The sequence below is a fragment of the Squalius cephalus genome, assembly GCF_949319135.1.
Source record: "Squalius cephalus genome assembly, chromosome: 10".
Lineage (NCBI taxonomy): Eukaryota > Metazoa > Chordata > Actinopteri > Cypriniformes > Leuciscidae > Squalius > Squalius cephalus.
This window is the reverse complement of record NC_137131.1, coordinates 13,970,798-14,092,693: the sequence shown is the minus strand read 5'-3', so window position 1 is coordinate 14,092,693 and position 121,896 is coordinate 13,970,798. Positions and strand designations below refer to the sequence as shown.

Here is a 121,896-nt window from a genome sequence, read left to right as displayed (position 1 = left end):
AATAATATAGATCGTACTCTTTCTTTGTGCTGTTTTTTCAAAGACCTTAATTCAAACTCATTGATGCCACTTTGTTCATTCTTGAAGTGAACTTTTTCATATGGTTTCACTGTTTTGGACTGTAGCCTTGAACTTAAGAATGCAAGTACAGAATGACATGTCCACAGTGCAAGACCGTTAACAAGCTGCCAGAGCCCTACAGTATAAGAGACATTAAAAGGCCATTTTTCCAACCCATTCTCAAATGCATCATGTCCAAGAAACCCTAGCGTCTTTATTGTATATGTACAAGTAAACTCATGGAAATAAGTCACAGATATTTAATTTTTTTTAATAGAATCCACAAACAGTGATTCATGTTGTAAAATTGAAAGCAACACAAATATTTCAGAATCCAAGCTGTGATTGATCTGGTTTATTTTTGTTTTGGCTGGTAGAAGTTCTGAATGGCTGGTAACTTAAAGATGGTGAGAGAAAAGTTAATTTCAAACCCTCCCTGCATGTGAAGACTTAACTTAAGTCTTGAGTTTAAAGAGCACATCTTATAGCTAATATCATTTAGCTGTTGTGGAGTTTTCAGTCCAATTAATTTACGATTCCACTGGAACTGGTTGTATTTAGAGCAGAACATTCTTTACAAAAAAATAGAGGGGGGGGGGGGGGGTAAAGCATTAAGAGCCCACATGTTCACATATGCAAATATCCTTTATTGAAAGTTTACTACAATTATACAAAAATTGGACAAAGAAAACAGGTTATTTACAGAACAGAGACAAGTTGTTCATGGAGTATGATGCAGGCATGCTCTGCTGGTTGGAAGGTAAGAGGTCAATCAGAGGAAGTCCATCATGCTGAGGTCTTCACAGAGGAAGAATTGGCAGACTACAAGAGAAAAGAAAAACCATTAGGAGGAGAAAAAAAAAAAAAAGAAAAAAAAGTTTAGGCACTAAATTGATGTTGCTCAAAGTTAAAACCCAAGACAATTCTCCAACCAACAAATTAAATGCAAGATAAAGAATTGAACATCCTCAGACACAGGACTTCACTAGTATGTGTCCATGAGTAAATATGCACCCAGAAGAAAGAGTCCTGAAGTTTGTTTTTGACTCTTGTAACTTGTATTCTGTTACGTAAGATTACAACTCCATTTTAGATTTAGAAACATCACAATTCCAATCTTGATACCACAGCAAAAAACTAGCCAAATATAAATGCTCAAATTAAAAGAAAACATTAAGATCAAAACAAGCAATAGCACATTAACACAAAAGATAAAAATGAGATGCTTTAAAGTTTTTCCAGGTAGGTAGTATACAGGTAAGAAACAGCCTACTACAGAAATTGTATGTAATCAGTGTACAAACAAACACTGCACAGTCTTCACTGCATTGAACCTACACGGACTCTTAATGCTACAGTAGGCAGTCAAAAGCAGAGCACAAGATGCAAAGGAGAACTTGCATTCGTTGTACATGCACACAGACAAACCATTACATTGTGAGTATAGAAGAGTTCTTTCGCGTCTTAGGTATGAATGGCTTAAAATCACTTAATATAAAAATTGACAAGACTTAAGTGTGAAAATGATCAACTTTGACGCAGCAGTGACAGTTTCTGTCCACTGTCCAGAGCATCTTTCACACTGGCCCCCAGGCCATCGAACATTCCTTATGGTCAAGCCCTGTGACCCTCTTATAGAGCTGGTAAGTCCCGCCCCCTCCGCTAACCCCGCTGGACCTCTAGGTTGAAAAATCATCAATGCAAGTGAATGGGAGAAAATTCTGGTCCCGTTTGAATTTTGCCATGAATGTGAACATATGTTGTCTGTGAATTTTTTATATAATCTTTCGTGTGAAGAATGCTACAATTTAGCGGGTAGAAGTTTGACACGGTTAGACTTTGTGGACTACAACTCTTCGCTGCTTTCGACGCGTTTGAAACGTCACCACCATTCGCACATGGACACTAGCTCACGGATCCTGCTAAACATGGCTGTGTCTTTGGTGCACTTCACCGCCTTCTTTCAGGGAGAGGACAAAATCGTTGAGGTTGGCGAAAACCACGGGTAAGTCAACTTTATGGGGTGACGTCACATAGGCGACATGTAGTCTTTCTCGTTATGTCTTTTCCACAACTGCTAGCCGAAGAATCATACCATATACTATCAAACTCGTAACATGAAAGATTATATAAAAAATTCACAGACAACATGTTCACATTCATGGCACAATTCAAACAGGACCAGAAAATAATTATTTTCTCCCATTCACTTGCATTGACGATTTTTCAACCTAGAGGTCCAGCGGGGTTTTACGGAAGGGGCGGGACTTACCAGCTCTATATGAAACAGCAAGCCTATCAACTCGCCTCCTGCTCCATTTTCTCCTGGACTCCATTGCCGTTGTGGGCGGAGTCATCACTGCCATTAACTGAGGTCTCCTGTTTTGTCTTTTTAGCATCACTGTCCTTTTTTGGACTCTCCTCGTCTGGTTTCCTCTGTGCAGGAACAAAGCAGGACAGAACACGTACTTTATTTTTTTGCGCCAAACACCTATTCTCTACATGCTATTCTCTACATGCTACTCAAGCATACATGGCCACTTCAAAACCATGCCAGAACTACAATATGCCAAGCCACAATATTGAAGCACAGTCACCACAGAAACACCGAGCAACACCAAATCTCATCTAGTTGGAAAATTCAGCTCATGATCCAACATGCTTAATTGAAATCAGCAAAGGGAAGGTAGCAAAGCAGATGCTCCTTCAAGGGCAGACTACTCATGCAATCCAGTTAATGCACTTTAATCGTGCTAGTTTATCCACCTCTACTGCAAAAGGTAGAAGCAAATTGCAGTGGATGGATACTAACCTTTTTGCGGATAAGGTGAGAAATATCAGATGCAGATTTTGACGAAGACGCACCATCAGCTGGCTTCACAGGAATCTGAAATAAAACAGGCATTTTAAGGGTGCGTAATTTTGGTGGTCGTCTGATATATCAGCCAATATTTGGCAATTAAGTTATAAGCACTGGCCGATAAGAGTTTAAATCAGCTTTTAATTTGCCAGCACTAAGAAAACCATATCTTTAAAATCTTGATATCAAATTTCTTACATCATAAGCATGTATATGTACCTGAAATCACCCCCTATATGGTCCAATGTGGGTACAGCATAGTATACAGTTATAAATTAGAGATTTATCATGCCACCGGCAACAGCATGAAAAAGGTGATTCTGATGGTTTAACTGCATATGAAGGCAATGAGTTGCATGTCTGTAAATGCACTAAATGCATGCCAAAACAAAGGAAATTGTACAAAATATAGTTTGTCAGGCATGCGTTGGGAAAAAGAGAAAAAAAAAAATAATAAAAAAAAAAAAAAAAGGTACATCACATGAGTGATTATTCACTGAATAGGAATATTTTGGAAAAATGTCTGCGTCTGGGCTTTTCAAAATAAAAAAAGTAACTTGCAACGAGTGTAAGAGTTTGATAACTTGCACAGATAAGAGTTTCAACATCCAATTTAATTTGCCACCTGAACAGCATACTGCATTCCTCAAGAAAAACAAAACTGCCACATCCCACTGTTCTGACACCTGTGGCTCAGGTACAGGAAAAAGTAGTTTACTCAAGACAGAATTAAAGCAAAAGGCATAACCCAAATCTTTTTTTTTTAACAGAATTCACACTCAATCAGCCGTAGGGGTGTGGGAGATCAAGAATTTTGATCGTGGACAATTAAAATGCCCGAAGAGCACAGGCACTTAAAAGCCTGCTAAACAGCACCTAGTTAATGGACTAATTTCTTTTGAGTCTTATTGCTCTAATTCACAAGGTTCACATAAACAGTAGGTTATGTCTAAATACCCATGCACAGGAGGTACACAAAGCATCAACACACCTGACTAACGGTAGACGAAGACGGGTCACCATTTGCAGCTGGGAAAGCAGATGAAGTGGATGCTCCTGCCTGTAACAAACAAGTTCCAAACTTTACGGAGCCTCTTAACTTTAGCCATTTTACAGCATCTCCGCTTGATTTTTTTTTTTTTTTTTTTCTTCATACTAAGAGCAACACTAGGGATGCATGCTATATCAGTATCATATTGATTATAGGACAAGTTAAATTATCAGGACTGGGCAAAGAATACAACCCGATATTGAATTCAGAAATGAATCAGCCATTGAAAAATATGCATTAGGGCAATAGCGCAAGTGCATGAAGCAACTCACAAGGGTCTGATGGATTGCCTCAGAAGCCATAGGAGCAGTCCTCTGGCCCTCCTTAGCATCTTCAATCTTCTCAGTAATTTCTGGTAGTAACTGTTTCAACTCATCAAGCTCGGTCTTCTCCTCCTTTGCTGCCTCTGCACCTTCTGCCTTGTCTATCACTTCCTGAAGCATAGCTGGAGGAACAGGGATGTGGAAATCAATTAAGTGCACCGTGCTTGTTCATGGCAACATGTTATCAGCAAGCAGACCTTCAGTTAAAAGGAATGAGAACCAGCAAAAGCCCACTGTAAAAACGTTCCTACCAAGACGGCTCTCGATGACTTTGATAGATTTGGAGAAGTGCTCGATGGCTTGGCTGTACTGGGCTGTGTAACTGTAAGTTGTGCCCAACTGGTAATGAGTCTCAGCCAAAAGACGACTATGAGAGGGAAGGTGTTTCAGCTGCAAGGTTAAACACTCATTGAAGTCCTCCAGAGCCTGGCTGTAGTTACCTACATGAATCAAAGTGGAGAGATGAAGTGTAATTTTTCGATTTTAAATGGTGGCTTGTGGAATCCAAAAGGGTCCTTAAATACTGTCAGCTACTGTCTCTACATACACACCTGATTCAGCTCCAACTTCTCCAAGTTTCAGGTAAATTTGTGCTGCCATTAGTTGATCTTCTTTGCAGTCTTTTCTACAAACAGAATAAAAAAAAAAAGTGTTTTGAAAGGAGTTTGATCAAGTGCAGTCAATCACTAGAGGTACAGTCATACCTTTTATAAATCACCTTTGCGACCTCAAGCATCTCCCAGGCTAACTGCAGGTTGCCAACTTCATCCTCCTCACTTTCCTAAAAACACAAGGACACAAATAAGCCACTAAATCAATGAAGGGTGGAAAGGGATAATTTATAAAAATAACAAACCTTATCCTTTGTATCACCCTCGGCATCCTCATCGTCATCATCGTCGTCGTCATCTGAAACAAAAATACGTTAACTCCCCACCAATGATTTAATGTGATGCCCATCACCATGCACACCATCAGAAGTGCTGCAGCTTAATCTAAATATTCTGTGGATCCACTAGCATTTAGAAGTAGATACACCAGGTGAAAAAGTCCTTAAATACGAAAATCTTGTGCTCCCCAGACTACCACACTTCACTACCTCCACCATCCTCTTCCATGGGTTCTTCAGTATCTTCATTTCCATTTTTCTCCTCTTCATCATTTTTAGCCTTTTCGGTTACCATGTTTGACACAGTGATATCTTCCTTTTTAGAAGCACCTTCATCAGCACCATTTGACTTAACATCGTTATCAGCAGGTTCCTCATTTTCAGCAGGTTTTGCCTCGTCTTCAGCTAGTTTCTCCTTTTCAGCAGTCTTTGCCTCGTCTTCAGCTGGTTTCTCCTTTTCAGCAGGTTTTGCCTGGTCTTCAGCTAGTTTCTCCTTTTCAGCAGGTTTTGCCTGGTCTTCAGCTAGTTTCTCCTTTTCAGCAGGTTTTGCCTGGTCTTCAGCTAGTTTCTCCTTTTCAGCAGGTTTTGCCTGGTCTTCAGCTAGTTTCTCCTTTTCAGCAGGTTTTGTCTGGTCTTCAGCTAGTTTCTCCTTTTCAGCAGGTTTTGTCTGGTCTTCAGCTAGTTTCTCCTTTTCAGCAGGTTTTGCCTGGTCTTCAGCTAGTTTCTCCTTTTCAGCAGGTTTTGTCTGGTCTTCAGCTAGTTTCTCCTTTTCAGCAGGTTTTTCAACATGTCCAGCTGGTTTTTCAGATTTAGATGATGCTGCATCCACTTCCTTTGGCACTACAACTTCCTTCTCCTGATCTTCTTGATTCTTCTGCTCACCTTCCCCTGCCTCTGTTTCTACCTCTGACTGAGTTTTGTTGTCCTCTGACATGGCATCATAAACCTGTGCTCGAAGCTCATCTCTGGTTTTCTCTGAATCATAGTAACAAATGGAGGGAAATTTCTAGGTTACAGTGAACATACACTTTGATTGGAATAAAATTTTCAAATGTGCTTTATTCTTTCAATATATGCTGGCTTGAGCAGAAAATTGACAAGTCCATTTGGAGGTTTTTTGGAAACATCTTTTTAGCAGATGTGATGTCTAGCCTCGAGCATGTATGAAAAAAAACCAAAACAAAGTGATCAGTTTTAACCAACAAACAAAGCTCTTTAAATACAAACCATCCAAGTTGTCAGCACTTTCAATCTTAGAGTCATTGTGTTTCTCGCCCTCTTCAGAGGATTCTTCTGGGACTCCCTCTAAAGCATTACCGAGCACAGTATTCTCCATCCTAGAAAGAGTTATTAACGTTAGCAAAAGTAAGTTTAAAAAGAACCCATTACATGCCAATTAATTCAGATACCTGGCAAGCTCCAGAAGGGCCTTTCCACACAAGAAAAAAGCTTCCCCGCATTCATCTGCAGTGTCTCCATACTTCTCAGCTCTTAATGGGGGGGATGAAAATGTACACAACATAATTGTAATATTAATTAGTATCTGGCATACGCTGCACAGATGACATTCTCTATCCATAATACAGGTTTTATCTCCATTCACTACTCACAGCATGGCACAAGCCTCCTGGAAGACACTGACTGCCGACACAACATCACCCATCACTAAGTGCCGGTTGCCTGTGCCAATCAGCTTCTTTGCTTCCTCAGTAACATCGACGGAGCTGCAAAGTTCACAAATGTGTGTGTGTAACGAACCTCAATAGTTACTTTATTGAAATGAGCATTTAATAAAATGAATAATTCCAGATACCAACTCACCTGTCGGCAGCGCTTGAGGAGCAAGGTTTCACCCCCATACTGCAAAGACAAACAATATAAAAAGGGTCATACAATAAATAAATTAGTACTGTTGCGTCTTAAGATGATTTCTAACGGGAGTAAAACTCCAAAGTTTGTTGGAGAGGAAAAAAAAAAAAAGAAAAAAAAAAAAAAAAGTTCACGTGTGGACTGTGGAGGAGCAGGAGAACCAAAGTTAGCGCGATGCTACGACTTGTATTAATCGACAGAGAGCAAACATCTACACGCGGACATGAATGACATTTAACGTCACCGTTTAATGTCAGTATAATAACCAAAGTGGGTAATTTAAAGTGTTACTTGTCGTTACCGCCACCTTTTAAACTTAACGCTGGACTTCAGCGCGTGTGCAGCCATTTCATTGCAGCGCCAAGCTCACTGACGGGCCGTGAACAAAGCGGGAGTTTCCTCATTTATGGAGTATAAACAAGCTAACCGTTCATATTAATCCTTCTCCCGCCATCAGAAAGCAGCCAAACACAACACGGCGACGGGAAATCAACGGTGATGCCATCCCGTCGCGTGCGACGATGTCCGGGTGCGGGAGAAACGCGAACTGAAGCACGAGCGCGAGGCATTTTTCCTGACAAGGACGCAGCTGCTGCAGCTTTGTTATCAAACGAAACCAGCCAAAACCTCTCACTTTGACTTCCTTTAACTTATCCGTTTACTTCCCTGGTTTGAGAACGCACTTAATTTAAACATGATATTTTACCTTTCGGCAGTTGAAGCAGACGCTGTTTCCTCGGGCATCTTAATGCGTTAAACTACGCCGCAATGTACTATTGGATGATGTATGTGAAGATGGCAGGTTTGTGAAGCTGCTCCTGAATTAGTCTTTGTTGGCGCCTTTAAATACGGATACAAGCTGTACTTCCGCTGAACTACGACCCTCCTGTCACAAAAACGCGGGAGAATAAATTTAAAGGGCAAGTAACCGTATTACGCTGCCGCTACAGCCACAGGCACTGGACAAGATGAATGAAAAGTCTATTTTTATCCAGATTCTTTGAGTTATATTTCGCAGTTAAGGTCAACTTGAAGTTAAAATAGACTCTGTTCACTTTCTTAAAGCACGTTCCTAGTGTTATTGCGAATGAAATATAAGTTTATAGTATATTTTATTAGTATTATATATTCCATTATTATATTAATATATTATATAGCAAATTTACTTAGCTGACCTTACCAAAATATTTTTTTTTCTCTTTCCTTTTTACAATCTAATAAGATTTTTATTTTTCATTATGTCATGGTTACAACTTTCTTTACAAAGTCTTTTTATTATAATGTGTCTGGATGTCTAAATGTATTATTGTTATTATTTTAATTTCCATTTAATCTCAATAAAAGTATAAAATAAAGATGGTTCATATAATACTACCATGATGTTTTTGCAATGATTTCACATAGCAGTAATGACAAATAGGTTTGTTTTTTCATTGTGGTAATGAGAATGCTTAATTGTCATGCAAATATTGTCAAAATGAAATTAATAACCTTAAATGACTATTTAGCCTTGAAGGTGCATATATATGTGTGTGTGTGCAAGTGTTTGTGTGTGGCCCATTATTTTCATTATGCAAAATAGCAATTTGTTGTTTAAGTTTTTTAGGGGTAATAATCAAGACATATTCTTGACAGGTTTCATAAAACTGACCTGTGAATACATCTAAAATAAGCCCTTGTTCATAAATGTCCATTCCATGCTTGGCAAAAACAAACAAACATATTTCAGTATGTAACAAAATTTTTTATTGTGTTTATATGTACACAGAGTAATGAATGGACATTGGTGTCAAGGCACAGAATCTTGCAGAAGAGTGCATTAATAGGGGTCATTAAAAGGGTAGTGAGGATGTCCTCCGTCTCGGGGTACAGGCTTATCATCAACCTACAAAAAGTAAAAAGACACGACAACACTTAATGCAATTTAAAAACAGATGCATACATAGTATGTACAATCATACATAGTGTTGGAGTAGTCTTAAATGCAGCAGATTCAGCATCAGATTTACTTTTGAAGTAACCTTTTTGTTACTGTAAAATGTAGTGCTATGTTTTGGCTTTATAGTAATATAACTTACAGTAATGGTTGGCACAATGTAACGCCAGCCTCTGTGCAATGCTGTCACTTGACTAATTTCCTCAGGTTCAAGAGTAAAATCAAAGACCTGTAAATTAGCAGAGCAGTGCATTGTTACAATACAAGGTCATAAACAAAGAGGTGGAAAAATCAAGAAAAACTTGCAGAAACCTGGATATTCTCTTTGATCCGAGACTGTGTAATGCTCTTTGGGATAGTCACAACTCCTCGTTGAGTTTGCCATCTGCCAAAATAACAATGAAGAAATACTATGCAATATTCAGTCAAGAAATATGAAATATGGCAACTAGTGCAAACACATGATTTTACCTGATGATAATTTGCGCAGGAGTCTTGTTGTATTTCTTGGCTAGCGCAGCAATGGCTGGTTCCTCCAACAGCACAGGTTCCTCTGGATGCTTCCAGGCTCGGTCAGGAGATCCTAGCGGACTGTAGGCAGTCATCACCAATCCCCGATCCCGACAGTGAGCCAACAGCTCAACCTGGGCAAGGTATGGATGGGACTCCACCTGCAAAACACTATTGTTACTCTACCAACTGATATGATAGACCAAATAAATTAGGACATCACATTTTCTTCTGACCTGTAAAACGGTGGGTTTGATGCTTGCAACTGCTAAGACGTCATCAATCTGCCTGCTGTTGAAGTTCGAGAGCCCAATGGCCCTGACAAGCCCCTTTCCCACAAGCTTTTCCATAGCAGCCCATGTAAGCTTGTAGTCTATATCATCATACAGCAAAGTCCCATCCTCCTTCCTAGGAAAAGAGGTATCACCTCGTCTGGACAAAAATAAGAGGAACACTACACTGGCATCTGAGAAAAGACATTAAAGGGATAGTCCACCCAAAAATTTTGATATTTTACACAAGAAGATATTTTGAAGAATGCTGGCATTCAAACAGTTTCAGTTCCCATTGATTTCCATTATATATTTAGACCACACATTACAATAGAAATCTGATTTCTTCAAAATATCTTCTTTTGTGTTAAACAGAAGAAAGAAAGACATACAGGTTTGGAACAACATGAGGGAGTGTAAATGATGACGGAATTTTCCCTATCCCTTTAAGAGCACTTTATATTTCATTCCCCAAAGGAGATAGGAAAATGTCACATGTTTATATTGCCAATAAACAAGACACCCTAGATAAGACAACGGTAGACTTTCACAGAGTCTTGCACCCTTTCAATCTCTTTTAAGAATTAATTTGTGATAATTTTTTTATCATCTTTAATTTTTATTAAATTAACACACATCTTTAATGTGTGTTTATTGTATATGTATATATACACACCACGACCGAGGGCTTACTGGAAGGCATATGGCCAATGGATGAGGTAGAGGTCCAGGTACTCCAGCTTCAGGTCTTTCAAGGTCTTTAACAGAGATGGCTCCACATCATCTGGGTGGTGTTTGGTGTTCCACAGTTTGGAGGTCACAAATACATCCTCTCGCCTGATTCCCTTGAAAGAGGACAGAGGTTGTAAAGCACACATGATTCCTTTATATATATAGTAAGTGTGGGTATATTTCATACATGTTTTCAACTTAGTTGACCTACTTTTTCAGGCCCCATCATTTCCTGGAAAGCGTCACCGATCTCTGGCTCATTCGCATAAATGGGAGCACAGTCAATGTGTCGATAGCCAGATTGCAAAGCCCAAATGACTGCCTGTTTTACCTGCAGATGACAACATATTCATACAAAATGCTTATTGAAGTTCTACATTCAAATCAAACACAATAATTTATGTAAATTAAAGTTAATATATATAAATAATGATACATCAATGAACTGTATGCCCTGGTAAACTCGCCCTCGTCCTTAAAACATCATAAAGATTCCAATTCTGTCATGATTACAGTTGAGCTGATGTACTAAATACACTCACCTGTCCAGGTTCACTCTTCCATGTCCCAAGTCCCACAAGAGGCATCTTTCGCCCAGTGCTGAGGACAGCAAAGTCGTTCATACTCATCCTGTGTGCCTTCAGAGAAAAGAAAACAAAGAACACAATATGAACAGTGTTCAAACAGAAGAAAGCATGGAATAGACTTTAGTATACTAACTTTTTGATTTAATGTACTAGTAATTAAATCCAAACCCTAAACACTCACAGAAAGGCAGCAGAAGGCGTAGGGTGAATGAATGCTAGCTATGTAATGCTCAAAATTCAGGATCAGAATGAAAGGAAGTGTATCCTGCTGACTTGTCAGCTGACTTCCACAGCAGCTCTAGCAGGATATTGTAAAACACCCTGAACTGCAATTTTGGGGAAAGCATATACTTTGGGTTTGCAAATTTTAGGCAATTAATAATAAGAATGTGTTTGAGTTGCATTTTATATAAAGGGTGTTTGATTCATGTCAATTTCACTCATTACTGGCACACCCCAGTCATTATTCTACAACAGTTTCCTCCGGATTTTCTAGTTAGTGCAGTAAATCATTAGACTTTTGGTTAACGTACCATTCTTCGACAGTAAAACGTGTGAGAACGAATGACAAGACGAAGAGCGCGTTGAATATGTTGCATTTCTCTCGGCAAAAGCAGGTCAACCAGTCCCATGTGGCTTATCACAAGGAATGTCAGGGATAGTTTTTTAAATATTATTGGTTCAGATACTTACTGTGTATGAATAGGATGAGAAAATGTCTCCACTATAAAGCTATCCAGGTTGATCAATTTTTTTAAAAATATTTTCTCATAACGTTGATGAATTTACTTCCTGTTCGCTGTCATCTAAAAACACCCGTCAAAATAAAAGTCTCCATAACAACAAACAGAAAGTCTTTAAATTTGTATTTTTGCCTTTCCTAGTTTAGGTGTCAATAATACAAATTAAAATGTACAGTACATGATAGAGAGAAAAAAATCCCATGTAATGTTAGTTATATAAAAATGATTAATCTAAAACTCATTCAAGTGTTTCTATGTGAAAGTGATTCTAAGTGAATCTTTCGTCAACTACCCTTTGTACTCTTCTGCCTATCTTTTATTTAGCTGATTACCCAATTTTATATTTAAAAGAAAATACACATTTCATCTCCCCCTGAAATTAGGTGCAGTTTTGCCAATCCCAAAGCACTAAAACAGTATGAGTGGTTATGTTCAGACTTCTCTTTGCTCTAAGTGTTCAATTCAGTAATAGAATCAAATGTACCTGCAGACAATTCACCAAATTCAGAGACTGAAATTATATACAAAACTAATAACCAATGAAAACTAATTTTCTTGTATACAGTTTCAATCGTTGTCTTTATAACAGGAGTAATTGAAATTACAATACATCAAATGTTTATTTTACATGGTACAGTTAATTCAGAATGAAAAAAAAAAACATTCATGGTTGCCAATTTCAATTAAAAGTATAAAACAGCATAAAAACCACAGAAAACTAAATTGGCCTTGGGTGATTTACACAGAATAAGGTCAAGCTATTTACGGCAGAAATTGCTGTTTCTCCAAATAATTCAAAGCACAAAAAAATTATATAAAAACAGAAAGAAAGAGAAAAACTGAAGAACACAGAAAACTGAGATCACTCTTTTTCTCTTCGACTTCTCTTGTGACTCTTCTTCGACCGACTAGAACACAAAGAGATAAATGCAGCATTAAAACAAGGAAAAACAAAAAAGTAATAATGAAGACAACCATTTAAATTGAGCATTACCTTTCTGGGGACTTGGAGTGACTACGATGCCGGTGACTTCTGTGGTGACCTGAAAAAAATAGACCAATATTTCCCTAATGATCAGTTTTGCCATTTACTAAAAATAATTTTTAAATAACATATTGTGGTGTCTTATTTTCTTTGTATACTTCAAAACAGCTTGACTGTACCTGGAGATTTGGAGCGATGCCTTCTGTCCCTGGATCTGCTGCGGTGTCTACGGGGACTTTTGCTTTTGCTTTTGCGGTGGCGGTCCCGGTCCCGGTCGCGATCACGTCTGGGTGATGGGCTGAATAAATGATATATAAAGTAATCAAACAAATGTATTAAATTGTATAAATCACCTATAATAATGTGCCAAACCAATAATGAATCTAAAATACATTGCCAACATCTGAATTGTAATTCCATTACATACCTTCGTCTTTTAGGTGATCTGCTCCGTCTAGAAAAAGACAATCAGAACACAAATTATTCAACTGTTCAGTTATGTCTCAGTTATGAATATTATCAACCTGAAATAATGACTGCATGTAAATGACAATAAGCACCATCACTAACCTTCTGGGTGAGCGGCTGCGTCTGTAGCGTGGAGATGGAGACCTGCGTGGCCGGTCCATATCTCTGTAACTTCTTCTGTGTGGCTCTGGTGTCTGCACTCTCTCTGGCTGCAGGACACGAGAGGTTGTAGAACAATTATATATTCACAAGATATAATCAGTTATTGTCAGACATTGTGAGTTCCCTTTTACCTTCTCTTCTTCATCATCCTCCTCTTCACTGGTCTCCACCTCATCCAGGTCTTCTTCCAGGGCACTAATACGAGTATCCAGTAGCTCAGCTTCCTCCAAAACCTGTCTCTTCTGTGAAGAAAAAACAAATGAACATGTGGACGCATTATTTTATGACATATTTGACTCAGTATACTTCCTCTTAAATTCACATTACTCCAAATAACAACACAAATAAAATAGGGTGTACATGTGAAAGTACACCCTTTTGAATTCTATGGTTTTATGTATCAGGACATAATAAAAAAAATCATCAGGTATTTAACAAGTCTTAAAATGAGGGAAATACAACCTCCAATGAACAACAACATTGACGTCACACCTTTTCATTATTTAACAAAAATAAAGCCAAAATGAAGAAGCCATGTGTGACAAACTGAGTACACCCATGATTTTATAGCTTGTAGAGACACTTTTAGCAGCAATAACTTTAGTTATCATTTTCTATATGACTATCAATCTCTCCCATCGTTGTGGAGGGATTTTGGCCCACTCTTCTTTACAACATTGCTTCAGCTCATTGAGGTTTGTGGGCATTTGTTTATGCACAGCTCTCTTAAGCGGGTCGCACACCGGACGAGCAGCTCAGCGCCGCGCCGCGCCACGGTTTTTAAATTCGAACACATTATTCTCTATGAGAGTACACACACCGGCGGCGCCTTTCGCCGTCTGTCCGCGGCGCCCAGCAACGGCTCAGGACCGTGTTCAAAATCCTGCCGTGCCACAGAGCGCCATTTACATAGTTTTATATTAAATTTACATTTATGTGTATCAAATCGTAGTTAATGTATATATGGACTTAACCCTGTGCTGCAATATACATTTAGTTTTATATTTATTTACAGAAATCAGAAAATTGCTGATGTTATTGGATTTTCAGGTGACAGTTGTCCTAGACGTGGCGCGGCTCGGCGCTGAGCTGCGCGTCCGGTGTGTGACCGGCTTTAAGGTCCCGCCACAGCATTTCAATCGAGTTGAGGTTTGGACTCTGACTGGGTCAATGCAACACCTTGATTCTTTTCTTTTTCAGCCATTCTGTTGTAGATTTGCTGGTGTGCTTGGGATCATTGTCCTGCTGCATGACCCATTTTCGCCCAAGCTTTAGCTGTCGGACAGATGGCCTCACATTTGACTCTAGAATACTTTGGTACACAGAGGAGTTTATAGTCGACTCAATGACTGCAAGATGCCCAGGTCCTGTGGCTGCAAAACAAGCCCAAATCATCACCCCTCCACCAACGTGCTTGACAGATGGTATGATTGTGCTGATATGCTGTGTTTGGTTTTCGCCAAACGTGGCGCTGTGCATTATGGCCAAACATCTTTACTTTGGTTCCAGAAGTCTTGTGGTTTGTTCAGATGCAACTTTGCAAACCTAAGCAGTGCTGCCATGTTCTTTTTAGAGAGAAGAGGTTCTCATTTTTAGGTTCTCCTAGCAACCCTTCCAAACATCCCATACTTGTCTCGTCTTTGTCTAATTGTACTGCCATAAACTTTACCTTTTAACATGCTAACTGAAACATGTAGAGTCTGAAGTGAAAATAATACCTTGAGAGGTAGGGCCTAATCTTTTTCGTTTACCTTAGATCCCATGCGGTTTTTTTTCGTGTTAATCACAGAAATGACTGCTCAAAAGACAAACGAGGTGCAGGAGTATTTTGAATTAGTAATAAAATGGAAAAGATTTATGTAAGCTGTCTGTGCCATGTAAAACTGGCATAATTCCACTAAAGTCACGTGTAACCATAATCAGAATATGCACGTAGGTGTGATAGCCGAAAGCAAGCGAATGCCCATCGCGTATTCACTTAAACTCCGAAAGAAAATTGCTGAGCTTCAGAATCAGGATCAGAATGAGCTTTATTCGCCAAGTGTGCGGCGTTTAGCAGCATTTATTATGGGATTTGACTGTTTAATTCACAGATTGTTTCAAATGGATCATATACACACGTCTTTAAAGGGTTTCTTACTTTTAGACTAGTCGGTTACAAAACTTCAGTTTAAACCCTATTTTGAATGGGGTCCTTTTTATAAATTCAACTTTTATTTTGTCTTGTGGACTATATGTAAACATATTTAATGTAATATATCTTATTTAAGTTAAAAATAACATGCAATTTGCATGATCCCTTTTATTTTGTTAAAATAATTAACATCTTGCAGATTCTGAAAGGTGAATGTAAACTTTTGACCACGACTGGCACTACATGTAACAAGTACAACCAACCTGAAGTCTTGGAAGGATGATGTCACACATCCGCTCTGCATGAAGAAGCTCATCTATGAACTCATCGACATGCATCAACTCAAACTCTATGTAAAGAAGAAACATTATTTGCATTTTTTTTCTGCAAGGAAGAAACTTTCAATGCATTTACCTAATGAATATTGAAATGTATCTATAAAGTAAATTAATCACCTCCATTTCTATTCTGGCTTTTGATTTTTCTGTAGTCATTGTATAATGGTTCTAAATACTTGTAGCAATCCACAGAAGTTCCAGTCAGGCGCATATACATCGCTCCAAGCAAACGGACATACCTGGAGAGGGGAAAAAAGCAGTACAGTAATGCAAAAAGTGTAAATGGCAATTAATACAGATAAGAGTAGTAAACTGCACACTAACTTGAAGTCCTCATTCTTGATGAATTCCACAATGATGTCCTTTTCAGGCTGAATCTGCAGCATCTTTAGTGTCAGACATAAGAACGGAGTAGGCTTGATGTTTCCTCCGTATACACCACCAACAAACTTTAGCTCCATTGCTTTGTCCACGACAAGCTCAGCTACATTTTAAAGAGGGGCAATAACAGGGACAATTAAAAATGGTGCTTGGAACATTAATTCCATAAAACCATTCATATGGAAATATATCAGGTAAATGCTATATAACAGATCATAACCCAATACATGATACTTAATCATATTTAATACAACTATTAAGGCCTCTAAATTTTCAGTATGATGATCACAACTATGCTGTAAAAATTGCTGTACACAATCTTGTAATTGCCTTCTTCCCTCTAATTGACAGTTCATACTTTTTAGGAAGTAAAAGACCTTTTAGTATAATTCTAAAAATGTCCACCTACAGGTTGGTACACGTTTTTTTGCTGTGAAATCTTTCATGATTTTATAAAGTAAACATAAGAATAACTTTTTAATATTGTTAGTAATATTTCAAGATGAACATTTACTGGACTGAAGTAACTTGGGTTCACTTGATTATCCATACATCATTTTTTTTTGAAAAATCATGTTAAAATGTAGGTATCAAATATGATACAACAGACTTTTGAGGAACATTTCTTGTACACAACCTTCTACAAACTACAGAGCTTTTATCATAAAACAAATTTATTATTATGAATCATCTTACTGAGACATATTATTGGGAGATATGGGTCTAGTTTCACAGACAAGGCTTAAACCAGGATTAGGCCTGAATTCAATTAGGACATTTAAGTAGCTTTTATAAATGTACCTTAGTAAAAAAAAAAAAAAAAAAAAAAAAAAACTTACTGGTGTCAATCTTCAGACAAAACAATGGCACTGACATATTTTAAGATATGTAGGAGCAAGTTTCTTTTAGTTAAGCCATGTCTGTGAAACCGGCCAATAGTGTGTGTATGCATTTCATGTAAGCAGTCAGCTATACTATTAAAATAAACATCAAATTGATAAACATTACAGTATTTCAGAATTTAATCTTACATTTTGGCCATATAAATAACAACATCTGCACCAAATTGTATGTTTTTGCTCAGTTTGGCCCTCTCAATAAAATGTATGTTTAAATAAAGTCTTATGCAAACTTATTTTTAATGAACTGTTCAATCTCTGACTAGTCATTTGACTATAATTTATATGTCAGGCTTTATAGGGATAATAATCATACAATAAGATAAGTTAATCACTTCTACGGCTGTATGAATTCCTTATTCTCAAGTCACATTACTGTTGCTGCCAACAGTAAACACGTCAGCTTCAAAATATAATGAAATATAATATAATATAATAATAAATAGGAAGAGGAAGTCAGTAAGTAGGCTCACTTCGGGGTAATTTTGTAGTTAAGGTACATAACTGCGTTACTGTTGTTTGCGATGCCACATTAACAAATACAGTATGCAGTCCGGCACACTTGTCTCACCTGTAAGTCCAAAGCATTCCTCTTTCCAGTACTTAGACTCATATATACGTGTCCGTATAATCTTCTCGACAAGATACTGGGGATTTGTTCCATGTATACTATTGGCATCTTTTACCGTTCTATTTGCCATGGTGGCTTAAAATTGTAAACGAACAAACGAATCAACGATACGCTAATATGCCATGGAGAAACACGGACGAATGACTTCCGGGGAAAAGCGTGCGTCACATCCCTGAGGTCAAGCGGTATTTTACTGTCCAATCAAAAACTCTTCTACGTCATCTGCGCGCGAAAGAGTCGAGTTAGCTGTTTGATTGTGTTCTCTGTCCGCTGTGCTGCTGTAAGATGCTTTTAACTTCATGCATATTTACATTTTAATTTCCGAGTTTCCAAGTGAGACGCAATAGTGTTTTTATTTATACGTTTAATAAGAACGTCTGATACTGTTGCAAACATCAGCTGGTGAGTAAGAAACAAGCGCTGGGGATTTAAAGTTGTGTAAGTTAACTTACATACGGAACGATTTTGCGATTTAATAAGGTTACCTTAAAATAAAGAAGATGTTTTTAACAGTTTGATATGTATTCTTAACTTTTTCATATTTAGCCTTTCAAAAAAAAAACCAATACTTAAAAGTTAGATTAGTTTCTGGTTACAGCTGGAAACTACAGTCAATTATTTTTTATTTTTTATTTTATCGATCTCAGGCATTCGTAGGAAAATATTTCACTTTAAATTATTATTTAAACAATCTTGATACTTTAATAACAGACCCATTTTTTATGTATGTGTATATACTGTATGTATATGCATGTATGTTTGTATAATGGGTTGCCATTGTTACTGTTTTGACAATAGAGTACATAATATAATAAGTAGATCATAAACTGATGCTGTGCTTTACAGACCTAGTATCAGATCTGCACCATGAGCCGCTACATCACAAGACTGAGAATGAGAAGAACATACAAATGGAATGGGAGACCAGTCGGTGAAGACAGGAAGCTAAGAAGGCAATACTATGAGTATGTGCACTTATCACGTTTTCATCATCACTGAGACAGCCATGTGCATTGAACTCTAGTCTATATATTTTTTACTTTAAGGGAAAACTTGTAAAAAATTAGGGAATTTAAGATTGTTCTTTGATTGTGGGGCCTGGAAAAGTAATGGAAATTGTATAGTGTATATGAAATTTATTGGTTAACGTTCAGTTCTAAAATGTCTAATTGGGTAGAAATTGGTCTTTCTGATGATATTACCCTGGATGTAACGGCAATAATGCTTGCTTTGATCCCCACACAGATCTATGTCCATTTCTGTGGAGGGAAGGACTGAAGATTCAACAGTGTCTTTAGGCCAGTACATTTTGATTGAGGGTGATGATGATGACAATCCCTTTGTGGCGCAACTTCTCAAACTGTACACTGATGGTAGGAACATGTCATGTCTTTATCCAAAATATGTATATTTGCAGGCTTTCTGAGTTTGACTATAATCTGTGTTGGTTGATGTTATATTTGTACCCAGATTCAGGAAAGAAGAAGACTGCTGTAGTGCAGTGGTTTGTGCGTATGTGTGAAGTACCTCAGAACAAACGCAAGCTCTTGGGCAGAGATCCCCATCCACAGGAGGTATTTTTCTACCAGGACCGCTCTTGTGAAAATGAGGTGGATGGAGAGACCATTCTTGCAGCAGTACAGGTACACATGGTATAGCTCATATTTTTATGACAGTGAATGTGCATCACATTAGTGCAATCAGTAAGATTGTATTTGCTTGTATAGTTGTTTGATTTATTTTTTAAAAAATGGTCCTCTAGAAAAGTATTTGAATTAGTGCTGTCAAATTGATTAATTGTGGTTTATTATGCGATTAATCGCGATTCATCGATTTTACATCATTAATTTGAATTTATTTTATGATAACATTTCTATAGTGTTTATATACACGGTCAAAAGTTTGGAATAATTACGATTTTTTTAAAAATGTTTTTGAAAGAAGTCTCTTAAGCTCACCAGGGCTGCATTTATTTGATGAAAAATCCAGTAAACCAGTTATTTTTAAAATTGTAATAGTATTTCACAATTTTACTGTTTTCTATTTTAATATATTTAAAAATGCAATTTATTCCTGTGATGGCAAAGCTGAATTTTCAGCCGGTATTTCTCCAGTTTTCAGTGACACATGTTTCTTCAGAAATCATTCTGATTTGCTGCTCAAGAATCATTATTGTCATGTTGAAAACCGTTGTGGTGCTTATTGTGGAAACTGTGATACACTACCTTTTGAAAATTTGGGGTAAGATCTTTATATAAAAAGAAATTAATACTTTCATGCATGAAATTGTTTAAAGTGACAGTAAAGGCATTTAGGTAACACTTTACAATGAGGTCTCATTTGTTGACATTAAATAACTACTTTAGTTATCATGAACTAACAATGAACAAAACAGCATTTATTAATACATTTTTAAAATAAAAAGTTGTATTTGTTAATGCACTGTGAACTAACAATGAACAACTGTATTCCTATTTTGTTGTTCATATTAGTTAATGCATTAATGTTAACAAATGAGACCTCATTGTAAAGTGTTGCTGACATTTATAATGTTACAAAAGATGTATATTTCAAATAAATGCTATTCTTTTGAACTTCTATTCATCAGAGAATCAGCAAAAGCAAAAACAGTTTTCAACATTGATAATAAAACCATTATTAATAGTTGAGCACCAATAATAATTGATGATAATTGAGCACTTAATCAGCATATTAGAATGATTGTTGTGATATTTCACAATATTATTGTTTTTACTGTTTTTTTATCAACTAATTTCAGCCTTGGTGAGTAGAAGACTCTTTTCAAAAAACCTTAAATCTTCATTATTTCAAACTTTTGACTGTCACTGTATCATTATATCTACATATTTAATAAAGACAAATAATAATACAAATTTATATTCAATAATAATTAATGAAAACTTTGATTCTAGATTGAGTATGTCCCAGCTGAGGATCCTTTCCCAAAGGGCAAGAGCAAAGACACATTATTTGTCAAACTCTTGTGGGACACCAAGTCTTTCAGAGAATTGGATCCTGAGCTGATGCAGCCCCATCAGAGCCCTAAATCTCCCCCACCGTCTTCCCGGGGCTCTCAGGCTCGTGCTCTTCCAACCCCGGACCCATCAATAATCAAACGGGCCATGTCAGGCACCCTCACCCATGGTAGCATGAGCACCGGCAAAATGAGCACCAGTGAGGCGGAGTCTCTTCACTCTGCCTCCAAACTCTCTGCAGCTAAAGCTCTTAGTGCAAAGAGGAGAGGCAGAGCTTCCTCTGGTCCACATGTTCGCAAGAAACTGGACTTGTACAGTGAGTGCCATGCATCCACATACATTATGCTATTAATTGTTTTAATAGAGCTAAAATGAATACGTTTTTCTTTATATTATGGTAGGTCCTAATAAAAACAAGTCCCGAGATGATGTTCTGGGGGAGATTCTTGATGAACGCACTCCTACGGAGAAAATACTGACGTCTAAGTTGAACACGTCTCCAACTGGCCGCATCTCCATTTCTATTAGATTGACTCCACTTAATCAGAATGAGGAGGAGAATGTCTCTCCTCTGTCATCACAGAGCCCTGATAAACCCAAATTGACTGCATATGACAAAGACAATGCAACTAGGTACATCTATTTATATCTGAAATGATGTCTTGGTTCTCTTTTGTTCTGTATGCTTAGTACTTCATATCTGTGATTATCATTTTAGTTAGAAATAAGCAAACTAATTTTCTTCTTTGTGTATTGAAGATGGTTTTAATTGTCTATATAACTGAAAAAGTAAAGTATTTATAAAAGTCCTGCTTCCCTCCTAGTGCCTTTCTTGGTGTGCAGCCACTTGAGGGTGATGATCCAGAGTCACTAATAAGCACAGGCAGAACTCCCCGGAAGAGAGAGGCAACCCCCAGGAGAGCAAGTCTGAGGGCCCTGAAGTGAGTCATGTTCCTCTATCCCTGCACAGAGGGGGTAAAGACTCATTTTTATGGAGTTTGGCTGTCTTTATTAAACACTAAGGCATTATGTGGCTATTTTCATGCTTAATGTACTGATTAAGCACATATGCTTAATGAACTATGTTCATCCAGATCACTGGTGGGCCCTGTTTCACTTTCTTCATGTTTTGATATGTTTGATGTGAGTTTAAAATGATCCATAGTGTAACCGTTATGTGTTTGTCTCTGTTCAAACCAGGGCAAGAACTCCATCCAACAGGAAAGATTCAACTGCTCTCAGAGAACCAGCACTGGCTGCTTTGTAAGTGTTGGAATTGTCTGTCATCATATTGAATTCAAAAACTATTGAATTCACTACATTGTGAAATTAATTTCAGCTTATTTGAATTTCAGCTTTTACTTTTGTTGTACAGATGTTTTTACAGGTCAAGGAAAAAAAAGAAAAACAACTCTTTTTTTTTTTGACATGTATTTTTTTTAATTTTTTTTATTATGTTCCCTTAGGTGCAATTATAGTTTTTTGGACAAAAAAACTTTAAAATTGTAGTGATTTAAGACCTTTTCCCACCCTGTTTCTCATCCTCTGATTCTAACAGTCTGTTTTGGGGGTGTTTCCCCTTTAAGAGTTCAGTGGTTACGCCCACTGTTATGATTGGCTAACGTCATTGGCTAAAAGTAGTTTTAAGATGAAATACATTACTTACAGTTTGCTGCATCGTTGTTGGGCCCAGAATAGTCGGCACAGCCTGATCTTTAAGCATAAGTTTTCTGGCAAAGCCAGCATCATACTGCGATTTGTTCTCAAAACAGTCATCCTTGAAACACGCTTAAATTAACACCGCTGTGACTGGGACGTCCGCAAAAAATAAACTGCATCCATTTTTCCCTGACGTCTGGATCGTTCAGCAGCGTATTCAAACATTTTGTTTGTCCACAGCAAGGAACAGCACATCTGCGTGGCATCGCAATCTTCTTGTAAACAGACCCACTCACTGCACGTCGACTGAACACCTGTGGGCGTGACAACAATGCGATGATGCGAAATGAGGCGTAGTTGTCTTGCGCTGGAGGCGGTCATATGCAAAGTACTGGTACGTCACTTCGTACCGTGACGTCACTTCGTACCGTGACGTCACTTCTTACCATGGATCCCCAAAGAGCTGTAATTAGAGCTTGATTAAATAAATGCTTCATTTATAATGGGGAGGACGTCTTAAGCTATGAAACTTGCAGGAAGTTTTAATGGTACAAAGACCTCTTATATACCAAAAGATCAAGTCAAATTTGGTTTCTCATGTCATGACCCCTTTAAATGCATGAATATTTCGGCTCTTTAGCAGCCCGGATCAATATCTAACACGGATGAAATTCGACCTGTCGCTATTAATATAAAACTCTCCTTATATTAGAGTAACAATTACAGAAAAATAAAATAAAGCATATTTTGGTACCTTTTGGAGCTTGGAAGGGTTCAGTTTGAGCAGATGTGTTATACCATCATCACTGTCCTCGTCAGAGCTCATTTTCCAGTACAATCAGCATCTGGCTCATATTCGCCATCTCAAACATATTATCAAAACTATCATTTTTTTAAATATCTTTTAACAGCTTCTTCACCAGGTCCACCATCAATTGACAGTGACACTAATTGATTGCGTTCAGTACTTGCTCTGCAGTAAATCGTTAAGCCATTCCAAGTTTTGCTGATGATACTTCCTATTATTTTGTTTTCCGCCTGCGGTAACTATGAGTGAAATGTCAGTTCATCATTGTGTATCAAACATTGCCACCTTGTGGAATAAAGGTGAACTGCACTTATTCAGTCATCAAAGGTTACGCCTACATTAATCCGGGTACATTTAAAGGTGAACTAAGTAACTTTTTTACCTTAACTGCCCGTGAGCGGAAAATACGCACTTGCAACTTTGAGCCGGCGAGCCGCCGGCCACCGCGTCAGGAAGTCTCGTGTGATATCAGGTCTCGCGATGTAAACAATTGCTTTACGGCCAAAAGAAATCTGCTAAAATGCTGTTATTATTGCGCTCCCTCACGCTGTTTGAACCCGAATGAAGAAGACGTTTTAAAGAATGTCCCATCTGCTTTGATGTCATTGATCTACTAGCCTCTGGTGTCCGAGAATCGCCTACGAGTTTTTACAACAGTGTTGTCAAATATCTATTCCAAAGCTGTGGGGGGAACTCTAGAGAGAAACCTGCGAGCAAAAAACGAGAATACAGCGAAGAAATCCCGAAGTTACTGAGCCCCGCTTTAAAAATGGCATTTTCTTTTAAAAACGCCCTTTCTTTTACTGTCTATGAAAAACGCTCCCCATCCACACTAGCATTTTCAGCTCTGAAAATGCTAAATTCACCTTACTGCGCATGCGTAAAAGCTCACTGAGATGATACAGACGGAAAAATAAATAATTTAGTTATCGTGCAATTCTTCTTACAGGATAATTTTATTTAGTAAAATATCTCACCATTCACTGATGCATCCAGGTCGCACTCAGTCACCACATGTTTGGTCTAAAACCCAACTGCTCTCATGTATTGCCGCAGAACAGCAAATGTGAGTAAATGTTCTGTCATCTTTGCAGGACTGTGTTGTGAAGAGTGTGCAAAGTAACATATTTTAGCAACAGTGTGAAAATGAATAGCGCATAACAGGCACAATGCTGGTATAAACATGAATATTTATTTTGGTACAATATGCGTTACATGAATAAACTTGCGTCATCGTTTTTAAATACCTCCGTTTTGACAGTCCACACTACAACTCGAAAACGGTGTTTTCAAATGTATCCACTTTGGAGAGCGTTTTCAAAAAGTTCATTTTCATTAATAAAAAACGCCGTCTCAGAGTGGACGGAAGGCCAAAACAGAGAGAAAAAGATACGTTTGTGTGGACGTGGCCAAAGATTAAATTATTGTTGTGCAGAAAAAATTATACTTGTGCTTTTACACACCTTGGGTCGTTAGCAACCCTATACAGTTTTTACAAAAAATGAATGGGAAAACAGGCATTTTTTTATACATTTTTTTTTTTTTTTTATTGTTTATAATGAATTGATTGAGGAATACTATGAAGGTTGATGTCTAACTGTAAAAAATAAATTAGGAGGGTAGTGAATGATGTCCCAGGTCACTAAAGACCCGCGGTATGCATTTTTGGGGTTAAACAGTATACATATTTAAGTCAAGTCACCTTTATTTGTATACAATAAAAATAGTTTCAAAGCAGCTTTACAGCGATAAACGGGAACAATGATTCAGTGATGCAAACAATTAAATTCTGCTTTTAAGCAGCTCTAAAAAGACAATAGAAAATATTATTCAGTTGAAATCAATTCAGTCAGTCATGAAATCAGTTGAAATATTTTGTTTTTAAAAAATTTGCCTTTGATTACATTTTCAACCAGCAGGGAGCAGAATATAACAGATTGTTATCATACAGTAAATCAATGGTGCTTAACCATGAACAGTTCAGGAGGCAAGCAGACAAATTTCCTCAAGAGCCAAATTTAAAAATACTTGATTGCAAAACCTGTAAAGTGTTCATGTAGGTGTCAGGCATGATGCACACCTTTTAGATTGTTGATATTTAATCAAATAAACTGTCAAATCATGTGTAAATATTGTTTTGAATTGAAATATTCACAGCTTAAATATACAACCATATTGAATTTTATTGAATTGAAAAGCACTGTTAATGCAATGCATTTTTTTTTTCCAAGTCGTGCAATTCAACAAGCTTTTTTGTCTCAAAAACATTTGGCCTTATTTTACTTCCATACTGTTGGTCTTCTAAAGGCAGTCCTGGGTTTCAGCATGTCATAAGAAGTGAATAAATAATGTAATAACCTTAATTGATGGCAAGAATAAAATGAAAAAACTTTAATTAATTTAATTCATTCACATGATCCTGTGAAAAGATCTGTTTTGCCTTGTGACCTGTATTGAATCAGAGGCATGTTCTGTGCAGTGTGTAAAACTGTGAACTGCTTTGGCTTTTAAGTTGCCTTTAGTGCCATTTGAACCCTTTGACTTTTCTATTTCAAAAGATTTTCTAATCAATAAATTCAATTATCCAGACCAAGCTCTTATATGATCTTACAGTAGTGAGCAAGTTAAACATGATACATGTGCATACACACTACTTGTCATGCTGTTGTTTTTTTTAATCTTACTCCATTTTCTTTATATTTCTGTGAACAAACTGATAGAGCTGAAGAGGAACATGAAGATTCACCCATCCAGACTGCTACCACTCCTCGCTCTAAAAGGAAGTCTGCCCAGCTTGTGTCCTCGCGCATCAGAAAGCAGCTGTAGGTATTTTACTTGATTGACTTAGGCTGTCAGTCAATTAAAATAAAATAATTTAAATAATGCTGATTAATCAAATTAATATAAATAGTTAATGATCATACATTTCTTGCTGAGAAAAGCTGCCAAATGAAGATAATTTACAGGTTTACAGTTTACCGCAATCAATTTTGCAATCAAGTTTCTCAATCAGACTTGGGGGCATTCACACAGGATGCCTACTTGCATTGTGGCTGAACGGATTTTAATTGCGTAATCTGGATATTGTTTTGCACTTAATCTATTGAAATAATATACATTTCAATGAAACATATTTAGGTGCTTTTTGAGGTGATTATTTTAAAGGGATATGTGATTGTCTGTTTTTAAAGAAATCTACAAAACAAGGTTGACCTGCAGTCTGATGGTGAGGATGGCAGTGATGACGACAGCTTCGTGCCTACTAAGATTGACCTGCAGAGTAGCAGCGATGAGGAAGAGGAGGCAAAGATCGACAGTGAAGATGAGCTTGTAGTGAAGAAGCGAAGAGGCTCTCGAACACCCCGGCCTTCAGAGAAAACCCGTGTCTCTGCTAGGACCCCACGTAAAACACCCAGCAAGAAGGTAAAAAGTTGTTTTTGCTATGCTTAGTCTTCCTGCTAGCAGATAATGTTCCTTCAAAGAACCCAAACAAGCTGCATTTCAAATGAAGATAACATTGCATGGCAAATAATTGATCTTTTATTTAACTTTTTTATCAGACTGCTCCAGCCACCCCACGTACACCACGTCATGCCACTCCCAGCATACCTAGCAGGAGCGCTCCAGCCAGGAAGCCAGGGAATGTTCTGGAAGAAGCACGGGCACGGTAAAGCAACAGCATAGACAAAAGTACCACAAGGCCTATCGAAGTTTGAGAGAGAGAGACAGAGAGACAGAGAGACAGAGAGACAGAGAGACAGAGAGACAGAGAGACAGAGAGACAGAGAGACAGAGAGACAGAGAGACAGACAGACAGACAGACAGACAGACAGAGGCATTTTTAAATAAATGCTGTTCTTTTGAACTTTCTATTCATCAAAGAATCCTGGAAAAGTCACTGCGGTTTTCAATGCCGAAAAGAAGAAATATTTCTTGAGCATGTTTCAAATTAGAATGATTTCTGAAAGATCATGTGACTTGGAGTAATGGCTGATAAAAATTCAGCTTTGCCATCACAGGAATATTATATTTTAAAATAGAACAGTTATTTTTATATGTGTATTTTTATATATGTATAATATTTCACACTATATAACTCGTTTTCACTGTGTTTTGTGTTCTTTTCTTTTTTTTTGCAATAGGTTGCATGTTTCTTCTGTCCCTGAGTCTTTGCCATGTCGAGAACAGGAGTTCCAGGACATCTACAACTTTGTGGAGAGTAAAGTCATTGATGGCACTGGAGGGTAAGATTCTGTCATTAAGGTTTAACTTACTCATATCTGTAAATAATAAAAAAGGGTAATACAATTCATTTTGCTTTTGCAGGTGTATGTATATCTCAGGTGTTCCTGGTACTGGTAAAACTGCCACAGTACATGAGGTGATCCGGTCCCTTCAGCAGTCCACTGAACAAGACGAGATCCCTCACTTCCACTTCATTGAAATCAATGGCATGAAAATGACAGACCCGCACCAGGCTTATGTACAAATACTGCAGGTCTGTATGCTGCCTTCCCTTACTATCATTTTAAAATTCTTTCCTCATTATTGTTATATAGTATTTTCTGTCAATTTGTGCTCTGGTTCTGTTGTAGAAACTGACTGATCAAAAAGCAACACCTGATCATGCAGCCGCCCTACTAGAGAAACGCTTCAGTGCTCCTGCACCAAAAAAAGAGACAACTGTGCTTCTAGTAGATGAGGTAAGAATTTATGTTCTCGGTGACATTATTAACCACAAACATGCCCTATGTTTTGTCGATTAGCTGGTCTTACCTGGTCTAGATCAGTGGCTCTCAACCTTTTTGACTCGAAAAGCCCCCTGTTTTCCAATATTATATTTAAATAATAAATATATTTGTTATTATAAATAATAATAATAATTTTATTATCCCCCATATATAGGCTATGATATTATCCCCCATATAGGTTATGATATTTTCTGTATTTCTTCTGTAATTATGACAGCTTCTTGTTTTCAAACTTTTTACAGATTAAATTGACCACAATTCATTCTGTGATTTCAGAGTTTCAAGTAGTTATTGGAGAGGGGGACTTTTATGATTTTTAGAATTTTATTTAGTTTAGAGTTTGACAATAATTTATTAATTAAAACATTTTTTTAATCGTCCTGCAGGGTCCCAAAAACCTTGGCCTTTGAAAAAGCTTGTATAAACCGGTTTTTATTTTTCAGAGTAGCGCTGGAAAATCTTTTTGTCAATCAGACGTTGATCTTTACCATGACGTATTTATTTTCTTGGTCTTTATTTCCACATGTTTCCTGTCAATAATTGGTTAATTTTTACTTTGAGGAATAATATATTGCCAATCGTCTATCTGAAAGAATATCTGTTTTTATCTCTCTTATATCTTTCTTTTTTCCAGCTTGACCTCTTGTGGACCCGTAAACAGAATGTGATGTATAACTTGTTTGATTGGCCAACAAGGCGCAATGCTCGTCTGGTGGTTCTTACCATAGCAAACACTATGGACTTGCCTGAAAGAATCATGATTAACCGGGTTGCCAGTCGACTGGTAAGAAAGACCATTTTACATCATTAAAGGAGAACTCGGCAACTCTAGCGAACTCTAGTCACTTCTTCGCTGATTTTTCCCTTTGTTGTCGCATGTTTTCCCCTCGAGCTCCCCCTACAGCTGTGGTGGGGCGTATATTTCACAACACGGTCGTAAAAAACTCACTTGCGGCGGCCTCCTCCCCCTCTCTACCGCTGCTCATGTGCGTTTGTTTTGATCGGAGCAAGCCAACTGTATCGTGTGGAGCTATGTCTACCGAGGTGGGTAATCTGGTAATACATCATACATGCGTGTGTGTTTATGTTGAATTGCCGTAAAGCAATTCGTGTTTCGCGCTCGTTCTCGTTCTCGTTCTCGCTTCTCACAAGACTTCCAATTTCTATCTTGCCGGGACGGTAGTCCCCAAGTTGCAAGGTTGGTTTTCCGCCTGGGAACGCTGGGGGAAGCGGGGAAAGTCACCAATATCACCAGAACAGGTTGTTTAACCATCCAAATGATTTCTAGACAGTTTTATTAAGTTAAAAAAGTTACCAAGTTCTCCTTTAAGATGCCATTCAATTATGATTATGTGAAGCCAATGCAAATAATGGAAATGAAACATGAATGTTGTTTATTCACTTTCAGGGACTGACAAGAATGTCCTTCCAGCCATATACGTTTAAACAGCTACAACAGATCATCACGTCAAGGCTAAACAGAGTAAAGGCTTTTGAAGAAGATGCTCTCCAGCTAGTCTCAAGAAAGGTAGGAGCACTTTCTTGTGAAGCCATGTTATCTTAGGCACAGGTGACTGAGGCATTGTGGGTTACCTTTTAAACACTCTAGTAGTTTCTAGGGGTGGGACAAAATATTGATAGGGCAATATATAGTTGTCCTTCTCCATGTGATACGAGAATCGATACGCCGGCGCCAAATATCGATATATTAATGAATAAAATAAGATGCTCTAAATAGATTTCCCTGCTCCCAGTGTCACTACTTCATGGCTCCTCGAGGTTGCTCTTAACACATGAATGAGGGAAACGTGAACATAAGTTAACTAGCCTAAGAAAAAGATGTTTTTAACAGGATGGCGGACAGCAGTGCGAGTAAATAATAGATGAGAAAATAAAAATCTCATAAGTCCAAAGTCAACCAGCAGCCTTGAATGCAGTGTTTAAAGCAGAACTTCCTTTCTCATCCCTGAGAGCTGAAAGTTTTAGGAAGTCATTTGCTATATTTATTTGCAAGGACCGGTATCGTGAGCCATGTATCGTATCGTATCTTGAGGTACCCTGTGATTCCCACCCCTAGTAGTTTCTTTGCTGTTCTTTGGCTACCAGGTTGCCACATCATTATGAATCAATGAGAGATTATTTGTGGTCTTCTAGGTGGCAGCACTTTCAGGTGATGCGCGACGTTGCCTTGATATCTGCCGACGGGCCACAGAGATTTGTGAGCACTCTGGAAGTAGCAGTGGATTGGTTGGAATGAGTCATGTGATGGAGGCTTTGGATGAGATGTTCTCCTCTTCCTACATCGCAGCCATCAGGTAAAAATAAAAGTGAAAGAATATGAACTTTCCACAGCCTGTTGTTCCTTAATCTTAATGTTAAAATAAGTTACAGAAACGCATTCATGTTGCTCCAGTTGTTTTGCGATAAGTAAAAGAGACTGATTTTTATTCTGCTTTTTTCAATGTTGTTATTGTAGGTGTGCATCTGTTCAGGAGCAGCTTTTCCTGAGGGCTGTTATTGCAGAGTTCCGTCGACTTGGTCTGGAAGAGGCCACTTTCCAACAGGTACTCATTTATAACAGCCCTTATTTTAATCATGAACCTTATATGCTAAATGCAAATTCATTCTTCAAGATAATGTTTTAATTCCTGAATTTAACTTATTTTTTTCACAACAGGTGTTTGTTCAGCACCAGGCACTGTGTCGGGTTGAGGGTTTGCAGCCGGTGAGTGTGTCTGAAGGGCTGGCGGTCTGTCAGAGGCTGGGTTCCTGTCGGCTGCTTCTCCTGGAGGGAAGCCGCCTGGACCTGCTGCTCCGTATCAGACTCAATGTTAGTCAGGATGATGTGCTTTATGCCTTGAAGGCTGACTAAAACTCGGCCCTTCTGTGTCACACGCTCCACCTGGCGACCAGTGTGGATCCCCTCAATGTCTGACCACTTTTTTTGGACATTCAGTGAGCAGATTTTGAATGAGATCTTGCCTGGCGCATTACAGCTAAATTCTTATGAACTGAATGTGAGATATTGTATTAAAGGTTTTGATTAAATTATCCATTTTAATGTGTAGTTCTATAAGTAAGTTTTAAATGTGTCATTTTGTGTGTATTGTAATTGTACCCTTTTGCTTCAAATCATGTCTTTCAGTTCACTCTTTAATGTCTTTAGAGCATTTGCACAAATGCTTTATTCTAAAGCAATTTTAATGCATTTTAGTGTGGGAGAGTAAGACTCACACATTTCTTGTTTAGCATTTAATGACACTGTCATGTTAAAATGTACAATTTTCATTCGAAGCACCAAAATGTTGGATATTTGTCCGATTTTACTTGTTTGATGTCTTGATACAATAAAGCTGCTGACTGATCAGACCAGATAATAAGACAATCATTGCTGCTTCTGTTGTAATCAGTTCAATATTACAATTATTACAATTACAAATATAGCAAGCATAACTGCTGAAGAATGTTTATAACAAATATAGCCTAAATGTATAACACAGTTCCATTTAAAGAATATTCATGGTTAAATGGTGCTTAAGCTCTATATAAAATATCGGTCACATCCTAAATTACCAACAGAAAAAAAAATGAATACCTCAGTTTTTCTAAAGCCATAATACTTATACATCACATTAGCATGAGACTTGGTGTGATAGATGCGCTGACTTGGTGTGATAGATGCGCTAACCAACTTTGTGTGTTCAAAGTGCAACTTTGACTTTATGGCAACTTTTGCCATATAAACCTGGTCAAATTTGTTTGGTGTCCATTTAAAGACTCCAAGAAAAATATTCTATATGTAACAAACTCCACCCACAGGAATAATGATGACATCCAACTTAGTCCTACAAAGTTAAAACTTAAATATAAAATATTTTGCTGAAGAATCAAAAGTCATGTCTAGTTTTTGTTCCTGAATTTTGTGGTATGATGAAATTTCCATCATAATGATGGTTAAGGTTTATGCATTAAGCAATCTCCACTTCAGACCTACAGTACGATCAACAAGTGCTCTGTATAGTGAACCTTGTCTGTTTCTGAAAGTCTCACAGGCCTCTTCTCTCATTCCACAGAAGCTGAGGTGCTTTTGAATTTGTGAGTTAAGCTTCATCCAAAACTCTTAATATATACATTTTCGTTAGTTTAATTCATCAAAGATTAAACCTCACTCTACACTTGCAACACATGGTATTGCCGTGATCTCCACATTGGTGTACTGGCGACTGGCTGAGTGATACTCTTCAAGCTTAGACTGTTCTGCCAGAAGGAGATAGGAATGGTTAAGGATATATGTGGAGCATTCTGGGAAGGTGGTAGAACAGGTACTGGGGCAGGTGTGTAGTTTTTCATTAGTCACATGAGATAAAGCAACATCCCTGTACACATAGTCATTCCCTGTAAAGCATGGGATTTTATCATTGTTCAAAATCACATAACCTTGAGCCATCTCCAATTCCTCTCTGAAATTCTCCCCATTTTTTTCACCAGATAGGAGGCCACGCTCAGACGGCGAAAGACAGGTAGACTTCCTACAGGGTTTTACTGTAGCTTCCCTCTCGGCCAGAATCTCCACCACTGATGTAGCAGCGTCATCATCACATTGCTTAATGTTGAAAGTTGGCTCCTGAATTGAAGACAGTGTGACAGTAATATGAGAAAATCTATTCAATTAAAATCTGTTAAAAGGTATTCACTTGCAATTCTTCAAATAGCCACAGAATATATAATATATAAAAAATACTCATGATAAATAATGATACATTTAAAAAGTAGTCAATTAAAAATGTTCACAAAGTAAAAATTATTATCAAAGCTGAAAACAATTACCCAATGTGATCCACTGATATCAGCCAGGAAGCTTTCCAGCACCTTGTTAAGGTTTGGGACTGATGGCCACAAGGACTTCTTGACCTTCCTAAAGCAGAGAATTAACCATATATTTTATATTTCTTTATGTTTGCATTCTTTAGATATATTTTTTGTAATAGTTTATAGGTTGCATAAAAGTAGTGTTCTAAAATAATCAACCAAGAATTAGATTACCGGAGGTATTTGGAGAAGAAAGAGATCATTGCAGAAGCAATGATGAGCAGAGCCACTGGTATACAAACAATAAAGATCCACTCTGTGATAATAAAATAAATGGTTTAATGAGTTTTAGGGTTGAAATGCATTTTGTTCATGACTGAGTCAGATATTTCTACCTTTGTCTAAAGGTAAGAGGACAGTGAGAGGTTTTGACCAGTCACTCCAGTGTCCGCTGTACACAGATCCGTTGGGTTGGGCTCGGACCTGGATGGTGTATTGGCTCCCTCGGTGCACATCCAGACAAGTGCTGGTCTTTGAACTGAGTGCTGTAAAATCCTACCACAGAATTTAGTTTCAACATGTGTTATGCAGCCATTTAACGCACCTAATTCAAAGCAGAAAGAAGACATTGAATAATTGCCATATATGTGTTCTATCCATCCACTTTAAATATATGAAATCCACATGATTTAAACTCACCTTCCACTCACTGTCTCCTTTACGTTGATAACGGATCTGGTACTTAAGATACTGGGAGATCTTCAAAAAAGGTGGATCCCATGTCAAACAAAGCCTTCCTTCCTCAGGCTTTGCTTTCAGACCACCTGGAGACCTTGTCTTGACTGTCAAAAACAGCAAAGAAAACAGCAAATAGAAGAATTAGTAACTAAAATTAGCATTTCGAGTGCATTTTTGTTATATTACCCATACAAAGAGTAGTGTGGTACAATGCTGTTCTTGTAGATGCCAAGTAACTCTGATAGGGGAGACCAAGAGATGATTGCAACACTTTTTGTTTAAAAAAAAAACACAGAGGTTTGCGGTGATCGCGAACGGACAGACCGAGGGAGAAAGGGAGGGGGGAGGGGGGAGGGGGTTGGGGGTCCTGCTTCCTCAAACTCGCACTAGGCCCCGCCCCATTCATCAAAGTACATGAAAACATGAACATCAATTTAAATTGTGTACATGTATGGTTCTTTTTTTAAATCAATCACTATCCCCATTTAATTTTAAGCATTTAATCAAAAATAAACGAATAGGAAACATTTTATTTTAAAACAGCAATCAAGATGAAAAATTAGGGAACAAATACATAAAGCTCTCCCCTATCAGCATGTATTCACATGGTAACGAATGGTTAACATATTCAATACTTCACTCAGTATATAGGATGTGTTTTAAAAATATAAAATTTTGGAGATCGAGAGTATTTGGACAATATATGGTGGCTAACATGACTTTCAGCCATTTCTTTCACACTTACTGCTGCTGTTCATTCTGAAAGTTTCTTCATAAAAAGTTCGACCATATGGTTGCAATCCAGCACTGAGGTAAAACTGATAGACGCTGGATTCCTGGCCATTTAGGACACACTGGTAGACAGTGTTGTTGTCTTCGGAACACAACTTCCACATGTCCCATGAACTTCTGAAACACAAGACAAGGACTACAGTTAATGAATCAAACTAACTGCTTTCCTTTGATTTCTGTAAGAGAGGACATTAAAAAACATAACACCTGTTCATTTGCCTGTAGTGGAAGCTGTATCTGCCGTCATCATATAATTCTCCTCTCCATTTGCATAATGCTTGACTCAGATCAGGAGTGTGGCACCTCAATTCTATGTCACCTGAAAATTAGCCAGATGCTGAAAGGTGATTGGACGTTTACTGTTATTTTACCTGTACCTTTCTGTGTTTGTAATTGTTAAAGGGATAGTTCACCAAAAAAAACTTTCTGTCATAATTTACTTGCTCTCTGTTCCAAACCTGTATGACCTTCTTTCTTCAGTGGAACACAAAAGGAGCTATTAAACAGAATGACAGCCTCAGTCACCATTCACTTTTCTTACATTGAAAAAAATGCAATGAAAGTGACTGAATCCCAAACATTCTGGCTGTCTTCCTTCAAAGAAACAAAGTCATACAGGTTTTTAAAAAGATGCGAGTGTGTAAATGACGAAATAATGTTCATTTTGGTGTGAGCTACACCTTTAAAGGGTTAGTTCACCCAAAAATGAAAATTCTGTCAGTAATTACTCACCCTCATGTTGTTCCAACTCCGTAAGACCTTTTTTTTATTTATCTTTTTATATATATATATATATATATATATATAATAACACAATGGCTAATGCATCATCACCCTGCATGCTAAATGTTACAATTTAATAGTAAATGCACATTGTTCTTAAGAAGGGCACCTTCCCCCATGTAACTCTATAATAGGATTTTTCATCATCGGTGGACTTTGTTATTGTGTTATATATTTACATAACCCCGCCCCTAAATGTCATGTCATCAAAAAACAAACGTTTCATCCCGACTGTTTTTTTCTCGTAATTTCTGCGCTGCAACAGAAGCTAAATGCGGAAGCAATCGTGCATTCCATTTAAATGCGACTTTTTGCCACAAGGAAAGTTACCATGCGACGAATTCGTTGAAAGTAAATGCAAAAATGGCAGAGAAAACAGAAGTTATAGCTCTGACTTTTTTTTAAGGCTCCAAATAGGCCTAGGCTACATTTTGGAGTCGCTCACGTCACACATGCTCTTTTCAGCTCTCACCTGCTGTTTGTGGCACCATTGCTGTTACAGGACTTGACCAATCACTCCAAAACAAGGCCTTTTCGTTAGGCTTCACTCTAATTTGCACTGTGCAGTTTTCTCCTGCGATCAGAGAGACTAACTTATGGGGGGGTTTTGACACCTGTGAGGAGTGAATGTAGATTGCATTTAGTAGGCTAAATGAACTGCTTCTAATATAGCTACTGCTGATACAGTAATATTTCAAAAAGGGTGTGTGTCAAACTCACCGGTCCAACTGTACTTGACGTGTGTTTGGAGCTGTAACGAATTTCATATAGGCTCGGTGAACGAGTTTTTGTTTTTTTCCATTTAACTAACAATTGGCCCACCTCGCCAGTTAGATGAAGGGATATATTTGATGGAGGATACAGTAGCTCTTGAAAGGAAGACATAAGCAGGAATATTTAATTTGATTTCATAAACTATACAAGAATGAAAACTGCAGAGTAAATTCATAAGAGCTTCTGTAGCACTTACGATGATTCTCCACAGAGACAGTGAGATTGTAGATGGTTGTGTTGGTGTCTCTGTCCATCACTAGGAGTCTTGTTTCAATATACGAAAAGACATCACTCCGTGGGAATGTGCAAATATACAGGTCCTTCTCCTCAAAAATGTGTTGTTTCACATCACATCTTTTTTCTTTTCTGTTTGACACAAACATGTTAGCTTGAAGCTGGTTCGCAACCACCATAGAAATTAAAGTGGGATGCCCCCCCCCCCCCAATCCCTTTTTTCATATGATGTACTGATATACGTTTTTCAATGACCGATTCATAATTACAAATAATAATACAATAATATATGTAATGAAATATTTTATGAATATAAGTAAAATATCATTATATGCAATGTTATATATTTGAGTTTAAGTTTAAGAAGATGAAAGTACTTCAAACTCTTACTCATCAAGTATGTAGAGAAAATAATAGGACTTTCCAACAGGTACTTCCCAAAAACAAGTGAAGTCTTCTAGATCCCTGGAGAAACATTTTGGGTCCTTATTCATGGCCAAGATAGCAAACTCTAAAAAGAAGAAAACCATTCCACTTACAGAACTGATAAAATGCATAGTTTTAGTTCATGTAGCATTTTACACTTTGCTCTATAAATACAACCCCAACATTCATGTCTTGAATTAACACTTGCTTTTCACTGCTATAACACAACTAGAACCGTTCTAATAACTCCTTGGCAAAATTAACTTAAAGTATACTTAACTTAAAATATAATAATAATAATAATTATAATTCGTTACATTTATACTGTATTGCAAGCAACACATTCTCACCCCAAAGCGTCACTTTCAAACAAGCTTCAATATCTGACGCTCAAAGCACCCTTTAGCGTCCATATGTGACGCTTCGGTTATGGGTAGGTTTAGGCGTCATGTAACTGACGCTTTCGAAAGTTCGTCAATATCCGACGCACAAAGCACCCTTAGCGTCAATATGAGACGCTTCGTTTATGGGTAGGTTTAGGTCTGTGGTAGGGTTATGCGTCTCATATGGACGCTAAAGGGTGCTTTGAGCGTCAGATATTGAAGCATTTTTGAAAGCGTCAGTATATGACGACTTGTACTCAACGCGCTTTACATAGAAGGGGGGAATCTCCTCAACCACCACCAATGTGCAGCATATCACCTGGATGATGCGACGGCAGCCATATTGCGCCAGAACGCCGATCACACACCAGCTATTGGTGGAGAGGAGACAGAGTGATGAAGCCAGTCAGCATGGGGATGATTAGGAGGCCATGATGGACAGGGGCCAATGAGCAAATTTGGCCAGGATGCCGGGGGTTACACCCCTACTCTTTTTTCCGAAGGACATCCTGGGATTTTTAATGACCACTGAGAGTCAGAACCTTGGTTTAATGTCTCATACAAAGGACGGTGCTCTTTGACAGTATAGTGTCCCCATCACTTTACTGGGGTGTTAGGACCATAGACAGTAAAAAAAATGGACACAGCGACCCCATTGGATTCAACAGAGAAAAGTGAAGTCAATTAGAAGCACTCACTTCCTGATGGCTGACCGTACTGCGCAGACTCAAACTGAGCTTGACGACGTAGATGTGACGTGAGCAACCTGTCTGTCTTCTAGCTGTGCCAAGAGAAATCTGAATCATTCCCTTCCGAAACTTGCAGAGACGGAGAGTGTGAGTAGGAGGTGTCCATGAGCAATGAGCAGGAGAAACTTTTGCTAAGTATTCTGATTAATTATTTTGTCATTTTGCCTCCACGTCCCCCCGATTGCCCGCGAGCTTCTCCTCCTGTCCATATGGTAATTTCTCTACTCTGCGACAGAGAGTCGCGTGGTTATGACGCAATCGTTAGCCTATTTTTACAAAAACTGCTTCTACGGGGCCATAACGTAAGATACAAGGTAATGGAGCCTCTTGTACATTTTCGTGTTTATTTAGAAATAAATAATGGACAAATGGAGTCTTTAAATGCCTCAGATGTAAAGTTATTCGCTGTCAAAGTGACGCCAAAATGAATGGGAGTCAATGGAATGCTAACAGCAGGTGGGGGTCTGCTAATCAATGGCGGCACCCAGGGAAGCTTCAGGTTTTTATGAAACATTGCCCTCCTGGTTAGGACCCACACAGGCCACAGGGTGGGCGCCCCCTGCTGGCCTCACTAACACCTCTTCCAGCAGAAACTTATGTTCCCAGGTGGTCTCCCATCCAGGTACTGACCAGGCTCAGCCCTGCTTAGCTTCAGTGGGCAACCAGTCTTGGGCTACAGGGTGATATGGCTGCTGATGTATATGTAGGTAACACTTTACAGTAAGGTTTTATTTGTTAACATTACAGGGTTCCTACACATTTTCAATTTCAAAATTCCATACTTTTCCAGACTCAAATTTCCAAACCTCTCTGTAGATTTTTATACCATATTTAACATAAAGGGTTCATACAGCATTATTTTCTGTTGGAATTTTTTGCATGCTTACACATTACAATTTCTAGCTTTATATATATTATATTATTCCTTTGTGCATCACTGCCATCTTACTATGAAGAAAACAAGAGCATGGATGCACATGCATTAACAGAGATTTATTTGCTCAAAATTTGGCTTTCCTAAGGTTAGTACCAAAATATCAAGTAAAATATCAAGTCCTAATGTCCAATTTAATGCATCCTCTGTGGTCGGAGAAACCATGACATGAAATAGGCTGATGGTTCAATATGGCTGTGTGCATTGTACTAGTTGCCAAGTTCAAGGGCATATAAAAAAGGCAGTATGTCATAGTTCAAAGTGTTAGGTCTGCTTAAATGCATACTCAGTGGCGGTCAAGAAACCACACAGCAAAATGGGCTGATGGCGCAATAGGCTCAGTGTGCAGTGTATATGCTAAGTTTAATGGTTTCTTGTGCCCACTCGAAAGTGTTACAGGCTCTGTAATACGGTGCTAAGAATATTGTGAGAAGAAACCCATAAAGCTTATAACCTGCATTTTTGCATAATTAAAAATTGCACCTTAAATTCATGCAGTCGTGTTTGACAATCACTAAAGAATCACTAAACATCTGCCATGAAAACACACTTTTGTCATGTTTTCAAGACATTTTTCTTGTATGATAAATTTATTTTCATTAAATTCTTAATATTCTTTTATAGCAAACTAAATGGGGGCAATAATAATGCAATGGAATTTTTTTCCATACTTTTCCAGGCCTGGAAATTACTCAAATCAAATTCCATACTTTTCCAAACTGCGTAGGAACCCTGACATTAGTTAACTACATTAGTTAACATGAACTAATAATGAACTGCACTTCAACAGCATTTATTAATCTTTGTTAAAGTTAATTTCAACATTTACTAATACATTATTAAAATCAAATGTTGTATTTGTTAACATCAGTTAATGCACTGTGAACTAAACAGCTTTCTTTTTATGAACTAGCTGTAACAAAGTTAATTAGTTAGTTCATGTTAGTTAATACATTATATATATATATATATATATATATATATATATATATATATATATATATATATATATATATATAAGTGAGAAATACAATATATAAGGGAAAAATCTCCTAAAATAAAATCTGACCAACTCACTCTTTTGTCTTACCTTGCTTTGACAGGTGAGACTCTAAATGCACCTGTTTGATCAGACAGGAAAGGAGAATCCACCACGTGAGCACCAGATCCATTATGTACACAGGGGGTCCGATACACAAGACTTTTTTTGAGTGTCTCGATATGTTTGTGTTTAGTACTTAATGTTTAAAGGAGAGGGCGGGGAGGTTGGTAGGTGGTCATTGATAGGGCCCAATGCAATAGGAAGTGGTTGGACTGAAGATTGAGGCAGGCACCCGGACTGACAAAGTGCCTCCTTCACACGCAGATATATACTCAAGCGCTGGAACAACACTTTCAAAATAACTCTATGCTATCTTAATGTTTTAATATTAAGTTTAAGTTCATTATATTAACATACATTACTAATGATTTTTCCTTCTTTATTTGTTTTAATGTTATAATGTTGTAACTTTATAATGTTATATTCATTTATATATTATATTATTATTTTAAATGATTATAATATATTATATTATTATAAAATGTGTAGATGGATACAGACTAATTGAAGAGGTCACACTTTATATTTTAACACCCTAATCATGAGATAAAATATAATCTTGAGTTCCCTTTTTTGGTACTGTCTTTCATGAGAAGTGAAATTTCTGTCTAGAGTGTGGTTATGATAAACATAAAATTTGGTTGAAAAAAAGTTGTGAATGTACTGATGCCTTTGGATGAAATATTGTATTTTTCATTTATATACCAAGGGTAGTTTTGGTAGGATTCAGAAGTAAAAAAAACTCTGAAAGATGTATTGGCATGTGTGCCATATTAAAATTCGGTTGACCACTAAAACGATTAGTCAATTAAGTAGATAGATTACTATTAAATGCAATACTTGACTGTGAAGTTTAAGCTTAAGGAGGGATGTTTTTGTTTTTTTTTCTCATTTTGTGTGTGAGTTGAAGGAAACTGAGTTGCCATACCCTGACTGACAGATCTTGGGCCTGTGGCAGAATAGGAGGAAATACCCTTGACAGATCAGCAAGCTGCAGCAGGGAAAGGGGCCTGACCTCAACCCCACTACTTGAAGAGAGAAAAAGTAGTTTCTGTTCCTATCAGTGGAGTGTCTAGAGTTGTCTCAAAATGCCTCTGTGATGAGTTCTATCACCACAATGATGCTTTATTTATCAAAGTAAACATTCTCTAACATTCTTTAAATGGTTATAGGGTGGATATAGAATGTTATACATACGTCATACGTAAAAAACAATAAAAAGAGCTTAAAAATCTTTAGTGGCTTTCTACGGTCTGATAAACAACATAAACATTATGTACAGAACTCACTCAAGGTGAACAAATGAGTTACATTGACTTCTCAAGTGCTACACTGAATAATACTGGTGCTTTTGTCCATTTGATGTATGTCCATTCCAACAACCTCCCAATAAAATGATGGAAAAAGAGTTCAATGCATGGTCCAGATCCCCACAGACCCAGCGTGCTACATCCGTAGCTTATATTGTAGGTTCCACTTCCTCTTGAGTAATCCAAGGCCAACATGTCCTGAGATATGAATCCTAGAGTCACAGCTCCTAAGAGTGTCCTTTCACAGTCTGTTCTCTATAGCCATGTGGTCTTGGTGGAGTGTCTCTTTGACTGATGGAACCTGGCCACAGGGGAGTGACAGTAACGCAAAGCCCTACTGTGATGAGCCTCCCTTGGGCTGTGAACCCTTCTTGGGTCTGGGGGGGCTGGTAGTCAGGCCTCTTCGGCTGTAGCATCTATTCCAGCATAAGTGAAGTTCTCAAAGAGAGCCATGTTGACATAAGCCTGGATGAAAGACAAGAGTTAGAGGTTGGTTGATGGCTACATGCAGATACAACTGGACCTGAATTAGTGCTCATATTTGTGCTATTGACATGAAATATAAACCCCTGTTTAAAAGTTTGTGGTCAGAATTGTTTTGTTTTTTTTAATTGATCAATGGCGTTAGTATGCATTTATAATGTTACAACAGATTTGCTGTTATTTTGCACTTTCTATTCATCAAAATATCCTGAAAAAATTGTCACGGTTTCCACAAATAAATATCAAGCCATTTTCAACATTGATAATAATAAAGTGTTTCTTAAGGAAACCAAATCAGCATATTAGAATGATTTCTGAAGGTTCATGTGACACTAGCTATGCTTCCATCCACATATTATGCATTTTGGGATATCGTTTTTTTTTTTTTTTTTATCCCTCAATGTGCAACAAAAAACTCACATGACTTTGCCTCAACAGTGGATGTGATTGGATTAACCAGCGGATCATTTTCATTGCACAGTATCTCAAATGTTTTGATCATTCTGAAATGCCTGAGCCAAAATTTGTCATCAGAATGATTTGGCATAATGACCTCCCAGAAGTGTCTCATATGATTGTTTTCCCAGACACCGGGCATCCGAACGCAAGATAGCATGACAGTGTTTACAAATTACAAATGCAAGCATCAGCCCATTTTTCCTTACCTTCCTAGCCTCTTGCATCCGATTGAGCTGGACAGATATTTGTGAAAATGGTGGTCGCTCATGGGGTCTATCTCGCCAGCACTGCCTCATAAGTTCATACCTGTATGGATTATTATTATACAGGGGATTATAATTACAATTATTAATACAACTACAGTTGATCAATATGGAAAGTGGCTACTAGAATACATGAACGTCTGTGCTTACACTTCATCATCACAGTTCCTGGGCTGCTCCATTCTGTAGCCCTGAGGAAGCTTCTCATAGAGCTCAGCACAGGTCATCCCACAGTATGGAGTCCCACCTTGAGGAGAACAGATTCATAGCCTTCATCACGCTGAAACATCTTTACAATGCATTGAGGCAGTAGACAATTCATTAAAACTAAATGAGCGAACTTACCTAAACTTACAATTTCCCACAGAAGAACTCCAAAAGACCACCTGAAAGCCCAAGACAGATATTTAAATTAAAGGATAATAAAGATTAAAGAAGAAGCTACAATATTATTAAAATGATAGCTGGTGACATGACGTCTTAAAAGAAATTGTGCGCATGGTGAGAGACTCAATGCAATGGCTAACATCTATTTAGCACATTTACATACCAATGATTTAAAAATAGCTCGGAAAAACACAAGGACAAATTCTGAACCTGGTCTACACTACCGTTCAAAAGCTTGGCGGTTGTACGATTTTGAATGAATGTTTTTGAAAGATGTCTCTTATGCTCATCAAAGCTGCATTTATTTGATCAAATTGCATTAAAAACAATAATATTGTAAAATATTATTACAATTTAAAGTTTTCCATTTTAATATGTATTTTAAAACAATTTATTTAAATGTACATGTCAGTGTTATGTTTAGTTTTATTGTTTTTATTAATGTGATTTGGTTTCCTGTATATCCTTTCAGTGTTGCATTATCATCACCCTTGTTAGTTTACTTGGTTTCTCATTAGTTAATTATTACATTCACCTGTCGTCTAATTAGTTCCCTTGTTATCTCTGTGTATAAGTACCTCCTGTTTTGCTCTGTTCTTTGTCTGTGTTTTGTTAACATTACATGTGGCAAGTGTTTATGTTTCGCCTGAAATTCTTCTATGTATTTCTGTTGTTGGATTAAAAAGATGATTTAGAATGAATTATGGTATTCTTCGTGTTGGATTGCTACCACATGTGACAGTATATTTATAAAGATAATGACAAAGCTGAATTTTCAGTAGAGAAAAAAAGCCCATCCATTCCTCTACTGTCAATTACAGTATGTTAAAGCTAAAGCTTGGTTCCCAAACTTTTTTACAGTGAGTCATCCTTCTGATTACCTCCTCTCTTCCACTTAGACTTAAGTCACACCTTTTCCATTTAGGGACAATATTTACCTGGCATGAATGCAATTACAATGGCATAAATAGTGTTATGAGATAATGTTTTAAATGAAAAAGTTCAGCAGAGAAATTTGAAATAATGGTGAAAACTAAGTGATACTTTTAAATATCAAACTAAAACCGCCAGTAGGTGGAGGTGAGCCACAGTATTAATCAGTGAGCCATTGAGTCATTCATTCATTCAGTATCGAAGCAAGTGGCTGTATTTATGGCTGTGTCCGAAAACGTATTCAGCTGACTTGTGCCTTATCATGAAATGACTTTGTAGGCAGCGTTAGCGGGCGAATATACCTCACAAAACTGATTTCGGACAGACTTCTGAGGTAGCGCAACGGTTTAATGATCTACAGCAAAATAGAGCGAGCTTCGATGATAACTAAACAAATATTTATTTACTCCAATAGTAATTTCTCGCTAGAAATGACATGAGAAGTGAAAATCGGTGAAAAACATACATTTACACACAAAGTGACAAAGTGATCAACTGCAACTTTCAGACGCAATCTTTATTTTTTTTTAGCTAAACTGTCTCAGAATGGAAAGTATAGGATTGTGGGATATCAAATGCATGGCAAGCCATACATCTATGCTGCCTTCAAAAATCCATCAGATGAAGGTATCTCAGGAGACAGGAAGTGAAGCTACCATTGGATTCAGACATGCCTTGATGCCTTTCTACCTTGGAATGGAATTTTAAGGTGGGGTAGAATTAAGTGAACAGAAAAACTCAGTTTTGCATAACCGAGTGTGGGAACCACTGGTCTATGCAATCAAACTCCAGGCTTTGTGGGAAATCAATAACAAACCGATCTACTGGAGAAAACTATGTTTGCAAGTCATGTTGGTCAAGTTGTTTTCGAAATGTTCAGTGGGCAATGTTCTCAAGTGGGTAAAAATAGGCCGTTTTGATAGAGGCACTGTGGTCTTGTGGAGCATGCTAAATTTGAGCTTCCTGGTTTGTTATCAGTTCCTTCCTGCTTATTTATCAGTTGCCCATTACAAATTGAGAAGGATGAAGGCATGTTCATTTGGATTGAAATATTAGCATATCACTTGGTGTTTTAAATATTTCATTTTCTTTAAGTAGAAATTAAAGGGTCAGACACTGAAATTTAAAAAATAATAAGGCATGAGATGTTCATAACGATGTTTATCTCGGCAAAAACCACACAAATTATTCATTGCACTTACACATCACTCTTTGTAGTGTAGACACTGTAGTTTAGTGACTCGATGGCCATCCATCGCACAGGCAGTCTTCCCTGAGACAAAGAAGGAGCAAATTTTAACCAGTTTCATGAGTAATTTTTGAATTTCAGTCAAATTATTTTATATGTAAGTCCACCAGAACACTATTTAAGCGTGAACCTGACTGATAACATAAAGGGTGGATAAACAATGCACTCAAAAGGCTGAGTAAGGAAGGACCATTGAGTTTTATCATCTAATATCATCTCATGGATATAGTCCTCACCATGGTCTTTTTGACATACACCTCCTCACCACGTGAGAGGCCAAAATCTGCAATTTTTGCAACTAGGCTTTCTCCCACAAGTACATTTCTGGCAGCCAAATCTCTGTGGATGAACTGTTTACACACAAACAAGATAACCAGACACAGAATTAGGACATACTGTATAAAAAAAGAGAAGAAAAGAAAAAGGCATAAAATCGATATTAGCCGCATTAAATTGAAAGATACATTTTAATATAATATATTTTTTAATTCAATTAAAAAAAAAAACGAATTACTATTAATAAAAATGATTAATTTACAAAATTATTTAAATAAAAAATTGAAAAATAAACAAACTGCAACATTGCGGGCAATAAATATGACACTTGGCCAGTGTGTCAATTAATTTTGCCCATCCACATGTTCTTAAATATACACCTCTTTTTATACCTGTTTGTCACTAAGGTAGTGCATGCCAGTTGCTACATCAGCAGCAAACTGCAAGAGCTGCTGGGAGGTGAGTGTGGAGGCAGTTCCGTGCTCCTTGGCAAAGGCAGGATCGGTCTCTAGGACACGACTCTTCCTTAGGAAGTCCAAAAGATTCCCATAAGCTGCATATTCAATGGCAATGTAAAGGTAACCTGTGGATAATAGAAGCTGTCACATGTCTGCACTAGAGGAAAATATATACATATGGGCATCTGAGCCCAATAATTTGTTGGTTGGTTTGTTGGTAAATATTGTTGGTTCTTTGTGTGTACGCATGTTGAAACACAGGCAACAAAAATTTCCCCATGGGGATAATAAAGTAATCAAATCAAATCATGCACTTCGACAAAAGTGATATGAAGTCTTATTAACATTACTGTGTCAAACTCTCCTTAGAATTTCTAAATTCAACTCTGTGAGGCACATTTTTATTATATGACCATTGACCATAATTCTATGTAATACCAGTAGGTGGCGTACTCACCTCTGTTCTCACAGGCACCAATGAGATTGATTATGTTTTGATGCTGTCCCAATTTACACAGCACTTCTAGTTCACCGGCAAAGTCTCGATGGTCATTCTCTGAGGCGAACTCTGCAGGTGCACAAAACGGATCACAGTCATGTAAAAACAGACCTTGGCTAACAATGCTGTGTCGGCTTGTTGTCTTACCCTTGAGCATTTTAATCGCAGCACTCATTTTTACGCCGTCTTTTTTGACCATGGCCTTGATGACCTGACCAAAGTTCCCTTCTCCAATGACATCCTCAAACTTAATGTCCTCCCACTCCAATATGGGATAGGTGAGGGGCTCTGGGGAAGGCTTTGGTCGTCGGGTCAGTGTGAGAGTCCCTGAGTTGAACTGTAGGATAGTCTCTTCTCCCTGAAATTGCATGTGTTTTTCACTTTTGTGCTTATTATTGTTATAGTACTTATAGTCAAATCCACTTAAAGTCAGTAAATATAACTGTCATGCTCACCAGCTGGAGTGCCCTTGAGAGCCATCAGGGGGCACTCCATCACATACTCATTCCCTTACAAACTCACTGCCCGGACTCATCATGTGTAATTGCATTCAGCTGTGTCTCATTAGCTCATTACCTCTGCCTATAGAAGCCTGGTCTACACAGTCATTCATTGCGAAGTCTTGTATGTGTCAACACTGCAATTCTGCACGCTCTATCTGGTTTTCTGTTTCCGTGGTTTTGATCCTCTCCCTTTTTTTCTTTTTTTTTGATTATCCTGTTTGCCGTGCCTTCTACCCTGTTGTGTGTTTTGGATTGTCTACCTGTGTTTATGACCTTTGCCTGTTTTTGGACTTTGATTCAATAAATACTGCATTTGGATCCTCAACCTTCAAGCAGTACAAGACAATAACTATTTTACAAGAAATTTATGAATATATACATTACTGTTTAAAATATGTTTTGAATATATCAGTGGCCAATTGAAATCACGTTTCTCTCTGTCCGTTCGTGATTGCTTTCTGAGAGGTGCTTTCTTACTGCTTAATTTTTTTATGGAAACCATGATACATTTTTCTTTTTTTGTGGAAACTGTGATGCATTAAATAGAAAGTTCAAAAGAACAGCATTTTTTTTAAATAGTTTTTTTTAACAATGTAAAAGTCTTAACTGTCTCTTTTGATCAATTTAATGCATCCTTGCTAAATAAACGTACTATTTAAAAAATAATTCATGTCATGTCTATCCCACTGTGATGAAGCATTAAGTTTATGTCAACACAGATTTCAACATCTATAGGTTGTTAAAAATATTTTGCTGCCCTTGTACATACACAATACAAATAAAGTGTCCACTCACCGATCCAGACTGATAGGTGAATGTCCGTCTTCGTTTAAGGACAGATTTCCGAATGCAGAAGAGAGCCAGGAGGGCCAGAAGAATGGTCACACAGGTTACACCCACTGACCCAACCACAGCCCAAAGAAGCTGATGATCCTCAGCCATTGGCCGCCCAACATGTTGAGTGGTGGGAATAAAGCTGGAGAATCCTGAATGATATGAAATAAGGTAGGTGCCTTTTTATGAGAGAGAACATTTTAGGAGAGGATTTACAGTAGGCTTTCTACCATTAATTCTTTCTGGTCTCTTACCGTCTTCACGCGTCCTGGCTTGTACGAACTTGCTCCACTCCCCTGGCGCCTTGGAGAAAGCCCTCACCCTAAACTGGTACAACGTGCTCCCATTGAGGGAGGTCACATCCTTCGTGGTTTTGTTGCCATCGTCTGTGTCCACCCAAGGGTGCAAGCTGCCCTGGCCCACTGGCTGGTACTCAATGCTGTATTTCACAATGCCTCCATTGGGGTCCTCGGGGGGCTGCCAGCGAAGCCTAACTGCATTGATGGACAGGGCATCTGCATGAACGTTCCGTGGGGAAGAAGGGCCTGGAGAGAGACCATACACAATTTTGCCTTTTCAATTTAATTTCACACTATGACACACTTATGAGTTTGTTGCCTTCTACCACACCCTGTCTAGTGTCTAACATTAATGTCCTATTCTATAGTCAGTCATCTACTTGCGCCTACTTGGGGTCATGCAAGATTTCTGTTACCCTGCTTATAGATGTGAATATGGTGTGGCTTTGATGGGGGCCCAAGGCTGCCGCAGTTTACCAGCCGGACGACCACTTGGTAGTCCCTGTGGTACTCCAGATTGTAGAGCTTGATGGAAAGCACATTAAGCAAGGTGGTTTCCTCCCACAGCTTCTCTCCGTGTGGTCCGTAGAGCTGCACTAAAAAGCCAGTGGCCTTGTGGTACCTGCCAATCAGGGACCACCTGATGGTGGCATTACGGCCCTCCAATGAGTTGGAATCAATCTCCGGCCTGGCCGTGGGCTCTAGCGACACAGAATACGCAATCAGAAGCTGTGTGCCGCAGCTGAGCTATGTAAAAACTATACTGCTCTCAAAGACTGATAATCAACAGTCAATATATTGTTTATCTAAAGACCTGTTTCCAGTCCGTTTCTCCAGATTTTGAGACATCCATGTCAACATCATCCAAAACTCCATCTTCTCCCCAAAGAATCCCACTGTTCTTCTCATTATAGGGTAAGACGGGGGAAGATGCTCCTACCTTTATTTATTCTCTTGACCATAGATGTCATTTAATCTCATCTGAACACATTTATTTAATGTTTAGACAAAATAATAGCGATCAGGGACTTTATTTTATGTTAGATATTAGATGGCCGTTTGTTAACGGGGGACTTGTGGACGCAGAAATTGATTTGATGAATTTGTACAATAACTTTTCGTTTAAAAAAATAAGCCCAATATTTGTTAAAATTAGACTCGGCATTGTTATCGTTAACTAAAGCCACTGAAAATTGTTTTTGGAAATTAAAATAAATGCTGAATAGAATAAAATAAATTATAAATATTGCCTTGGCATCTAATAACTACAGTACAAAAACTACAGTAAAACTGAAATAAAAATGAATTAAAGCTATATAGAAATATAAAAAAAAACTAATAAAAATGACAAAGCACATAAAATTACTAAAATTTTAACAAAAAAATAAAAGCTGATTCAAAATATTAATAAATACTATGATAGTTTTTAAATATGATTACATGAGACCATTACCTCTGGGGTAAGATGTCCCCCTAAGAAGTGGCATTTTGTTGCTGATGTTTTTATTATTTTATTTGATAATTATTATTCCATTCATTACATTTATATTTATCATGTTTTGATATATATCAGATGTTTTTTACATGTATAGTTGGGACAGGTTTACTGGAGGTTTTTATTGTGTGCCACAGGTAGGGGGCCATCTTACTCTAATAGTAAGTACATCCTTTACATGTTAAACTGAAACTCATCTGTACATATGTTATTAAGGGGGGCATTTCCCCCATATTTCTCTACAATCAAGTCATTTTCAGTTCTAGTTTGATTCATTCTCACCTGGACAGTCAGTCTCCATGATTGCCGCTGGACCCAAAGGACCCTCTCCTCCGTTTCCTGGACGAGTGAGTTGTACACGGACATGGTATCTGGTTGAGGGCTTCAGGTTCGGTAATGTGATTTGATCGTTGCCATACACTAAGTTAAAAAAAAAAAAAATTGATTATACTGTATATCTATGACTTGTATATTGATGATTCTACATGAGAATGAACCTAATGTAGGAATTCCTAAAAAACAGAAGCAATTTACAATTCCTCACCTATGATGGAGGACCAGGAGTCTTCTGTATCCACTGGTTTGTAAAGCAGTTTAGTGGAAATAATGGGACCGTCACCCATGTAAATGTCCACTGGCTTTACAACCAGTTGTTTGCTACTTCTCGACAGCAGTTTAGGAGCTGTGGTTGGGTAGGGTGGCTCTAGTTCACAACAAAGTGCAAATTTAAGGGTCTTCAGCTAGAGAGAACATCACTAGAACAAACCGATTTCTAAAATTAATCTCACCTTTCACAGTTAAGGTAAACTTGAAAGAATCCTGCCCACCATTGGTGGAGACTCGACATTCCCACAAACCACTATGCTCTACAGACAGCCGTGGGATCTCAAAGTGAGCTGTGCTTTTTATGGAGTCCATGTTAGTGTGGGACGCCTGAGGAATTAGTAAAAACAGTAGACAATCAAAAAGATTAGAAAGATAGACCCGACAATACTTTCAAATTTTTCACTTTACAATCATTCTTTCTTTAAACATCATATGCAACTTTTTGTTACCCATCAGGCAAAACTTTACTTAAAGCCTGTATAATATATTATAAAAGTACTGTAATGAATTAGTTATGCCTTTTGATATTATAATACACCTTTAGAACATCTAGTGCATTAAAACACATGACAAACAACCAATTTCAGATGTAACAAGGAATCTACAAATATTATTTGTATTATTATTATATGTATATATATATATGTATATAATATTATTATTTTTGACTTTGGTTGCAATTATTTATTAAAAATATATAATGCATTATAATGCACATTATGAATTCCTCTTAATGCATTAAACATAAAGGGTTTAAAGTAATAGTTCACCCAAAAATGAAAATTTTACTCACCCTCATGTTGTTCCAAACCTGTATGAGTTTCTTTCTTCAGTTGAACACAAAAGAAGATATGTTAAAGAATATTGGTAACCAGACAGTTGATGGACCCATTGACATCCATAGTATTTTTTTTCCTACTATGTAAGTCAGGGTTCACCAATCTCGGTCCTGGAGGGCCGCTGTCCTGCAGAGTTTTGCTCCAACCCCAATTAAACACACCTGAACCAGCTAATCAAGGTCTCACTAGGCATACTAGAAACTTTCAAACAGGTGTGTTGGAGCTGGTTGGAGCTAAACTCTGCAGGACAGTGGCCCTCCAGGACCGAGATTGGTGAACCCTGATGTAAGTCAATGTCGGCCGTCAACTGTCTGGTTACCAATATTCTTTAACATATCTTCTTTTGTGTTCAACTGAAGAAAGAAACTCATACAGGTTTGTAGCAGCTTGAGGGTGAGTAAGTAATGACAAGATGTTCATTTTTGGGTGAACTATCCCTTTAAGTAAAGAGTTACCAAACTTCCAATACTTATGACTCTTTCACCTTAAGAACGGTGCTTTCCAGCTTGCGTAGCTCGATACTCATATGGCTAGGCAGCGGATGGCCTGTTGCAGAGCATGTGATCTTGTGGCTGGAGTTCAAGTTTCCCTCCAGGTAACTGGCCATATCCAAAATCTCTGGAACACTATCTGAAAGAGGGATAAGGTTGGATAAACGGCGCCAAGAGGAACAAACTCTATAGATTTTGGAGCAGATGGAAAAGTAGTCTTGAAGACTTACCTGATTTCTCACAGTATTGCCCTCTCCAGCCTATGGGACATTGGCAGCCACTGAATCGATTGCATTTGCCTTTGTTCTCGCAGTTGCAAATTAAAAGACAGTCAGCGCCATACGTTCCTTCAAGACAGGCTATGAAAATAAGAGCATTTACAAGTTTGTAAAGTAAAGTATTGTTTACATCAATTAAACATGCATTTTATAAGAATTCAATAAGACATGTTTTAATACCTGAGCTCTGACCTCAAGAAGTTTAAGTGTAAGCGTTTGGAAATGTTTTGTGTAACTAACAGTATGGAAGCCTGTTTTTTCTGCAATTGAGACTCACAACTGAAACATTTTTTGTCATAATTGTGACTTTATATCTCACTTTATATTTCGTTATTGTAACTTTTCTTAATTGCACCTTTATTTTCACAGTTGCGGATTTATTTATCTTAATTGCGAATTTACTTCCACAATTGCAACTTTCTTTTCTTACATTATATATCACACAATCTGGTTTTATATCAGATTAAATCTGATATAATGCTCTATTGTGACTTTATTTCCTGTGATTGCTATTTTATATTTTACAGTGTGACTTCATATCTTACAGTGTGACTTTATTTGTTATTTTAAACTTTATCTCACTCACTTTTTTACTCTGAGGTGGAAACTACACCACAAAGACTAGAAGAAATGCACAGACCAGTAAGAACTATTTATCTTGGTCAGTTTGATGGAAACTGAATTTTTACTGGCAGACTCCAACAGCACCTGTTTCAACTTTAATGCACAACTGAATCCTTTCTGCAAAGCATAATATGATGATACATGGAGGGAACAGTTATTATATAAAGGGATCTCATGTTAAACTCACGTTTACGACAGCGGTCTCCATGCCAGCCGCTGGCACAAGAACAGCCGTAAGGATCAGTGAGACAGAAACTCAAGCCCTGGCATCCATTCACTGTCGTACAGGATTCCTGGCAGTTCCGACCAAACATTCCTTCACGACAGGCTGCAAGCCCAAAATCACAAAAAAGGATTTGCATGTTTAAGTTCTTAAATAGACAGTCTCTGCAGACATGAATGATCAGTTTCATAGAGATGGTTTTCATTTACCTGTCTCACAGCGCATTCCCATAAACCCTGGAGGGCAAACACAATCTCCATCTTTGTCATGGCACACGCCTCCATTCAAGCATTCCGGACAGTCCTTGTCACAGTCGGAGCCCCATTTGTTCTTTGGGCATTCTGAAAAATACATAGGTAAGAAAATCAAGCAATAAGATATAAAATCCAAAGTCTTGAACACATCTAAATCGGTAATATGATACTGATTAGGATACCTCGAACGATGAGGCGCATCCAGGCACTAAAAAGAGCACTGTTGCCAACATATCTGGCACTGTAAATCCCTGCCCTGCTTTCATCAACTTTCTCCAGATCCAGAACTGCTGTGCGGTTCTGAACATCAGCAACAGGAGTCATGGAATAGTAGTTACCTAAAATAAATCAGAATATACTTGCATGTAAATTGCTCATCCATTTCTGATATGCAATAGTGACTTTATATAACAAATATATGTGAGTGATAAATATATACATATATATATTATATATAAATATATACATATATATATATATATATATATATATTAGGGCTGTCAAAAGATTAATCGCGATTAATCGCATCCAAAATAAAAGTTTGTGTTTACATAATATATGTGTGTGTACTGTGTATAATTATTTTGTATATATAAATACACACAAATGCATGTATATATTTAATAAATATTTGCATACATATACTGTATATATTTATATATAATTTATATTATATATAAATATAATTTTTTTTAATATATAAATTACACATTTTTCTTAAATATATACAAGCATGTGTGTGTATTTATATATACAAATTTAATTATACACGGTGCACACATATATATTATTTAAACACAAACTTTTATTTTGGATGCGATTAATCGCGATTAACCTGTTTGACAGCCCTAATATATATATATTTAGTGTGTGTGTGTGTGTTTGTATAACATTTAAAACATATTCTTATCAATTGCTGTACCAATATGCATAACATTTTTGGAAATGTGTCTTGTGAAATCGCAAAGAATAAGATAAAAGCTATACTGACCATTGAAACTCCAAACAATATCTCGTCTTTCTGTGTGAATGACATTCATGATTAGAAGCACTGTGTCTCCTTTATTGGCCGTCAGAGTGACACTTGCAGGTCTAAAGTGACCTAATAAGACATAATAATAATAATAATAGTAATCATATTTTTAAAATCTTTTTTTGCCAAACTGTTTAGGTTTTAAAGGGATAGTTCATTCAAAAATGTCATTAACCCACATTATGATGTTTTATTAACAAAGTTCTGGAGGAGCACGTTCAGATAATCAACCAACTCTAAAAATTCCGAGCTCAGAGCCCTCCCCTCGGACAGCACGCCAAATACACATAACCTTTACTCAGATAATCTTATTATATGAATGTGTGAACTCCTGAGAAACATTTACTTTACCTTTATTTACATTACAACATTACATTTACTCACCATTGTGTAGTTCCAAACCTGTATGACTTACTATCTTCTGCAGAACACAAACAAGTATTTAAAAAAAATGTCATACAGTCAGTCAGTGGGGTCCAGTGTTGTTTTGGACCCCATTGACTCTCATTGTAAATAAATAAAAACAGCTGAAACATTCTTTAATATATATTCTTTTGAAGATAATGTTTCATTTTTGGGTGAACTATCCCTTTAAGTTAAATATGTTTTACTCTGGTCACCATACCTTTGCTGTAGTTGTTGATAAGTGTAACATTGGCAGGTTGGTCAGAGCCCCTTTTTGATTGACAGTTAAAAATCCCACTATGGTCAAAGCCTGTAAATCCAGTAGCCACCACTTCTTTAGTCTGTGGCCTCTCCACAGTAAATTTAGGAGTATCTGCACGTAGGACAATGCTGTTGTCTTTTTTGATGCTCAGTTGAATGCCGTCGGTGTCACGCTCTCCAGAGATGCAGGAGAGGCGGAAATGATGAGCAGATGTGGATCCGTTAGAGGTCATGATGAGATCCATAACTGCATCTGGTAGAGGACACATTTCATACAGATTAATAAAATTAGAAAACAATGGCTGATGAGATAAAATGAACATCATTAGAAAGTTAATATTCTCATCACTTAAGTATGAAAATTATACTTATTCAGTACAGTTTCTTTCCATTAGGATCACAAAATATCAGCAACAATGGAGCCACTATATAGTGCATCCACATTCCTGCATTTCCCCCTGGCTTTCTGCCACTCTGTGCCCTTCTCAACACAAGAACAATATCAGGAAACAAAGAAGATCCGAAGCAACCATTCCACCACGAATAGACGAAGTAAAGAAAACATGTACAGAAGCCCGGGGCTAGTTATCACACTATTTACACAGTGAATATTTCTCAGGGCAGGTTTATTTTTGAAAGGCAATTTCTATATCAGCACATGCCTAAAATTCTAGGCAACAATAATATATGTATATATATATATATATATATATATATATATATATATATATATATATATATATATATACATTTCCACTGTTATTGGCCTGATATTTAGGCTGTTTCTACAATGTCTACATCTTAACATTGAACAACCTATTATATGCTTTTTATGTAATTAAAACAGTAAACCAAATATGAACCGCAAAATTAAGCATACACAGGTACAATACAAAAATATAAATAATAATTATATTATCATATATACATTTATTACATTTAAAATGTGACAACAATAAAAAAGTGACAACTTTCCCTGACATTTCTAAATAAATTAAAATACCTTCTTCTTAATAGCTACATTGCAAAAATAGTTAAAACTTTCAGTTAAATCTAATTTTTAATTAGATAATTAATAATTAATACTAGTTGAACCGTCCCATATGTCAGTGTAGTTTTATTGTGTGTGTGTGTGTGTGTGTGTGTGTGTGTGTGTTGTATTGTGAGCTTAGAATTGGCCAACATATTTTTGTTTTATAGTATGTTACGGAGCCCCTATAAAGGGACCTTTGCAAAAATAAAAATATACAGACTTTCGCCTGATAAACTTATTTCGTGTGCACGAGAAACTTATTTTTGGCAAAGGTCCCTTTAGGGGCTCCATAGTATTGTCAGAGTAGAATTGAAAAAAACAAAAAAAAAATTCTAATATAGGCCATAAAGGTTTTTTGATCTGGATATTTGAAACCATAATTGAATTTATAACTGAACTCAAAACCTTACAGCTAGACAGCTTCTGTGAGATTGCATTTATGACAAGGAGCCATCTCATACCAATCAATTAATCAATCAATCAATCAATCAATCAATCAATCAATCAATAATTATTTTGAAATCAGCAAGTCACATGAACAGATTTTTTAGAAATAACTATTCTGTTAACGCTTATATTCATTCAGCTAGATAAAGTATGCAAAACAGGACTAGCCTATACCAAGGAACTTTAATAAATATAATGTAATGTTGTATGACCATTTTCCACCATTTTATTATTGTCATTTTTTTTTTTTTTTTTTAATCAAACTAATCGCCAAATTACTAAAGATACAAGTATTAGGCCTATCTGGTAACTTGGATTTAGTGACCATTTCGTCATCATATCGTTAAATTTATAAGAAAAAGATCTGATATTAAATATGGTTTTACAAAAGTGATCTACAGTAGGCCTATATGATATTTTAAAGGGAAACTATTTTATTATAGTCATTTGTGGTAATGATTAGGATAACTTTGTAACTATTTAATTTTAAGTGAACGCAAAATAAGAAACAGGGCTTTTTGTTGCAGAGAGGAAACTTGCAGCTACAGTAGGCTACTCACCAGAGATGTCGACGAGGCACAAGAGGCAGATTAAATGCAGCATGACTGGTGTATTGTGTTCTCTCAGATAATCCGTTAAAAATTATCCAAATACAGGATCTGTCATTTCAATGGAATCTTCCAGCTCGACAGGGGTATCCACGAGTTATGGCGCATTTCTACGATCACTGTGAAGTACGTGCACTGATTTACTCTACGCGTGGAAATCTGTGCTGTTCACATGCTGAAAACTTCACTCTTCTGGCTACTCCACAGTCATACTTTGGGTGGGAAAGGAAGGAAGAGGCGTTGAGGATGAGAGAGAGAGAGAGAGAGAGAGAGAGAGAGAGAGAGAGAGAGAGAGAGAGAGAGAGAGAGATTGTCAAGGTATTTTCAAAGGATTGTCAAAGTATTTTCACAGAATTTCACTTTCACAATATTCGATGTGTATAGTCAGTGCATCATGACCAGGGTTATTCTTCAATTATATCCCTGCAAAACATTTACATTGGTCCTAAATTATGTTATTAAGCATAACAATGCCATCCAAAGACCCATTCAACTGAAAAGTAAAATGACAGAAAAAGTAAACAAAAATGTCCTGTAAAAAATGAATAACACAATGCAAAATTGTTAAGACAACATATAGGCCAAATAGGAAAATTGAAAATGCATATGAAACAGAAGCACCATTGTTTTATTTTATTTTATAGCATTGTATCAATTTTTATATTTTTCTATCTATTACTTGTTGTTACCAGACGCAGCGTCAGTCGATTTTTAAGCCCCGAATGTTTTGAGTGTGGCCCCAAATGTATTTTGAAAAGTTGACTGACAAATATGACTGACAGTCCTCTGTCAGAGATGTTTTCAGGCTATATGCAGGGGCGTTTCTAGGTTTTAAAAACATCAGGGGCTGAGGCCGAAACGTAAGGGACTGGGGTTATAAGATAACATGATCAATTCAGCCCTGGCACTGTAGCCACACCAGCCCATAAAGTTGGTTTCAGCAACTTTTTTCTTTCTTAATCAATGTTTTTGGCACTAATCAAAGAAGAAAACCAGCTTTTTCTAACTTCTAACTTTTAAAAAGAAAAAAGTTGCTGAAACTAATCTTTAATGCTATATATAAATTGCTCATTTGCCTCTGGACACAAAAAGATTGCACTGGTGTTTGATTGAAATGTAACATCTATGCAAAATAATCCTTGAAAGATTTCTCATTTAAGGCCATTCCTGTTTGGAATATGTGATTGTGTATTGTCAACAATAAGCAGAAAAATTCTGCATTTCCATTTTGTACTGTGAATCATTCATTACAACATTTATCCTCGTTCTCATGGTTACGAATCTGTTATCTGCTTGACAAATAATTTATGCTACTGCCCACTGACATGCTTTTAAAGCAATTGTTATCCAATTTTTTTGGCCTTCAAACACCTTAAAATGCGCATATGTAGGTCAGAGAAATCTGAATTTTAGAACCCCATAATACCTCACATTTCAATGCGTGTGTTTGTGTAGTAATGTGGGCTGGTGTGGCTACAGTGCCAGGGCTGAATTTTTGAACCAGTCTGCCCCCTGCATATAGGCCTACAATATTATTCTCTGTATCGAATCATGTTATCTTATAACCCCAGCCCCTGACGTTTCGTCAAACCTAGAAACGCCCCTGTATAGTACCATTACTAAACTAAAAGTGCATTTATTGTTGTTGTTGTTATTGAAAGGTACAATTACCCACCATGGCAAAGTGTCAAGAGTTTTAAATGCACATAGATATCTTTTTATACAAATTGGTTAAGAAGGAAAGTGCACCCAAAGTACTGTTACGTCAGCATGCTCAGAGGTTAAATGCGGACTGATTTAGAGTCAGGTGATCTTACATAAAGTGACTGATAGATTTTTTTAATTAATCATAACTAACATTTATTTTTCTTGCAGGAACAACATTCATATGCTTTTGAATCTTAGTTTAATAAAACTATATTCTCAGAAGGCGAAGCACTGCTTCTTAAGTGCTGCGAGCAAATCACTCCGCCCAAGTAGCAGTGCTTCGCCTTCTGAGAATATAGTTCCCAGTTTGAATATGGTTAGAAGATGGCTGTGTCTCATGTGACCTTGTTATTTGTACACGCTGTGACTATACAAATCACAACATGTAAATAGGAAAATGTTGGCGTTATTTTGTCACTTATTGGGAGCAGTATGCTAGCTGGAGCCATTTACCTCCAGTCTTTGTGCTTAGCTAGGTTAGCAGTGGGTGCGTCAGACAGAGTTACGGCACGCACGGAGATGAAAAGGATATGTATGGACTTATCTAACTCTGGAGGATATGGTGAATAAGCTAAAGTCCCAAAAAGTCTGCGTGTTCCTTTAAATTTTTCCAAACCCTTTGGTCTAAGACTCGTGACTTTGAGTGTGGAGTGTATAATAACAAATAGGGGAAATGAAACTAGACAGATGTTTAGGTTTGAAAACTTGTGATTAACAATGAAGTGATCAAGAAAACAGAGTTTGCTTCTACCTAATAACAGAAGGGTTTTCCTATGAAGAACCAATCAAATTGTAGGGATACATCATGTCATTTTCGCCATGCTCCTATTATATATAAACTGTTGTATTCCTTTTGCGGGTGGGATTCTCTCTGAAATTTGTCTGAGATCCTCCGGCCATGATTAAAGCATATTCGAAGGCATTGTCTGAAGTCTGTCAATTATTGTTGCTGCGCAGCAAGTTAGTTAGTGGAACAAGTTATTTAGCGAAACACTAGAGACCTTACTACCAAGTGATAGTGTGGAGAGGGTTAAGCGACCTTATTCCCAAGTGATAGTGTTCGATATGGGGCGAGACGTCATTCGACTCTTTGTTAGACTCATCGGCGTGGTTAGATTTCGGTCAAGTAACTATAATTCTTAGGCATTTTATTTACAACACATAGGCGTCAACCTGCACGTTCAGAGGTAACTCCAATTGAGTATAATATTTTCAGGTGTCAAGGACACTCGGTTCAACCCAGGTGCGATTGGGGAAAAATCTACCACATGACAAATTCAGATCTTCCTTTGTCAACTGTTCTTTTTAGGCAGCTTATGATGCAGAGGTACAGTCTAGATATATACCCTGGGTTTCACAGACAAAGTCCCAGACTAAAATGCATTTTTTAGCTGTTTTAACTGAAATTAACTTGCACTGATATATTTTAAAATATAAAAATTTTGGCTTAATCTAAACCCTGTCTGTGAAACCATGCAGGCCTTTATGTTTTAATATTCCCTGTCACTCAGAGCACCAAACCATCATAAAGAACAGAGATTACTGTCATAGTCATGGTCATATTTTCCTACTGAATGAATAAGCTCCATGCTGCTGTAGGCATCTTGTAAATACTCACATCAGTCATGGCCAGGAAACAAGAAACAATCCCTGACTGTATGTTTTGTCTAAATGTTCAGTCATTTCGAGTTTAATTGCAGAGGAAAAGTCCACCGCCGCACGTCTACAGGCCCATTTACACCGTCTTTGCACACTTCGCTAATTTGTGGACGGATGGTTTTTGAAATGAGCGCATATGTTTTCTGTCTGTATCTTGATAAAATCACACAATTGAAGCTGACTCAGATTGACATTGTTCTGACTTTCCTGTTTTCCACTCCAAGAGCAAGGGACAGATAAAAAAAGTATTATTTTTTTTGCACACAGATAATAAAACAGAGTTTAGTTGTTGATTTGTTAGTGCTGATTTAGACCAGACATATCTAATGTGTTACTGTTTTTAGAAGTGCTGTCTGAGGCGGAGGTCTTCTTGCTTTTGTGAACTGTCACCTTTGGTACACAATATCAGCCACAAATAGCAGGTCACATTCGCAGGTCACACTCACATCCTGCAAATTTGCTCACCGAAGCGAGACACCTCTACATTGTTCATCAAATTTTATAATCATTGTTTAAATTGGATAAATTCAATATAGATATTTATGTATGCCACTTACATGCACAGAACACTTTTTTTTTGGTAGAATGTAATAGTGTCAGTATTCATATTAATAGTACAAAGAACAATACAAAGTGCAAAAATATGATATGTATGGTTGCTTTTGTAGTTTCATTGAATCCTAGTGTTGTGTCTTGGCTAGAATGTGTGTGTTTTTGTATTGGGGCGTATGTGTGTTTGTTTCGACATACTGGCTGATAAAGCGCTGGAAGTGTTTGGATGAGGAAGCAGCACGGGAAAGTAGTGGACACTGTGTCAACATTTTCTGTGGTTGTGTGGAGCCAGGGTGGAGAGAAAAACTCAAGAGAACAAGGTACTTAGAGGGACTAGATTAACCTCCACACTCCCCCTAGACTGCCGCCTATTGTCCCAGCCACCTTTTGTAGTCCAGTAGTAATTGCTTTATACCTTCTCGTTCTTATTAAAGTGATGATGAATGCTGATTATTTTCTCTTGTCGGCGGACAAAGACTCAAAGCATTTGTCCTGCCTCGTTTTCCACCCTGAGGTCAAGAGACAATGCACACACCGGTGGCCAGTACACATGTAAAAGAATCAAAAGTCTTTATGTAACCTAAGTGTTCAGAAGGTTTTCCTGTGCAAAACTCCACCACAACACTAGTGGTTGCTAGAATGTACTTGGAGATTGCTAGGACCCTGCTAGGGTGTTCTGTGTGGTTTCTAGGTGGTTTCTTACTATACCAAATCAAAACACCCCCAAGTAAGAGCAAAAACAGTGATACATTCTTTAGCAAACCTCTAATAATCAGTAACTTCATAAAAGTATAATTTATTTTAAAGGGATAGTCCACCCAAAACTGAACATTCTATCATCATTTACTCACCCTCATGGCATTCCAAACCTGTATGACTTTCTTTCTTCTGCAGAACTTAAATTAAGATATGTTGCTAACCAAACCGTTTCAGTTACCATTGACTTCCATTGTATGGGCAAAAAATACAAAATAAGTCAATGGTAACCGACATTCTTCAAAATCTTTTCCACAGAAGAAAGAAAGCCATACATATTTTGGAGTAACATGAGGGCGTGTATAATGGCAGAACTTTTATTTTTGGGTGGATTATCCCTTTAAGCAAGTTCAGTAGTGGGAATCTCACACATAAGAAGAACTAAATCGTAAGTGTTATTGAGTAGGGAGGGGACAGCTGTGAGTGTTATTAGATGCATTGTGGCTATGTGAGAAAGTTTGTATTAAATCCCCATTTCCACCCATTGTGAACAGAGCTGGCAGGACTCCACACGCACTGCACTGAATGTGGAAGTGTGAGAGTGTGAGCTGGCGATACAGGAGCCGGTCTCATGGGCATCTAGCCCTCTTAAGGAAGCTCACCATGGGACCCTTACTGCTATAGGTGCTCCATTATACCCTTAGGTCAGTGTCGGAAGTCCTCTTGTTATAGCGGGGGCGAAAATGACAGAATCAACCATTAAGCCTCTCCTTAAAAATGCGTCATCTATTCCCACACATCTTGAAGTGATGTCTGGTTAAATGCTCATGCAAATTCACCACAGGCCTGATGGAACAATCATGCAAAAATTTCCATCTGGCATGGATGAGTTAACCATTCATATCCATGAAATAATAAACACAGTGGTTTGAGGGAAAGAAGATGTCTTTCTGTTTTTACCTAGTCAGCCAGATGTAGAGTGATGGCGATAAGTGGATTTTTAACAGATAGGGTCAAGGATAGGAAAACTGGAATAGGAGGATGTGGAGTGTGTACGTACAAGAGAAAGAGAGAGAGAGAGAGAGAGAGAGAGAGAGAGAGAGAGAGAGAGAGAGAGAGAGAGTAAAAAACAAAGGAAGGGGAAAAGAGGTGAGAGGGCACATCCGCTCCTCAGCTTTCGTCTCAAGAGTCTGCGTGTGCAGAGACATCTTCACCCTGCCACTGTTACTCTCTGAATTCATATTTCCTTTCACTCTAACACAAACAACGTTCTTGTAAACCTCCATAACCATTGAGCATCCATATCAAGCATTCTCTAACTCTACAGTACTACAGTACTACTCTACTATACTTTTCTGTAACAGCACTTATAAATCCCTTATATAAATTTAACATAAAATTAAAAAAGAAAAGGTTATTTATGCAAATAAAACATATACACTACCGTTCAAATGTTAGGGGTCAGTAGATTTTTTTACTTCTAACATTTAGCAAGGATTACATTGACCAAACGTGATAGTATAAGACTTTTACATTATTACAAAAATGTTCTGTTTCAAATTTATGCTGTTCGTTTGAATTCTCTGTTCATCAAAGAATTCTGGGGTTGATTTATTTTCACTCAATATTAAGCAGCTCAACTGTTTTCAACACTGACACTGACAATTTCTTGAGCAGCAAATTAGAATGATTTCTGAAGGATCATGTGACACTGAAGACTGGAGTAATGGTCGCTGAAAATTCAGCTGTCATCACAGGAATAAATTACATTTATTTATTTAAAATAGTTTTTTTTTCCTCTCATTTTTTAATAAATAAATGCATACTTTTTTTTCTAAAGCATTAAAAAAATCTTACCAACCCCAAACTTTTTACTGGTAGTTCACTGTAAAAAGTGGTAAGCTGTACATTATACAGAGCTATTTCTACCTGATCTTATCCTAAAGTATTAGTTTTGTTGGTGTAACCTAATATACTTCAGTAATGTTAAATAGCATTTTTATTTGAATAAAATCAATAAATTTAGATTTTACATGTAGCACATTTTTTTAGGTTACCATTTTTTTTTACCAACACATTTTCTATTTGCACATAAACTCTGAATTTGAACTCATAATTCTCTATGACTCCGGCTGGTCATACAGTATTACTTAGGTTAGCATTGTCATTTAAATTGTTAATATATAAGACCTTATCTAAGAACAATAAACATCAGTCTAGCCTCTCATGCATGTCGACCCAGGGTGTGGTATACAGTGGAAATCCATGTTCCGCACACAGCAGGGCATCTCACCATGGGTCCCGCTCTCAGCCAGCTCTTTCGGTGCCATTCAGATCCATCCATAACATGACATGGAGAGAGGCAGCGGAGGTCAGTGAGGGGTCAATGCACAGACTGAATTTGGAGAGCACGTTGGAGAGGATGAACGAAAGACACGGCGCTTAGATCTGCTGCTGTTAGATCTGTTACAGCTGTGTTTGTCGTTTCTGACAATGTGTAATTGAACGATTTAGACTGCCACTGGCATAAAATCACAGAGGCAGCCAAAATGTGACTCCATTATGTTCAACATCAACAAATGGATATGACCCCAGCTGAAAATGATGTGAGTGTACAAGTTGTGATTTTGGAAATGTTTGGTTGATAGGTGAACACATCTGACCCATTTTCCTCAATCAGTACAGAATGCAGTGTCAGATCAGATCTGAATTCAGATCAAAGGTGAGGAAGTGATAATCAAAACAGGATATGGTCAGTATAGTTTTGTAGAGACCCCTAGAAGACTATTATTCCGCAACAGTTTTACACACACACACACACACACACACACACACACACACACACACACACACACACACACACACACACACACACACACACACACACACACACACACACACACACACACAGAATAATGCCACTATACGTTTGGGATTGTCAAAGGGTAGCAATTGTATTATTCTGCAAACATTTTGTTAGAATGAGAGGCAGAGATGAGCGGGGCCATTCCTGTTATGACCCAAAAATACATTGCAGATATGCTCACTAAATATAAACCTAACAGATCACTCAGATATATGTATATAGATCAGCTAGAAATACCTGAATTTGCTGAATGAGTACTGTGCCACTGTATGTCTGACTGATACAGTCCGACTGTATTTTATTTTGCATCCTCCTTTTGATTTGAACTCAATGGCACTGAGAATTGGGTAAGAGAGATGAAACCATGCTGATGGCCTGGGTCTGTGGTGGAGTAGTGAGTTTGACGTGATTAAACTCAAGGTTCTGTGGGGTGCGGCCTGGATTGATTCCATTCCTAGAGCTTCCGAACAAATGGGTTTTTGGGGTGCGGACTGATGGGCAGTCGGGTCTATTGGAGACGTCCAATAGATTTTTTGGGCGAGTTGAAAGAACACCACAGACACAGTACAATCCACATGGGAAAATCTCACAGTAAAACAAGCAACTGTGCAAAATATGATACACCGGTGTTTTGCCAGATGAGAAGTTTATGTATAATCTTTTTACTCTTGTAATTATTTTTATAACTGTATCCACTGTACGTTCGACTGATTGCACTGTATTCCTCTTTTTGATTCTAAACTGAACTCAAATGGCACTGAGAATTGGGTAAGAGACAGACATAAATTACTTAATTTGGGAACTTGAGAGATTCCCACCACAGACACAGTGTAATCACCATGGGAATATCTCAGAGTAAAACTGGGAGTTGTGAAAAATATGATACACAGGTGGTTTTCCAGATGAGAAGTTTATCTATGTATTTATTTTATTCTTTTAATTCATTTTATAACTGTATCATATATCTATTTTAATTTCTTTTATAACTGTTTTAATTTTCCTTGCTTTTATTTTGTGATTATTTTAATTCCTTTCTGTAAAGCACTTGCCATAGTGTATGAAATGTGCTATATAAATAAACTTGCCTTGCCTTGCCTTATGCAGTATTTCTTTTTAAAATTAATATGCATGCATTGGTGTTCTTCATTCGTTAGGTCATTCATTCCTTTTTTTTTTTTTTTTTCCTTTTTTTTTTGTTGCTCTTATCCATGAGGACCACAAGCTGGACTTGACTTCAGACTTAAAGACCCAGGTCACCCAAAGTGTAGCTTTTGTTTTTAATTTAATCATCCTGAATGTTAACTTGGAAAAAAGGACAGAATGGCTAACATTACTCCTATTTTTAGATATTTTGAGACCAACTGTATAATTTTATCAGACATTTTAGAGTGAGTCAAAGTAAACTAATACAAAAACTGCATAGTGCATTACAAATTCATTACTGATGTTTGTGCTGTTGTTTTCTCCACTGAAATTATATCACTTTAGCTAACAGGTTGCAAAGTGACATACAAAACTAAATAGGGAAATTGTTTAAAAATTTGAAGTGAACCATATTCAAACATTGTATAACAGAAAGTTGTGAAGTTTTAAGTTGTGAGTTTAATTTATCTAATTATTAGACTATTAGACTTATTAGGCAACTTCAAACTTCACAACTTTCTGTTATACATTTAATGTATAGTCAACATTTCATGTCCTCGTCATCATGTCTTAATATTTTAGATTCTAATATTAAGACATAAGAACATGAAATGTACTGCACAGTATGGACATGAGACATGAGCATGAAGTATAAAGAGAGACAAATCAATCGTATAAAGTAGTCATTCTGTGCAGACATAAGATGATACAATGAAGAGTAAGAAGTGTGCATGAGCGTGACACAGAGAGTGTTTAGCAGCAACAGTCAGTGGAGACTGTGACAGGAAGCAGTGCTGCGGGAGCTGATATGTGACCAGGAAACTGGCAGGAATCAAACAGTGAGCATGCAGAAACAGGAAGAACCGCTGGTCTCCTGTCTGCTGAGTGTTTGCTCAGCCCACCACCCAGTTCCCATGAGACCCACTGGAAAACAGCTCGAGTAATGGACACTCGCCTCTGAACCAGCGTGCACTGGGTCCGAACCAGAACTCACAAATTTCTTTTTGAGTTCCTGCTGGTAGAGTGGTGAGCATGCACCGGTCAGTCCTTAAAGATCACTTCTGCGCAATGCCTCTTAATGACGTCCCATAGGCTGCTAAAATTACAGAATCAATCACGAGAGTCCTAATGGTGATTTTAATGAATGAACTGTATGCCGCTGCCATCAGTTTTATGTTTGAGTGTAAATTTAACACAGGTGTTTTAAAACTGCACAAAGCAGTACTCACAGAGGCGGTATGTATACATAAGAATGTCCCCTGTTGTCCAGCATGTAGTTTCATTCCCAGAAATGATTATTGCAAGGATCTTGCACTGACAATAGAATCTCTGTTGTATTACTTACGATTTTATTTAAGTTGGACGATTCTGAAGCACATTTTTCTGTCTAAGAGCAACAGTTTCCTCTCATATCATATTATTTGCCAAACCTCTTGTAATGTTTTCAAATTGATAAGCTTTTTTATACACATGGCCACTGCAAATTTCAACAAATATGTGCTGTTGGGTAATATACTTAGGTAAATAATCTACAAATTACTCTGCAGAAGAAAAAAAAGAAAAAAAAAGAGAGAAAAAGTTATCTAAAATGTGTTTAAATGCATGTGTACCAAGGAAGTAATTGATTCAGTTTGTCATTTAAACAATTGAATCAGTGAGTCATTTACGCTGGATCCACCATCGATTCATATATCTGATAATAACCTGCATGGCTCCGACCTGTTCCACTGATTCATTGAAAAAAATCAATTCAAAATATTAATTTCCAAACTGCGTTGCTTGTTCTTGTTCAGCCAAAAGACTGTACAGTACACATATTTTTTTCGCAGAAATATTGTCAATAAAAATATAACATTGTAGCGGTTTCACAGCCGTACCCAACAACAAAAACAGTAACTTCGCGAATGAAAAGCTACAACCAATTTTTTACTGAAATATATTGTAGATAAATCAATAGTGTTGCTCATTTTAGCGATGATAGTGCGGTCACATTAGTGAAATTTCAGTGAAATTTTGGGGGCAAAAAAGGTCTATTGTCAAAAGTGAAGTGAGGTATAAGTACAGCTCACACAAGTGGAAGTGTGTGTTCAAACAAAATGTATGGCCAAGCAAAACATTTGATAAAATGAAGTGATAAAATACTTGATTAACACAGCATTTGGACAATTCACTTCACTTTTGCAGCTAGGGAACTGAGTTTTCAGCTCCCATTACCAGAGGAAATGAGTGTTTTTCAGATGCCAAAGAGGAGTGTGAGACCCCCTAAGTGATCATATGCATGGGCTTTCCCAGCTAAACAATAGGTCTGGGACACGAGATGTCCGGGTCAAATTTCAAAAACATTGGGGCTGATTTGGGGAAAATTATAGAGGTTAACAAACATGCATTATACGTTTGACAGATGCTTTTATCCAAAGCAACTTACAGTCATAATCAGAAATATTGACACCCTTGGTATATGATCAAAGATGGCTGTGAAAATAAATCTGGATTGTTTATCCCTTTAGAGCTTTCATTAAAAAAAAAAATCACAAAATATCTTATCGTTCATTGAAGTAAACCAATTGAAAGTGGGGAGAAATAAATGTTTTTCTCCAAAACACGTTGGCCACAATTAATGGCACCCATAGAAATTCTTATGAGTAAAATATCTCTGTAGGATATTCCCCCTCATACTTACATTTTTTAGCACACCAGGGTGACTAAGAACATGAAATTATCCAGCTATGACTTCCTGCTTCACAGGAGTATAAATATGTGGAAACACAAAGGCCAAATTCCCTGAATCATCCGTCACAATGTGTAAAACCAAAGAATAGTTCTGATGTGCAGCAAAAGATTGTTGAGCATTGAAAATTCCACCAAGGAAATAATTTTGAAGTTCTAATCAACAGGAAATGTTACGAAAATGTTACGAAAATGTGTCTATTTATATTGTCTTAATGTGTGGCGAGGAGGAGAGTTTGAGTGGCCAAAGATAAGGATCAAAGGAGAACTGTAGAAAATAGTTGAGTCTTGAGGTCAGAAAGCATATTTTTTTTCCAAACATTTTTTAAAATCCAGCATATTTAGTCGTCAGATAAAACTAAAAAATTAGCTTTTTGGCAGCAAACCCACCAGATGGGTTTGGTGCAAACAGGGATAAAAAGTACCTCATGTCCAAAGTTAAATATACTGCTGGATCTTATATGTTGTGGGCTTATTTTTTTTTTGCTGGAGGTCCTGGACATCTTGTTCAGATACATGGTATCATGGATTCTATCAAATACCAACAGATAAAAAATCTCTGCCAGAAATCTTATAATGGGCCGTGGTTGGACCTTCAATCAGGACAATGATCCAAAACAAACATCAAAATCAAAATCAAAGCTTCTGCCATGGCCTTCCTAGTCCCCTGACCTGAACCCTATAGAAAATGAGTGGGGTGAACTGAAGAGGAGGAGCACCAATGGAATCTGAAGGATCTGGAGAGATTCTGTATGGAGGAATGGTCTCTGATCTCAAGTCAGTTGTTCTCCAAACTCATCAGGCATTATAGGAGAAAACTCAGAGCTGTAATCTTGGCAAAATTATTTAATAAAAGGGTGCCATTAATTGTGGCCAGTGTATTGGAGAAAATATTTATTTCATAAAGTGATTCCCCCATTCTCAATTATTATACTTCAATGAAAGGTTCGATTTTTGTGATTATTTTTAAATAAAATATCAAAAGGATTAACAATGCAGATTTGTTTTCACAGGCTTCTTTGTTCATTTACCAAGGGTGCCCATCATTCTGACCATGCATATTGCATTCAAGGTATACATTTCATCAATTCATGCCTTCCCCGACTCAAACCCATGACCTTGCAATCACCACCCTCTACAGTCTGATCTATAATGCATAATAAATGCATTAATAATAGACAAATTTTGTGATTTGACTATGTATTGTTGTGAGGTTGGAGACAAAGCCTGTAAGAGAGAGAGAAAGTCAAATAATGGTTTTAAATGCCGGATGCTGCCAGACGCTCTCATGCAAAGAGCAATAACAGCAATTTAAGTGCCAAACACGGACACCTTGACCATTTGTGTCTCATAAGAAAAACTGTCCATTGTTGTGGAGCTCAGGTTGTTTTTTCCTGTTAAACAGAGTGAAGCCATCGCAGCTGTACTCGTACTTGTAAAGTGTTGTGTTTCTCTATTCTTCCTTTCCTCTTAATTTTTTTGCACACATGCCAAATCTTCATAACAGTAACAAAGCTGAGAGCTTTAACACTTAATATATATAAAATATAATTAAAACTCTTTTAATTAATAGCTACCCATTTCGACATGTTAAAAATGGTTAAATATAAAATAGTTCAAATGTAAATTTAATAAATATTAGTATTATATAAATATATATATATATATATATTGTTAAATACAGTTAAAATGTGTGACCAATTTGCATGAAATGTATACATTATTTGCATAATGTAATAAGATATTTATAATGCATAACATGTTATGTAAAGAATTCTGTCTGTTTTATATATGATAAATAAACACTTAGATATTTATATGGAGTTTATGTCAACAAACAATGCAGTCTGTGTAATGTTACAAATCATATAAAAACATTCTTTCAATATAAATTTGACATGAAGTACGACAGTGTCTGAGAACTAAATTGACCACCAACTGCACCGAACACTTCAGGTTAAGATCATTTATTTGTAACATCAGTTCAAATGTCACATGCAAGGTGATAAAGAAGAAGCAGTGATCCATTCGACATTCAGTTACAAATTAACTTTATCTGAGAATGGCATGCTAAAGACACACCTCCCGCAACCTTTGCACAACCTACCTGCCATTTCCTTAATCTTGGAAATGGCAAACAAAAATGAACCTGTCCATGATAAAATGTGACTTCTGAAAAGAAAAAAAAAACATCAGTTTCAACATATTCTTAATAACCGGAACAGCCAAATCTCAGGTAAGTTGCCTCACTTAGTACTTTTTCACTGAATTCTGATGCTTACATTCATCATTATGTATGTATATGTTTGTTATAGCTTGTAACGTGACAATAGCATTGCAAAGTCACCATGTGTGCCAAATCTCTTTGGCACAAATGAGCAGGAGGATAATATCTTAATGCATAATTCTAGGTTGCTAGTTTAATGTTAAATGTTCTAACATTCCTATCAACCCGCATGTTATTTTACATTCTGTTGTCAACCGCAACATGCCAACTGCTAGGGAAGGTAAGGTGGACTATTATGGGAATCAATATAGTTAACCACACCTACTTGCTAAACTGACGGATAAGACTTAACTATATCGTCTAATGTATGACAGGAAAATTTGAAAAGGTAGGCTTCATCCAACTCCTATTGTTATATTGTGTATTGCAATAATGCTAATTAAAAAAGACATAATATTAAGGATAAACGTAAACACAGAAGATGTAAAAAATGCTTCTAAAATTTCAGGAACTTCATGCAGGTTGCAGTTTAACTAATCGGTCAAAAGCTGTGTTGAACAGCTTAGCTTTCAGTCACTTTTATATGCGACAACAACAATACAAAGTTGTTAGTGCCAATGTAATCAGTAACAAACAACGCAGGACTATGGGGAGGGTGTGTATGTAGTGTATACATGATCTTGGGGAGGTCAAGTGAAAGACTCATTTTTGTGGCGTGTTTGTTTGGACCCACAGTGAGGTCTGAGGAAGCATTTGGGAGCTGTTAATTTACAAGTAGCGTAAGAAGATAAAGGACAACTCAAGATCCAAGCAGTTCCTACTTCACCTTTCCTGAACCTATCTTACTCGCTTTTATAATGATACACACATACGGACACTTCCTTTTGGCTGGCTTTTAGATCCTGCAGGTATGCTGTTACGGGGGCGTCCTGAGAAAGGAAGAGATAAAAGCAGCTCCTGTGGAGTGTTTACTACCAGCAGGGCTGAATGAATAGTGGGAGAGTAAGGGAGTGAGAGGAAGGGCCCCTATAAAAAATGATTGAACCCTCTATGAAAAGCAGCCGCTGTGGAAGTCACAAGGAGATAAGCAGGAAATGCTGAGAGCCTGAGAGGTGGAACCTATAAAGCACTCTTTATTTCATACATGCAGTACATAACACAAGTTTAACGTTTTGGTAAATTGGTGGCTAATTCGTATGTTCTCATTTGTCAGCCTGATCTCACGGCAATTCGTACGAATTCTATGAGGTGGCTAATTCGTACAAATTCATACGACCTCACTCGTATGATTTTTGCTAAATCGTACATATTTTACGAATTGCCCAATTTGTATGAATTCAAATGAATGACCTACCCCTGACCCCGCCCCTAAACCTACCCATCACGTGGGTTTAGACAAATCGTACAAATTCGTACGAGTGAGGTCATACGAATTAGCCACATTTTTATCACTCGTACGAATTCGTACGAATTGGTCGTGAGATAGCGTTGCATTTGTATGTTTTCGTACAATCTGCTAAGGGTTTAAGGGGGGCCATTCATGCATGCTTACTTTTTTTTTTCTAAAAATGAATCACACTGTACGAATTCACACAAAATCAGCATCTCGTAAAATAGTCATGCTTTCTAATGCGATCGGTGTGCAGTCATGTTTAGTTTTCACTGCCTTGTTTAGTTTTAGTCTTAGGAGGGTGTTTACATGACATCGTTTTCAACTAAAAACAGCTCTTTTTAATGCATTTTGGCTGTTCATTTACGTATTCGTATTGGGGGCCTGAAAACACAAACTTTTGAAAATGGGTTTAAAAATGCATGTTTTTAAAAACGGTACCATTATCGTTTCCATGTAAACTACAAAAACGCGAATTTGTGAAAACGGTGACGTTATACACATGCGTATTACGTGTTTAGTCTATAGGCGCGTAGTCTGGCATTATACATAATATTAATACATAGTACATAATACAGCGTTTTAGTTGTTTTCACAGATCCATGTGAAGGGGGATCGTTTTGACATTGGTGTTGTCTGTATGTGAGAAATGCAAAGGAAAAACTTTTCCAGTTTTTAGTTTTCGTCGATTTTTAGTACATCGTTGTGTAAACGCACCCTTAGTTTTCATTGTCTGCATCATTGCCTGAGTTCTAGTCATTAATTTGTTGTCATAGTTACTAATTAGTCCTCACCGGTTCCCTGTTCTGTTGATTACCTTCCTCATGTATTTAAATATTCTGTATTCCTCAGTTCATGGTCTCTCGTTAAACATTACGTTTGTGGTTCTTATGGTGTTATTGCTCTTCATGTTTACTAAAAATGTATTCATTGTTCATTTTGCGTCACGCATCATTCTTTGGATTATATACAGTCAACCTGTGATAATCGGGTTGTTTATTCTTCTTTAGTAAAACATTTTTTTTATTCTACTGTATGACAAACTTAAAATGGCAGATAATCTTTCATTTCCAGGAAAACTGATTTAAGAGACAGTAGTGAAAATTATTATTGGATTTAAGATTGATTTTTGATCTTACACATTTGCAATCATTAACTACCCAGATGTTTTTGTGTGTGTTATTTAACTGGTCATTTGAACAAGTTCCTTGAAATGCATTGTAGCAGAACATATTGACTTTATTGTTTTGTACAGCCCTTTTTGTACTTTATTGCCCTTATTACACATTATTATGTGAAAGTTGCACCATTCTGTGGTTAAACATGTTTGCATAATGATGATTAAACTTTACAATTGACCAATGTCCTATGCAGTCAGTTTCCTAAATAGCTGGTGTTAGTTTCATGTCTCTGGTATCACTCTTAAAAATTAAATTATATATATATATATATATATATATATATATATATATATATATATATATATATATATATATAACATATATACACACACATATATTATATAAACAAAACATATTAAATAAACTTTTTTGCTGTTAATCGATTTGACAGCACTAATACATATATGTGTGTGTGTGTGTGTAGTATAATAATATATACACACGCATATATTACATAAACACAAAACTTTTATGTTAGATGCGATTAATCAATTTGACAGCACTAAAAATGATATAATGTTGTATATTTATAAAGTTGCAGCAGAACTCACACTCTAACTGTACTTAACGCCACTTCTGTGGTTGCTATTAAATTGTGATTTCTACAGGAAGCAGGAAAACATGGGGTCTGCTGCACACACAGTGTGTGTGCTCCTGTGTTTTTGGGTCTCAGGATCATGCTACACACTCCAGACCGTGGGCCCATGTACGGTCAACCGAGAGACGGTGAGGAAAAACAACACACACTCAGGCCTCTTTTGTTCCCCGAGCCAGAGCAAGTGCTGCTACATCAGGAGTATCCTGTTTGTAGGCACTTGTTTCCTGTTTTTGGTGACAGAGGTTTACCCAGTCTGTAAGTAGTTTATCTCGTGAGAAAATAAAAGCCTTGTTTCTTATTTGAAATGACACGTGGGTAATCTTCTCTTTTTTCTTTTAAACCTTCATAAAACAGGGCAAAATGATATTTTATGTAAATGCAGTTTTTATCCTCATATGTCTAATAGGCCTACTACTTCATTGCACAAGACTGTTTGGTGCTGACTCCAGAAGTAAGTTTCACAACCATATAACTCTTAATTCTTTCTCCAGGCTGCATTTGACTGCAGTGGGAAAACACTTACGTCGGTACCACAGCTCATCTGGATGAATGTGACCGAGTTGGATCTGTCTGACAATCTGTTAGACTTAACCCACAGTGACAGTTTCAAGCGCTTGAACCTCTTCAGCCACTTGCTCAAACTGAACCTATCAGGCAACTACCTCCCCCTACTGTTAAAAGAACATCTTTACAGCCTTTCTTCTCTTGAAGTACTAGATCTGAGTAGGTGCAAACTGGCCGCAGTGGAGGCAAACGCTCTGACCAGCCTCTCCAGTATACAGATGCTTGTCCTGGGGAACATTCCATCTGCTGCAGTTCAAGAACTGAGAATGAACCAGTTTGTTCAACTCGGAGGAGAACTGAATAACAGACAGGAAGTGGGAAACAGAGTAATGATGATCAGACACTCAAAACACATGACACAGGATCACCACAATGATGGTATGAAAACTATGGTCTTGTATTTATTTTGTTCGTTACTTGGGTCAGTGACGTATATCGTCTAGTTTCTTTTCCTTATAAATATACTCTTCGATTTCATGTTGGTTACATATGCCATTTTCAAGAAAAGGTTTATTTAAAAATGGTGGTATAATAACCAAGTAAAATGTAATAACCATCCAAATCATTATTTTCAAAAATGTTTTTAAATATTGAATTATTGAATTCATAAAACATTGTTGTTATCATGAATTTTAAATTCATAAACATGATTACATTTTTTGGCAAGTCATGCGAAATGACATTTAACAATCTGAGCTAATCTTGCCTTGTTATAAAAAACTAAAATGATCTGATATTTTAAAACTTACTGACATTGACACACAGTCGCATATTCCTAGTTTTTATCCATTTTCCCTACCACATTGCACCACATTGTCTACATCGGTGGATAACGTTTTTCAATTACTAATATGCAGTGAAGTAATTTTTTTCTTAAAAAATAATAATAGCCTGCAAGATTATGCCAAACTACTTAATAATGTTTTCTTTTTTCTCTCCATTATGGTGACAGTTATATCACCCTGACATTTTTGCCCCCTCCAAAATAATACCATTTAAATTAATTTTTAAAACAGCAATAAATAAAAAAAACAGCTTATTATAAACAATGTGTATTCCAATAATTATGAGTGAATTGCATTTTTGCAATGTTGGACTAAATTCAATCAAAAAATGAAGGCAACCCAGTCACATCCTACAGCCATTTCATTCATTTTCTCTGCATTAACTATATTATATGGACAAAAAATACCTATTTGAGTGCCCCAAGACATTTCTTCTTTATTGAGGTATGGAAATGGTCATTCACTATCATTTCAATATTATTTATTTTTCTCATGGCAGGATATTCTAAGGATGTCAACCGTGGAGCCTTCCTCCGTAAACTACTCGCGGAAAGAACCTCAAACACTACAAATAATGGTCAAAATCTTTTTTTCTTTATTAATGTACAGTACCAGTCAAAAGTTTGGAAACATTACAATTTGTAATGTTTTTGAAAGAAGTCTCTTATGCTCATCAAGCCTGCAGTTAAAAAACAAAAAAACAAAAAAAAAAACAGTAATATTATGAAATATTATTACAATTTAAAATAATGGTTCTCTTTTTTAATATACTTTAAAATGTAATTTATTTTTGTGATGCAAAGCTGAATTTTCATCAGCAAGTACTCCAGTCTTTGGTGTCTTATGATCCTTCAGAAATCATTCTAATATGCTGATTTATGATCAATGTTGGAAACAGTTGTGCTGCTTAATATTTTTTTTATAACCTGAGATACTTTTTTCAGGATTATTTGATGAATAAAAAGTTAAAAAGAACTGTATTTATTTAGAATAGAAATCTTTTGTAACAATATACACTACCGTTCAAAAGTTTGGGAACAATAACTATTTTTTTTTAAAGAAATTAGTACTTTAATTCAACAAGGATGCGTTAAATTGATAAAAGGTGATGGTAACGATTTATATTGTTAGAAATGTTTTTAGTTTGAATAAATGCTGTTTTTATGAATAAATGCTGTTAACGTTTTACTCATCAATGAATCCTGAAAAAAGTATTCCAAAAAAATATATTAAACAGCACAACTGTTTCCATCATTGATAATAACTGAGTATCAAATCATCATATTAGAATGATTTCTAAAGGATCCTAAGACACCAAAGACTGGAGTACTTGCTGATGAAAATTCAGCTTTGCATCACAAAAATAAATTACATTTTAAAATATATTAAAAAAGAGAACCATTATCTTAAATTGTAATAATATTTCATAATATTACTGTTTTTTTTGTTTTGTTTTTTGTTTTTTAACTGCAGGCTTGATGAGCATAAGAGACTTCTTTCAAAAACATTAAAAATAGTAATGTTTCCAAACTTTTGACGGGTACTGTATATTATTACTTGTGATTTCCTTTTTAATTCCTACATACAGCTGAGACTCAGCTAACCATTAAAAATACTTTTTTTTTCAGGCTCAAAGGACACTGATGATCCCAAAACCTCTTCAGAGAGCTGGAAGGTCCTTGTGGCTGTTCTGGTGTCAGCTATCAGCCTCTCCGTTCTTATCGCTGTGATGGCTAAATGCAAAGTCCTGCACAAGTATCTGGCAAGCTACAGACACTCCAGGCTCAGCGAAGTAGATGGCACGAGTCAGTGTGACCCTGCCAACTTTGAGGTGGGATTCTCGACCCACGGTGGCCCAGGGACTCGCGCAGCTGCACATACTGATGACATCGAAGAGGATGACGATGGGTTTATTGAGGATAACTACATTCAAGCAAGTGAGAGTGAGAGAGCCAAAAGAGCAGCAGCACTGACTGATGATGATGATGAGGAGGAGGAAATTGAATTTAGTATTGGTTAGCCACATTAAGTCTAATCTTATTTTCGTGAACTATTCATTGAATGATCAATTGAGAAAATTAATACAGTGTCCCCATTAATATTTGAACACTTAGGTCACATTAATAGACATATGACACTGAGAACCATTAAAAAGCCACTTCTTATAATGCTATGAAAGTCATACATTTTTATATAGATGTGCAAATAGTTTCTAGGGACACTTTATGAAAGTATTTGAAAATGTATAAATCAAAGTTTAATTACATTTGAATGTAGGCCTTTACAACTTTATTTTAAATCATGATATTAATAATCATTAACGTTTAATGATTTGTCCTTCTTGAATTTACTATTAACTGCGTTCTGGAAAATATACATTTTGTTTCTTGTATGTTTCATTTTATTTCTGAATTAAAAAAAAAAATTTCCCAATGTTTTTCTTTTATTGGCCACTGGGCGCCGCCAATGTCTATATTGCCTAGATATAAATTATTATAATTTTATTACAGTTTATAAGTGGTAGGCCTATATATAAGACAAATTAAACATTAAATGGCATTCACATTATTCTAAACTAGTGTTAATAATAGGCTTCTTTTGTGTGTCTAGTCACCTGAAAGTAGTTGAAGTTACGTCACACCGCTTCTATCTACATTGCAATCGAGCGACGCGTCAAAACTTGAACAGCGTTGGTTAACTATAATGGCAGGGTTCTGGGTTGGACGCGTCGCGTCTCTCGCAGTGTACAGCACAGCACAGCAACAAGCTCAAGCTGCACAACCGGTTAGACGCCTCTAAACCCGGAAGATGAGTGTATAAGGGATGGGGAAGATCTCGCTTCATTTCGAGTGATTAAACTTTACCAGAATTGACGAAACTTAAGCACCTGTCAGTTACTTCTTGTCATAAAACAGCTTTGATAACGATGGCAGCGTCCGCGATCTTCATCCTGGACTTGAAAGGCAAGGTAAGAGCGCGTGCACCTGTCGGAGGAAGGTCGAACAGTTCATACTCTCTCAGGATAGACTGTTTCAGTTTATTTGAAACCTATAAAGCTACAGATAATCGAGGTTTAAAGATCAATTGCAAAAGTAAATTCTATGTACTTACTTCAAGGTTTCTATAACAACTAATGATGTCAAAATGCCACAAGACCGGGACACTCCACATCATCACTTTTAAAGTGACCAGCACTTTCACTAAAGGAAGTTGCACTGTTCATGTTTTACATATTGTATGTTTCTATATATAAATGCTGTTGCAATAACAAAATATAGGCTCAGGACTGCTAACAATTTTATTTTTATTTTGTACATGTGCTATAGTATTTTTTAATAAAAAAAATGACAGTATGCCTGATACATTTCACCACAAAACCGTTGGAAGTTTCACAATGACAACTGCCTCTCCTTGGACTTTAAAAATGACTGACATTAATTTAATGACCAAATTTAACACTCTTATGGAAATATGATAATATTTTGTAATTATCATTTAAATCTGACTAATTTTTTAATAATTTGTCATAAATAAACATCTTATGAACATGTTATGGGGTTTCAAATCAAAATATGACTTCCTGTCATAAACAAGACATCGATTTCATACATGTACACTGTAGTGGACACCAAGACTTAAATCATGTTTATCAGGTATTTTGGGAGACACAAGTGAATAGGGAAAGAAATTCTATTTCAGATATTATTATTAAAATCTTGCCAATTACTATTCCCATTATTATGCTTCTTTTTTCATTACATGTTGCTCCAAGAACACATTAATATGCAAATAATCTGTATATAACTCCGTTATATCTTTCTTAACATAGTTGAGAATCATCTTTATACAAAGTTTGGTATATTAAAAAAAATTCTCTAAACCTAACAATTGATTGCCGATTTAAAAAATATAGCATTGTTTTTGCCTATTTAGCCTATGTCTTTTTTTTTTAAAGAAAATTAGTCCTGGTGTCCTCTACAGAGGACATAGCATAACATATGAATAAAATATCTTAATATTTAATATTATATAAAAGACAATATAAAGATATTTATATAGAGAGAGAAGCTCAGAACACATTAGTTTGTAATGGGTGGATGGGAGTGTTTCCATGAAAACGGATCCTCAGGGTCTCAGTGGAATGGATTACCTTCCAATATACCCCTGGATTTTGGCAGTGCTGATGAAAGCACTCTTGTCTGTGCCCTAGAGCAATCCAATATCTTCATCTGAAGGAATACCTTTACACCAGCCACGTTAAAGTCAGATTTCTTTGATCCTTTATGTTTCACCCTACTATACTTTCAATGCACCAGTAAAGTGCAAAGTTTAAGCATTTGATTGCATCTTGGATATTGGTTGATAACTCTTATTGATTGAGCTGTTAAAGTCCAACTGAAAACAAAATTGACCCTATTTACTTTGTTAGCGCATATTACTAGTCTTGTGGTGAAAAATGAATCCGTGCAAGTTAATACACAGAAAAAAATTGTTTGCCGTCGTAATCTTTAATCAAAGTCTGAAAAGTTACTTCCGGTCTGGAATGGCTCATGATGTAGGTTTGACGGCTTGGGTTGGGAAACGCTTAACCTCCCCTCAAACCGTTAGTCTGCTATGAGTGAGAGATGGAGAGGAGGAGCGCTAGAGTAAAACCCTGCCCTCTGTTCAATATTCCTTTTCACTGGGAAATACGTCACAACACTGGAGAAAAGTCGTTTGCAACTTCCGGTTCACGCGGACTTTAACATTTTCTCAGGCTGGTTTGAGTCTATGCAAATAAACCTTGTGCTGTAAGTGTCCTTTTGGCCTTTGTTACAAGTGTCTACTTTTAAGGACATAAGGAATCCATTTTGTGTGATGACTGGTGCCGAAATATCTTAAAATAAATAAATAAATCAGAACAAAACCAAACACAAAATCCATGTCTAGTTTCCCCCTAAACATGGATTGATGGGGGTCTTCAAGGAGCAGAATTGGGATACTCTGTTTTATGACATTCTTATGCTTTCAACTTTGTTTCCATCTCTAAGGTGCTCATATGCCGGAACTACATGGGCAACATAGATGCCAATGAGATTGACCACTTCATGCCCATAATGATGAAGAGAGAGGATGATGCAGATTTGTCACCAGTGGTTATTCATGGCTCCACCCACTTCCTCTGGATCAAGCACAGCAACCTGTACTGTATCCTCCATATGCTTGTAAATGTAAAAATATAATCTTCCACTTCTTTTGTGAATATTTGTCCTACTGTTGTACAGTGCAAATTTTTAGCATATTAACCACTTAACAGATTTTACTCAGTGGTTGCAGTAACAAAGAAAAATACCAATGCTGCTCTTGTATACTCTTTCCTGTACAAATTAGTTGAGGTAAGTGAGTTTTATATCTATCAACATGACAACGCCTTCAATAAAACCTTGCACAGCACAATCTTGTTGACTGTGTAAACATCAATACCCTAAAAAAACTGCCGTAGCACAATTCCTCACTATTATATCCTTACCAAATGTATGTGCACTTATAGTAATCTTGTTTTGACCATTTGTTTGCAGGTGTTCATTGAATATTTCAAGTCACTGGAAGAAGAGAGCATTCGAGACAATTTTGTGACAGTATATGAGCTAATGGATGAAGTCATGGACTTTGGATTCCCTCAGACCACTGACAGCAAGATTTTACTAGAGTAAGTTTTGACAGACTCACCATTCAACCATCACTCCTCAGAGAACACTATTCATCCTTCACTAAACAGCGCTATGAGGGATCGCCATTCATTATTCAAGCTCAGTGCTATTCATAAGTCACTGTATGCTTTGTGCAGAGAGCACAGTTTGACAAAATGCAGTAAATAGTTGTTTTATATAACACAGAGAGATGATTGGACCAGAGAAATGTAATGTAGTATGTAAGCATAAAGAGACATTTTAAAAGTTGCCATGAAGTTAAAATTCATCCTATCTATTTTCTAAACCAATGTTATTGGTCTTATTGTGAACAATTCATACATGCATATGTTACATTTTGAAATATCATAATTTGAGCTCCCAGTGGAACGACAGACTTCTCTCTGTTTCAAAAAGGAAGAAAAGATCTATCGCGACTTCCTATTTAATCATGACTTCTTCCCGGTGGTTTATCTATTTAGAAGATCAAAGGTGAACTATGCAGGGTTTTTTTTAGCTTAATTTACCTTAACTGAACAGCTTCGGAGTCATTGGAATGACTTTTTTCAGGTTGAATGGTGCTCGCAACCCCCTAGCGCCGTTGAGCGGAAAAACCACCCTTGCAACTTTCCGTGCGTTCGCCGGCTTCTTTGAAAACAAATGCACATGACCAGAGGGAGAAGATGGGACGGGGGAGAGTCGCCAATGAGTTTTGATGACAGTGTTGTCAAATATTTATTCCGAAGCTGTAGGGGGAGCTCTATAGAGAAACCCGCGAGCAAAAAGCGAGAAAACAGAGAAGAAATTGCCAAAACTGCATAGCGCCGCTTTAAAGAATATTCAAAATGCAAAATGTGAGCTTGTTTAGCTTATTAAAAATTTTATTAAAACAAGCTCCTTTATTTTACATCGAGAAGGTCGCCCCCGTCATGGGTCCTGCTGACATGTTAATATCACATGACTAGCCGTGTTATAGAAGTGACCATGTTACTAATTCTAACAATAATAGTATATTTACTTTTATAGCATTTTTAGCTGACATTCGGGCATTTTAAAAATAATAAACATAAAAGTAGAACATGCTAAATAAACAATATAACAAGAAAACACAATATACATTTTCTTGTCCAGCAAATGATAAAAAGACTGAAGAACAAACCATAAAACATAGTACATATAATTTGTTTGTCATATCTTTGTAAACATCTTTCAGGTTTATAAGTGCTTATCAGTTTTTTGCCTTTGCAAGCAACCACTTAGCGGATAGCTAAGTATTGCTAGGTCTCACTGACAGCAACACAATACCCTGTCAGCTGGAGACACTTGAGGTTTGAGCACACACACATACACATCTACAGTTCTTAGACCTTGTTCTAAAAACAACATTGATGTAGAATCGATTTGGAATGAATGAGGAAACCTATGTATTGAATATTTAGTGGTTTGTTTTGGTGTTTTAAATAGGATGCTAATGTTCATCAGGGGTGATTGAACACTCTAATGTTAGAGTTCACACTGAATTCTTTTTGCATTCGGGTTTTTCATGTGTGAGGTGATGGATGTGTGGTAAAGAAAACATTACAGTTATATAAGTGATAAAAAAAAAGACAAACAAGGTCAGGTGTTTTTCAGTCTGTCTGTCTCTTGGGGCAGCCATGTTCTTCTCATGAGTCCTTGTTCTCTCAGCATTCTAACACCAGAGGTCTGTTTACATACCTACTGAAGTTACTTGCTTCACTGACTCCTTTTAATTGAAATCTAATTAGATCTGTAAAGTTAAGTCTGTGACACATGACAGATTGACATCATGACATAATAATGTTCATCACATAATAATAGCTGGCATACACTGGTGGGCTGATATAATTATTAATCTGCATAATATAAGATAATAATATAAATATATATATTTTATGCTGACTGTTACCATGAACTAACAGCGTTTTTTTCACTTCCACGACAGGTACATCACCCAACAGGGACATAAGCTAGAGGTGGGAGCGCCACGGCCCCCAGCTACAGTAACAAATGCTGTGTCTTGGAGGTCAGAGGGCATCAAATACAGGAAAAATGAAGTCTTCATGGATGTCATTGAGTCTGTTAACCTATTGGTGAGCTGATTTAATTTTACTGTAGGGACAACAGTCCTCAATCAACCAATCAGTCTTTAGGGTGTGGTTTAGGGATGAGGCTTCAACACTACTCTTTTTAACCTATGATTTCCATATGACTTTAGGGACGTTTTATGGATAGAGTTGGGAAGAGAGACTATGTCGTTCCAGGACTAACAAAAGATTCACGAATACATTCTAATTGATAAAATTAGAGTCATCGTAGATGCTGCTCATATTAATTTTAAATATTATATTGATAATGCGTTGGTGCAAGTAATTACTTTTGTCCCATTAGTCCTTTATAAAATTTCAACGTGTGAAATTTGTTCGTACACTACCGTTCAAAAGTTTGGGGTCAATATATATATATATTTCAATTTCAAATAAAAGGTGTTCTTTTGAACTTTCTATTCATCAAAGAATCCTGAGAAGATGTATCACAGTTTCCACATCCAAAAATAATAATATCCAAAAATATTAAACAGCCTATCTGTTTTCAACATTGATAATAATTAATTTCAACACTGATAATAATAATAATGTTTTTGAGCACCAAATCATGTGACATTAAAGATATTTAATAAATTAAAATAGAAAAAATATTAAAATAGAAAACAGGTAAATTTTTAATTGTAATAGTATTTCACAAAATTACTTTTACTGTTTTTTTTTATCAAATAAATGCAATGAAAAAAGAGCAGTTTTAAGTAAATAAATTGCAATAAATACTATAGCATAACATGCATTATTTATTTGAAAAAGGAACTTGTTTTATAGTGAAAATATAAAAATGAGCACAAAAAAAGCACAGCTTTCCACATACTGGATCAGTTTTGCTTATTCAGTACAGACATCAAACAGCCCACGCTATCGCTCCATCTTCCTACTGTACCTCAGCCAACCTCCTTCATGTTTTCAGGGTCAAGGGTCAAGTCTCCAGACTTCCTTAGATTGAGAGAGGGAGGAAACAGCTGCCGTCTTAAAGTTCTTGTTGCCTTTCTTTTCTGCTCCTTAACTGGACTGGCTTTTGATGGATTCATTAGCGCTTTTCAGAGTCAGGGTCTAACTCTGGCAGACAGTAGCTCTGAGCAGCACCTCTCTTCTGATTAAGAGCTAAATCACGTCTCATTGCTTTCTAATTCTGCATTGCTATTCATCCGTGCAGCTTTCTCGCTCTGGCTTTTTCTGGCTCTTGTATCTGAGAGCCCTCAGAGGTATTGACTCGATGTTGACTTTTTTAGGTTTAGATCTATCTTCATAGTCCAGCTTGTATGCTTTTAACATTTTAGCATAATATAATATATTACATTCTCATATTCGTAGTTATCACAGCATACATCAACCCTCTCTTTGCAAACGCATTATAGCACAAATCACACGGTTACTGCCTTGCCCGACAGAGCGTAATAAATTGTAGATGGCAGTAATGGTGATGATGCAATATCACACCTTGCCACTCTTGATTGTGCTTTGCATTTGTCTTCTCTGTTTTATTCGTTATAGGTCAGTGCTACAGGCAGTGTTCTACGAAGCGAGATTTTGGGCTGCATCAAACTCAAAGTCGTTCTGACAGGCATGCCTGAGTTAAGACTTGGACTCAATGACAAAGTTCTGTTCGAGACCACCGGCCGTGAGTACACACAACTATCAGTAAACTGAAATGCATATTTTTTCGATGTAAAAATGCAATGATAAATAAGCTATTTGTAGGCTGATTCCCGCTCTGTGGCAGTAGCAACATTAGCTCAACCAATGGCATAAGTGTGGGGCGTGAAACAAAAAAATGATCAATCATTATTTTTGCAGTTCCTTTTGGAGACACAAATGGCGACCAAAGTAACACATTTCAGCCTTTTTTAGTAATGCAGAAAGTGACCTAATTCCCAGGGCTGATAGTCAAGCAGTCATTTGATTGTCTTAACCTATTTTATAGTAAGCGTCTCTCTCATTTGCACTTGTTAGGTGAATTCCATTCATCTGATTCTCTTGGTTAATCTCCACCCCAGGCCTAACCCAGCGGGTGTTAGTTTCAGTAGACCAGGATTCAATTCTGCATTCTGCATGTGCTCTATAAATGCAGCTATGCATTCTAGAACATGAGCACTCCAGATTTACAATCCAACAGAAAGGAAATCTCTATCAAATTGAGCAATGATATTCTGTTCAATTAAAGGTACACAATGTAACTTTTTGCCCTCTAGCGATTAAAAATCAAAACTGCATGCATTTTGTGGAAGAACATTGTTTTTGTTGTGAATCGGCTCTGCATGACTGTGCAGATGAATATGGTTATCATACTACTTATAAAACATTCACTTCTAGATTTAATTAGTTTAGATGGAATCTGAAGGATCTGAAGCTGACTAGATGAAGATGTTACTGTAGCTATATCCATTAAAAGACTGTTCAATGTCTTACTCGTCTGTTGAGCAACAAAAACGTCATCTCCGCGTCACTTTTACAGCATTTCAAATCACTCAGGTCTTGCCATCTTCGAAAAGCCAAGCCAATGTTGTTCTCATTTTCTCATTTTATTACGAGCTGTCACGTTTTTTTTTTTGCCAGCAGACTCTCCTCTTGTCGACTTTTATTTTGTTTATTTTTTAAAACAGGTGATTCCATGGAGGTTCAAGATTTAGTGTGCTTCTTGTCAGCCTTTCTCACTCATTGTGACAACTAACATATGCCACTCCAATATGCGTCAAAGTAGCCAGAGCAGCTTTTCTCTATTTACGGATATGACGAGACACGCACGGACGAGTGACACAAGTTCGCAATTTCGTGTGAAAAGCATCCTGCTCAGTCTAAAATATAAACACTTATAACGGACTCACCGTGAATCAGGGTACAACAAAAACACATTCTAGAAGAAGGATTGGTGGTGTATTGACTTGTGATTTAAATTTTTAAGTTTTAACAAAACAAAACAAAAATGTTACATAGTGCCCCTTTAATATCTGATGCATTTTAGATGCATTTATCAACCAAGCTGTGCTGCAGCTTGCCAACATTTCATAGACATTTCAAGTCACATATTAATTTTACTTCTACAGGAAACAGTTTTTTCAGATATGGTTTCAGGGAAGTGAAATCAACCTACTTGTTTCCTGTACACTTCCCACTATAAAATTGCACTGTGGCACAAACTATTGTAAACATAGCTGAAGGTAAAGGCGCCATTCTGTTCTTGCAGTTTAAGTCCTAATATATGGCAAGCCGTTTTGACTTTTATTTATTCCCACAATATGAACTCTTGATATCAACAATTAAATTTTCTTAAAAAGAATCTCTACTTTTCTTAAAAAGAATCGCTACTTTCTTAAAATGAATTACTACTTAAAAAAAGAAAAGAAAAAAGAATCGCTACTTTCTAAAAATGAATCGATACTTTTCTTAAAAAGAATTGCTTCTTTCTTAAAGTGAATTGCTACTATCCCCAAAAAGAATCAAATCTTTTCTAAAAAAGAATCGCTACTTTTCTAAAAAATAATCGCTACTTTCTAAAAATGAATTGATACTTTTCTAAAAAATAGTTGCTACTTTTCTTAAAATGAATCGCTACTATCCCTAAAGTGAATCGATACTTTTCTTAAAATGAATCGATACTTTTCTTAAAAAAAACGCTATTTTATCAAAGTGAATCGCTACTTTTCCTAAAAAGAATAGATCCTTTTCCCAAAGTGAATCAATGTTTTTCTTATAAAAGAATTGCTACTTTCTTAAAGTGAATCGACACTTTTCTTAAAAAGAATCACTACTTAATCAAAGTGAATCACTACTTTTCCTAAAAAGAATCGATACTTTTCCTAAAGTGAATCAATACTTTTCTTAAAAAAAGAATTGCTACTTTCCTTAAAGTGATTCGATACATTTCTAAAAAGTGAATCGCTACTTTTCTTAAAGTGAATCGATTCTTTTCCTAAAAAAGAATCACTACTTTTCTTAAAGTGAATCGATACTTTTCTTTTAAAAAAATGTATACTTTTCTTAAAAAGAATCGCTACTTTCTTAAAATGAATCGCTAATTTCCCTAAAGTGAATCGTTAATTTCCTTAAAAAGAATCACTACTTTTCTTAAAGTGAATCTATACTTTTCTTAAAAAGAATCGATACTTTCCTTAAAAAGAATCAATACTTTCCTTAAATTGATTCGATACTTTTCTAAAAAAAGAATTGCTACTTTTCTTCAAAATGAATCGCTACTTTTCTAAAAAATAATTGTTACTTTTCTTAAAAAGAATCGCTACTTTTCTTAAAAAGAATCGCTACTTTCTAAAAATGAATTGCTACTTTTCTTAAAAATTAATCGATACTTTTCTTAAAAAGAATCAATACTTTTTTTAAAAAAGAATCGCTAGTTTCTTAAAGTGAATTGCTACTTTCTTAAAGTGAATCGATACTTTTCTTAAAAAGAATTGCTACTTTTCTTAAACTGAATTGCTAATTTCCTTAAAGTGAATCGATACTTTCTTTAAATGAATCGATACTTTTCTTAAAAAGAACCAATACTTTCCTTAAATTGATTCAATACTTTTCTTAAAATGAATTGATACTTTTCTAAAAAAGAATTGCTACTCTCTTAATGTGAATCAGTATGTTTATTCAAAACTAATAGCTACATCCATCACTAATAGCTTTTTCTTTTCACTACTTTTCCTAAAAGAATCGCTACTTTTCTTAAAATAAATCGATGCTTTTCTTAAAAAGAATCAATACTTTTCCTAAAATGAATCGATTATTTTCCTAAAAAGAATCGCTACTTTTCTTAAAAAGAATCTCTTCTTTCCCTAAAGTGAATCGATACTTTTCTTAACCCTGAGTGTAATGAGTGCTGTTTTTGTCCTCATGTTACTGTTTACGTCAGGCAGTGTGGGGGGAGTTTTCCACTGACGAACACAAACTCAACAACAGCTGATCTCACTGTACTGTACATGCATCGAGGACTAAGAAAGGGGATCATTTTCAAGCCTTGTATAGTTGTCTCTTCCACTCATGATGCACAGATACATAAAACAAACAAGCTGGGCAATACCAAATCAGTAGCCAGACCACCGGGATTTCACTTTTCCCGGCTACTCCCGATATATTTGGCCTTATATATTTAGCACAGTTATTATATTAATAATAAAAATGATGGCACTTGAGGTGAAAAAGGTCGTCCTCTGTGTTGAGTCTTTTAAACTACTCCTCAATGTGCATGCAGTGTAAATAAAGTTACATCAATGAAACGATAGCAGTCCGCGGCCACATCCCCCCGTGCTAATGGTACAGCCCACAGCACAAATTAGACAAAAAATAGTCTTGATATATACTCGGCTAGATTTCATTTATTCAAATGATTGTTTCTGAAGTCACAATTTAGCAAAAGTACTGAACTGGTACTGGTACAATTTGCATTGTATTGTCTGAAAACTGTATTGTGAAACGTTACATTGTCCGTAAACATCACTCAAGGTAAATGTGCCATTCTGTTCTTGCAGATTAAGTCCTAAGATATGGCAAGCCATTAAATTTTCACTAGTTAAAATGCTAATTTTTGATATCAGGAATTACATTTCCACTAGTAAAAATGTTAATTCTTGATATCAACAATGATGTCATCACTCGCAGAAATACGTATTCTTAGTAAAAAAACCCTATAATTCTTGATATCTGTAATTATATTTTCACTAGCTAAATATCACCATAGGCTGCCATTTAAATTCAATTGTTGATATCAAGAATTGATTTCTTACTAGTTAAAATTCAAATTTTTACATTTCAGCTATGCATTTATTACTAGTAGAAATATAATTTTTATCAATAATTTTTGTTACTAGTAAAAACTATAAATTCCTGATATCAAGAACTAAATTTTTACTAGTTGAAATGTTAATTCTTTATATATGTAAATGTATTTCAACATGTTACATTTGTTATTTCTGATATCTGAAAATGTATTTCTGATGTCAATAATTAGGAGAGTAATTTCAGATATCTAAAATGGCTTTCTTACTAGTGACAATCGAATTATTGATATCAAAAATTTACATTTTTACTAGTAGCAATTCAATTGTTGATATCAAGAACAGACATTTGCACTTGTAACCACATTATTTTTTTATTTTTTTTCTTATTCTTTATTAAACTTTACATAAACAGGGAATCATTAACAGCAATACGATATGTTGAAACAAGACTTCACATTGCCCTCATTCCTGAATGTTATAAGTCATACCTGTAATACGTAATTAAAGACATGTAAACGTATGAATACATAAATGTGAGGAAAGAGAAAAATAAATAAAATTAAATGACTAAATAGAATTAACTTGATAAGAATGCATACAAAACCACATAATTATTGATATACATTTTTTGATTTTTATTAGTAAGAAATGTATTTCTTATATGTGAAATTGGAATTCCAACTAGTAAGAAATCAATTCTTGATATCAACAAATTAATTTAAATGGCAGCCTGTGGTGACATTACTAGTGAAAATATAATTACAGATATCAATAATCATAGTTTTTTCTAATTGTAATTATTGATATCAAGAATCCATATTTCTGAGAGTGATGACGTCATTGTTGATATCAAGAATTAGCATTTTAACTAGTGAAAATGTTATTGTTGATATTCATATCCTGCGAATAAATAAAAGTAAAAACGGCTTGCCATACTAATATGAGCTCAGAAATATCTCTCCTCAGCTTAGCAGTAGAATGAAAATTAGACAAGTGAAACACTGCTCTCTAGAGGCTCAACCTTGAAAATTCAATTTTTTTAATTGTGAAGGTTAAAATATAGGACATTGTCTTCTTTGTAATAATGTTGATATGAAATGATTCTGTAATCATTCTGTTCACATTATAATTTATTTATTTATTTACCAATAGTATTTATTTATTTATTGCTTTTATCTAATTTAAAGGAAAACCATTACAAATTATATTTAGGATTATATTTTGAGTAACATTTTGATTTAATTTGTAAAAAAAAAAGTGGTTTGACTTTCTTTTGCTTTAATGACAGCAGCTCTCTACCTAATTTGAACGTGACAAGTTTGTGTAAAACCTAAATAAGTATATAAATAAATATCATGTTATCCAGCATGTCTTGTGCTTCGATGGAAGCAAGAAAAATGTGACATTTTGTACATAATTCAATCCATTCATCATCCAAACAGCTTGTTCTCTGTAGGGTCACAGACATGCTGGAGCCTATATATATTTTATAAAAGTTATATTTTATGTTCTAATTACACTAATATTATATAGAACATTATCTTCAGAGCAGTTTTACTGTCACGTCAAAAGATGTGTTACTAAAAGTGTACCTCTGGTTGTGAACACCAATCACTTTCTCTGAAGCTTCTGCCTGTGGACCCTGGGGAGCCAATCAGAGAGCTAAAAGAGAGCATCCTAACCCCTTCCCGACCTTTAGTCCCTGCGGTTGATGTCATCATTAGGTGCTTCAGCGGCTCCCAGCACGTCTCATCTGCGGCAGAGGACACAGACGCCCAAAGCTTCTGATCTGACCTCTGAGTTCCAGCTCAAACCTCTGAGAGCTCTTTCATGTTCCACTGTAAATGTCACTCCTGGATAGAGCGGAATACATTCATAAATATAAAGAGAGGCTCACGCGCACACACATTCCTGCTGTGAGAGTGCTGGTGAAATCCCACAGCTCTGTGGTATTAGTGAGTTTTGGGGCTCAGAGGCCCTGACTCATTAAGAAGCTCTTCTGTAGTCACTGGCTTTCTCTTTGCTGAGGTCAAACAAATAAACTACCTTCACACTTACCTGGGTGCACAAATGTGCTATTGTTTGCAATATCCAGGAAACACATTAGAACGCTCTGTGTGTGAATATGGTGCGTGCGTGTGCAGCTATTTTTTGATTAACTAGCTTTGCACAAATTATAATCATCAGCAACCACTTTTCTTATATTAGAATTCTCTTTCTCTGACCTCTGTTTCTCTTTTTCTCAGGAGAGAAGAGCAAGTCTGTGGAGATGGAAGATGTGAAATTTCATCAGTGTGTGCGTCTCTCTCGCTTCGAGAACGACCGGACTATCTCTTTCATCCCACCGGATGGAGAATCCGAACTCATGTCTTACAGACTCAACACCACGGTCAGTGCTGCATCTACACTAGTCTCTGATCAATGAGTTTAGATTTATTTTGTCAAAGATAGATATTGTCATAATAATGTTTAATAATTTAGAATGTCAAAGTTTATCATGTGATTAATGCATGTGTGAATGCATTATAGTTTTTTTGTGCCGTTGTAATGATGAGGTCTCAGAGAGCTTTATTTAAATAAAAACATACAAGAATCAAAGAACGCGAATATGATTAGGAAACAAGAAAGGAACTTCAAAGCAAAACCCATACAAAGAATTTGAAATTAAAAGAATTTGAACTTGAAAGACCAAAACAAAAACATGAAACAAAGCTTATGTTTGGAATAGCATACATGTACTAGCACACTACTCTTATTATTTCTGCAGTATATGCTGTGTAAAGCATTCAAATTTATCTTCTACTTCCAGTGTGAGCAATAAACTGCAAGTAGTTACACTACTTTTTCTGACTCATAATTTGCTCATTGTTTAAAGACATTTTTATGCAAAATTGCTTTCAAATGTAAATGTTTTTTTATTTCAAAGATGAAATATCAAAGATTTTTTTATGGTTTTGAAAGAAGTCTCTTGCTCACCAGGGCTGCATTTATTTGATCGAAAATACAGTGAAACTGTGATATTGTGAAATAAGTGTGATGGCAAAGCTGAATTTTTATCAGCCATTGCGCCAGTGTCATTTAGAAATCATCCTAATATGCTAATTTGGTGCTCAAGAAACATTTCTTATTGTTTTCAAAGTTGATGTTATGCTGTTGGAAAATATTACTGTATTTAATTTATTTAAGAAGATTACATGTCAAAAAGGCAAGTCAGTGGCTCAATAAGTGTCAGCGGACTCACTGCTCTCCTGTCACTCCTCTTTCCTGACAGGTGAAGCCTCTGATATGGATTGAGAGCGTAATAGAGAAGTTCTCTCACAGTCGAGTAGAGATCAAGGTTAAGGTAGAGCTGCACGCATATACACAATCTACACACTCCACTGATTCTTGCTTTGCCTCCTCTAGCACACTCCCTGGTTTCAGTAATTAGCTTTCAGGCTTCTGTCCTGAGGAATGGCTGAGTTTACCTGAGCTGTGTCCAAAGACTTGTCAGATTCTGACATAAACATGCTTTGTCCTATTGCCTTTGCCATACTGAAACTTAACTTTCTGAAAGTGTACTTTGGAAGTTTTACTTGGAATGTGAAGTTGTGCTATAGCTCCTCCATCTGTTCTCCAGGCCCGCAGTCAGTTCAAGAGCCGCTCCACTGCCAACAATGTCTCCATCTTAGTTCCTGTTCCAAGTGACGCTGACTCCCCCAAATTTAAGACCACCACAGGCCAGGCTAAATGGGTTCCTGAGAAGAGTGCGGTAGAATGGAACATTAAGTCCTTCCCTGTAAGTACCATACATATGTTTTGCAGGATGTTGGTGTTGCTGCAAATCACTGCAAGTCATTTGATCTATTTTTTAGATAAAAAACAAACAAACAAATAATCCATCACCTCACATGTTTGCTGATTTCACAGAGAGTCTGTGTACTAAATGATTAAATGTAAATGTAATGTAAATCCTCTATAATCGAAGGCAAAAGCCCATAGTGAGAATGTATGCAAAATAAACAAAAATAAAGTGTTTGCCAAATGAGCATGTATACAAAATATAAAAAATTAAATGCTTGCCAAAGACATCAAACATAGTACAAGCAAAAACATACTAAATTAATAATTTCGTGCCTTATCATTACCATTAGATAGTTGCAAAACCAGCTTTTTCTCTAAGAAGACAGACATGTGGGACATTTAGTCAAGAATGTTTTTCAAATCCTGATCGTGTCTTTGGTGTTTGAGGCTTTCAAGGCTATAAGTCAGTCCTGGAGTTTTGTGCTGTGGGAACGTTGAAAAGAGAGAGAGAAAAAAAAATGGTGTCAACCATGGCTCAGAAGACTCATTTAGAACCGAACTGTTAATTAGGACTTATTACCGAAGTGATGATTTTTCCAATGTTAATTAGTCAGTTAGATGTGTCAAAAACTAATGATGTGTCTTTACTCGTTGAAGGGCGGGAAAGAGTTCATGATGCGAGCTCATTTTGGACTGCCAAGTGTGGAAAGCAATGAACTCGAGGGCAAGCGACCAATCACAGTGAAGTTTGAGATTCCATATTTCACCGTGTCGGGCATTCAGGTGCAACACACATTCACCTCACAAAATATTCTTTGATAATAGTCACTATGCGGTAGACTTAATTTTATTTACCAACACAGGTGCGATACTTAAAGATTATCGAGAAGAGCGGATACCAGGCATTACCGTGGGTGCGTTATATTACTCAGAGTGGAGGTAAGACACATTCAGAAATTCCCTCTCACACACACACACACCGTCATTCGCTTTCTCAAATATCATTCTGATATAAAGTTTACCTTCACCCTGCATTAAGAGTTCAGTGAACATGAGCCTTACTCTGTCTTCTGTCACACACACACACACACACACACACACACACACACACACAGTTTGAAATAGTGTAGACTATCAGTTTTCCATTTGCATCAGCGACACCAGAGGAGAGAGAGTCACTCTAATCCTTCAGCCCTCTTCACTTATTCATAAGAAATGCAGAGCAGACATCAAGCCACAATAGAATTCTTCAGATATATCCAAACACCCAAATTTCAATAACATATTCAAATGCCCTTGAATAAACTTCCATGTACTTGTTTTTATATTCAATTTATGAGTTTTCTGACTTTGCTTGAACATTTTTTGACAGATTATCAGCTGAGGACCAACTGAGAGAGGAGAGTGCCTGTGTATGTTGTGTGTTCTATCTATCCTGTTTCATCAGCGAGACAACTACTGCCTTACACACAACAGTCAGACGGCGGTTCCCTCCCGATCGTTTTTGTCCGAGATCAGGTTTTACAAATTAAACAAGTCAGACCGCAAAGTTACTGAGAAAAACAATTGATTTTGGATTATAATCCAGAGGTCGCATTACAGAAGCATCCTAGAATCTACCTATATATGTTGTATTTAAAGAGATGTTTTCATATCGTTCCAAACCATGTATGTATTTCTTCTATTTAAACATAATAAACAGATTTTTTTTTTTTGTCCATATAATAAAAGTCAGTAGGGTCCAATGTTGTTCATATTTTGGACCCCATTGGCTTTCATTATAAACAAAAGCAGTTGAAAAAAATCACACAGGTTTAGGGTATTATCGTTAACTAAAATTAAAACCATAAAAAACATTTTCATTGCTTGACTAAAATAAAACAAATATAAAAAAATAAAAAACTTAAACTTATTTATATTTCAGCTAGTTGCAAAGGAAACATTTCTCATTTTCATTTAGTTTAAGTTGAAGTACCAGAATAATTAAAACTAAATAAACTAAAAACTAAATAAATTAAAAACTAAAACTTAATAGCATCCAAATAGACATACTTTAAAAAAATAAAAAACTCCCACTTTATAGTAGGTGTCTTTAACCACTATGTACAAACATTTAAATGAATAATTTGATACAATGCACTTATTATGTACATAAATGTTTTACATTGTACTTATATTAATAATTACCTGCATGTAATTATACCTGTAATTAATTTCTGCAATTACATATAATTACACTGTTGAGTTAAGAACACAATGTAAAGGAGTGACAAAAAAACTAACTAAATGATCAAAACACAACAAAATGACTTCAACTAAAATGAAAATAAAAAACATAAAACATAAAAATCAAATCAATGATACTAAAATATCACTGTACAGGTTCGGAACGACGTGAGGGTGAGTAAATGATGACATAATTTTCATTTATTTGGGTAAACTATCCCTTCAACTTGTTAGATGTTAACTTAAGCTGCTTATTTTCATTTCTGCTGTAGGTGGAGGGACTATCTCTCAGTGTGATATGATCTTATGTCTGTGAAGCTGTAAACACAACCACAGGCCCAATGAAATGAATACCTTGTACTCAAAATCAATGATTAATAAGGCTGCGTACTGTTAGGACAGCACAGTAACACTATATTTTCACCACAGTGGCTCGTATCTTTATCTTTGTTTTAGGTTTGTTTGTGCTCACTCAAAATACCACTAATGCCTAGATACTTTTAAAGGTAAAATAAAAAGTTGAAATGCTTAATGGCATTACCATGAACCTATAGCAGCAAGTAACTCGGCTCCATGTTGATGCTGGATTAATCATGATTGTGTTTGTTTCTTTAATCCGCAGCAGTCAACACATCTGATCACACAAGATTTTTTTGTATGTCATTGTACGTGTTCACACTGGGAAAATCCTCCCTGATTTCCTTTCATTCGGTATGCATTGCACCAGTTGTTTTATCAGTGCGACGTGTGTGTGTGTGTGTGTGTGTGTGTGGAATACTGTCTTCCACCTCTGCAGAGGCAGCAGAATATATTATTTGTCACGTCAAAACAGCTTCCTCCCTTGTTTGTATACCAAAGGTCAATGGCGTGACAATATCTGATAGTTATTTCACACTGAATATGAAATATGTATTTTTGATCATTTTTTATTGACAACTTTTTTTGCTCAGTAGTTATACTATACTAAAGGTCATTGTGAGGAAATAAATGGATTTTTGTTTTGGCAAGCATTTTTGTGATTATTTTCTGCGCTGTGTGGAAAGGCTCATTTTTTGTTTATTCACCGATGGATATTCCAGCTATTGAAATAAATTGCTGTTTTATTCAGTGGTATGGGTGTTGTACGCATTGCTATTTTTGCACGCCTTATTTCTTATCAGTCTCAACACATTACAAGCTGATAGATGGGTGACAATGGGTCACAAAGTCAGCTATTGTTTACATGGTTACTGAGCAGCTGTTGCACAATAGTCAGCTTGTTGTGGATAAGAACAGGCATTGCCCAACACGACCCAGCCACCCATGATTACGGTCCCCCTCAGCCCATTACTGGCCCTTTCAGAATTTACTTCTGTCTTCACAGGACAGGGTATGGATGAATGAATGACTCAGCTGCATGGTTTCTCAAACACAATTCCTCAAACAAGATGGACCAAACTGAAAATATTTAAACCAGCCAGTAGCTTTCTGTTATTTAAATATATTTTTACATAATACATAGTAGTGATTTGCAAAATAAAGGATTGCTTTGCAAAGAGAACAGTTTGTGATGAAAAAAACACTCTTTCAGACTAAATCCCAAAAAGTATGTGGACAGAGTTAATGCATGAATGTCAATTCATATAAAATTAAAAATCAATCCATGTGACATCTGCAATCAAACGTGCTTGGCCTTTTCTCAGAGACATTTCTGCAATGGCTTTTACCCATCCAGCCCCAGGATCATTTTTAGTAGATGTTTGTTTTAGTCATGCTGCCTTCCCATTCTGTCGGACACGTACTTCCCACTTCTGAAGTCCTGAGCTTGTCGAGTGAATTGTCGGAAAGAATAGTAGGCTAATCATGGAGGACACCAGGTTTATTCTTGCTTTTGGGGTCATCTTATTACAGTTTTTCTCTGTCGCTTTGGTACATTTCTCGAATCATCCTCATCATTTGCAAAACAGTAAGTGCATTTCTCAAAACAATTCGTACAAATAGCAAAACACCATGGATTACCTGCAAAAGCCAGTCTCTTGCTCAAAATCTTTAGTTCATCTATCAAAAGTAAATATCTGTGTCAATGAACATGTCAGTGTCATCAGAATGACAAGTCCTTGTGTCATTGTGTACGGATAAGACAGTCAAAATGCTTAGTCATGCTGTCAATAAAATACTGCTCTGTTACTATTACCTGATGTAAACTATGGCAACGGTTTGGATGACAGTTACTGTATTGAAATGTACAAAGCTGCGCTTCTTCTGTATGCCATATATCCATTTCAAAAGTACAAATTTACACACTACTGTACGTGAGTTATTGATTGAAAGAGACTGGATAGGATTCACAGTTACAACTTTACTAGTGGTCTGACAAAAAAACAAAACATTACAATATTATTGTGATATAGAAAAGAAAAAGAAATAGGGGCACAAAGGCGAAAATACAACATTAGAAAGGCAAACACAGGAAAGACCCCATAGGCAGAACTTTGCTTTTGCATGCAGCACTGTATACAGTATATGCTTGCCAATTGAAGGTTCATTAGATGCAACTTTGAGCTATTTCAGAGAACTGGTTTCTCATTGCTTGATCTACATTCTCTTCATTTGTGAAAGTCAAGAATCGCCTGCATAATTCATCAATTCATGGCACATTTACAAAAAGTCTAATAGAAATGTGTAGAAAATATGCTTGACAGTCTATGACAACTAGATCAACCATTTTGCATTTAATGATTTATACGATGAACTAATGACTAGATGTTTTGAGGGGTAAGACTATTGCACAGAGAACTATTTAATACATTTTGAGCAACATGGCATTAGCAACTGATAATGTAGGAAACTGCAGACAATTGTACATAATCAATTGCATGAATGCACCAAAGCAATCGCAACTTGTTCAAAAGAATAAGAAACTGCTTTTATGATGTGCACAAGTGACTTAATGATGTGGAGGTTGAACAAGTAGTTTTGAGAATTTCATTTCTGATCTGAGAAATGCACCAAAGCGACTGAGAAAAACTGTAAAGCCAAAATGTATTGACAATATTTAATGTTTAATAAAAATTTGTGTCACATTAGTTGACAACCATATAAACATTCACTGCACCATCTAGATCAGCTTACTAACGATTCTGGAATTTCAGTCAAATTTTCGGTTCCTCGTGCAGGTGTTGAGCCCACGGGATGGCGGTCCCACGTCACTCATTCGGACTGAGCCCGGCCGGGCCCCATGGGGGGAGGCCCGGCCACCAGGCGCTCGCATGTGAGCCCCGGGCCTGGCTCCAGGGTGAGGCCCCGGCTGCGCCATGCCAGGCGGCGTCTCGTTCCTTGATTTTTCTTGCATCATATTGGGCTTCTGAACCGCTCTTAGTCTGACCCGTCACCTAGGACCTGTTTGCCTTGGGAGACCCTACCAGGGGCATATAGCCCCAGACAACATAGCTCCTAGGATCGTTCGGGTACTCAAACCCCTTCACCACGATAAGGTGGCAGTTCAAGGAGGGGTAAAACGTATATATGTGTCGTGTATAAAACGTACAACATTCTTCAAGTGGTTATTCATAAATGTAAATATGCACTACTTTCAACAAGATGTACACAAGGCGATGTAGCTGTTCTTTAATTTATAAAAAACTTATGTTAATAAAATAATGGCATGCACAACTCAGAAAAAACTCGGGTATCAAAATTCTCTCTGAGTTTACCAGTGGTAAATACGACTTGAGAGTGCGTTCATGTCCAATTTCAGAATAGGAAACTGGTATTTACGATAATTCCGATAGCATGTGAGGCAGCAGGGGCAGTATCAGCCTATACCATGAAGCCGGTTTAGGTGGCTACTAGCCAGGTATGTTTCAGTTTAGTTTGCGCCAACCCTGGGTTTTAGGCACCATGAAAGTGGTTTGGCTTTTAGCAGTGTTCATCACCATAGTAACTAACGCTCCACAGGTAACCTGGTCCAGGGCAGGTTATGTTCCTCGTTAGAGGTTGCAAACCGAACTTGGACCAATCAGCTGTGAGCAAAGTGACACATATCTAATGCGATAAAGTCACTCCACCTGTTTCTACTGCAAATTAAAGGTCACTACAAAGATTTTACACATGCACTACAAAGATTTTTAAAGACAAAACCGTCTGGCATTTAGTAACGCTTATTTAGAATAAAAAATTTTGTATGATTTATATATTATGTAATATTAATCGATCACACATGTACAACTTTAGTTTAGCAATTATTATTACGCACAGTGTAAAGGAATAAATATATAAAAGGTAATATAAATATGCTTTAGAATCAATAAATAAAGCAATAAAATGACTACATGTGAGCTTAAATGTTCAATTCTCTCTATACCTTTATCAACTGTATAAACTAACTTCACAACTTTTACTTGCACTGATATACCAAGACCTTTTGTTTAGTTGTTGTGTTTCATAGACAGCTATTTTCTTCTTGCTGTGTAAATTTGTTTAAATTCTGAATATTTTTCAATCTCGTAATATTCTGCAGAAGAGAGAAGTGAATCGCGCTGCTTCTCTCGCGAGAAATGAATCGCAGTTTCACTCTTTCTCAGCATGTGATTGGCTGTTCGCTACTGATGTCACACCTAAACTCAGGATCAAAGCCTGAGTTGACAGGGAAAGTTGATGATCAGCATCACGGTACCAACAAATCCTGGTTGGATTGGTTTGGTTTTGTCAACTCAAAACTAATCCTGTAACCCTGAGTTTGTTTAACTACCATCATGGTATAGGCCCCAGGTGTCCTAGCAGAATAACCACCGATGTAGCTCATTACATTTACTATACAGACATAATACTAACGTGAGTTTCACAATACTACTTCTTTTTTTAATCTTTTTTAAAAAAATTATAAAACCCTTTTTCTAATTGCTTTGTTTGAAAAGTGTGCTTGAGATATTTTTAAATACCATTTGGTTTGATATTTTGGTTATAAATATACTGACATTCGTATAAATGTGGCTTAGGTGTGTCTGAAGTTTAATGTTGCTGCAAGCTTTTCTGAAGTATTTCTCCAAAGTTGTCAAGACAGCAGAGCCTGAATGTTTTATTATGCGTACAAATTGAAATAGATTTCCACTAAATGGCTACAACCTACCATCTGTTTATCTCCATCTGCATGTTAATGTTTTTCATAAGCCCTTCAGAACAAAATACCAATAATTTGCATCAAAGTGTAAATCAACTTCAGTGTATTTCTACAATCAAAATAGCCCTTTTTTTGTTGGTGGAAAAATTAAAAAAGGATAAGAAAACTGTGCTCACATCCTCCAGATTGACATTCTGATCTTTTATTTGATCCATATCTTCGCCTGCACAGGTTGTAGTGTAAAATCACAGGCATGCAAAATGACAGCTGGTCGATTCACGCACACAAACACACACACACACACACACACACACACACACATATCAGAGCCGCTGAAAAGCTGAAGACATCTCCAGATGGACAATCACTGGTATGCTCACCTTTGCCCGCATAAATGAAGCCATCACGGATACACGCACATAATCATGTAGTCGTCCAATAGCATTGAAAAGAAAGCAGCATGTTTTACCTAAAATCATTTCATTAAAGATCAAACTTTAGATTGTTTTTGTGCTTTTTCAGTACTTTTAACTGTACTTTATTGGAGTGAAGCATATAAAAGATGAATGTTTGTGCTTAAACCCTCAAAGGTTTAATGTCTGAAACCTTGAGCCAAAATGTAATTCAGTTTATTTGTGAAATGCAATTGTAAATGTCACATGTGATTTGTGACTTAGTTTAATAAGTGCAAAGTTTCTTTGAGAGCATTTTAGTTCCTGTTCAGTAAAAGAATGGCGTATTTATTTTGTAGCCACGGTTATATCAGATGAGCCAGACTCGAAGCAGTCTCTCTTCTTGCATGCATCTGGCCTGAAATGCTGAAGATCCCCACTGTCCTCTCCCACCGTCTCTGTCCCGGCCCTGTCCTCTCTAAGAGAAAAACTACAGCGGCATAAACGCTGACCACTAACACTGTGAAACTCCCACCCACCAGCATCACCACCCCCGATATAAACATGTCATTCAGCGCCTTGCCGGGTTTAGGCATGTGGTAGGCCAAGGCCACGTCTAGGAGCACAGCTCCACAGATGAGCAGAGAGATTCCTGTGATCAACATGATGAGGACATCAGATAAACCGCCGCTTTTTAGCATGTTGATCCGGCGCCTGCTGCGCACGCAGTTCATGTCCTGGACAGCGGAGCTCAGCAACTGCTTGAGGAGGACGGCCAGAGCGAGAAGGCAAAGAGTGGTTCCGGCGCCCAGCCGCCACTCGCTGGAAAGACTGGTGGTGGTGGAAAGGAGGCCTACGCCACCCAGGCCGCAGCCTAAGATCAAGGCCACTGAGGCGCAGTAGCATAATAAGGATTTGCGTGGCTCATTGAACCACCAGAGCTCCACTTGCTCCTCCAGGAGGTTCTGTTGGATGCGAGCCGGGTCAGGATGGGGGTGGCCCCTCGGAGGAGAATAGTCCTCCAGCTCTGACATGATGTTTGCTGCTAATGGTGCTCAGGACAGGTCCCAACTGTGAAAGGACACCTGGCTAGAGTTCCTGGAGAAAACAAGTTGGAAATTAGGTAAGAAGATGCCACGTGTACAGTTGACAAAACATGAAAAAAATCCTGTTCAATTCACAATAAGAAATTCACAGTGACAATGTTTCAGGCATTATGTAAATTCATTTTGGCCTGTATATTTCACAGTTCATAACTGAATATTTCATTATCATTGATATGCTGTAATAAACCAACCTACTTGAACATAAAAATCTGAATTTCTACCTTAAAATACATACTGATAACCACCATTAAAAAAAAAAAATCTAGTAGTAAAGTAGAAGGGCACATGATAAAATTAAAGGTTGTCAAAATGCCATCATGGAAGCACATATCAAAAAAAAAAAAAAAGTTTTTATTTATATTTATATTTATATATATATATATATATATATATATATATAAAAAAGCAATAAGGCACGAGAGGCAGTGCTGTATCGTGAATAAGTCACGGCTAAAGGGCGTGGTTCGGCACGACGCGAAGCGGAGTAATGCAAATATATATACACACACACACACACACAAGTATATACATATATTTTAATACAAATATTAAAGCCAAAAAATATGTAAGTAAAATCATTAAAAGCCTTCTTTCCGCTGGAAAAAAATAGTCCCTGACCGAATGAATAAATTAATAATTTGTACTGCATTCAATTATATTTAACCAATTAACAGGTTTTTACTTTAGCATTATTACATTCTTTTCCCTATTTTTTTAGTACAGATTTTTCGATTCAAAACAAATCATCTGTGACTCAACTGGACTGAAATCATTATCAAAGATAAAAAATGTTTAAGTTCCTTCTAAAACTAGTTCCACTTGCCACTTGGAAATCTGAGGGGTCACATGCAATCAAAAGCACCAGACAGAAAAAGGGAAATGAGGTATGTTAATCTGCACATCCTTATCCCCACTCCCCAAAATATGCAAACTTTTACAAAATTTTGCAAAAATTATGTAAATTATTCAGAGTGGGGTTTCAAAACACCATTCTGGAGTCAGACCAAGCTGCTTAATGATTAAAACGCAGCTTTATTTATAAAGATTTTCTTAAAATCAATTTATGATGTAATCAAACAATGAAAACCAGGTTTAATTTAAACTCTTGTGTTTAGTCTAAAGCCTGTTCATGTGCCTGGGGACGACCATGAGGATGTAGAGAGAGAATAAAGATTTAAAGTAGTTAGAGAAGACAATTTCCCTCCTGCTCAGGGGCTCAAACCTTAATTCCTTTACAAATGGCCTGTCTCTGTGGTCCCAGTGACCCTCAAGGTTGCAGGACAGACAGCTTGTCTTTACAATCCCTTAAGTGGCTTTGCCTTCACAGCCCGCACTGCTGCACCAGCAAACTACATTGCATACATTATAATCACGGACCAAGACGAACTCTATTTCTCTTTATCCAGGACCAGTGTCATTATTCTGTACTGTTTGTTCAAAGTCAGTCTCCTCCCACATGTGAAGCCGTAGGGGTTGTGTACATGTACGTTTGTGAAGCTTTGATAATTAAGTCCCTGTGGAGTCTCATATCACTGACATACTGCTTCCCTGTGACTGAGGTGAGGCATGAAGAGGGGAAAGTAAAACAAGAAAGTCCATGAAAACAAAAACACCAAGTCCATTCTAAGATTACAATGATTGTCAGAGATAAATCGCCTAAAATGAAAATTCTTTAAGGTAGGTAAAGGTCTCAGGTCATTCCAAATCAATATGGATCCTTGTTTGGAATTAAAAAAAGAATAAGAATAGTCACTTTTTTCAAAACCATTATAAATGGGGACTTTCAAGCTTAAAAAAAAAAAATGAAATAACCATAATGAAAGTGGTAGATAAGACCCGTGTGTTATATTGTGTCTAAATCTTATGTGTGAAAAACAGACCAAAGATTAATTCAACTGAAAATCCTGTCTTGGCTCTTCTTGAAACGTGAATGAATCATTCTTTTGAGTCAAGATCTTTTCAAAGAATATGTTGATCCAGTTCACAAAACCAGTCTGAATGATTTGTTCATTAATCAAATTCATCCACTTCTTGAGTTCAACTCACAGATTCATTCCAAGGAGAAGATTATCAGTGAGTAACAATTTAAATGTTGGTCTGTTTTACACACAAAGTTATAGTCATTGGAAATAGGAAGACTCTGAATATAGTCAAATGGACCACTTTATCATGCTTTTATGGAGTTTTGAAGTTTTTGAAAGTCAAAATTTCGGTGCTATTCCTAAAATAATTAATAATAATTGTTAATGTTTCTTTTACTGCTGCCCAGAAGGCAAAATTGACATCAAACACAGCACTGAATTTGTACAATTTCTATGTTTTTTGTACTATGTCTGCATTCCCTGTTGTTATAGACATATGGCAATCTAACCTGCGCACCTGGCATGAGAGCTCTTCAATCCTAAGTAGACTCAGTCTTTTGAATCTTTTATCAAAATATGAACGTCATCTTGGATGAGTGCCTTATGTTACAGTAGAAGTGTACTCACCCTAAAGAATAATAAAGGATCTGCGATGAGAATGTGGCAGTTTATCATTCACTGGCGCGTTCGCTTTCAGTCATTTCCCCAACAGAGTGCGGGGAGAGAAAGGACAGCAAGGAATATTTCCTCACCTCGAATCACCTCAGGGTTGGGACTTGCTTATTATTTTTGTCCTTCACCTTAGCTTGTACTTTAAAAAAATCATTTCTAATAATATACTGACTTTCGGTTTTGATTTGCAGCGGCTCCTTGGAAAGTTTTCTTCTTTAGTTTTGTGATGTCACTGACAGGTGCAGTCCAGAGTATATTTATAAGATTGGCCGCATGAACACAACCAGGCCGACCAGAAAACTGAGAGTGTGAAAGATGCAATTGTTAGTTTAATTATTATTAGTCAGATTCCTTTAGGCTGACAAGGTATCGATGGAAAAAACTTCTAAATGGCTGATCTGTCAGTGTAGTGGCCTTGGGGCTGGACAGCCGTCCAACTTAGCCCTCAATTTAAAAAAATAGTCCACAGTCAATTTGCCTGCAAGGTCTCTCTGAGGTTATTTCATAGGCAAAATGTCCCTAGCTGTCAGTGCATGAGTGATCCACAAACCAGGACAGAGGTTTTCAACTTTAGTAGCCTCCTGACAGTGTTCCTCCTTCTCTTTCTTGGCTCATGTTGCTGTTGGCTATTGAAGTTTGGTGGTTTTCTTGAAGATTTAGAGCAAACGACATCTCTCCCGACAGGTGTGAATGCTGAGCATTGTGGCAGGCCAAGCGCACTATTCATTCTCTAGTCAAGCGGTACACTGTTGTATCTCTGACTGCAAGTCTCTGATGTATCTGCTAAAGAAGCGTTCATAAAGCAGGCTCTTGTCTTGTCTCCGGTCACCATACAACAGCTGATGCCTTGTCTAGCATACTCTTCTCTGCCTGGTTGCTAGGCAAAAACAATGGAGCAAGTCTCCGTGTCCTTCTCCAGGCCAGGAGGAAACAGGTCACTATCTGTGTGGAGACAAAAGAAGCAAAGAATGCCAGCTTGATGGGAAGGGGATGTGTAAAGGATATGCAGTATGTCTAATTCATCAAAAGCTAATTGCTTTTGATTGTTAAGGGAGGAAACTGCTGTGAAGATCTGAGCAGGGGTGGAACTTGCCTTTTCCATATGGGGATAACAGAACAATCTTTGCGACAAGGTGGAACTGGATGGAAAATGTCCAAAAAACCTTCATGAATTTTTTTTGCTTTTTTTTCTGTAGCCATGTCTGCTAACTTTATCCATTGAAAGCTCACTATATATTAGCTCCTATGGAAGCACTATTTTCAGGCCTCATACAGTAAGTGCACAGAACCATTTTTTGGTCGTTCCAAAAAGAAGGGAATTTAATTATGTTGTCTTCTAAGATACATCAAATAAACCACATTCCAAGTCAACACTGCATGTGTCCTTCACGGAGTTATCAATCCCATAATACACTGCAACAAGTTCAGTGAAAAAATAAATCCAAGATGTTGGATTAAGTGAGAGAAATGTTAGCTCCATCCGAATAAGCATACTTCCCTACTATATACCCAGCTAACAAAAATATGTTAAAATAACATTCCCATTAAGTTTTGAAAATTATACTTCTGAATGTTCTCAGAATGTTTAAAACGCCCAGTTTTAAATGTTAGCTGCATCTGAATATCCATACTTTCAGCTAACACAAATATGTTCAAAGAACTCTAAAGGCCAATTCACACCGCACAGACAAACAACAAAGTTGGTAGTTGGATTTAAAATTTTATGAAATAACTGTCATGTTCACACTGCCCCAACAGACACCAACAAACACTGATTGACCATGGTCAGTCAGGTGAAGACAACAAACTCTCTCTGACCAACGCCAACAACGCCTTTAATTTCACTCATTAGTATTAAAAAAGTTATGTTGTTCCATACCTGAAAAGGAGGGAATGAATCACAAAATATTTGGTATAAGATTTGGGGTCTGGAGGGCTAAGAGTGAGTTGTTAATGTTATGCTTCTTGCAGCCCCTCTCTCCTTCTTGCTTAATCCACATTTTATCAGCCTGCACACATGGCTCAAGTTACTGTCAGGCATAACCTCAGGAACAAACCGCAAACAGCAGCTGGCCTAGACCCTGCCTTTAAAGCTGTATAAACCACCCTTGATTCTTCACCCCTAATCTCTTATTTTAACTGAGAAATCCTCACTATTTCTCTGTTTCCGACTCAACTTCAGTATCTTATCTGTCTCTTTTTTTATGTTGCACTGCTGTTCTGGTGGCTGGGGAGGGATAGCCTTTTTGAAAAGCACAGCTCCCAGTGCTCTTTCTTTTCATCATAAAAGTTAACATATGCCATGTACCTTATTCCATCATTTCACTTCAAGACTCAGTAGGGTCATTACATCCTCTTTTTCCATCAGTACACTTTCCCTGAAGGACACTCCTTCATTCCAACCCTTCACTGCAGCTTACCGCCACGTTCGTAGGAAACAGAACACAAAATGACATTATAAAGACTTGTTGCTCAATCTTACTCTGCACAAAATCTCAATGTTCTTTATGTATGATTAACTCAACAACAATAGACCTGTTATGGCTTTTATGGGTGTGTCATAGCGTAGAAACAACATGAGTCATATTTCTCAATAAAGACTGGAATATAATACACGATTTTTGCCCCAATTTGCAGTTTGGACAAGTCAGTGCCAGTATGCAGATTTTGGGTAGTCTAAAGTCTTGAATACAGTACACAACTTTTAAAATTGGAAAAGATTTTAAAACACTGGGCATCATACAGTACACTAGCGACTTTGTAAAAGGTTATACAGAAAAACTGTGCATCATAGACTAAACAACTGAGGATCACACACTCAGACTTTCAACTCACACAGAAACATGCGCCTCGGCTCAACCCCCAAACCGGCTCAAAATATCAAACATGTTTGATATCCTCCGAGTGGAGGATATCAAGTCTGTGCCCATCATACACCACTATTTTATGCGAAATCTGTCAACTCCGACTGGCTAAAATCTGCAGACTGGCTCTAACTTTAAGCAACAAGCATTGACTCTTCTGGACTGCAAATTAGGGCAATAATCTGTGCAAAAATCATATTCCAGCTAAACGTTGACAGATTTTACAGAAAATGCAAACTTTAGCTTCAGACTGTGATTCCATCCAGTCAGAGGATATCATACTTGTTTCATATTTTGAGCCAATTTTATAACACATTGTTTTCATTTGTCATCCATCTCCAAGCAACAAGGTGCATGTTTCTGCATAATTTCAATTCAACACAACGTGAAAGTCTGGTAGTGTGTAATCCTTAAACGTTTTTCACTGTAATCATTTACAAAGTCAGCAATTCATAGTGTTTTCAAATCATAAGTGTGTATTCCAGCCTTAATGGTGCTATTTTGTCTGGTAAGGTTCTGTATTCACTGCTGTTTGGTGCTTGATTTTCCTGTTTTGGGCACAGCTGCAATATTAAGCACTAATTAAATCACCAATTAACAGGCCCGTCCACCCAGCTCCACACTGCTGACAAAAGGAAAAACATTCACCTCTCTTCCCGCCTACCTCTCTCCCTTTCATTCTCAAAACAGTGACAGCATCCATAATGTTCAGTTCTGGCCTCTAGGACGGTAAAAATGTGAGCATAATCCATAATGCAATACAAAAAGGGCAACTATTCAACTTGGCCACTGAGCTCCACTCTGTGACCTGACCTCCATCTGTGACATAGACACCAGCCCGGTTAAGACACCTGGACCTACTCTTTCACTCTTTAGGGGCATGGTTTCATTCTCACTGGCTGTCTCTGTGTGTGTTTCACAGAATATTCTGGAATATACACTCTCGGGATGTTTGGATGTTGCTGAGTGCTGTCATGCACCTGTCGTTTTTAAAGATCTGTACGATCTCTGAGGAAAGGATGATGAGGAAGGAGCCTAGAGCATGTTGGTTTGCTTGGCATCTGGAAGCATAACTTTGAGATTCCTTTCTTTCTCTGCAGATACATGTCAAAAAATCTCTATTTTAACTCCAAATATGGATGTTCATCCTTTATTTAAAAAAAAAAATGGACTGGTAAACTAGTAATGATATCAGATGGTGTTACCATGATGGAACTGAAAGCACATATGCCTATTCATCTGCCATTGTATTTACATGACATCCCTTGATACTTAAAAGAATGCCAAGGTAATATGGTGGAACATTTGGTACTTTTTCTAGAATTATTTGACATGTTTGTTTGTGCTACTTTCTTTGTCCTATTTTGTCTTTTACCGGATGGCTATAATATGTCATTGTATGTGCATGCTCAACAATCAAGTCACAATAAAACAATAAAAATGTCATTTTATTTTCTATCCATGACATGACATTTGGTCAACACCTCCAGTGTAGCTGATACATCACATTAACAATGGTTAAATGGTAGAAAGAGAATAACCATGATTAATTACTATCTTTTTCTCCCTAAACTATTACCCTGTCACTGTAAAGCACTGTTCACACTCTGCATAGAAAGGGCACCTACAGCATTAAAATAATTTGCTTCACTTTTATTTTATGATACAGAACAATTTTAACTATACAGATGGGAGACATTACCTTTCTTTCCTAGGCTGTTATGTAGAACTGTTACAGTTCTGCCTCTCCTCTTTAGTATTTTGCTCTCACTTGACTCGATTTAGTTACTCTTTAAAGCACAATGTTCTTAAAATGGACACTATGTCCACAATAAGCATTATCTGATCTTTCTGTTAATCCAAATTTCTAATACTGGACAAAATAGTTTTCGATTATATATGTTGCCCGCCAGTTTCTGGTGTTCTTCTACACAACTCAGAACACATTAGTGAAGATTTATTTCGGTCAGCTCAGAAATAACATCAGAAATGGCAGCATGTGAGAATGACACTCCACACTTCTGAAACTAAAGTTGTAGTTTGCATATTTGTCTAAAATAATCAATTAATTACTTTTATAAGATGTGAAAGAAAAGAAAAGAAAAGAAAAGAAAAGAAAAGAAAAGAAATGTACTGTATGTTTGCTTACATAACTGCAAAATGACTAGCCTAAAGTGTGTGACCTGCACCAGGAAATAAATCTATATGAATGTTGTTCATTAGTATTACTCACAAATGTTCTCAAGTAATTAGATTATAATGTTAAAAATGTATTAAAATGCATTATTAATTAGCCTATAGCCGATAAGTTTAATAATTAATAATAGTTTATCTGATAAAGCTGATGCAGTATATACAGCACTTTTTTTTAAATCATGAACACTGTTGAAAGCACCGGCGGTGATTATTCATTTACATTTCATTTATCAGGATAATATATTTTGTGTGTTTAAGTCCATATTTCCAGGGTGAACAGTTAATTACAGTCCTAAAGTAATGTTTAGGACTGATAAACTGATATTCTGTATAATATCTCTAGGATGCTTTACTGTTTTTAGAGGCATCTGGGTGACATGAAATTGGGAACTATTTTCCTTGACAGAAAAAAAACATGTGTGAACAAAGTGGCCAAATTTTGCCTATATTAAACACTCCAATCTCAGTCCTAACTGTAGTAATATCAGCACAACATGCCCATATTGAGTAGCCTACAGCACTCTTGCTTGTGCGATATAGGTTAATTTATTAGGCAATATGATTCCCTGTCACATAAAAAAATAATTTTTGCTATTTTATGTGCAGTAATTAACAATTTTTCATAAATAAACATTTTATGTGTATAGATGCTATAAACAGATTTGAATATCAACCCTTCATGAATTTGTTTACAAAATGTCCTTTTGCACATGTGGAGACGATTTTCCAGAAGTGAAAGTCCTAAAACTCCAGTACAAAGTGTCCTGCGTTGTTCTATCAAGGTGTGGATCCTCTTATCTGTCTAATATATAACAAATACATTTCTATTCAAACCCAAAAGAGTACGAGGGCGTCCATCAAAACGCTTCCGTTCTTACCTGCGATGCGGTGGCAGGCAGCACACCATCCCGAACTATCAGCCACAAATGTAGCCTATACAGCAAGAAATAGCCTATACACAGCCGGTCCGTCGGTGAGGGGAAACGCGCTCAGCTAGAAGAGACGTCAAGTTTAATGTAAGTCTCGCACAGTAATCCCGACCATATCAGGTTGTCATTGCGAATGGCGTTGCAGGTGCACTGCTCGTTCAGCCCGGACTTTTGCCCTCCGCTCGGAGGAGTGGTCTCTCCTCTCATTGCTACTCTGATCGCGGAGCTTGTAGTTCAGCTGGGGAGTGTGTGTGTGACCTCGCCGCTCCCATCCAGTGGGACACCTGCAGCGATAAGAAGCGTCTAGTCCAAAGGTCTGACATTAAATGACGCCAATTGGAAACACCAAACAATTTTCTGTATGTTTGTTTATGATGCGTCGCGTTTCAAGCACTATCTGCGCGAAAAAAAAACGCGCTTACCTGGAGATCGTCGCGGAGTTACCTGCTCTGTTTGCTGTTTTAACCGGAAACCCTAGCATGACCAGTGCTTATGAATAGATCATTCAGGGTACTGCTAGAATTGTGTTATTGAGATGGTAGTTTTCACAAGTAGGCTATAGTGATTGTTTTAAAGTCGTTGTATAAATCTTAAAAATATTCTAAACTAAAGTTTATTTTTAATTGATTTTGATGGCCTACACAGTTTTTATTACCTAGGCTACATGTAGACATGTTTTCAACCCATTTTATTTCAGTTAACTTATGTGATATAGAAGTAGATATTAATGCGAAAACAGGGCGGTGCTTAATTTAATCCACGCAGAATTGATCGATCATAAAAGATTGACGAGGGTAAAATGGGTGGTGTTGCGAAAAAAATGTTTTAGATGCTGAGAAAGTCATTACAATTTGATTGCAGTTTAAAAAAATGCAAATCACAAGAAGATTAGGAAGCGTGTATTAATAAAATAGGATAGATTTAGGATAAATTCTGAGTTGACTTTGAAGTAATTGCCTTTTATAACTGCATTAACATACAAATTTTCATTTGCAATTCATATGTTCTCATTAGCTACAGTCTGATTAGGATTTAGGTCTAATCCAACTGATCTTGGATTGAACAGATAATTATCTGATAGGCAATGCATAGGCCTATAGATTTTCAACTTTTTAATTGTTAATTTGTAAATGATAAATATCTAAATTATGTGGCAATTTTTTTTGACAATTTATCTGATAATTGCAATTATTTACCATCTATGTGTGTGTGAGAGAGAGCGTCACATAAACGAAATGGTCCATTCTCTTGTTCCATTCAGTTTTATCCTAGGTAGCACTAAATATTGCTTATCTGAAAATGGTGACACCCAGTGGTTCAGTAAGGTGACACATAATACAAGCATCCGTCAATATATAGGGCAAGACCACAAACCACAGAAGTCTGATTTCCCAGAAAATTTGCAATGAACAGACACATTGTGGAATGTCTTCCTCCCTGTGCATCAAAGGTGTTACCCTGCATTTAATGACAACTGGTGTCTCAGTACAGTCAGAAAAGTGCACCAGTTTGGGTGTCTTCTTGAATCATTAGTCTCTTATTAGAGTAATAGTGCATGTTGTTTTTTTGTTTGTCAAGAGGTGTCCTATTGCACATATACAAAACATATTGCAACGCTCTCTCTTAGGACACTAAAATGTTCCTTCTTTATCTTGTGACAGATGTTGGCTTCGCCAACTCATGCTGCCTGATGTACTGGTCTTTTGGATCTTTTATGTTGTCCCTTAGTCTCTTGGGCTCTTGAGATGAAGCTTACATATTTATGAAGGTCATTCATGAACCTGTGCACTATAGTCTCTCTTCATCACGCTCCTGTCAAGGGAATGAAAAGATACACACACACACACACACACTTTGTACATCATCGGTGACGTGAAGTTTTGAGTGATGTTTTGCTCTTGGTGAGCATTTCTGTTGTGGAAAGAGTCCAGTTCTTGCTCCATCCACCCAGAGGAAATCGATCTTTTTCTTCAGCCATTAGTGCTGATCTATTCCCCCTCTGCCTCATCCCTGGTTCATTTGTATTCTAATTGCCAGGCCTTGAAGTGACATGCTACGTTCGGTACAAGGCTGTTTTCTGTCAATTCCATGCCAATATACGAGTGTAGTGCTGTCTTCAGCTGCTTTGATGTTAAATGTGGCATTTGAGCCTTAAGGAGGTCACATATATTTGTGTATGTTGTGTATGGTGTTCAGCAGGACATGAGTTATTGAAATTGGACAAAATCACTTTTTTTTTCTGTGTGTTCACACTTATATATATATTGGAGGTACAGTCTCTGCAAAAACCATGTCCTTCTTCAAGTCCTCATCAAACTGGTCCAACTCCAACAAAACATGCATATTCCAACAAAACAGATCAGGAGTACAACACAAACCCTCTGATGGCTCGGGACTGGCTGGCCTGAGAGCATTACAGGCCAGTTCTCTGCCCAATCGCTCCATAAGCTTAAATTTATTGATTTTTTTTTTCTCTGAACATTGCTTCGTTAATTTAGATGATGTAAATATGTTACCAAGGTAACATTGTCTAGCTGGTTAACATACAATAATTTTGTTGAAATTACAAGGGTGAAATTGCTTGTCTTAGAAGCATCAGTTAGTATGGATTGAAAATTATGAAAAATATTTGTACAAAAAAAAAAAAAAAAAAAAAAAAAAAAAAAAAAACATGACAGGTCAAGTAATAATCTGAACTATTTGGCAAAACTAGGTCACCCAGAACACTTATTGTTGTGCCCCATTTATGTTTTAGAAATGATCAATTATAGTCCATGACTTTGGATTTCTGTATTTGATAACTGGCCTAATTTCATAGCCAATTATGTTTGTAGCTTTCTTCACTCAATCCAATTTCTACCCAAAGATGATAAAGCCCAGTCAAAGTCTGTGACATTTAAAAGACAAAGTAAATTCTCAATTTTGCCTATGTGACACTGAGCACAGAGTGTGCTCTCTTCTTTCTCATAATGCTGATGATAAAATATGGCGCGTCTCTCGCAAGAATGGATGCATGCAGAGTGTCACACATCAGTTGCGACACATCAACAAGCTTGTGTCGGCAGTTATTATTCATGGACAGCGCTGTGGATTATGTTGAAGGCTTTGAGGAACGAATAAAAGACAGGTAATAGATGTGCTCTTTCAAATGCTTTGCGAGAGAGATGCGAAGACAACTGAGCAGTTACTGTTATCTTAAAATGTGAGTGTGTGTGTGTGTGTGTGTGTGTGTGTGTGTGTGTGTGTGTGTGTGTGTGTGTGAAGCAAGGGATTATTAAAACAGGTGTGTGTCTCCACATGCTGATGGTGTGTGATTATTCATTACTTGCGGACTTGCTGCTAGCTCTCTGCTGAGAGCAAGTCCCAGAGTCACCTTGACTGAGCCTCATATAGAAATATCACACTTATTATAACTGCTACCGTGGCCTATCCAACCATCGAGAGACACGAGGATTCTGTACTTGATATTTGATTTAAACAAACTATATGATTTCATACAATGCACATGTATGCTTAAATATACTGCCCTAAAGCTCATCTTTTTTATATCTCTGTCAAGGTGAGGATCCCTGCAGTTTCTGCTGGTCATACCTCAAATGTTCAGTTTGCACATTCGCATCACTGATCCCTTTTTATGGGCTGTTGAACTAAAGAAAGACAGAGAAAATAGAGAAAATAGGATGAGACCTTTTGCTGGTTCGCAGTCCATTTATCTCTAAAATTTTAATTATAGTAAATATTACCGCCCAGGGACTTAGAAGCAGCTATTATGTGTCAGTAAGACAATGATAAATGGGGCTGTAAAATCCATGTAACTGGATTTTTGTGTGTGTTGCACAGTGCTTATCCAATGCATACATTGATCGTTTCTAGCTTCAGCTCAAATTTTAGAATTTATAGTCATCCAGAATTAAAATTCACACTGTGTGCTCTGGTCCCAGATGAACTGTGTTCTTGGTCAGCAGATATGTAGCAGAAAACCCCTTACTCAAATACTTTGAAATTAGCTATAATGTAGTTTAAGGAAGCACTTCTTATATTTTGCCCATCTTCCATCGCTTTGCATCAGCTGCATTGCTGAGCTGAGAAATATCTTCATCATGTTGTTTAGTTAGCAATGTTTTTTGAAACATCAATGTAATGGTAACATCCTAAAATGACCTTAAAAACTACTAAACAACTTTACATTTTGAATAATAGAAGATCTGACAAAAACAAAACGTTTTATAAAATGGTAAACCTTATATTTCAGTGGTCTGAACAAAAATGGCAGACTGACTGAAAATGCAAATTAAGTCTCTGAAGGTGGTTACCCCTGTACAAAGCAGTACTGCTCTATATGGATGTAAGATGAAAAGAAATGTAATTGAAACTGAAGACAGTCAGTTCTCCTCAGATGTGTACTTGTATAACATGAATGGCCTATTTAAAGGTCCGAACAGCGAATTTGCAGGTATGTATTAAACTTATGGGATATCATATTACATAAATATTTATGTAAACATTAATATTGAAGGAATAGAAACAGCTAAAGGTGTAACTGTGAATTCGGACTGTCATTACAGGTCATCTGAAACACACTAGGGCTTTCTAACTTGTTTGGTCTCAGAAAAGATTTACTGTATCATAAGATTAGAAATGTTTTAAGCAAGTACAACATAACTTCATATTTGTATAGTCTGCACTGATATATTTGAATGGCCGTCAATGGTGAAAGATGATTTTTGCAGCCAGATGTTGTAGTTATGGCATCCTATCAGCTGTTATCTATCATAGTTGATATGGATGTCCTGAATCTGTCTTTCTTCTTTCTCCTCCATCTGCCCCTTTAACAACTCAAACCTGGATACGTGGTCTTCCTGACAGTGTGTTTGTTTGTGTGTGAGAGAGAGAGAAAGTAAAGGGCTGTGAGAAAGACTGCATGCTCCATTACTGCGCAAAGCCCGTAGGGGACGGGGATGAAGAAAAGAAAATGATGATAATATTGAAGGTAAAGGAAGAAAACAATAAACAACTACGCAAGCAGAAAACTAGAAGGATAAAGAAAAAAGTGAAAGAAATTGGAAAGCGTGTGAAAAAAAGCCCAATATAGACAGAGGCAAATCAAACACTGACAGAGGGTAGAGTTCATATTGAGGACAGTTCATCCATAAACTGGACACTCTTTAAATCCTCATGCTTTTCACTTAAGCCACATCTCGAAGTCTAAGACATCCTCCTTCATGCAGACTGGTATCACTTGCATCAAGGGATAATAAGGTAAATTTTTCAGGAGCTGGAGAGTAAAATAACAGTGATTATAGCCCGGCTTTCATCACTCTGTCTTTCATCCCGTCGCTCTCTCTAGCCCCTCCGGATTTATGGAAACCGACGTCGCATTTCCTTCGCGATTGTGGTGATGTCCTCGGCGAAATGCCAGCGTTCTCTTGATTAATGTGCCTGCTCTGTTCCAATCAATGTCACAGTGGGAGGGAAATGCCATGTGTTTTAAATGGCCAGCTTTCGCACATGGGCCGGTTTTATGAGCTTGGCCTCCCGCGGACTTGCACAAACACTCTTTCCTGTCGGTGAGACAGCTTGGGTGTGAAAAATAAAAACGACGACAGAAGATTGCAAGGTAGATGGCAGCAGCCTGTCAAACAGGTCCTTCTAATAAACATATATTGACCATTTCTTGCACTTTAAACCAGGTTTGACATTTTGAATTTATTCAATACGTTAAAACATGTCCACGTTTGACCTTCCTATGAACTTTTCTCCTTTATTTGTTGGTGTTAGGTCAAAGTAACTACTTTTTTCCTTAAAAAAGGGTCATGCACAATACTAAATAAAAGGAATTGTTCACCCAAAAATCATTTACTCAAGTTACTCAATTACTCAAGTTGCTCCAAACCTGTATGAATTTCTTTCTTCCACTGAACATAAAAGTCATTTTGAAGAATACAGATATTTGTATTGTAATCATATTTTACAAATAATAAAACGAACGCAGACCTAGCGAGCATAAAACTTTTTTCAAAAACTTTATAAAATCGTACCGACCCCAAACTTTTGAACAATTTTATATTAAGATGCTATTATTATATTATGATCTAATTATAATTTCTTTCTTTAAAATAAAAATGTTTTTTACCCTAAAAATAACTCCCAAGATCACTGCCCTGTTGACATCGTAAAAAAAAAATACTGAAAAAAAACTGAGCGCACCAGGAAAAATAAAAAAAGCCAATTTAAGAAACTATAACATCAACATTTTTAATCTCCAAAGAATCAATTATCCAACTAACATCTTGCCAACTAAGTAAAGTCAACTAATGTAGAAGAATCTAATGGCCTAACGTGACCTTTGAAGCCATTTGAGTGCTATATCTCTGGTGAAAGTCCATCAGTGTGTTTAGTCTGCCTTCATAAAATAGGTTCCCAGGCCAGTCATGAGCCTTCGTCAGTGCTGACTCATCAACTAGCACAGCTGCACCAGCGGAACATGGTAACTCAACACACCAATCTGCCCAAACACAAAACAGGAAAAAAGAAACATAAATTGGTCCCTCAACTGACAGCACTGGGTCTTTGTAATTTCAGAAAGATGTCTTCACCCCACAGCAAACATTTCGTTTCTGATGAGACAACAAGTCCTGTGTTACTACAGAGCTTAGCCATGCTCTCAGCTTCTGCTTGCTGGTGAAGACATTCCATGCAAAACCAATCAACAGAAGACAGCCTTTATCCAAACTCCATGCTACAGAGTACATATATTCCAACAGAAACACTTCAGTAGAAAAGATATACACAATTTAACTTGCCGAATATTAGCTAACATTTGTATGTTTCAGGAATGCATTCAGCATTGCTATAGGGATATTTCACCGCTGGAAAGATGAATGTGTATTTAAATTGGGTCATTTATGTAGTAGAAATGTGAAATTATTTTAGAAGTTGGTGCCTTCTAGACTGAGAAAAGTCAGAAAATGTATTTTTGGCTCATGTGGATAAAAGACAACAACTCCCAGAATGCACTTGCTTCGCTGCCCTACGAGGCCACTCCCAAGCCACGCCTACTGAAAAACCCAAAATACAGAAGTCTCTCAGGGGGACACGAGGGAGGGAAGCACGGTCATTCGAAAATACTACCGGGTTTCTACTGATACAAAGCTTAATGCTAATCGGTGAAGTATCCCTTTAAGTTATGGAAGGTATAATGTTTTTTCCAAAAGTTCTGTGAACTTTCAAAACATCCATATGTCCGTATGATTATACCGTACAAACATGCTAAAAACATTAGTAGAACGTTCCCAGCTTACAATTTTGTGTTTAAAGTCACCCTGAAATCAAAATGGACAATTATTGTTTTTTATTAGAATATTGCAGTATTTATGATAAATGATTTATCCATACACATTATTTTGTTTTAAATTCATGTGCCTTGGTAATCTTTAATCAAAATAACTACCCCTCTCACTTGCAGTGACATCTCTTCTCAAATGAGATGTTTTGTAGAACATCCTGTCACTACTAATATGGCATCACAGCAATAGCAAACTACAAAAATCCAACTATCCAATTAATTCCTGATGGACAAAATCAAGTACAGCCCTACATTTTTCTTGTTCGAGAAGCCATTTTACTCAGATATATGTAACAATAATGAAGAAAAGACTATCGCAAATTCAGTTTCAAGCTGACATAAAAGAATGTTTTCGGTTCCAAAGTTACGGAAATATTACTTCCGTATATTCTGTGAATGTTCAAAACGTTAATTTTATAAATGTTTTATGAACATTTTTTGGTTACATGAACATTGTGTTACATGAACATTGTGTCCCTTTTTATGTTCTAAGAACGTTTTCCTAACATTCCCAGAGGATGGTTCAAGACATCAGGCTGCAATTGCGAGTTAGGTTTGCTAAGGGATCATAGTCAAGTTTTCTAATTACAATATTAGAGACATGGTGTACAGGACGAAAAAACGACTAAAGGGATCAACACCAAAGATGTACATCATGGAGAGCTTAACTGCGAAGCGGGCCAAACTACTGGACGATCTGCGGAAAAAGTATAAGGACAAACTTGCAGCCAACTGGACTCAGGACGGACGCCTGTATTTACTGACCAAAGCAGATCAGAGGCACGTCCTAAATAAGCTGTCTGATGTAAAAAAACTGCGTCTATAATCCTGGACTGTGTAACAACTAGTTGACTATAAACTATGTGAGTAAATATATATCTTTGTACTGACTTGTTGGCTCTGATCCAGCAAAAGTCATAGTTGAGTCCTCTTGGGCGGGATTGGAAGTTAGTGGGTTTGGGTTAACTGAATATAGACTAAACATTGTTGATTGATAAATCAATTTTATTCAGTGATAAAAGGGTAAACTTGTTATTTACCATCGAGGGATGGATTTTATAGGTTCTATTTGGGGTTTAAAATGTTCTAAAATTTACACTATGGGATTTCAACCATTTTTTAATATAGATATTACATGGGGTTTGATGAATTAATTACCTTTAGGAATCATGAAGTGCTTGACCAACATTGCTTTGAAAAACTTAGATGTAAATGTGTTTTGCCTGAAAATTTAGTAGAGTTTGATAAACTTCCTTTTTCTTTATTACATCTTAACACGAGAAGCCTAATAAAGCATCACAATGACTTACTATCTCTCTTAGCTAGTATAGATCATAAGTTTAATATTATCGGATGTAGTGAAACCTGGATAAATGAGCGGTCATATCTGAACGTACTCAACATGGACGGCTATGTGCTGTATAATAAAAATAGAACAAGCAGACCGGGTGGGGGCGTGTGCTTATATGCTAATATACAGCAGAGTGTAACTGTTCGGGATGACCTGCTTTTGGATGATGGGTTATCAGATTCCTTATTTATTGAAATACATAATGAAAATATGAAAAGTACAATTGTTGGAATGGTCTATCGACCTCCTGACTCAGACTTAAATCGTTTCTTGACCAAACTGGATGAAATATTAAGTAGCATCAATTACATGAATAAACATTGTTTTATTCTTGGCGATTTCAACATCAATTTAGCTAAAGATGACGGTGCGAAAAATGATTTCTTAAATTGTTTGTATTCTTCTAATTTTTTTCCAACTATAAGCTCATATACGAGAGTAACAGAAACAACTAAGTCCACCATTGATAATATTATTACAAATATAAATGTACATTTTGACAGGTGTAATTATGTCAGACATCACTGACCATTTTCCAATTGTACTTTTCATAGACCTGGATACTAAGACCAGGCAACAACAAAAGAAGATATTACCTCCTAAAAAAAGCATAAAAGTATTAACAGGAAAATATTTAGATAAATTGCTTGATAACCTTAGGCGTAAAACATGGGATTCTGTATTTAGCTGGAATATTCCGGAAGAAGCCTATAGTACTTTCATTAATGAATTAACCAACAGTATTAATAGCACTATACCGGAAAAAATTGTTAAAGGAGATACAAGCAATCAAAATAATTGGCTTACAAAGGGAATCCTAAAATCAATTAAAAGGAAAAATAATCTTTACAAATGCTACATTAAAAATCCAACTAATGACAATAAAGTAAAATATTCTACATTTAGAAATAGACTCACAAAGTTAATACGAATAAGGAAGCGGAATTACTACACTGATTTAATTAAGGCTTCTCGTGGTGATCAAAAGCGATGCTGGAGAGTACTAAATTCTGTGCTCAGCCGGGATCAAAAAGCAGCTGTCTTTCCAGAAATTAATGTCAAACATAATGATACTATCTATCTCAATGATGACGATCTTGCCAAAGGTTTTAACAACTATTTCATCACTATAGGTGAAACTCTTTCAAAATCCATAAATCCTCCAGGGGGAGCTTCATACCAACAATATTTAAAAGGGAATTATTTAAATTCTTTTTTTTTAACACCTACCGACAAAATGGAAGTTTCGAAAATTATTATGAATATGAAAAGCTCCTATACTGCTGGCGTGGATGATATATGTAGCAAAGTTGTTAAATCTATTGCAATTGAAATTCTAGATCCACTTGTCTATTGTATAAACCTGTCTTTATCTCATGGTGTAGTACCAAAAATGACAAAAATTGCAAAAGTTATACCTATTTATAAATCTGGTGATAAAAATAACTTACAAAACTATCGACCTATATCCATTTTGCCTACTTTTTCCAAGGTGTTTGAGAGGGTTGTGTACAATAGACTTAGTGGTTATCTGGATAAAATGAATATACTCATTCCATCTCAATATGGATTTAGGAAAAAGAGCTCTACTTGTTTGGCAATTCTGGATCTCATTGAGAAAATTAATGACGCTATAGACAATGGTGAGACTGGTATTGGTGTATTTTTAGATTTATCAAAAGCCTTCGACACCATTGATTTAGACATTTTAATTGGGAAATTGCAACACTATGGTGTCAGAGGGAAGGCACTCAGCTGGTTCAAAAGCTACCTAACTGATAGGGAGCAATTTGTCCAAATAAACCGTAGTTGTTCAGAATGCACAGATATAGTTTGTGGAGTCCCCCAGGGCTCCATATTAGGTCCACTTCTCTTTATTTTGTATGTAAATGACATTATAAATTCATCAAATATTTTTCATCAGGTTGTTTTTGCAGATGACACTAACCTTTTCTTGGCTCATAAAAATCTTGATATTTTACAAAAGCTTGTTAATGAGGAATTAGTTAAATTAGATAGTTGGTTTAAATACAATAAATTATCTGTAAATGTATCTAAAACTAAATTTATTATATTTCGTTCAAATAGAAGTCGGACAAACATTGAAAGTATACAAATCAAAATACATAATAAAGTAATTGAAAGAGTAGAGAACATCAAATTCTTAGGAATTTATTTGGATGAGTCCTTAAACTTTAAACAACATATAGAGTTTTTAACAAAGGAATTGTCAAAATATGTTGGTTTGTTCTATAAATTAAGATATTATCTTCCTTTTGATGCTCTTCTAACATTGTACCGGTCACTTTTTGAATCACATCTAAATTATTGTAATATTATATGGTGTAACACATATCCTAGCCTTTTTGAAAAATTGCAGATTCTACAGAAGAAAGTTATACGTGTTATATCATGGGCAAATTATGATGCTCCCTCTGGTCCGCTTTTCTATAGGTTTGGGCTTTTGAAGCTCGCTGAGTGCAATAGTTTTCAAAATGCTTGTATTATGTATAATGTAGTTCATAAATTGCATCCAATACTTTGCCATCTCATTCCAGTAACCTCGTGTATACATGATCATAACACTAGAAGGAGAACTCTATTACGAGGGAAAAAGCGTAAGATGAAGTGTACTAGTTTTAGTATAGCATGTAAGGGTCCTGGGATCTGGAATGAGATTGACAATTCCATAAAGGAACTACCTTCTCTTGATATATTTAAAAAGCATTTTAAACACAAATTGTTACAACATTATGCTTGATAGACACCACAAGGCTGAAGGTTTCATATTTTTTTACTTAATTGATTTTCTTTTTTGTGATGTTTGAATACCCCTATTATTGGCGTTGTTTGAGGGAAGGATGAGATGTATGCTGACTGGTGGGAGGATATTTTGTGGTGAATGGTGTTGTTGTTGGTGTAGATGGGTATTGGGTGGGTGATTATTATTTGTTTATTAGTGCTGATTATGTGTCTTTAAGGGCCCTATTTATAAGCCGGTAAGGCTTCTGGGTAGTCCTTTTTTGCAGGAACTTGTTGTTCTGTTCTGTGAATAAACAATAAACAAAGGCAAAAGGATTAGAATAGTCCCTTTTTTATCTGCATAATAACCCTCGAAAGCTGGACTTCAGTTCAGGCACCAGTTTAGTGTGTGATTCTGGCCATAGATACAGCATATTAGCTTTCAGGTACAGTCAGCAACCCTCAACTTTGCAATTTCTGTCGAGGCAGAGATGATGCCATAGAGCCTGACTCTGTCAGTGCTTGCTGACCAAAGTCACGTAAGATGAACTAATCATCCCAGACAGGATCTGATGCTGCTCAACCTGACTGCGTTCATAACTATAGTAGGTTGAGGTGATCTGTGTCTGTTGCTCAGAGGCACAGATACACATCAGAATACAGAAGCATGCCAGCGTTAAAGACATTTGTATTATAAGAAAAAAGCCGCACAGCCTGCTGTGAAAAAACACCCAGTGGTATAAGGTTGTATTATTGTAAAACAACAAATACCCCAGTGTGTAAATCTTCAATTTGATATGTTGAAAGATAGGCCTACGCATTTTTTCCTCTGTCATCATATTTCTCATATCAACACAGTCCCAAAGCAAAACTGAGAATGCTGTGATGTTTGAAACCAGTAGTAACTGAATTTGAGTCTATGCCACACTTCAAGCTGTGAGAACATTTTTCTTAACACATACACGTAAATGTTTCAGTGACTAACTACAGCTGATTCATTATTTAAGACCCTTTCAGATAAAAGGGAAATGTGGCTTAGTAGGGATCAACTGGAGGGTCGTGACTCAGAAATGGACAGCAGGGAAAAACAATGCTGAATGCACATACTATATAATACATGAGTTTTCAAACTTTAAAACGATATACTCTGGTACCTGATGATATTCACATTTGGCCAGCAACAGAGAAATATCATTTTTGTGTGCAGTCAATGTAGTTACAACCAGCAGGGGGTCACATAAGACAACCCCTGACCCCTTGTGATAGTTGAGAAGGATTTTTATAATTCCATTACTTTACATCCACCTTTTTCCTAACGAGCCTACTGAGTTTTCCACACTCAAAAAGACTGAAACAAATAATCCTTATCCATCAGTCTGACTGAATGAACTGTAACATTTTCTTC

General features: G+C 36.7%; 9 protein-coding genes across 17 annotated transcripts; 3 read left to right on the top strand and 6 right to left on the bottom strand.

Moving 5' to 3' along the window:
* Window positions 1-688: 688 nt before the first annotated feature.
* On the bottom strand, window positions 689-7,945 carry nasp (nuclear autoantigenic sperm protein (histone-binding)). The gene is made up of 15 exons (XM_079883566.1): window positions 7,759-7,945; window positions 7,005-7,043; window positions 6,794-6,907; window positions 6,593-6,673; window positions 6,411-6,520; window positions 5,391-6,158; window positions 5,151-5,203; window positions 4,999-5,075; window positions 4,846-4,919; window positions 4,546-4,734; window positions 4,244-4,416; window positions 3,912-3,980; window positions 2,873-2,947; window positions 2,368-2,496; window positions 689-882 (listed from the first exon to the last, which is right to left on the bottom strand). Exons 1-15 carry the CDS (start codon window positions 7,794-7,796, stop codon window positions 847-849), a joined length of 2,025 nt encoding a protein of 674 aa, XP_079739692.1. The 5' UTR covers window positions 7,797-7,945; the 3' UTR covers window positions 689-846.
* Window positions 7,946-8,783: 838 nt separating this feature from the next.
* Window positions 8,784-11,910, bottom strand: akr1a1b (aldo-keto reductase family 1, member A1b (aldehyde reductase)). 3 transcript variants are annotated; one of them, XM_079884897.1, is made up of 10 exons: window positions 11,623-11,736; window positions 11,271-11,387; window positions 11,045-11,140; window positions 10,714-10,833; window positions 10,464-10,615; window positions 9,735-9,930; window positions 9,460-9,659; window positions 9,301-9,373; window positions 9,131-9,217; window positions 8,784-8,937 (listed from the first exon to the last, which is right to left on the bottom strand). In XM_079884897.1, the coding sequence occupies exons 1-10, from the start codon at window positions 11,719-11,721 to the stop codon at window positions 8,872-8,874; spliced, it is 1,206 nt and encodes a 401-aa protein (XP_079741023.1). In that variant the 5' UTR covers window positions 11,722-11,736; the 3' UTR covers window positions 8,784-8,871. The 3 variants fall into 3 exon arrangements, with proteins under 3 accessions (XP_079741023.1, XP_079741025.1, XP_079741024.1); XM_079884899.1 differs by lacking the exons at window positions 11,271-11,387; window positions 11,623-11,736 and adding an exon at window positions 11,783-11,910; XM_079884898.1 differs by lacking the exon at window positions 11,271-11,387 and having other exon boundaries at window positions 11,623-11,836.
* Window positions 11,911-11,938: 28 nt separating this feature from the next.
* Window positions 11,939-17,980, bottom strand: prpf38a (pre-mRNA processing factor 38A). The gene is made up of 10 exons (XM_079884867.1): window positions 17,771-17,980; window positions 16,244-16,403; window positions 16,037-16,158; window positions 15,845-15,930; window positions 13,579-13,689; window positions 13,388-13,494; window positions 13,245-13,271; window positions 12,997-13,115; window positions 12,827-12,875; window positions 11,939-12,740 (listed from the first exon to the last, which is right to left on the bottom strand). The coding sequence occupies exons 1-10, from the start codon at window positions 17,898-17,900 to the stop codon at window positions 12,695-12,697; spliced, it is 957 nt and encodes a 318-aa protein (XP_079740993.1). The 5' UTR covers window positions 17,901-17,980; the 3' UTR covers window positions 11,939-12,694.
* A 64-nt stretch (window positions 17,981-18,044) lies between these two features.
* On the top strand, window positions 18,045-31,419 carry orc1 (origin recognition complex, subunit 1). Its single transcript, XM_079883792.1, has 19 exons — window positions 18,045-18,232; window positions 18,677-18,795; window positions 19,076-19,203; window positions 19,301-19,473; window positions 20,764-21,142; window positions 21,228-21,459; window positions 21,651-21,767; window positions 22,027-22,089; window positions 26,014-26,115; window positions 26,485-26,716; window positions 26,854-26,960; window positions 27,436-27,537; window positions 27,620-27,791; window positions 27,889-27,996; window positions 28,679-28,828; window positions 29,453-29,572; window positions 30,199-30,359; window positions 30,521-30,608; window positions 30,722-31,419. The coding sequence occupies exons 2-19, from the start codon at window positions 18,698-18,700 to the stop codon at window positions 30,914-30,916; spliced, it is 2,727 nt and encodes a 908-aa protein (XP_079739918.1). The 5' UTR covers window positions 18,045-18,232; window positions 18,677-18,697; the 3' UTR covers window positions 30,917-31,419.
* mpl (MPL proto-oncogene, thrombopoietin receptor) lies at window positions 31,179-39,909 on the bottom strand. Its single transcript, XM_079883794.1, has 12 exons — window positions 39,757-39,909; window positions 36,565-36,685; window positions 36,137-36,306; window positions 35,887-36,035; window positions 35,639-35,780; window positions 34,591-34,702; window positions 34,337-34,500; window positions 33,553-33,695; window positions 33,249-33,408; window positions 33,088-33,169; window positions 32,872-32,959; window positions 31,179-32,668 (listed from the first exon to the last, which is right to left on the bottom strand). The coding sequence occupies exons 1-12, from the start codon at window positions 39,836-39,838 to the stop codon at window positions 32,210-32,212; spliced, it is 1,872 nt and encodes a 623-aa protein (XP_079739920.1). The 5' UTR covers window positions 39,839-39,909; the 3' UTR covers window positions 31,179-32,209.
* Window positions 39,910-40,833: 924 nt separating this feature from the next.
* On the bottom strand, window positions 40,834-57,132 carry tie1 (tyrosine kinase with immunoglobulin-like and EGF-like domains 1). 3 transcript variants are annotated; one of them, XM_079883650.1, is made up of 24 exons: window positions 56,998-57,132; window positions 56,271-56,530; window positions 54,190-54,483; window positions 53,523-53,633; window positions 52,714-52,869; window positions 52,487-52,618; window positions 52,242-52,382; window positions 51,383-51,511; window positions 51,146-51,291; window positions 50,005-50,149; window positions 49,761-49,919; window positions 49,499-49,636; window positions 48,138-48,422; window positions 47,677-47,967; window positions 47,384-47,574; window positions 46,233-46,443; window positions 46,044-46,154; window positions 45,521-45,711; window positions 45,089-45,202; window positions 44,806-44,876; window positions 42,629-42,669; window positions 42,434-42,530; window positions 42,227-42,326; window positions 40,834-41,543 (listed from the first exon to the last, which is right to left on the bottom strand). In XM_079883650.1, exons 2-24 carry the CDS (start codon window positions 56,311-56,313, stop codon window positions 41,472-41,474), a joined length of 3,369 nt encoding a protein of 1,122 aa, XP_079739776.1. In that variant the 5' UTR covers window positions 56,314-56,530; window positions 56,998-57,132; the 3' UTR covers window positions 40,834-41,471. The 3 variants fall into 3 exon arrangements, with proteins under 3 accessions (XP_079739776.1, XP_079739777.1, XP_079739778.1); XM_079883651.1 differs by lacking the exon at window positions 48,138-48,422 and having other exon boundaries at window positions 40,844-41,543; window positions 57,008-57,095; XM_079883652.1 differs by lacking the exon at window positions 48,138-48,422 and having other exon boundaries at window positions 40,844-41,543; window positions 56,998-57,051.
* A 12,645-nt stretch (window positions 57,133-69,777) lies between these two features.
* On the top strand, window positions 69,778-76,844 carry cUnh1orf210 (chromosome Un C1orf210 homolog). 2 transcript variants are annotated; one of them, XM_079883607.1, is made up of 5 exons: window positions 69,778-69,904; window positions 73,075-73,192; window positions 73,556-74,006; window positions 74,913-74,990; window positions 76,042-76,844. In XM_079883607.1, exons 2-5 carry the CDS (start codon window positions 73,088-73,090, stop codon window positions 76,431-76,433), a joined length of 1,026 nt encoding a protein of 341 aa, XP_079739733.1. In that variant the 5' UTR covers window positions 69,778-69,904; window positions 73,075-73,087; the 3' UTR covers window positions 76,434-76,844. The 2 variants fall into 2 exon arrangements, with proteins under 2 accessions (XP_079739733.1, XP_079739732.1); XM_079883606.1 differs by lacking the exon at window positions 69,778-69,904 and adding an exon at window positions 70,183-70,283.
* Window positions 76,845-77,154: 310 nt separating this feature from the next.
* On the top strand, window positions 77,155-94,769 carry ap1m3 (adaptor related protein complex 1 subunit mu 3). Its single transcript, XM_079883605.1, has 12 exons — window positions 77,155-77,381; window positions 79,444-79,600; window positions 79,721-79,788; window positions 79,972-80,102; window positions 82,046-82,193; window positions 83,700-83,826; window positions 90,172-90,314; window positions 91,197-91,268; window positions 91,545-91,703; window positions 92,366-92,491; window positions 92,572-92,647; window positions 93,081-94,769. Exons 1-12 carry the CDS (start codon window positions 77,340-77,342, stop codon window positions 93,101-93,103), a joined length of 1,272 nt encoding a protein of 423 aa, XP_079739731.1. The 5' UTR covers window positions 77,155-77,339; the 3' UTR covers window positions 93,104-94,769.
* Window positions 94,770-99,205: 4,436 nt separating this feature from the next.
* On the bottom strand, window positions 99,206-109,527 carry tmem125a (transmembrane protein 125a). 4 transcript variants are annotated; one of them, XM_079884071.1, is made up of 3 exons: window positions 109,003-109,275; window positions 103,020-104,006; window positions 99,206-100,522 (listed from the first exon to the last, which is right to left on the bottom strand). In XM_079884071.1, the coding sequence occupies exon 3, from the start codon at window positions 100,456-100,458 to the stop codon at window positions 99,790-99,792; it is 669 nt and encodes a 222-aa protein (XP_079740197.1). In that variant the 5' UTR covers window positions 100,459-100,522; window positions 103,020-104,006; window positions 109,003-109,275; the 3' UTR covers window positions 99,206-99,789. The 4 variants fall into 4 exon arrangements, with proteins under 4 accessions (XP_079740197.1, XP_079740198.1, XP_079740199.1 ...); XM_079884072.1 differs by lacking the exon at window positions 109,003-109,275 and adding an exon at window positions 104,944-105,075; XM_079884073.1 differs by lacking the exon at window positions 103,020-104,006 and having other exon boundaries at window positions 99,212-100,522; window positions 109,003-109,527.
* Window positions 109,528-121,896: the final 12,369 nt, after the last annotated feature.

What these genes read in the sequence shown, in the direction of transcription:
- cUnh1orf210 (XM_079883607.1), top strand. Translation starts at nt 73,088, where the DNA reads ATGGGGTCTGCTGCACACACAGTGTGTGTGCTCCTGTGTTTTTGGGTC. An exon ending in GTACGGTCAACCGAGAGACG is followed by an intron (nt 73,193 to 73,555) that starts GTGAGGAAAAAC and finishes TTCTTTCTCCAG; the next exon opens with GCTGCATTTGACTGCAGTGG. An exon ending in ACAGGATCACCACAATGATG is followed by an intron (nt 74,007 to 74,912) that starts GTATGAAAACTA and finishes TTCTCATGGCAG; the next exon opens with GATATTCTAAGGATGTCAAC.
- nasp (XM_079883566.1), bottom strand. Translation starts at nt 7,796, where the DNA reads ATGCCCGAGGAAACAGCGTCTGCTTCAACTGCCGAAAG. An exon ending in GCAAAGGTGATTTATAAAAG is followed by an intron (nt 4,920 to 4,998) that starts GTATGACTGTAC and finishes TTCTGTTTGTAG; the next exon opens with AAAAGACTGCAAAGAAGATC. An exon ending in CTCACCTTATCCGCAAAAAG is followed by an intron (nt 2,497 to 2,872) that starts GTTAGTATCCAT and finishes GTTCCTGCACAG; the next exon opens with AGGAAACCAGACGAGGAGAG.
- tie1 (XM_079883650.1), bottom strand. Translation starts at nt 56,313, where the DNA reads ATGCTGCATTTAATCTGCCTCTTGTGCCTCGTCGACATCTCTG. An exon ending in TGCGATTAAAATGCTCAAGG is followed by an intron (nt 46,155 to 46,232) that starts GTAAGACAACAA and finishes GTGCACCTGCAG; the next exon opens with AGTTCGCCTCAGAGAATGAC. An exon ending in GGATGCAAGAGGCTAGGAAG is followed by an intron (nt 41,544 to 42,226) that starts GTAAGGAAAAAT and finishes TCTTTCATCCAG; the next exon opens with GCTTATGTCAACATGGCTCT.
- ap1m3 (XM_079883605.1), top strand. Translation starts at nt 77,340, where the DNA reads ATGGCAGCGTCCGCGATCTTCATCCTGGACTTGAAAGGCAAG. An exon ending in TCCTGGACTTGAAAGGCAAG is followed by an intron (nt 77,382 to 79,443) that starts GTAAGAGCGCGT and finishes TCCATCTCTAAG; the next exon opens with GTGCTCATATGCCGGAACTA. An exon ending in GGAACATTAAGTCCTTCCCT is followed by an intron (nt 91,704 to 92,365) that starts GTAAGTACCATA and finishes TACTCGTTGAAG; the next exon opens with GGCGGGAAAGAGTTCATGAT.
- prpf38a (XM_079884867.1), bottom strand. Translation starts at nt 17,900, where the DNA reads ATGGCAAATAGAACGGTAAAAGATGCCAATAGTATACATGGAACAAAT. An exon ending in TCATCCTTCCAAGACTTCAG is followed by an intron (nt 13,690 to 15,844) that starts GTTGGTTGTACT and finishes TTTTCTTCACAG; the next exon opens with AAGAGACAGGTTTTGGAGGA. An exon ending in GCATCGCTCCAAATCTCCAG is followed by an intron (nt 12,876 to 12,996) that starts GTACAGTCAAGC and finishes TATTTTTTTCAG; the next exon opens with GTCACCACAGAAGTCACCGG.
- akr1a1b (XM_079884897.1), bottom strand. Translation starts at nt 11,721, where the DNA reads ATGGGACTGGTTGACCTGCTTTTGCCGAGAGAAATGCAACATATTCAA. An exon ending in CGTTTTACTGTCGAAGAATG is followed by an intron (nt 11,388 to 11,622) that starts GTACGTTAACCA and finishes ATATCCTGCTAG; the next exon opens with AGCTGCTGTGGAAGTCAGCT. An exon ending in AAATGATGGGGCCTGAAAAA is followed by an intron (nt 10,616 to 10,713) that starts GTAGGTCAACTA and finishes TCCTCTTTCAAG; the next exon opens with GGAATCAGGCGAGAGGATGT.
- tmem125a (XM_079884073.1), bottom strand. Translation starts at nt 100,458, where the DNA reads ATGTCAGAGCTGGAGGACTATTCTCCTCCGAGGGGCCACCCCCATCCT.
- orc1 (XM_079883792.1), top strand. Translation starts at nt 18,698, where the DNA reads ATGAGCCGCTACATCACAAGACTGAGAATGAGAAGAACATACAAATGG. An exon ending in GAACCAGCACTGGCTGCTTT is followed by an intron (nt 22,090 to 26,013) that starts GTAAGTGTTGGA and finishes ACAAACTGATAG; the next exon opens with AGCTGAAGAGGAACATGAAG. An exon ending in AAGAGGCCACTTTCCAACAG is followed by an intron (nt 30,609 to 30,721) that starts GTACTCATTTAT and finishes TTTTCACAACAG; the next exon opens with GTGTTTGTTCAGCACCAGGC.
- mpl (XM_079883794.1), bottom strand. Translation starts at nt 39,838, where the DNA reads ATGGATCTGGTGCTCACGTGGTGGATTCTCCTTTCCTGTCTGATCAAA. An exon ending in TTTCAGAATGAACAGCAGCA is followed by an intron (nt 33,696 to 34,336) that starts GTAAGTGTGAAA and finishes TGTTTTTGACAG; the next exon opens with TCAAGACAAGGTCTCCAGGT. An exon ending in ATATCAGTGGATCACATTGG is followed by an intron (nt 32,669 to 32,871) that starts GTAATTGTTTTC and finishes TCTTCAATTCAG; the next exon opens with GAGCCAACTTTCAACATTAA.